The sequence below is a fragment of the Lepisma saccharinum genome, chromosome 30, assembly GCF_977018435.1.
Source record: "Lepisma saccharinum chromosome 30, izLepSacc3.1, whole genome shotgun sequence".
In the NCBI taxonomy this organism is placed as follows: Eukaryota; Metazoa; Arthropoda; class Insecta; order Zygentoma; family Lepismatidae; genus Lepisma; species Lepisma saccharinum.
The window spans coordinates 38,946,354-39,090,532 of NC_139258.1; the positions used below are offsets into that span (position 1 = coordinate 38,946,354).

Consider the following 144,179-nt stretch of genomic DNA (forward strand, 5'->3'; position numbering starts at 1 on the left):
GGCAGGGTAGAGATGATGGGGCTACAGCACCTCCCGAAGTTTTGAAATTAAAGCAGTAAAGAATGGGGGGGGGGGACAACGTGGTAAATGCAAACCCCGTTAAAATGACGCCCAATTACTATGTCCGTCTTTGAATAACTTTTAACCCTTTCGGCGCGTATAGTCAAGATAATATATTGTATTGAAATATTCGTACTTTCTAAATGCTTATTATACTTCTTGAATTTGTTGAAGTGGGCATTCGACTGGGCAGATGAAGTTTTGAGTGGGCTGTTGCCTACTCTCGCGCCCACCCGTCGCGCAGTCCCTGCAGAGACCAAAAGAGTAGCTAGCATAAGCCACAGTATACAACTCGTACAGTGCAAATCGCGGATCAAAGTGCGTCGCCCAAATGCAGTAAGAAACAGCAGGGTCTCCGAACCCCCGACATACGGAGTGTACGTATCTCGGAGGCCGCGGTCAGAGAATACACTGGTTCAAAACGAGCAGTAACGATGGCTAGAAGTCGAAAAGGATTGCCGGTGTAAGCCACTAGTGAACAACAACACTTTTTGATCTCACTCATAGATTGCTTTTGTACATCGTGATTGTTTTTTGTTTACATTGTAAAAGCGTATTTCGTGCTGGTTCGGTATGTAGAATTATTTCAATTTCGTTGTTACGTTCTGCATTTATTTATATATTTTGAATGCTGTGAAATACACATTGTACTGCATAAAGGTGTTGTGATCGCTTATCCTTTTTCTTTATGTTTGCAGTGGACCATATGTTTTGCTACGAATGTCTGATTTTATTTTATTTGTGTACAATTTGAGGTAATTTTATAATTGTAGTTGGTAAATCTAGAATATGTTTTATGGGGAGGCCAAAGAAAACATGGAAAATAAAAAAATATATATTTCAAAAAAATGTAACGGTTCCAAATGTTTAATTATTTTTCGCAAGAGCAGGAATTGCTTCAGAATACAGGAAATTGTTGTGGGACTAAGTTCGAAGCTTGGAGAAACTAATTAGCACAGTTAAAAGCTTCGCTAAGTAATAGTTACCGGATAAATTATGAATTAAAATGTATCTGGGGTAAGACTGCAGAATATGGGCTGCTTATGCGGAACTCGGTTCATGATTTTTTGGTAACGTTTTGTAGTTAGTAATCGGGAAAAGTAAGTTTTAAGGTGCGGAAAATTTATTTTCCGTACTACTTTACTATACCGGAGACACCTATAAATGATTTATTTCGCAATTTTTTACATTGCTAACGTACTATTATGCATTGCGGAACATTTCTTTAGGTGAAATAATGAATTTCTAACGAAAATAATGTCTATTTCTTACATTAAAGAGGGTAACACTTTACTATACCGGAGACGGATTTCTTCAAATTTACAGGAGAAAGTACTTACGCAAATCATTTTCTGTAGCGTTGTTGATGTTCGGGAATGTGGTTTTGATCCATTTTAATGCAAATGCATGTGGTTTTCTACGAAAATCTATTTCAGACGCGCTATTGCTGCTGCTGCCATTTGCTTTCTGCACGAGAGCACAATACGCTCTCGTATTGTGCGTATATGCTAAATTGAATGAAAGGAGTGCTAATGGAACCTAACCTAACTTAGTAGGCATACTAAGTTCATTATTTCACCTAAAGAAATGTTCCGCAATGCAGAATAGTACGTTACCAATGTAAAAAAATTGCGAAATAAATCATTGATAGGTGTCTCCGGTATAGTAAAGTAGTACCGCCCAAAAATTCTCGATAGACCCACGAACCATCACGGGGACGAGGTATGCCTACTAGGTTAGGTTAGGTTCCATTAGTACTCCTTTCGTTCAATTTAGCATATACGAGCGTGTATTGTGCTCTAGTGCAGAAAGCCAATTGCGGCAGCAGCAATAGCACGTTGGAAATAGATTTTCTTAGAAAACCACATGCATTCGCATTAAAATGGATCGAAACTACATTCTCGAACATCAACAACGCTACAGAAAATGATTTTCTCCTGTAAATTTGATGAAATCCGTCTCCGGTATAGTAAACTGTTACCTTAAGGAAAAAGCACATTCCTGCACAAATCTAGTAAAAGCAAAAAATGCCTATGTTAGGTAGCTAGGTTTAGTTCTCTTATCCTAAATAATAATTAGTCATTGTATTTATGCTAATGAAACCTAACCCAACAGGCCTAACCTAACCTTGTAGGCATTCCGCATCGAAATAATAAAATAAACTGTGCGCAAACAATATGGACGGGAATGAATGGAGAAATGCATTGCTTTTAGTAGCAGGAAAAACATTTTATCATTGTATTTATGCTATTGGAACCCAACCTAACAGGCCTAACCTAACCTTGTAGGCATTCTTCGTCTGAAATAATGAAATAAACTGTGCGTCTGTGGGTGGAATCCGGAGCGACAAATCAACTCGAATGCCGCGAAACGAAGGGTCGCACAACACTTAAGCGCGTAAACAATATGGACGCGAACAAATGGAGAAATGCATTGCTTTTAGTAGCAGGAAAAACATTTTGTACACGCAATAATATAATAGTAATTGAAAAAGTAACACCGGAAAATGGAAGTAGAAGGTACGTACTTTCAGGGGATATAAATTTTGTTAGTCTATTTAGAGCAAAAAAGCAGCCCATGTTCTGCAGTGAGACCGTATCTGGTGCGAGCAAACATTCTTGGTTTCCGGACCTAACCTTACCGTGATGGTGCGTGGGGCTATTCGTGGATGGTTATACGATCCAGAATGGTTTTTGGAGCTATGCATGAATGGTTTTTGGGGCTATGCGGGAATGGTTTTTGGGTTAGTTTATTTCACTATATTACGCAACCTAACCTAACCTTACCGTGATGCTGTGTGGGGCTATCGTGAATGGTTTTTGGAGCAATTCGTGGATGGTTATACGATCCAGAATGGTTTTTGGGGCTATTCGTGGATGGACATACAATCCTGAATGGTTTTTGGGGCTATGTGGGAATGTTTCTGTTAAGAAGGTTGAAACACTGCTTTGCCATTTGAAAGACAGCATATCAACAATGCTAGTCAAGATTTGCCCGGCATTTTGCATGTTCAGGAAGCGATAAAAGAACGAACAATAATTACTCGATATGTCGACAATAGACACTAATTTCGTTAAAAAAAGCGAAATCCCATTTTCAGCAATCTTTCGCAATGCAGAATAGGTAAGTACGAATGTTAAAAATAACAGAATAAATGAGTTAGAGGCGTTTCCGGGTTTCGTAAGTTTTACCACAGTTTTGTCATGCCAGGCTTGAAGGTCTTTCCATGCTCAAAGCCAGATCAGGTATTTGTAAGTATTTAGAAACGCTATTTTAATGCTATGTACCCTAAACCGGACCCACGTAACCTAACAAGAGAGCATTTAGCGACAAAATATCCCTTCACATCCCACAAACGTAATTGTTGGATATAAGAGAACTTTTTGGAAATGGACTTGAAAATTAAATTAATTCCATTTCCATAATCTACCTATAGTTGTTGATACGTTTGGGTAGACCTGAATATCTCACCCTTGCCCATTTGTGGATTAATGATTCTTGATGGTAGTATTTTTATTGACACACACAAACAAACAATTATGTTTATGGGAGGTTTTCAAATTGAAAGTTGCCATGAAATTTCCTGCCTATGGATTTTCTTTCAGATCTCAACTTTATGTATTTTTTCCCCTCCTCGAGAAATAAACTTTCCTCCCATCTCAAAATATTTGTTCTATTGCCATTGCTTTCTTCCCCTTCTTTAAGATTTGCAGCATTTGAAGAGAAATCAATAATTCTACCTTTAACAGGTCACATCTTTGTGAAAAGCTGTGACGTTTGGGATTGTAATTGATACAGAATTGCAATTTTAATCCTAGTTTGGTGTTACTAATGGCTAGTATGTTATTGATAAGTAAATTTTCCATGTCCTTTCAAAACAGTATTTTTTCTATTACTCACAGTTTTTGCAGTTTGAAAATATTTTTAATTTTATAGAACTCCCTAACATTATTTAAATAAATGTATGTATTTTATAAACTAAATTCGTTAAGTAAGAGTGCAGTAGGTCAATGTCATAAGATGTCAACTTTGATACAGTCCAGAGAGGTCTTCCTTTCTGATATTTGCCACATGTAACCTTACCACACTTTCAATATGTTGTTGTCATTCTCCTTTACCTCAAGTTGCTGGTGTCACTGCTGCCTTGTAATAAGGGGATCCTGCGTTAACCTCTAGTTAACCGACTCAGTTAGGGCCAGTTTTTCAATGTCCTGTTAATCTCTCTGTTAACTAACTGCCAGTTGGAGATAACAGCCAGTCTTAACCAGCACCGGGTTTTTCAATGTGAAAGTAACTGCCAGTTAACTAAACCATGGTTCATTCTCCGAAACAGTGTGTTGGCAATTCTGAAGCATGGAAATTACAGGAAATCGATCTTCGCGCCATCTGTTAGTATAGATTCAGACCGTGTCGACTGGCACACAGCCTGTCGTTTAAATATAGAACTACAAGCACGCCGCGCTCGAAAGCACGTTATTGCATGTGAAACTATAGAACAATGGCTGCGTATCCATTTTGTATGCTTACGAAATTAATTAACGAAAGACAGCACTACAAATTTGGTTTTCTTCTAATGAAGGCCAATTCCACGTGGGGCAAATGATGTTATGAGTTGAAAGCGCAGATACTTTCTTGTAGAAGAAGCGTAAAGAACTCGAAAGTCGAGATATTAATGATACCTGTTTGTTGATATAAACACTAACAGCTGGGGATACGACCCCCCGACTATTCCAATACTGGTTGACGATCTCCACGCTTACAGGTGACGAAGGAAAGCGTGGGAGGGAGACCGGCAGTCGGTAGGCCCTTCATGGGCTGTTACGCAACGGATTATATTACTATTAACATGTAAATATTGTACATTTGACTGCATGCTTTGTACCTCTCTATGCATGTTGTTGAGCAAAAAACAACATGTTAATAGTAAGCAAGCTTTCTAAACTTCTAAAAATATGAAGGTATGAGTAAAAATAATTTTAAAATTTACAGTAATATTTATCCGAGAAGATCATTCAACAATAAAGCGTGAATTGAATGCAACACACGTAATAAATAATTGACAAGAAAAAAAATACCCGTGACCAGGACTCGAACTCGTATTACAAAACACAACATGCTCCGAAAGGTGGTGCCGCTAACCACTACACCACATTACTGTTTGGAGATTGTCCCACGTGGTAGACCGGATATCCTGGTCACAAATTCTCTAACACAACCTTGCCAAGCGAATTCTAGCAACTACGCTGCTTAATTTCCATATTTACATGGACGTTGGTAAGCTGTGCCAAACAAAATAGTCTTTTTCTGTACGAATTTAAAAGTTTTATGAATCATATCTTGTTTAATCTGACAGTGAAGTTGCGAGTGTGGAACTTCGATAGCTGCACGAGGCATCCATGTTGCTTCGTAACTTCCAGTTAGGCTGGTAACTGCAAGTAGAAGTACCAGTAAAGATAATCGCCATCAGAGTTCCTGTTACGAGCTAACTGTACATTGAAAAACCGAAATGTTCACTAACTTCCAGTTATGTGCTAACATGAACCTTAACTGAACATTGGAAAACCGGCCCTTAATGAACCTAGACTTTAACATGGATTAATGGGAAAGTAAAGATTTATCATTATTAGAGAGTGTCATTGTAACTACCTATCCTTTTGGGAATGTCTTGGTACTCATTTACTTCAGAGATTATGGTTTGAGAATAACTGCAAATGCTCGAACTCCTTGAGATAATCTAATCCAAAATATTACTTACGATAAGGCTTGTAGGTGTAATTTAACCGAAGGATTGTCATGCACCATGCATCATTAATACTTGAGTCACATACCATACCCAGTGATACATTTGTGGATCGAAATACGAAATACAGGTGGCCCATGGGAAAAAAAAATCACTAAAATGTCATCAAGGCTTTCATGATACCTACAATACATAGCCGTAGCTGATGGTTGCACAATGGGTAAGTGTATTTTCTGTGAGCAGATCCAGGCTTGAGACATAGCTGAGGTGGATTTTTCCTTTAAATATCTACGTGCTGTATTTCTACATATCCAATATTTGTTTATAAACATTAAATCAGTGCTAAACATTTTTGTTTCCAGATTTGACAGTAGAAGCAGAAGAGGAAGATGGTGGCTTCTGAATTTCAGGCTGTGATTATGGCAGCTGGGAAGGGCTCCAGGATGACTGAGCTAACAGCATTCAAGCCCAAATGTTTATTGCCAATTGGCAATAAACCAATGATATGGTACCCTCTTCAAATGTTGGAAAGAGTTGGATTTCAAGGTAAAGTCTTGAGGCTATTTTTGGTGTTATTTTATATTATCTTTGCACATCATGGCATGTACTTGGTGGGAAATAACCTTTTGATAGGGGTTCACAGTAAAAAGTAACAACAATTAAGAAATTATGGTAATACCAAATGTTTACTACGACAATTGTGGTTACAAAAACAAAATTAGAAGTTAGTATGTCCACCATTTGCTTCTCTCACAGCACGAAGACGATCAGGGTAGGAGCTGAGATGATTCGCAAACAAGTTTCCACTCACTGATGATGTCTTTGCTTTGTTAATATAGTTTTTGTGGACGTCCACCACTATAGTGGGCATAGCAATCATCGTACCCTTTCTTCCAATTGTCAGTTACCCAACGTTAACTTCGATGCAGTTTCTTCACAACCCATTTGCAGTTGATGAATGCTGCTCCACCTTCCATTGCTTCTCGAAATACATTGGTTCTTATCCGATCGACAACTCGCTGCTCCTCACTGTCACACAATAGATTCACCATCTTGGAATGTATTCCTGAAACACAGAAAAGAGCCTACTTTAACACACCACACTTCAAATGATTCCATGTTAACAAAGTTTTTCTGCAGACTCCTAGCAAAAGGTTATTTCCCACCCTGTACACTCAAAAAATTCAGAATTAATTTTCCATATGTGTACATACCTTAGGTTTTTTGCTCATATTTTAGTTATTTTTACGTATTTTTTTTCCATATTGCAGAACATTTCTCATCATATACTCCATATTTGCACAATAACTACATGTCCCTGTGTGAGCGTAAGAGTTGGGTGAATTTCTTGCGAATAACTGACAAAGTTCAAAGTGACGTCAAGCACATGACAGTTTAGGACTTTTTTATGTCCCCCAATTGCGTTAATTACAAGTTTTCTGTCATCTGAACAATAATGTTTTTTAGGTTATATTTACAATTGTTGTCAACAATAGAGAATGAGGGCTCAAGTTTTGGCTCCTGTTTGTTACAAACAGGGTGGGTATAAAAAATGGGTATACAATACTGGATATGGAAAAGGTGGCCAAAAAAGCGAAGAAAATAATAAGGAGGGAACGCTCCCACAGTGTTAAAGAGGAAGTGAAAGATGAGAACGGGGTAGGAAAGGGTGGAAATGAAACTCATTTTGTCAGAATTCCCCATCGGAAAGGTGTATCCGAAAGAATTGAAAAAAACAGTGAGAGGATATGGTGTAAAATGTGGGATGAAAACACCTCGGAGCATCGTAAAGCATTTCACAGGATGTAAAAAAGGGGGAGGGGATAGGCATGATAACCCAGAAGGGCAAAAGGGAGTTTATAAGATTGGGAAAAATATGTGGGACAGATGCGGAGAAGAATGCGTGTCAGGTGGGGTGAACACAATAAGGATATAATGGAGGGTATACCCAAAACAGGACTATCAGAACACATATTAGTTAGTGAACATAAGATCGCAACAAGGGACGTTATCAGGAAAGTGAACAATAAATTGGATAGGAACGTTTATGAAATAGTCTGTCTTTGCACAGATAATTATAAATATAAATTATATAATTGGAATAAACTTAGAGAAGATGGCAATTTGGAAGATGGATGGATCGCATTTTTCAAAAAATGGGATAAAGCTGTAAATAATAATGCCAAAATGGGTTTCCATGTTACATCCGAGGTCAAGAGGGCCGCCGAGGCAGAAATTGGACTGGACTGGTGACGCACCAGTTTGAAGAGGGGAAAACTGCGGAAGGAAAGGTAGCTTCCTTCTCCGTGTTGAGCATATGCTGCACTATCGCTTCTCCCAAGCACTGGCCAGGTGGCTTCTAACTGCCACTTAGGACTTTTCTTTTAACTGTTTTTAGAATAGGAAACGCACGGTTTTAGATTTGAGTTTTATTAGTGTGAAGGTTACAGTTACAATGCGGGATTTTTTCCATAAGTGTTTCTTACCATAACCTTTTACCTGTATCCTCAACTAACACTTTTTTAATGAGACACCATGTCAGGTGTTTAGGATTATGCATTAACCTGAAGAAGGAGGCAGTCATGACCTCTGAAATGTTGTTTTGATCAACATTTCGTACTCACACACATAAGTAATTGATCTTTGATCTTTTTAACATTTACCAGGGGCGCCAACTTGTCAATTGGGGGGGGGCTCTGATCACTGAAATGAATGAATGACTCACTCCCTCCCTTTTTTAAAAATAAAAATTACGTCTTCATATAGCAGTTTTTAAGCAGCTATTATATTCCTCATACAAATGAAATGTAACATGAAAAACGTTTAGAAAATGTTTCAAAGTCTCTTTATGTCTTCTGTGTCTGCTCATTTGGCTTTTAGATAACAATTAACATTTTTATTTAAAAGTAGGCTATGTATTTACATTAAGAGGCCAACATAACAGTTTTATGCCGAGCATTTTGGGTGGTCGACTCAACTCACCTTGATCCGGAGGTCTCAGGTTCGAGGCCCGGCGAGGTCATGGGTGTGTTTTAATGTCCGGAACAGACTTGTAAAGAAAGGACATGTGACATGGCCAAATAACCTTAGTGTTGACGTATCTATAAAAATAACGAATATTTACAATATTTAACAGTTTTATTTAATTATTTACATAAACTAACACAAATCGCAGGAAAATTAGTTTTACTTTTTTGTTCTTGCTACCATATTTTACTTTTTAAATTTAATTTTGCAATAATTAAAAAACACATAGCACGCCGTGCTTTTGCAATAATGCCTTTGATCATAGCCGTTCCTTCTTTCGCAATACAGACCTTTTATAACACCATTAAGCCTTGTTTCCATGATTATGAAAAATATAAATATGCTGACCAAGGCAGTAATTTATTTTATTAAAAACATAAACTAAACGTAACGTTTCAACCTTCTAGCAAGGTCTTCATCAGACTCTGTAGCAAGTACAAAAGTAACAAGATACAAAAACAGGGCATTATATATACACAAAACATAACTCCCTCCAGACTATTAGAAAGTTGTTTTGGAACTTTCTAGCAGGTGGCTTTCACTTGTGAACTGAACTTTCACCTAAAATACTTAACATATATACTTCCATATAGAATGTGGTTGGGCTTTATATCTCACGCTCTTTTTCCTTCATTTTCTTCTTTCTCCTCTCCTCTTTCTCTCTTGTCCTTTCCACTCTTTCTAACACCTTCTTCCATTCTTTGTTTAACTTCAGTCCCCCATTCCAGTTCAGAGTCTGATGAAGACCTTGCTAGAAGGTTGAAACGTTACGTTTAGTTTATGTTTTTAATAAAATAAATTACTGCCTTGGTCAGCATATTTATATTTTTCATAAGCTTTCCTTGCGTACTTTACTGCTAGCCAGTGTTAAATAAACTCAAAGACTTTAGAATTATTTTTCCCTTATTCTTTGGACTAGAGTAAGAGATTTCGAGGATAACTAAATATCGTACATATCAATATTGCCTGAAAGTCGTGTTTACTACCTCAAATTGTTCAGAATTTACTAAACAACATACTGGTATAATTGTCATATCACCTCGTTATTTTGAAACTCTTTTTAGTAAAAATGTTAACAATACTCATAATTATATACTTAATATATAGTAATAAGTCTTGTGTTTTGCTGTCTCTGGTCATATCCTCCCCCAAAGTTGATGGTTTAGCAGTCTCAGCCTCCCAAATTGATGGTCTAGAACATTTCAAATGTGTATTTAAAATTAAGTTCATGTGGCACAATACAGAGTAAACTTTACAAGAGATCCTCTTAAGCAAAAATATTAGGGGCTCTGCTCCCACATCGTTAACATGGGGGGGGGGGGGCTCGAGCCCCTCCCCCCCAAGCCCAATGGAGTCTGCACCTAAATTTTGCTTGCCTCCATTGCGGAATGGTAAGCACAGAATTCTACAATGTCAGGGGTCATGGGTTCAAATCCCTGCCTAGGCATCAGTGTTCTTAGTGAGTGTTCTTTCATTAATTTCATCAAATCATCTATCCTTCTCATGTTTGCAATTAGGCAAAAGAGACAGAAAAGTGAAGTAAAATGAATCAACCAATCAAACCTAATAAGTGTTCATTTAAAGTTATAAAGAATAATGATTTGTCAGCAGTTAAATACTCGAACATTAACAATTGATTATTTTTTTTGCTATACTTTCAAAAGTAATCAAACTACAAATCCATGTAAAGTTTTGTCGCTTTGATTTATTTTGTTCAGCTTACTTTGCTTTTCGCCACTTTTTGCTAATTGTGAAGATAATAATGGACACTCACAAAGAATACCCATGCTCAGACTAGGTCTCTGGCATCGTAATGCACTCTGCTAACCACTCTGCCACAGAGGTTGGCGTGGAGTTTGGTCAATTGTAAGAGCCAGGAACCAGTAACATGATGTGATAACATCTTTAGGATCAACCTGACCACTTTCATCTTCTACTAAACAAACAGTCAATGCCTATTTATTTCTCAGTACTACTACAGATACAAATATATAATTGAGTAGGCTGAAAGATCTATCTAGTGCTAACTTGCTGCAATATATGTAAACTTGGTTGGTACATCCATTTGTCTACTCTTTGATATCTCAGAATGAAAGACACACACAACCATATCTAGTAACATCTTCATTTGGTAAAATATTCACAATTGGCCTGTTCATTGTGTAGTTAGATTGATTGATTGATTTGGTGCTTTAAGTCCACTTTATGCACAGTAAGGCTAATTGAGAGTGGACCTACAGTTTAAAGTGGGATCTGAACCACTATGTGCATTCACCATGTATCGAACGTGGAACCCCTTGATTACAAGGTGATAATGCTACCACTGTACCATCGGGGAGGCCCTCATTGTGCTGTTAGAGTTAACTATCAAATCATATGATACCTTCATTACTCAGAAAATACAACAGCTACATTTATGCAATTTGAATTCTGAACAATAAAATACTTAATCTCCTGAAATACTGATTCAAATTCAATATTATTATGACGTGATAAGTTATCAGTTATTTCATATTGAATAAAACACTTTCTACCTACAATCCTCAATATAACTTACTTCATCTTAAAAGATCTATCAGCTTCATTATTCTATCCAAAGAACATAAAAAAATAAAGGTAATTCGTGCTTCAAATATGTAGTCGTGACATTCCTCTTAGATACACAAAATGACAATTTCCAAGTGTTTTGTTTTTAAATTAAGCCTTTACCATAAAATAATGTCACTATTAGTATTACATGCATCTTTCTCTGTGTTTAATGTAAATTGGAGCTTTCCTGGCGATGTAATTCAAGCATCTGTTATTTGGTTTTCAGCCAGGTTAATTCAACAACATCATCAGGAAATGAACATTCCCCCAACATGTTAATTACCTGATGATGAGAGCAATGTATGCGCTTGAAATGTTTGATGCTGACGTTGAATTAACCTGACTGGTAACTCGAGAACACTTGTTAGAACCTTTCTCTGCGTTTGTATTATTACCACTATTTTTTTCTGTATTATCATTCTTGATGATAATCTTCTTATTTTCGTGTTGGCAAGGGTTGGTTGTAAGAAAAGCCCAAGAGACCGAAATATACTTGCTTTAATAAAAATAAAGACTATTATTATTTTTAATAAACATGCATTTAGGTATTGAAGATTAGGCACACACAGGAGATGTACTACATAGAAATGTTTTAGCAAAAAATGCAGGTTCGACTAAAACTTGAACCCGGGTCTCTGGTATACCGTGCCATTGCTCTACCACTGAGCTACCGAGCCTGCCTAGCCTCGCCTGATTCTTCACTGTCGCTATTTTACCTGCATGGAATCGTCTGCCAGTGCTACCACAACAGGATCTGTTGCCTTTGAAACACAGTAGACTTTGTTTTTGCCTGGTTCCTCTCAGCGTAGAGATGTTGAGATGACATAGACGATTCCATGCAGGTAAAAGAGCGACAGCGAAGAATCATGCGAGGCCAGGCCGGCTCAGTAGCTCAGTGGTAGAGCAATGGCACCGTATGCCAGACATCCGGGTTTGAGACCTGGTCGAGCCTGCATTTTTCGCTGAAAAATTTCTACGTAATTGAGGTATATTTAAGAAATTAATGACATAATCTTTCTAATATATACAAATGGATGTATGTGTGTGTGTGTGTGTGTTTGTTCCGGCATAACTCTTGAATGCCTTTAGCAATTTCAACCAAACTTGGTACACTTATGACTTACAATCTGGAAAGAAATACTGTGGAGGTAAGACACCCCTAGAGGTGGGGGAGGGGGCCATATTAGTGTGGAGTCCATAGTTTTCGGGGTCGCTAAGATGAATAGTGAAACTCACAATGCCCATGGAGCATGTTATGGTTATCATATTGTAGATTGGTATGTATTACTCACTATTAAATGAAATAAACAACGTTAAATTGTATAATGTTAAATTTAACACTACTTACGTGAGTGAGTATGAAGCTTTTTTGGAACAACGTTTCAGGGTCCTACTGCCCCCTTCATCAGGTTCGTAAATATTTTCCTAAGCACTGAACATAGTGCCGCTATAAAAAGTGTTAAAAGAGGATTAGGTTGAGGGTAGGGTTGAAAACATTTAACATTTTCCCTGACACATTCCTAATTAAAAAACTCCACATATTAAAAATCCCATAAAGACATTTAAATTCATTAAATTAAATTGGTTTGTGCTGATATTCATTGACAAGCTGAATTTTGAACACGAAAATATTCCAATTAATCAGATTATTTCCACTACAGAATATTTGTTAATGAAAATTACTGTGCAATTGAAGTGACAAATTTCAGGAAACCTATCACGGTCTCATATAATTGATGCCTGGGTTACAGTCCAGGAGTTGAGAAAAACTGCGCTACACCATACATGTAATCTCCGCAGCTCTTCTTCCCATTTACTGAATTCAATACCCGGTGCAGGCATATAGTGGTTCGGATCCCACTTTAAACTGTAGGTTCAGTCCCGATTAGCCTTACTGAGCATAAGGTGGACTTAAAATATCAACTCAACAACAACTTTCCTGAAGACAAAGGCTAGCCAGTTCTTGAAATGTGGACATAAATTCCAATTTCTGACAAACCAATATCTTTTTTGTGCAAAAGTCCACTGAAAGTGTTCTCTATTTTTTTATGTAGTAGATCTTGGCATTTAAAGTTGCAATATTTTGCCATATTTCAGCTCATTCTTCAGCAACACGTATTTTCTAGTGTCTGGTAACCGTAGGAAAAATTATCTTCATTGAAAGTCTTTCTATCCATATGCCTGAAAAATGAGGTCATTTTGAGGATGATTCACAACACTGTCTTCATTCCTGAACTTGCTATTGTGGTAGAGGCCGACACACCAGTCTCTGCCACGGTGCAGATCCCAATTTTCATTTTGTCTCCCTCTCTCTTAGCATCACATGTTCTACCATGCTCACCCACCTTCCCCATTGTTGCCAATTGTCATTCCATTCCTGGACACACTTGCGTAAACATAATTGAAAACATTTGAATAGTACTCCAGCTCACTGTTCGACAGGGACGTTAATGTGGCAATGTAACATTACGTAAATGTTGCTTTTTATTTCATTGGCTAGCTAATAACTAGTGTTGCAAACTGTATTAATGAAGCACTATTTCTATCACAGAAGGGAAAGACAAAGTAAAAATGAGTTTTGTTGTATTGGAAGCACCATAATATTATTTTAAGTACTTGACCGGTTTGATGTTGTATATGTGTTTCGTTAGTGAACGTTAAATTCCATAATGCCTTTTAGAATTGTTCAAAAGAAAGAAATTATGTGGCTCCATGAGCATTTCAATTCTCGGGAAGCTGTCATATTTGCTGCTTAATGCGATGCATATTGTTTTCTTTGATAACATTGGCATCCTTTGATGGGTGACAAGTTCATTAAAAAAACAAAAAAAACCTATGCGGCTTATCACCTGGTGGCCAATATGTATTTGTTATTCTTGTTATTGTTGCGACAGCTGGCATCGTTTGTAAATGTACAATATAGGCAGCTGACTGTCGACCGTCACAGGGAGCAATAATACTGCTTAAGGAGGGATGTTTGTGGTCCAATTGTCGTGGTTTAACACATTCGCAGGTTATTAGTTTTCAAACCAGTGATAGGTCAGTCATGTATCACATGTCGTTGCAGTTCCAGTACCAGTGTGGACGGGCTTATTGGGAGTGAACATTTAAAATGCCACCAGGTCTATTAATGCAATGGAAAAGTAATAAATTATTTATTTTATTTGAAATCTATGAAGAAGTCTTCTTTGGATCATTTTACGCATGTGTTAGTCCATATTTTGCGAAGTTTTAGTCCGTATGTATGTACATATAAAGCTACTTACTGGTGTACGCAGGATTTCTTTTCGGAGGGGGCTGGAATTGTAAAGTTGGATATTACTTAGCTGCATTCAGGGGGGCGGAATACACTATAAAATATTTCATAATTACCATTTTAAACCTTCGTCTTAAAGGTTGTTCAAAGACAAAAATTGTAATAGGGGCCATTTTAAGGCAGAGTTTCAGTTACCACTTTGTTTTTTCCCCAAGTTTTTTGCTACTTTCATTTGAAAATTTTGATTTTTCTTAAAATTTCGGGAGGGGCTGTAGTCCCCTCTTCATACGCCAATGAAGCCACTTAGTACATATTAATCCCAGCCCTGGTTATAGTGCATGATGTTTAAAATTCAAAATTAGATATAACTCTATAATTTCCTTGTTCTATTTAATAACAGCAGTGCCTCGGCACACTGTTGCGATTTTTCTATCTGTTCCATTAGCAACACTGGTTCTCTTGTTGTGTTGCACAGCACACGGCATGGAAGAGTGGGTCAAGCTATATGTGTGAATAGGGACATTGAATTTTCATTTTCCAGAGAATTTCTATAGATTTTAGTCTTCCGAAAGGTAAGAAATTACTGCTTACTGATGCAAATGGGTAGTGGAGCATCAATTTTTGAAATGACAAAATGGCGTTTGAAGCTCACTTGATCCCTGTTACAGCCTTGAGAAAATTTGAGTTCTCTACTCCATCCTATATATTTTTTTCCAGACTTTGGAGGTTTTCATTTGACTTGCCCTAATTTTTATATGCCTGAAATAAATGACTTCATGAAGAAAGAAAATATGCATAAACACATCCCTTAGTTCTCAATGTTTAACTGATTCATTTAGTAAAATTTATAAATTCGTACGTAATAATATGTTCCTAAGTTACATGTGTTACATGTTCCTAAATTGTGGATTGTGTTAATGCTTTTGGTTACTTTACTATTTCATGAGTATGGTCTTAATCATGAGGCTTTTGTATTATTGTATGTATCCTACTTGCTTATTTGGAGGATTATTAGATGTCTCTCTACTGCATTTTCTATTGTTAACTGTTAATTTATAAGATGCTCGAATGATAACAGTTTTATCGTTTCATTACAGATGTTATTGTGGTTGTTCAGGAACACGTTCGCTCCGAAGTCAATTCTGCCATAGAGCGATTGGATCTTAAAGTACACTGTGATGTAGTCGGTATCTCAGAAGATGACTGGGGAACTGCAGATTCTCTACATTATATACATGATAAGATCAAGGTATTTTCTCAAATATTTTTAAAGGGTCATATTTTGTCATATTTCTCAGGGCGGGCGATCTAAGATTGGAATTTTTCTGGCGTTGTCCCCACATAAAGTGGCTCTGGGGTTCACCCAGCCTCAAATCAGTGGGTACCTGGTGGCAGCCTGGAGGGTAAAGGTGGTCAGAGCATGATGCTGATCACATCACCTCCAAAATGGCCAAGATCGAGAATGTGTGGCACCCTACATCACATTCCCTAAATGTGCATTCATGGCACTGTGCTATATGCACGGGAAACTATACTTTTTACCATATTTTGTAAATTTCTGCATTAATATAACACAATTTTTCATTGCTAAAGTTGACATTTTTTTCTGATTGTGGCATAGACATTTCACACAAATTGAACTAAGTAATAGAAAATAATTTCAAGTGCATGGTGTCCAAATACCGAGATGATATAAATACCATACTCTCATAAGTTTTTTTTCTTACAATATTCCTACAGTATTGTATATTTAAAATGCTACTTACCACTTCTGTCTGTATATTGCATTTATAACAGGTATAGAGCTACTTCAAGGAAAATAATATTTGGCGAAATGTCTCTGTGCAACTTGCCTTTCTTCCGTTCAACTCTGGCCGTAAGGAAGTGTGCTCCACTCTGCTCCTCCCCTCCATGCGGGAGGCTATTTTGCTTGGGCTTCCACTATAATGTATTAACTGTAATATTGCAATCACTGTGAACAATCATTGTTAGAAATAAGGATATTTTACATCTGTTTTGCACACTCCATTATATTCACAATTAATTGTTGCAGATGTGATCAGTTTAATCCAAGCTAGGCTTCAACTCCAAGAATTCTGTTCATCTTCAATCCATGTTACAGTGTAGCCATCTTATATATATTTACACATATTCCTACCTGTATAAAGGTTGAAGGCAAAGCATTCGCCTGCACATTGTAATATGTAGAGGCATGCATATTTCGTTTTTGATGAAAACACGAAATGTGAAATAACACACACTAATGTTAATTTTTAATGTTTCTGAAAGATGTGAAGTGCATTTTCCTACCTTATTTTGTCACGAAATAATGCGAAATGAACTGCAAAATGCAAAATAGACTCTTAAACACGAAATTTACCATTTATATACCGACGCGACACTTTCTCGATGTCTGAAGTATCCTGTGAGTTATGCAATTCACAGAAAATTCTGCTTCGAACATTTGAGAAGCAAATATATCCCTTTATACAGGAATAAACTTATTATTGTGATAATGATTTAGTGTGCTATTAGAAGGGATATGTTTATTTTGTGTAATAGTGCTATTTTTAAATCAAATTTGGGATTATATTCACATTTTTAAAACCAAAATGTCATTTTATATGCCACTTTTTCACCGCTATAACACCGAAATTTCATTTTGTTTACCGCTTTTGAACCTGAAATTGACACTGTTTTTGTACTGAAATTTTACTTTTTTATTTACCAAAAATATGTGCCTCTAGTAATATGTCATTAAGGCACATGGAGGAGAGTGAAGGTAGAGACCCCACATAGTCACGATCTCAGTTGTTATGGATGTGATGTGATCAGCACCATGCTCTAACTGTTTGCCCCCATGATTCCCCACTGCTTCTCATTTCATAAGAGGCTGGATGAATCTATCTCATGAATCAAACCTGGGTCCCCCACATGGCAAACAGGTGCTCTACCAACTGGATCACTGTGGCTTCTATACATGTTTGAAACTTCACTGATGTAATTGCATATATTATTACAGCATATTCAGTGGCATAGTAACCAGAAATGTTGATGAATAACAATGAAAGCTCATATTAATTTATTTTATACATTATAATCAATTATATTTCTACTGATTTTACATAAAAAATATTTATCTTAGATTCTTCAATATGACTAAAACTATGAGGGTTATGGAATATGCTATATACGAGGTGTGGCTAGAAAAAAACCGGATTGTTGTTGCTGTCGACAAATGACAAGAGCGTCAAGGTCAAGCGGTGCATGAGTGTATAACGTGATATCCTGCCTATCGACTGTGTGATTGCCCAGGGTGCGCAGCGCTCAGTTCCGCTGTAGCTTGTGGACGAAGTGAACCGTACATCTGTGCTCTGTCGGAAAAATGTTAAGTGTGAAAGTGGAACAGCCTATCAATTTGAAGTTTCTTATGAAACTCGGAAAATCCGCCACAGAAACTTATGGTTTGATGAAGGAAGTTTACGGATATGAGTGTTTATCACGCACGCAAGTGTTTGAGTGGTTTCAAAGGTTTAAAGACGGACGAGAAGTGATTGTGGACGACTCGCGTCCTGGACAGCCTTGAACGTCGAAAACTGAATCAAACATTGCAAATGTCGGTGAATTGATTCGAGAGGATCGTCGCTTGAGTATTCGAGCTATTGCAAAACAACCAACATTATTACATTAAGGTGCTGACGACCCTTCGTGAGCGAGTAAGAAGACGACGACCTGATTTGTAAAAAAGCAAGTCATATCTTCTTCATCAGCACAATGCTCCTGAAAACACGGCATTGTCAGTCAAGGCTTTTTTTGGCCAAGCATGGGATTCCAGTGTTAGAACAGCTACCCTATTCGCCGGATATCACTCCGTGCGATTTTTTTTTATTCCCAAAGGTCAAATCAGCTCTGAAAGGAACCAGATTTACGACCGTAGAATGTGTGGAAACAAAAGCGACTGAGGTCATGAACATGGTTTTAGAAAATGATTTCCAGCGCTGCTTCCATAAATGCAAGATTCATATGTAGCGGTGTATCGATAGTTCAGGGGAATACTTTGAAGGGAATAATGTTTGTATTGTACAATATAACCAACAAAAGATTTTGTAGCAACAGTCCGGTTTTTTTCTAGCCACACCTCGTATGTAATTCTACTAGTAGAATTCGGAACAAGTACAGTAAAACCTCATTAATCCAAACTAATGGGGGTGGGATGAGTTGACTGGTTTAACGAAAGTTCGGATTAACTGAAATAACCTAAGAGAACAGTAGAAAGTGCATTAAAACTCCGTTTATAACAACAAAACATGTTTATTATGGTGTATTTAAAGGGCATAGGCCTAAATACACTATACAGTACAGTACAAAGTTTAAGGGAAACAGAATTTCATCAGTGGTTGACTGCCTTTTCTTTGGAAAGTTATCTTGTTGACTTCTAGCCACATTTAAAACCTTCCATTCTGCTTTTTTTTCTTGCCTTTTGCCTGTCCGGATTAAGCGAAGTCCAGCTTATCGGGGTCAGGATTAACGAGGTTTTTACTGTAATAAGAAACATGGATGAAAGACAGCTTTGGAGTCACTTGCAAAATATTTCTGTGTGTATCAATGGTCTCTGTGGGTAATTGAATTTGGAAAATGAACAATAATCTTTTGTTCATTTTATGCATTACATACATATTCATAAGAAAGTATTTTTTTTTAATACGAGGTGTACTAGCTGGCAACATTGGTCATGTCAGAGGACAGTGCAAGGTGTGCCATACATCTGGCCATGTTATTCAGTCAATATCCAGATGAATGAAAAGAGTTGAAATTTATTGTACAAAAAGATATTTACTTTAAATTTGTTTTTTTCAATTTGATATCCACAGAGACCATTGATACACATTGATTTTTTTTTTGTTGCAAGAGACTCCATAGCTGTCTTTCATTCATGTTTCTTTTCACTTTGTAGAAAACTTTTTTATCACTTAGTAACTTTTCCCCATGCTGCACGTTCATGTAGAGAAACATTTTCTTCTCTAATGTTTGGAAAATATCCACACAGACAAAGTTAATGCCAGTCAAGGATCATGTCTCTTATCGCTTTTTGCACATGAGTTATGTACATTTAAAGTCTTGTTTGCATGAATTTTCAGACACCCTGTAGTATCAATGCTGGTGTTGCAACTCAAATTTGGGCACTGAGTATTACGGAATATTGCAACAAGAATTATTATTTGAGTTGTTTTATGGTCGATATTACTTTCTTCCAGACTGATGTGATTGTTGTCAGTTGTGACCTAATCACAGATGTAGAGCTGCATAAGGTGTTGGACAGGTTCCGAGTCCACCAGGCTGCTGTCACTGCACTGTTACTCCAACCATCCCCAAGTGCAGGACCAACAGTAACACCAGGGCCTAAATCAAAACAGAAACCTGGTAAGTAAAATTGACAGTATAGTGCAGGAGGCCTTAGAAAGATTGCTTCGCGTTCTTACAGCAGACGACAATATGGGGGTGTGTCTGCGAATGAGCGAGCCCAGTTGCCACAGCTAGCTCGCTGCACCCTTCTGGAAGGGTGAGTGACCTCTGCCTCTTGCTACCTCAGCCTGTTTGTTCGGCTGAGGAGCAGATGACACGAGAGTATCGGCAATAGTGTGCGAGCAACGTCTGCTGTTAGCCCGCGAAACGCTCTTTCTAAGGCCTCTTGCACTATAGTTCACTTGCACTTGTGTACAGACTTGCTTTAGCGAACAGAGTCTCCTGCCAGAGTATTCCTATTGAATATGGCACCTTTTCAAGTGTGCGTGTATCAAACTTGCTACAAAGAGTAAAGAAATAATAAAAAAAAACAAAGCTCAAGAAGTAATTGTTGTAGAGAGCTTCAGGACAATGACTGGAATTTCACATCGGCCCTGTGGATGCTGGATGGAACAAATTTGCAGGGAAGCACGACAAAAGCCCACTCTATGAGGATATGTAATGCTCGTGCAGCAACTTTGAAAAACGAAAAGGTGATGCTCAAGCCGATTTTGAGCAAAATGCAGAGTTTCAATTAAATGAGTGTAGATCGGAGAAAAAATAAGGACTTTTTCAAACTATGCTTGTAAATAGTAGTAACAATGGATATATTGTTTTCTAATTCTAGTATGTCATACCTTCATATGTATACTAATGATCAAAAATGACAGAACTTAAATATCATGCGTAGTTTTCAAGAAATGGTGCATTAATTGCTGCCGTGCACTGTTGATCGAAATATCGACCATCCATCCCCATCGGGTGTACATGTGGCAATCGAAAATTTCGATCATCAGGATGCTAGAAATTAATATGCATTAAAATTGTTTGAAAAATGAACATGTAGTTATTCCCATTTTGGTTTTAAATGCATTTAAATATATGGCTTATCCATTTCAAGTCAAATACACTTCAGAGATCCTACTGGAAATTTGTCCAATAGTTTCATAATTCTTTGCACTTGTTCATGGCATCACAAGTGATAGTACAGGGGATAGACAAAAATATGGAAACACCATGACATTGGAACAGGTGACCGACGCAATATTTCCACTTGAAATTGGACGAGGTGCGATGTTGCTTTGTTTTGCGCCGTGAGATAGAACCCTGTCGGACTGGTAGGAGTCGACAGTTGCACTGTAGATAGCGTGCAGTGCAGTTGATACTGAATCATGTCCGAGCTGACAGTGTTTCGCAGAGGGCAAATTGTTGGTGCTTGCCTTGCAGGCACCTTTGTTACCGAAGTAGCCATGTTATTTGGCATATCCAGAGTGACTCTATCCAAGATCATGATGACATAATAGTGTGTCCGGAAAGACGTCATCAGATAAACACCTGCATGGATGAAAATGTACCCTGAGTGACAGAGACAGAAGAACACTGAGGAGGATTGTGACCATGTGTTGCATGTAGAATGGTTCAAGATCCCATTATCCACCATCCAGGACTTGTATTTGTCCATTCCTCAGAGACTGCAGGCCGTTTTGGAAGCTAAAGGCAGTCCTGCACCTTATTAGCTACAGCATTCCGGCTTTTTTTGCTGGTGTTTCCATATTTTTGTCCATCCCCTGTAATTGATATTAATATTTGTAAGAGATTTATTAGTGATTTTTAAGAGCTCGTAATGTGAGATTATATTGAGGTTAATGTATTATCTTTGTTTTTCCAGAAAGGGACATCATAGGGATTGACTCAAAAACATCTCGTTTAGTTTTTATGGCCTCTGCATCTGATTTTGAAGAGTCTCTCACTCTTCCGAAATCTCTGTTAAAGAAGCATCAGCGTCTGTCAATTCATAGTCGCCTGGCTGATTCACATTTATATGTCTTGAGGAAGTGGGTGTGTGATTACTTAGCTCAGGAAAGGTTAGTATCACATTTTCCTTCATTGTATACACTTTTCTTTAAGAAATGGTAGAAAAATAAGGACAAATGTTCACTGTGTGCCAGTGGAAAAAATGTTCATACACTGAATACTGAAACCTGTGATATTTTTATCATGAACATTATTACCTTTCTGATTTTTTAATATTATGTTGAACATGTATTGATTATGCTGTGTAACAATTTTCATTGTAGTAAAGCATGGGATTCCCTGTCAAACATTGTAGTAAAACATGGGATTCCCTGTCAAACAATTACTCGAAGTGGATTGTCTTTTTCATCGCAACATATTACTTTCTTTAAGGACTTTTCTATTGTCTGAGCAGGTAAGAGTAGTAACAAAGTTTTTTCTGTTAGGTCTGTCCTCCTTACCAACAACACCTAATTCATCACAATACTCCACATAGTTTTCGAGAAATGATATATTTTTTATTATATGGTGAGTTTTTTTCATCCACCCAATGTCTGAAAATCTTCAAATTTTCAAAATATTGTATCTTTCAACTTATTTGTTGGTCAAGTCTAATATTACATATTTGTCGTATTGGACCATGTGTCTATCAGTAAAGAAAAAATAAATAATTGGAAGCAAATCCATGACTATGAAGCAACCTGCTCTGGGTGATTTCATGTGTATTGACCATTGTTCCAATATGTGAAAACTGGTCACAGGTTGCAGCAGTTGGCTAGTGAGCAGAACTGAAGTGATTTTAAACATCCAAAAGGAAACGTGTGCCCTTTTTTGACGATTCTTTTGATGCTCCACTCCTGTTATAAGAATTGCAATGAAAACATCATAGTGTCACACACACAGCTTTGAATAAGTAACTAGTCAGTTGACTACAGGAAAACCTTGTTAATATGATATTGGTTAATACGAAGTACCCTTTAATCCATAGTTCTTCCCATTTCACAGCTGATAAGGTAGAATTTTTAATGTATTTCGGTACGGATAATCTCCCTACTTTGCTGATGCCTGTGTGATCGCTGTCAAAATTCTTCGAGATTTGCTTGCAATACACGAGAGATTGTTTTTCTTTCCATAGGTCTCGGTGCAAACGGGTTTCTCATGAACTAGAATTGTAAGAATTTCGTGGAAGAGAAACGAGTGTGCACAATTGAAATAAAATTTTTTTTTTAAAAAACTTTCTTTGGTGAAAACGTTTTCATGTTCTATTTTCCTTCCCCACAACGTGAATCCTGTGCGTAACAGGTTGCATATCTACACACGATAAATTTTGTTACCGTCTCCTAAGAATCTTTGTGTCCTCATTTTGTGTAACATTTTTTACAATTTCTTTAAGACTTACAATATTATTACATAGTACATATAAAACTTATTTTGTGAGCTATTACCAAGTATAGGATCCACCAATTTGAACGTCTGATCTTTAAAATTAGATAGAATGAAAACCACAAGTGATAATGACATATATATTTTTATTTTATTTTGAAGAGCAAACAATGGCATTATGTTTTGAACAGTATGTTGTTGAAATATCCTCCTCTGCTTCTGTGTGTGGAATGGATTCTGAATGTCCAATTTTCCAGTACGTCTGCACACATATTGAGCGGTATAGCCTCAATAGTTCGTTTGATGTTCCATTTCAGGTCACAAACTGTGTGTGGCGTAGTCTCATAGACCTTAGATTTGACATAACCCCATAAAAAATAATCCAGGGGGGTTAGATCACATGATCTTGGTGGCCAGTTCACATCACCCTTTCTGTAAAAAACTCGTCCGGGGACCTTTTCCTGCAATAATTCCATTGTTTGGCGAGCTGTGTGGCAAGCTGCACCGTCCTGTTGGAAAAACACATTGTTGATGTCAAGATTTGCCAGTTTAGGCCACAAAAACTGCACCACCATATTCCTGTTTCACTCCTCATTGCAGTCACGTGATTTCCATGTTGGTCCTCAAAAAAATAAGGCCCGACACCCCACACAGTCACTTTCTTAGGATGAAGGGGTACGTCCAGAATCACTTGCGGATTTTCATCTGCCCAAATCCTACAGTTTTGTTTGTTCTGTCGGTCGATTATGTTGACCATAAATTCCTCTCAATGCACGAAATGTCTGTCGAACTGAACACGAATTTTGATAATAAATTCAAATAATTTCTATGCGTTATTGCATTGTGTTTCTCTCCATGATAACTTGCCACAGACTACTGCACACAGATGTCACAGTTCCATCTCGTCATTCCAGTCAGTGTTGCCACAACACTTTCAAAGTTCTGACGTTCAAATTGATATACCCTTTATAAAATATCCATTATGGGGACAATTTATACTGTAATTTATTTATACTTGCAAAACAAGTGCCATCTTGAAAAGTTTGGATAACTCGAAGTTGTTTAATTTGAAGTTGACATTTTTTGGTCCCTTGAACTTCGTATTAATGAGGTTTTCCTGTATTTAGAATCCCCAAACGCAAGTGAAGAATTTTCATGAGATTTTGAAGAAATATTTCTGCTAATCACTTTCCTATCTGCCTGCCTATAACATGCTGACAAAGAATTTCTGGATTAGTGTTCCTGACAAAAAATGATTGGCAGGAAGTCTTGTCGTACATACATGTTAAATGTGCTTGACCATAAATCTGCTATTGGATTAAAAATTAAGGATACTCGAGTCCAGACTCCAATAAAATATTACCGGCAATCAGTAGATCAGCGGGGGTGCCAGGATTAATCATCTAGGGGTGCTGAGGGGGTGCGGAAAGAAATTTAGGGGGTGCGGTGCTGAAAGTAAGAAAACATTAAAAATAAGCATGCAACCTTTCAAAACTGGTGGAGCAAGGTGCCAAAACTGGGGGGAGGGGAGCAGGACAGTCTGCTTTCCCTTGGGAGATAAGGTTTAGCATAGTGTGGGGGCAAAAATAGTAAAAAGGGGGCCAATTGTACCCCTAATCACCACCACTGATTAACATAAATTACTCACTGAAATGAAATTATAGTGTGAAATATATAACTTTTGATTGACATTCATTTTCCAGGGAGGCTGTTCCCCCCACTTGCCTTCCCCCTGGACGTCCATGATGATGTGCATTAAGTCTTATACTCCAAGAAAGTGGTCATACAGTGTAAACATTCAGATACACGTTGCAGTCTTATTGAACTATGTCCTGAAATACAAAATGAAATTATCCTTGCTTTTAAAAACACAATTTTTGAACTTTTCAATGTAACCAATGGAGGTACAAAATACATAGTACGTACTGGGCCTTGTTCTGGGCTCGTTTTGAATGTAATGAAACGGAATATCAGGAGTTCTGAATGTGAAAATTGCGAACATAGATACATCTATTGATTTTAATGCAGGGTGAGATTAAAGAGAGTGAGGAGGATTCTCCCTCTCCTCTATCTTCAGCCATCCCAACCAGGAATATAGAAACCATTTTATCATGCTAAGCATAAAAATATCTTTAAACAATTTATGGCATGTGTACCACATCCAACTCCTTTTAGAAGCCATGTTTTTTCGTTATTTTCTCATACATCTATAGGGTGTTGTATTTTTTAAAAATACTGAGTTGAGATGGTTCCCGATCAACTCGTAAGAGGTCTAAGTTTGGAATATTTGTAAAACATTTGACAAATCATTTATTTGTAACATAATTAGTTGTACCTAATGACGCTCTTCAAGCACTGAAAGTACTATCATTACACATACAAAACAGAAATCCTTTAGATCTCAGATCAAGCAAGCAAAGCCAAATGTTCAAAAGTTGTTTTATTTTTAGTTTCAATCTTTGGTGGACAATATGAAGAGCCGGCCAAGGTTTCTTTTCATATTTAGTGGTATTAAATGCAGAAACATGCGTGTTTTAAGGTGACTTGTCAATTTCTCGTTTTGAAAAGGTGAATTTTAATGTTCTACGATGCCAGAGGTCCCCGGTTTGAAGCTCTGCCTAGGCATGGGTGTTCCTTCATCAGTTTCATCATATCATCATTCATCCTCATTTTCACGATTAGCCAAAAGTGGCAGAAATGCAAACTAAAATCAAGCAAATCACTCAATGAAACATTCCCATCTCGCTCAAAGACCTTGTGAATCCAATCCAAAATCTACCCATATCTACCAGCCAAATGTGATATGTCATAAACCTAACCTTTACTAATTAGAAAAATAATTTAGAAGTTTTAAACATACTTTTCCTTTCCTTATAGTACACCCCAGTGCATTGCTTTCATGCAGAAAAAAATGCAAGAAATTGAATGAAGTCTAGATAACACAGTGACCTTGACAAGCCAACTGGAAAACCATACGACCTGCAGCGAGTCTCATTTATCTCGTGCATTTCATTTGACTAATGTAATTTTCTTCCAGTTTGACTTTAGGGTTTAACTTTAACTTGTGTTTGTGTTGCATTCGATATCAAAATTAGATTTTAAGCTATTAATGTCCAATTCTAAGTACTATATCTAATACTTAGGTAAAAGTAAGTTGTCGTCGTCTGATAAAATCACAAATTGCACCCTGTTCTAATGTCTAGGAAAGGGAAACATTTCGTTTTACCTAGGAATGATACCGAGATGAGACGAGTCGAGAATTGTCACAGCCTCATCTTGTCACCTGTGTGGTGAGGTCCTTCTCGCGTTCTTGTTTGTGCTTTTTTGTTTCGGTTTCCACTCAGAAGTTGTTGAAAATTATTCTATGTATATTCACTTTATGGGCTAATCGGGACTGAATCTGCAGTTTAAAGTGAAATCCAAAGCCTTGTGCATGGGACCCTTCAATTACAAGGCGAGATATCTCGTCCTGACCCACGAAATGTTTGCTATAAGCAACATGTACATTGTGTCACCACTCAAAGTTTCACAACGTATATGTCATTAAAGCAAAACGTTTCTTAATAAAGTTTTTCTGTTTTATATTTGTTTTGATGCTGTGAACCATCGGAATACGGAATTACCGTGCGTCCATTTCGATCTTCAGCCGAGAGATCGGGAGAAGCGTGGCGGGCGGTGCTGACGGAGATGCCGACATTTGCGGCCTGTAATGCCCGCTTATTTTTATGGACATATGCAGATATTTATATAAATATTGCAAAACGAGCACTAACCTGTGTTATAATTTATCATCTGTAATTCATCCAAGTTCTGCCCTTATATACACAATAAAATACGCTTTAGAAACGATGTTAAGAGCGACAGATAATAGAACATTTTAATCATAATTTTGACCAGTAACGTCCTGCTTAAGTTTATATCCTTGAAAGAGTTTTGTGGTGATGGGAATCGTTTGGAGGTTTCGAATGTGCAACACTGTATCAAGATTACGCTGCAGACGAAACCGTTAAAAGTGAATGGTTTTCGTAAGCTTCCTTGCAATCCGATATCTCCGAGCTCGAGTTTTTTTGTTCCTTCGCGACTAGATGAAGACAGAGCTGTGAATATAGTGGCGAGCAATGTAAACCAAGAGCGTGTTAATTTCGTACTGTGCGCAAGAGTGTTATTCTTGGTTACTTGCAGTTACTTGTTTGTGTTATTGCAGTGTGTATGTGTGTTGTGTCAGACGATTGGAATGCCAGCCGCAAGGTTCACGTTAGAACAAAGATTTATTATGTATGACACGTACATGAAAACAGACTCGTGTCGAGACGTGTGTAGGCAATTTGTTCAGAAATTCCCAGGCGTTTCAACTCCACATAGAGATACGGTTAGACATCTTGTCCTTAAATTTCGAGAAACTGGATCGTTAAATTTTAAAACTCCTAAGCAAAAACGACGGATTCTAACCGAAGCAAAACTCGATGATATTGGTGCAGCGTTAGAACGTTCTTCAAAAAAACCTCTACGCCGTGTTTCACAAGAGGTGGGCGTGTCAAAATCATCGGCACATACAGCCACTAAGCTACTAAAATTAAAACCGTAATCTTATAACACAGGTTAGTGCTCGTTTTGCAATATTTATATAAATGTCTGCATATGTCCATAAAAATAAGCGGGCATTACAGGCCACAAATGTCGGCATCTCCGTCAGCGCCGCCCGCCACGCTTTTCCCGATCTCTCGGCTGAAGATCGAAATGGACGCACGGTATATCCATAATAGATTAATCCGGGCAGCACAGGCTCGCAATTGTCACTAATGGATTAACTTTGCAATCACAGTAAACAAAATACACGACATTTTGAAAAAAAAAATCAATAATTTATATGCTTGGTATGTCTGGATAAGACACATAGTAATTTAAATTTATTTTTACCAATTTCTTCAAATATGATACCAGGGTTTCGATCAAGATCATCTCAAGACATGAAGTATCGCCTCGCTTTGATTTTGCAGAGATTTATTTCAGTCTCTTTTCGAAATTTGAGAGGAAATACAGACTTTCTTGTCTCATTCAGTAATCTCTTAATACATAGGCTTAAGTATAGTTTCCCCTCTTACAAAGTTATGAAAGTTATGGGTGAAGTACAGGAGTACATTGTACCCTCCAAGTTGGTCTATCGTGTCTCGTCTGGTTTGTGTAAGTATTCGTTTCAGAAAATTCCATTTGAAAAATTCAAAAGAAAAGGTCAGTCATATACTCTTCTGATGAAGATTTATATATTATCTTTGAATCGACGCGACCACTTCTTTAGAAAAGTGTACCTCCCTTACGCAAAGGAGCATTCATCTGGAGGGTGATTTTCTGAGAGTAAACTTTATCTGATTCCATCTTTTCACAGAAATATTACATAATTTCCATCTCCGTAAAGATATTTCCAAAAACACAGGTCAATGAACTAACTAAAGGGTGTCCCAAAATTAATGCAGGATTTAAATTTACAAAATGAACCTTTATTTATACATGAATTGGCAAAGTTGTGACATACTTTGAAAGAGTAAACACTCTGATTAAATATGAAAAATAATATCCGGCAAATGTCATCCACGTCTCATATGACACTCACATCACATTTTTGCAGACTTGTGGCTCAATTGTTGCGATAACACCTCGGATTTCTTCTTTAAGTTCAGGAATGGTTGGAATGCATTTGCTGTAAACCTTGGACTTTACAAATCCCCAGAGATAAAAGTCACACGGTGTAAGATCGCATGACCTTGTGGCCAATTGTGATCAATGTTACACGAAATCAGTCACCCATGAAATTTCTGCTGGAACAACTCAATGGTTTTGCATGCCGCATGACACGTGGCACCAACCTGCTGTAAGAACATCTCATCAACATCAAAGCCAAAGTCCATGGCTTCCACCTTAGGCCACACAAATGCTGTTATCATCTCGCGATAACTTACACCATTGACAGTTACTGCACTTCCAGACTCGTTTTCGAAGAATTGCAGCCCAATAATTCCACCACACCAACATGGACACCACACAGACACTCTTTGGGAATAAAGCGGCTTTTCTACAATAACACAAGGGTTTTCTGTGCCCCAAATGCGACAGTTCTGCTTGTTTACATACCCATCCAGATGGAAATGCACCTCGTCACTGAAGATGATTTTCTTAGCAAAATCACCATCCACTTGCAGATTCTCCAGGACCCAATCGACGAATGCCCGTCGCTGCACGTGGTCTTGCGGCTTAAGCTGTTGAGTCATATGAATCTTGTATGGGTGCACACACAGATCTTTCACCATTATCCGCTGCATGGTGCTCCTCGAAATGTCTAACTCGAGAGACCTGTGGCAAATTGACATTCTCGAACACTCAGCGACACTAGCGCTCACAGCGGTAATGTTTTTGGCCGGGCATCCGGTACGAGGACGGCCACTTCCTTTGTTGTCCATCACCGAACCTGTTTGTCCAAACTTTTGAACCACTCTTTTTACAGTCGTTCCGTTTGGTGCTTTTTTCCTCCCAAACATACCACGTAATTTGCGCACGGTTTCAGCACAACACTCTTCGTATTTGTAATATGTTTTCACGATAGTTATTCTCTCCTGCATCGTGTATTTCTTCATCACGACTAACTCACTACTAACCGGAATGTGCTTACTACAACATGTGCTTCAGGCAGTGTTGCCAACCCAACGAAAAAAAATGGCACGCAATTTAAATCCTGCGTTACTTTTTGGACACCTGATACATAGTAGCAAGCACAATGTAGTAGAATAAGTTTGCAATGGTTTGAATTTCTGTGGTAAGGAAGATAATGCTTGTAAGTTATAAACACTATAAACTTTTCTTATTGAGTGAATTGAGAATAGTTAGGGATGGGACGACATGAAATTTTGGCCGATACCGATAAAGTAACGATATAAAATTTACTGATACCAATAACCGATATTCTTCCTATCCGATATAAGATTAGAAATGGTCCTTGAAGAAGCTGAAAGGTTCATTGACCTCCTAAATAAATGTGTGTTTCAAGGTGACTGGAGTGCAAAAAAAATTGCATATTTAGACATTTAATTTTTTAGAAAGTAGGGCATGGAGAAAATCCCTAAAAGTAACAACAAAATGGCAGAATTTTGCACTAAATTATCAAATATTTATCGATATATCGGATCGGTAAAATAATCGGTAATTTTACCAATAAACTGATACACCAATATGCCTATATCGGCTGATACCGATAGAGTACCGATTAATTGGTCCCATCCCTAGAAAATAGGTTCTTTTAACAGTAGCACCTTGCGTCTGTCAAATTATTTAAGGGGGTACACAGGGGGTACAATGGGATTTGCGGATTTAGGGGGGTACAGTACCCAACGAACTGTAAAATTTCTTCGTGAATATTGGGCCTCTTTCTAACAGTTTTTGATAAACCTGAAATGGTACGTTTACTGGATGTGTTACAAATATATAGAACGTATTAAGAAGAAAACTACTCTTCACGTTACAACTTGCATTAAATAATTTCCCGAATATGATTTGGTGATATCTTGAAAGCAGCTGAAAATTTTGCTCCAGTGTGAGGAAGAACAAGCAGGCGGAAAATAAACCGTTTATCAACAATGCAAAAAAGAAACAAAAAACATAACTCACATTAAGCTATAGGCAATTATCGATAACCACACTTGAAGAAACCAAAGAAGAAAAATTTATAACAACAATGCTGACGAAAGAAAGAAAGGGCCGACCACCAGAACAGGAAAGCATGTACTTGTACATCATCTCTTTCAGAGCTTGCTTGTTGCATACAATAATAACGGTCTTATTTCAGTACCTAACATTCTGTGCTCAATATGATGACATGACATAATATGACACTCTAAGGGTTAGTGTTTTCAGTTGAACGTACGGGGTGCAGAAGAAAATTAAAGGGTGCACATGCACCCCCCTTGTGGCCCCCCCCCCATGATGCCACCCCTGCAGTAGATCTACATAAAAACGAGTTACATCAAAATCTAGCTTATTCAATTCCACTTTAAGCTATGGCAACCAACGTTTTCTTTGAGTATGCCTTCGATTTTTATGATGAGAACAAAGAAAGTACATTTTTTTCCAAACAATCACTCTCTTTGAAATTCAATAAGTAAAAAACTTGTGGTCTGATTGTGATGAAATTTAAATAGAGGGTAATTATAAATGATTCATCGGGTTTGAAAGGGCCATGTTAAAAAATATATAACACATACAAAAAAGAATGATACATGAAAATAAACAGAAACTGTGCAAGTTTCAGACATACTCATACTTCCAGAAATTGATTGATTGATTGATTGATTTGGTGTTTTAAGTCCACTTTATGCACAGTAAGGCTAATCAGGACTGGACCTACAGTTTAAAGTGGGATCCGAACCACTATGTGCCTCCACCGGGTGTACTTTCACAAATGTTCAATGTGGCTTCCTTTCGTCACAAGACACACATGCGCTCTAGCATATCCCTACTAATGGTCGTAAATGCAGCTGTAATGCGATCCTGCAGCTCAACCAAAGTTGTTGATAGTGGTGTCACATACACTGTGTCTTTCACATGCCTCCAAAGGAAAAAAATCACAAACTGTTATGTCGGTAGATCTTGGAGGTCATGGGAAAAGTGGTAAGTCATCTTCAGCACATCGCCCAAGCCAGGCATTTACACAGGCAACCAGTTTCCTTAAACTGTCGATGCCATCGCAGAATGCTTTGGTGACCTAGTGCAGTTGCAAACTATCTCCGAAATGCACACTGTACGATAACAACAGAAAAACATTTCTCATATTCCAAAACACAATGCTTTCTGCTGCATAGACGCCATTTTGGAAACTAGGTTTGTACTGCCATCTTTCGGGAGATGCCAATCAGGTGCCGTCTCTACGACGTCCGCGGTCCCAGTCGACTATCGCTAGGCAGGTTGTATCCAGTTCTAGCCCTGTGTCCTTGTTGAGGTTTTCCTTTTCCCCGTGAATGGCTATTGCTTCTTTGATAATTCTTGATTCTGTCCCAGTAATTAGATGACTTATTGATGATCTTGGGGGTTGTGAAGTCGATTTTATGGCCCTCCTGGATGGAATGTGCTGCTAACCCTGATTTATCAGAATGAAAATTCTTGATGTAGCTGGCATGTTCTTTGCAGTGTTGATCGATTATCCACCCCAATTGTCCGATGTAGGCTTTACTGCAGGTGCAGATGAGACGGTAAACCACAGGTGTCTACTGTCTTAGGTCAATTTTAGGGTGCTGGTTAATGGATGGTCTTAATGTTGTGCTTTGTAAGAATGCAGCTGATGACTGCGGAGAGGTTTCCAGTGTATGGGATGATGGCTATCTTCTTTTCTTCTTGGTTGTCTAGGGCGAGTAATACGCAACAAGAATAACCAACAAACACACCCAGAACCCCTAAACAGAGTAAAGATGTTTGTCACTCCAACTATGTCCATTGAACCGTGAAAACTTCAGGCTGTCCATGCATGCAGTGTTCAACACACAGTTTGTTCTTAGTATAAAAATGTACTTACAATTTGCCAAAGATCTGGCACTTAACATTGCATAATTAAGTTGGGATAGTAAACGAAAATTAGTACTTTGTCTGAGAAGTTTTTTTTCCTGAAAATTGATTGTTTCATCAGCCCCTAGTGGCACTAATCACGTGAGATTTGAAGGTTTGAGTCTGATTTTTTTTTAAAGTCAACTTCATGCACTGAAAGACTAATTGGGGCTGGACCTACAGTTTAAAGTGGAATCCAAACCACCATGTGACTCCACTGGGTATCAAACCTGGGACCCCTTGATTACATGGCAATGCCATCTGGAAGGTCTTGAAATTTGAAGGGAATCACCATGAAAGACCTACCTTCTACACCATGTGGCTCCCCATCCCAATATGTGTGCCTATTAGAGGCCTGGCGGAACAGACCCAAATTCAAAATTTTCCTGAAAATTATGATTAAAAAAACATGCAAAATATTGGGACAATGGCCACATGACATCAAAGGTGGATCTTTTGTGGTGATTCCCTTCAAATTTCAAGCATTAACATTCCACAGAACTGATGTGGCAACTGATTTTAAGGAACATTGCTCTCAATGTTCATTTTCACAGAAAAAATCAACTTTTTGTAGTATAATAGGAATAGGGTGTACTAGTTCGAATTGGTTTAACATTAGGCATGGATGGTCACTTATCTTGTGATTGAATATCAATAAAATAAATAAATGTACCAAAATAATTAAGACACGGGGAAGTACATCATGTCGACGAGAAGGATGCATACGTTCCTTATACGTTAGTCTTCGTTCACGAGCCAAGTTCATGCCAAAATTATTATTACAAGAAGAAATCAGAACAGTGAAACATATTATGACATAGTATTTAATAGACTGTGGTCGAAATACTTACAACACCTCGCCACCCATCTCCACACACCTTGCAGACAAAATACGATCACTTACCCGTGATGCACTGGGTCAAAACAAGTTAGCAGCGGAGGCCGCTGATGGCCAGCGTTGCACACAAACACTAGTCTTTACTTACGACCCATTTCTTAACAAGTTAAAAAGTTAAAATTGAAAACTGAGTTCAAAACCTAGAGTCTAAACTTTGTCAGATGAGGAGAAAATATTTTCCTCTCCGGTACTTAAAGGTGCTGAAGCAAATTCTTTCTTCCTCCTTGATTCCTTCGAGTACTGTCCTCCGGGGGGAATTGTCCTTCGCTATTGGTCTGTCTACCATAGCTTCACCCCCACATGACTTAAAGTTTGCACTGAAGGGTGATAATCGCGTAGCACAAAACACAATAACACTTTGTTTGAGAGTTGATTTCGAGGACGAAAAGTATCTCGCTCTAATTAATTTTTACTGCTCACAGCTCGACACTTCATTAAAGTTAGTTAAAGTTATGCGTTCTGTGGCTGTCTAAACTTCACTGAGGCAAAGAGATATTTTCGGGCAGGGTTGTAGTTCAAGATTTCGTACTATTTACCCTTGTCACTTCACTGTCACTGTGCCAGACTGGCGGGCACGCTTGCAGAAATTACGTCGCCTGCTAGAGTTTCGTATGTTTTGATTCCGGGCCTGACCTTCTGCGCACTCCCTTGAGAACAGAGGATCCTTGTTCAGGATGAGGGCGAGATTCTCGTTGGGGGTTTTAAATTTTAAAATGCCTGAAGTTCCGCGATTAGCTGCATCTCTAAATTTCAACCATCAAGTTGAACTTGAATTGAAGGTGACGTGAGCCGAATGTGGACTGGATGGATATCAGAGTTTATTGCGGGAACACACTGGCTTCTTTCTCTCGAAATAGGTGCGGTGATATATGCAGGGCTTCATGGGAAAGAATGCTGGTTCGTTCGAGACGGCTGTCCCTTTTCTCAGAGAGCAAAAAAATGAAATCTTGGGGAGAAGTGCGTAGAAAGACCGATAGTAATGGTAAATGGTAATTGGTACATCGGTTATAGTAGAAATTTCTACAAAGAATACTAGCACTAAGTAAATTGTTTGATAGTTGAGTGTGTCACACCTTTGTATTTACTGTATTTAGAACTGAAAAAAGTTTGATTAGTTTCTTAGAAATAGTATGTTAAATAATTCATGTGTTACTCAGACAACTATATCCTCAAGCAGACATGTGCTGGGATAGGCATTTTTTGCATCTGTTATAATGTGTGTCACAATAACTGAAATTTTGTCATTCTAAGTGTGTGTGTTCTTTATCAGATCCTTTACGACACTGAAAGGAGAACTACTTCCACACATTGTGAAGAAGCAGCTATCAAAACCTCCTCCATTTTATAAGGATCAGGCTGCCGATAACATCGCATCTGTAGTTTCCGTGAAGACAAAGAAAGGTACTGCTGGCAAGTAGATTACAATATTATTCAGTTGTGATGATCAAAGGTGCTGCTTCTTCACATTTTGTGGGGGTGTAAGGGGTGCTCCTTCCACATAGTGCACCCAATAGTCAACCTCACTTCCATGTAGTACACCCTGGACTGCAGACTAACGAGGCTCTGGCAACTGGCCGCATGGCCAGTATAATTCTGTGTCGTCCTGTGTTTTGTTTTTATTTGTGCTGATCGCCCTTTTTGTCCTCAGCTTTTAACCATTGTAAGGAAATTTTAGTTTTCAGACAGGCTTTTATTTTTGTTATGATAAGGGGCTGGACCCCGTATAGTGTGACGGGTGCAAAATAAATAGCCTCAGTGCTGACACACCCAAAATTTTTAATACAAATTCACCTTTTGTGGGAACATATCAACTCCTTCCTGTCTCTACTTCAGTTGCTCTGTAGCACTTCTTTTCAGTAGCTCTTTAATCATATGTAGGGACAGATTGTTATTCTGTCAGCTGATATAGACATATCGTATATCAGCTTACTATCAAAATTGCTCAAAATTTTGCCAATATGATATTTCCATAAATAATCTCAAATTTAGGGCAAAAATCTGTCTTTTTTAAAAAAGTAAGTAGTGTATTTTTTAGAGCCGCAGTGGTCTAATCAATAGGGTGTCTGTGTTCCACATGGAAGACCCAGGTTCAATTTTCAGGGTTGGTGATCTAAGGTTGCAATTTTTCCAGCCTTGTCCCCACATAAAGTAGCTCTGGGGCTCACCCAGCCTCAAATCAGTGGGTACGTGAGGGCAACGCTCAGGAGTAAAGATAGCTGGAGCATGGTGCTGATCACATTATCTCCAAAATTGCAGAGATCGAGAATGAGTTGTGTCCTACCCCTACATCCCCTAAATGTGCTTTCATGTAAAAATTAAAAAGTAAAGTGCTCCCCTGTGCTTCTGCACTATGCCATGAAGGCATATGGGGGTGTTGGGTTAGGGCCCCACATTTTCTTGATCTCGGCCAAGCTTGGGGTGATGTGATCAGCACCATGCCCCTGGCCGCCTTTAGTGGTCGAAAATACACTTAACCTTTAAATATTAAATGCATTTTATGAAATTTGCCTGTGATTTTGTGAGCATATTGACAGTACATGCTTTGAGAAACATTTTAATGTAGATGAACCGTATTAGTTCAGTGAGAACTGAGGGAATACCAAAACCTCAAAAATGAAATCTTTGTTTCATGTAAATAGTGTCAACAACATGACTTTCACCTGTAGATTATCCTTTTAATGCAAGTGAGAAACGAGTAGAGTGAAACGTAGATTATATGTTTAGGAACCTTTGACTGACATCTCTATAATGGAGAAAAATTGTATACCATGTTACCTTATTGTGGCTTGGATGTGCAAAAAGTGAGAAAATGTACCTTCCACTAGTTGTGCAAATAGATTCATGTGTGGTGTTTCAAGCAGATTTTTTAAAATAAGGAAATAAAAAGAGTCATGCACGTGTTATGATAATGTGGCACAAACTAATCAAAATTAAAGATTTAAAGATTTCATAGCATTGTGCAAGAAATTGCAATAAATTTTTCTGTAGTTGAAGCTTTTATTTGTTATGGTTTCATTTGTGTGGGTCAAGTATTTATCAGAATTTGTCTTTTTGAGTTACATGTATAGATTTGATAAATATGTTTGTCTTCCAGATGTATTTCAGTTTATTAAGGAAGACATAATGAACAGAAAAGCACTGCAGATGTCTGCATGGAATGATCATTGTGGTGACATGAAAGAGGCGTACCATGGGGATGCCGTTCGATGTTATACATACATTCCAGACAGGGCCTTTGGAATGCGAGCAAATACTCTGTCCAGTTACTACGAACTCAATCGCCAGGTATGCATTGTAATAGAAACCACACATGTTTCCTATACCCTGTCTCGGCTATCCCTGGAACAATGCCATGCATGGCGGCAGAAAAGGAGGGGAAATCGGGTGGGCAGGGCCATGCAGTACATGCCGCTGCGAAAGCTGGTAACTGCAGTTGCTCCCCCCTCCATGCAATCCCATTCCCTCTCACATGTTCGTTGGTGGAGCCATCCTGCATTACTACTTAAGACAGAGACTTGTTTTCATTTTCTTGCTCCAGAGATGCCTGGGGCAGAGTATAGTATCTACTTACTTAAAATCATGAGCATTTCATTAATGAATAATGTGCTACTTTCTATCATCACATTAGGAATATTTAAATGAAATATCATTCATTCACGTTATATGTTATAACTACAATTATCAACATTATTTATGGTGAATGAAAGATCAAGATTTCATTTCTAAAACTAGACAATTCCGGAATCAAAAGTGGTACATAAAATGGCATTTTGGTGTTAAAATTGTTATTCATTAATTGATTTACGAGGGTGAATCAAATATGAACGAGCCTTGTGTGGAAAAAAAATATTTATTGAAGGAAACAGAGACATTGCCACATCCTATTTTTCTACATAGTCTCCGCCCTTAGTGATACATTTTTCCCAACGTTGTGGTAGGTTCTTGATGCCGTTCTCGTAGAATGAAGCTGGGCGGGTAGCCAACCAGTGCACCCAAAGGTTTCCACCTGATCGTTGGTCGCAAATTACTCACCCCCAAGTGCTTCTTTCAGGGGTCCGAACAGGTGAAAATCACATGGTGAAAGGTCTGGGCTGTACGGTGGATGCGGAAGCGGTTCACAGTGCATTTCCACCAGTTTCTGCCGCGTAACACTTGCTGTATGGGGTCTGGCGTTGTTGTGGAGGAACAAGACCTGGCGGATGGGACAGCTTCGTCGTTTGCGTCGATACTGCACCTTAACTTGATCCAGGAGGCCGCAGTAGTAGGGTGCGTTGATGGTCCGACGTTCGTGTAAGAAATCCACCAGTAGGATCCCCCTCCAGTCCCAAAACACCGTGGCCAGCACCTTCCCCGCAGACAACCGAACTTTGGCCTTCACGGGGTTTCCTTCGCCTTTCCTCCTCCACTCCATGCTGGCACGCTTGGATGCTGGGGTGTAATGATGCACCCATGTCTCGTCACAGGTAACGATGCAATGCAAAAACGCTTCCCCTTCCACGTCAAAACGAGTGTGAAGCTGGCAAGCAATGCGAACTTGGTCATCTTTTTGCGCAACATTCAGCAGCTTGGGAACCCACCGAGCTGTGATTTTGCGGAAGCGCAAGTGCTTTGTGATGATTGATTGGACACTTCCATAGCTCACACCGAGTTCTGCCGCAATTTGCTTCACAGTGACTCGGCGATCCTGTTCGACAAGCTCACGAACACAAGCCATGTTGTCATTCGTCACACTGGTGCTAGGACGATGGGGGTGCACTTCATTTGCAACACGTTCACGGTCTTGCTGGAATTCCTTACACCACACCTTCACTCTTGCCCACGAGAGGGTACCATTCCCAAACTGGGCCTTCAGTGTCCGGCAAATTTCGGCCGGTTTGACGTTTTCCTGGGTGAGGAACTTGATTAAGCGTTGTGCAACAGACACTGGCACATTCTGCTCACTCATCGTGAGAGCTACTAAACGAAGCATGCGACATGCCGGCTGTTCTGGTTCCTAACTCACGGCAGCCCCACCTACCGGCCGCACATGCCCAATCACACCCTGCTACCCATTCGGACACTTAGCCAATCAAGGCTCGTTCATATTTGATTCACCCTCGTAGTTTATTTTACTTTGCATTTCTGCCACTTTTGTCTAATCGTGAAGATGTGGATGAGTGATGACATGATGATATTGTTGAAGGGGCCCTCACAAAGAATACTCATGCCCAGACCTGGAACCCTTGGTTAAAATGGTTAATAAAACTCTAAATTTGGTTTAAAAACTACTCTTATTGCACAAAATAAACATTTTCCTTTTAATATCACATTTATGTAGTTATCAGAATATTAAGTTTATTCCTGTATAAACAGGTCCATTTTTGCTTCCCAAATATTTACAGCGGAATTAATACATTTTCCGTGAATTGCATAACTCTCAGGATAATTCGAACTTCAGAAAGTGTCGCATCTGTAAATAAACTCTAAATTTCCTGTTTAAGAGTCTATTTCACATTTTGCAGTTCATGACAAAACGTGGTAGGAAAATGCAGCTCTCACCTTTCAAAAAACATGACAATGAACATTACAGCCTGTTATTCCACATTTCGTGTTTCCATCAAAAACAAAATATGCATGCTTCTAGCAATGGTTTTACATACCTTGTCCTAACAGTATGGATGAGATATTCATGAAATACTGACCATCTTTTTCTTGCCTTTTAATGTGCTGTGGTGTTTTAATACTGATGTCAAAACTGGTAGCTCATCTTGCACTGTGTCTGCTAAAGATGTGGGTGTGCAATTAACACTTTGTGTTAACATATCCCAGGCATGTCCAACGCGTCGATCGTGATTGACAGGTCTATTGTAGTTATACGAATATACGTTATTTGAATTCAGCTTCTATAATGTATAATGGATTGATCCATTTTTAATGCAAAATTTAAGATTATGAATATTTATCACTGCTATTCTTTCCATTTTTTTAAATGGCACAGTTTCGAACCCCATCATCTGTTGTTCCCTTATCAGTGCCAGCGGGTATGACTCAGCCATGCAGGCGAAGATTCGCGCTGTCAGTTGCCTGGCTGTGCTTGCAGGTTTAGAGTGCGTCTGTGTGACTGCCTGTCGAAGAGGTGAAAACAGTGCATTATTGCGAGTGTGTGACAGTGTGATTGAGGTTCAAATGCATATTTTCCACCCAAAACTGACATTCGTAAAGCTAAACTGAAAGAACTTAAATCAAATTTAGTTGCTCAACAACATTTTATGATGAAACCAACCTCACAATCTGTGACAGCTACCCTGTGTTCCTTCAAAGTTAGCCACCTGATAGTTAAAAATTGCAGATCGTTTACCGAAGGGGAATTCGTAAAAAGAGTGTTTTCTGGAAATAGCCAATAATATTTTTGAGGGAAATAAGAACCAGAAAGAGATCTCAGCTGCTGTTAAAGATGTTCAATTATCAAGAAACACTGTCGTGCGGCGAATCGTGAAAATGAGTCAAAACATAACTGAACAATTGTTGAAAGATCTTTCTAATTGTGTTGCTTTCTCACTCCAATTGGACTAATCTACGGACATCAGAGAGACAGCTCAGTTACTAGCTTTTATTAGGATGGTTTTGGTAGATTTTAAAGTTAAAGAAGAACTGTTAGGAATGATATCTTTGAAAGGGAGAACTACAGGTCAGGACATATTTAATTAATTTCACTCTTTTGTTACAAAGCTTAATGTTCCATTGCACAAACTTGTTTTCACTACTACTGATGGGGCAAAATCAATGACCGGGCATGTTTATTACCCTCTGCCGACAGCATGAAGACTTCTCTGATTTCCTTGCATACCACTGTATTATCCATCAACAAGTTTTGGCAAGCAAGAGGCTTAACACAAAACAGTCATGAACATAGCTTTTAAAATAGCAAATTCTATTCGTGGTAAATCACTTCAAAGGCGGCTATTTAATCTCACTCTTGAGGAAGGGCAACGTGATATAATTTTTCGCATTGATGTCAGGTGGCTGAGTAGGTACAAATTTTTGCAAAGATTTCGTAATTTGCTGAGTGAAATTAAGTCTTTTTTGAAGGAAAGGGAAGACGAGAAATCAGAATTAGAAAATGATGAGTGGTTATTTGATCTGGCATTTCTAGCCTACTTTACATTCCATTTCAACACATATTACTTTTATTGTATTATTTATTGTGTTATTTGTATATTTTCCCTACGGTGCTTAACGATTAATAGTAGCCCACACTGTCTGTTGTGACAATAAAAAGTAGATCACTACTTGATAGAAGTTGGACATGCCTGCCATATCCCATACTCATACTTACTTACTTCTTCTTCCCCGTCGTGCTGTTAGGCATCAGAGTCATATCCCATACTTACCTGTACATAAATGTGATTTTAATGCCAATAGCCATAACGTTACATTTAATGACTGGTCTGGCGTAGATGCAATGCATCAATTTCCCCCATTAAAGAAACATTTCTACATGTAACTAGAAATGGACGTGCATGCACCTAACATAGCCATCCAATAATTCTGTGTTAGGGTTACAATATTTTGAAAATTTATAAAGAGACATTTAATTGTGGCTACTTTAAATTGCAATCACAGAGACTGTTTTTGTTTTCCACTATATGGTTCATAATAAGCTTTTTAGATCTTGAGATTTGCAAAAAAGATAAAGAGAAAACTGTGAGTGATGGGTTGAGGTGGGAGCAGGGGTAGGGTTGGATGGGAGTGGTAAAGTGAGAGTTGGTGGTGTCCAGTTTCGAGATAGGTTTGATTGGAGAAGTTAATGGGTGGCCTTGTTCAGGCTAGAGGGTGTGGTTGGAAAACACCAAAAAACTGGCACTTTTTTGTTCTCACGACGATTATAACTCAAAGATATGTGTGAAAAAAGAAAGTTACCATCGCTTTACACAGAATTGAATAAGCTAAATTTTGATGTAACTCGTTTTTTCCTAGAACTGGTTAATTTTTAATTAGAGTCCAAACTGGAGTATCAATAATTTTTAATCCGATTGTAGTTTCAATGACATCTCAACACCAACTTCAACATTCTAGTCTAATCTTCTATATGTGCCAACAATCGTATTATTACTTACTTGTAATTTAGAAAGTTCATCCTTCCATTTCTTTGTGATAGTCTCATTTCCTTCACCTTTTTATTTTATTTATTATTTCATTAACATGTTATTTTAACATTTTTAAAAACCTGTTGTTACATGTGAATTTTTATTTTTGTGTTAGATTTTAATTCCCACCACTTAGGAAGGTGGTTTAAATACAATGTTTAAACATTTGCAGGTGCATAAATCCTCATACATTGTGCCTTTCATCTGTATAAAATTCACAAATTAAATGAATGGAAAGATAACTAAGCTGAGCAAAAGTGATTCCAATATTCTACTCTGAGGGAGATTTCACACCGAAGCAACATGCGACACAGGCTTGTGCAGCTTGCCTTGCTGCTATGGCATGAAACGTTGCTGTTGATTAGCTCGTTCCCAAGCAACACGTGTGTGAATTCTCTGTGATACACTATAATCGCTGTTCAAAATGCATTGGCTGGTGTACTGTAGTAACCATGCTATGTGCTTAATCGAGTAAGCACATAAGTAATTATTGAAAGTTTGATTTGTTTTGAATTTTGGTGCTCCTGACATAACTTGATGGCATTTCTCAAAATAATTAAACATTTTCTTTCCAGATTTTGAATTATTGGTCTTCAGTTACAGCTGAAAAGGAACTGATTCATATCGACCCAAAAAGTAATGTGAAATCAAAACAGGTAAGGATTTTTTGTCCCGTGTGCAAAATTTCTAGTTGCATCATGTGTTATCTCAATACATTCAAAATTTTTAGCCATTAAAATACAAATTGTCTCAGATCTTCATATTCTGAGTTACTCATTGACATTGTAAATTAACCACCAATTATACACCGTGATTTAAAAAGAGTATACGTATTTCAAACCAGTATGCTGTTGAAACTACTGATTACTGAACAACACGGCCCTCCCTGGCGGAAGATAACATCTAGTTTCAATCAATTGTTGCTAGATTGCTCGTGCAGCATCGTTTGTCTTCACGATCCCAGATAAATTGTTAATGCAATTGCAGTAATGGGCATTATATATCACCCTGCAACATTAATTCAGTATGTTCTTGCCTTTGAATTGATTCTTTGGTTCCGAGCGCTCTGGCGAGAAATGGGATGGGAACCCAGGACTAACGAGCCTATTTAGTTGTTTATTTGAGTTTTTTCCTACCAGAAGTGACCTGGTACACACACCTCTTTGAATATTTTACACAGTGGTGGCAATTTCCTTCTGGGTAAGGTTATTCTGCTTTGGCATTTCAAGATGATTAGCTTTTTTATGGAATGGTAAGAACACTGCACAACTAATCACTACGTACTTGGAATTAATTGAAGGTAAAGCGAGTCTTTAATCTCATTCTGGACAGGGCTGGCAGAGATGACTAGTTCAAATACAAAGTGTCCTAATAGAATGTGAATGTTTTCAAAGTAATTTTGAGAGAAAGTAGTTTGCAGGAGAAAAGAAAGAGTAACATAATCGAAAAGCCCTGTATTTGCAGTTTAGTTTACAGGTTTCACTTTTTGAATACATCTGCAACATCCACCTTCACACAACAACACAATGATACAGGTTGTGCTCAACACTCTAGATACTTCAGTTAGGAGGGTGGAAAATTTTACCCATAGGTGCTAACTTTTTAAACAGACTCCAAAATATCTCAGGGCTTGCTGGGTGTAAAGAAAGGTTACACCAGATTAATTAATTAATTTATTATAAACCCAATATAAGAATGTCTGTTAGTACACTTACACACTTGTTTTTTTATCTGAAACTCTTACTTGAATTTACCTGTACCACACCTGCACCACTTCTGGTCTCGAAGATATAAGGGGGACAGGTATCATCCAAGTTATTCCTCACAGTGAGCCGCCAGGGAAAGATGGGCTTTTTTATTTATTTAGGGCTTTGGTTGCTGATGACGTCCTGCAAAAGAAAGTAGGAAGCACGCGGTACCCCCAAGCCTTAGCTGGGAACTGGCTATAGCCAATCGGCATCCCCAACGAGCGGCACCTTCCCAGTCACTAACCGGTTTGATGCTTCCGACAAGCGGGCACTAGATCAGGGAACGAAGAATACCGCAACACCCCCGGTGTTAGCTGGGAATTGGCAAGCCAATCAGTGCCTCCTGTGCAGGGACGGCAGGTTAGGAAGGAAGGTCGTGGTACTACCAGTCAAGCCGGGCAAGTAGAACCCGAGTACCTATCAGCCGAAGCGATTCGACCGGGTATGTAGGTTGCTGCTAGGGTTGTCTTCTTCTTTCTTCTCCCTCCTTCCTTCTGAGATGGCTGCTAAGCTTCTGGCTAAGAGGCCGGTTCACTCTGGATGTTTACCAGTTGACATCAGGGAGCCAACTGAGCTCTCGCCCTCGCTGAGCTGGCTTTATACTCGTGGTGGTGCTTAAATGGCAAAAATCCTAAGTCTACGTGTTGCCAACTCACTTTTCGTTTCAGTGTTGCAACCTCCTCACTGAGAATTATCAAGTTTTTATACCGAGAAATCACTAGTGGAAAAATCACTAGATGCACGTGTTAACATAAACAAAAACTGTGTGCTTTAAAACAATACAATTAATAATGAGTCACACAGGACTCTGCATTTCTAAACAATGGATTTAACAAGGAAAATTACAATAATTATTAACCTTTAAATAACAAGTTAAATCAAAAACTCAAGGAGTATGCCTCGCAGGGACATTCCGCTCAACTCTTGCAACTGTGATAAATATTCAGAACAGACATTTTTATTTAAAAGAAATATTGCAACTACGCAGGGTCTATTAATAAGTTAAGTGGCCACCCCTATGTTGAACACATTCAGTCAACCTGCGTACAAAATTACTCACTATTCGCTCCAGTAAAATAATGTTTATTGTTCTCACCCCAGTAATAATGTGTTCCTTTTGCTGTTGGACATTACGTGGTTTGGTAGCTTAGCATGTGACTTTGAACTGTACACCATTTGAAACTAAGCACAATCCCTGTGCGTCCAACACATCCAACCTGCCAGCACTAGTGCTGCCTACCAGTCATTGCTGGAAGTGTCACTGTTATCAGTGTATGTACCTTCCTATGCTGGCTTTGCATTCCATGGCATGCAACTTCCGACCTACTGCACAATTCTGTAACAGCAGTGCCCCATAGTCGGCATGGCCAACTGGTTTATGGAGCATCGTGTCTTTCCCGTGTGGACATTTTTCAAGTATAAAAATTTTGTGTAAGTGCAGAGAGCATTCTATTTGTGTTTTCAGATTGCTCAGCATGGTTCCATCTTATCAAGGAACTCCATATTAAAATGGGTTGCTACTGGGAGAGTTAGTGACCAATTAGTTCGTGGAAACAGTAGTGTTCGACACATTGTTCCAGTGCTCTCTGGCAGCCAACATTCACTTGCTTTGATATCTCTCATGGAAGTATTTTCTGAATATTGTGCTTGGGCTTGAAACTGAATCCACACAAAATTCAGATTGTGTAGGAATTGAAACCATTTTTGTAACACCATGCTAGACATTTTAAATGATGATCAAACTGTTTTGCAAAGCCTCATCATGTTTGATGAAGCACATTTTCACATAGACAACCCAAACAGGTGTTTGTGAAACCACTGCGTAGTGCTAAGGTAACAGTTCAGTTTGGTGTGGGGTGTCAGTGTTTTGAATCATTGCATCATACTTTTTAAAGGAGTATAAACAAACTGTCACCATAACAGCAGCCTGTTACCAAGAGATGCTTACACTACTGGAGTGTTAACAGATGAAGATCGTGTACTTTGGTCTTAACAGGATGGCGCAATGTCACTCACAGTTTGGGAGTCAATGACAATAAATGGTTTCCAGGGTGTGTGATTTCAAGATTTGGCAACACCAACTGACTAGCAAGGTCCCTGAACTTCGCAGCGCCAGACTTTTTTCTGTGGGGATATTTAAAGTCACAGGTCTATGCTACCAAACCACGTAATGTCCAACAGCCAAATGAACGAATTATTGCTGTGGCAAGGGCCATAAACATTATTTTACTGGAGTGACTGAATGTGTTCGCTGTTTGAAGTGGAAGAACATGAAAAAATGAATTTCAAAACCATGCAAAAATATTGGAAAATGCCATCTCTAGTTACATATTGAACTTGAAATTATATTAAGTCTCTGACATACAAATATAATAGCAGGAGGCACCTAATTAAAGGTAAATCATTGAATTAAATGGGAAATAAGCATCTTCATTTTTCAAACTTCACAAATGTATTTCTTGATGAAAATCATAAGATTGAATAAAGATTGAAAAAGTACCAGTGAACAAACCAAATCAATCAATCAGTCAAAATTCACAAGAGTCAAATTCTAGCGCTAACTAAGTAAAAAATTTAATATTAACATTTACTTTAGATGGATTGTTGCCTCCTATGTAAAAGAGGTTATTTGAGTTAATTTATGTTGCCCTGAGCTATTATTTGCAAGGTCTATCTGGCAAATAAGGATTTTTTTTTAATTCAGCTTTTCTGGTGAGTCCCCTAATATTCATCAACATTTGATTGGCCAGTAAAATTGCTTTCCAGTCATGCTAAACTCTCATTTTGTGTTGTGTGGAAGTGAAGTTCCTGTGCTCTGAATCAAACCTGTGAATTTTCACTGATTAGCCAACTTGAAGGAAAGGTTTAGTTCTCAGGGCTGCTCCTTTTTTTTTCTTCTTCAAGGTGCACATTTACTAATAGTATTATTGAACTAAATATGAAATTTGGGAAAGGACCTCTTCTGGTTTTAGAGATCCATCAATCTTTACACTTCCTTACTTTTAACCAGTTTGGATCTTTCTCTGATGAGCAAAGTTCAGTAAAAATTAAGACATTGAGATTCAAATGAGATTGAAGCTACTTCGTAACCAAATACAGGAAAATATGGATGAAACATTGGCTATTTTATGAGAAGAATAGGCCTATGAATGCAGATAAATACCCTAATATTTTATCTCATATTTGATTATATTATATTATGTTTCTACTAATCTAAACAACAGTTTCCTTTCCCGCATGTTGAAATAATAATGTGATTGAAAATTAATTTAATTTTGTGTTAAGTACATATCTTCTTTGTTTTCAGGTTGACAGTGAATGTATTGTTGGGGAAGGAACAGAAATTGTTGAGAAGACATCTATAAAAAGTTGCATCATTGGGAGTCAGTGCAGCATCAAAAGCAAAGTTCGTCTTACTAATTGTGTGTTAATGAATGGTGTAAAAATTGGAGAAGGGTGAGCACACAGTCAATAAACATATATTTGTGTTTTGTATTACAAACCAGAAATATCCTTTAAGGAGATAGTGTGCAGTAAGTTGGTATCTTGCAAGGAAGGGTCTCAATAGATACTGCTGACATTTGAAAAAATAATTTTGTTTTAGGTAAGAATCATGAACAAAATATGTAGCTAAGGATATTTTTGTTGTTGTTGGGTCAGCACACATTCTTACATAATAGTACCAATGGATGATGATACAAGCATAGACTCATTTGCAAGCAAATCTGTTAACATGACCAAGAGAGATTCGGTGTTCTTATAATAAGTGTTATAAATACGGAGAAACTAGTACTCACTTTTATCCGCGAAGCTGTTTTTTCTTCTTTTTCGATTAATTTCAGTGGCCACTGCCACCATCCTCATTGGAACTTGCTGCGCTGTTGCTTGGCGTGCGTCTTTTGTTCGTAGTTCTCTGGCTGCCGTTAGGTGCGCTGCTAGGTGCACTGTGCGTCTTGGTGCGTCGTCTGCTATTTCCGGGCGATAACTGCTGCAGTAGTGGAATCCAAGTATGGTGCGCTTGCCCGCTATCGATGTTTAGTTCGTGCGGGAAGTGCATTATGGCGTGCGTTTCCTTGATTTTGGTGTCTATGAGCGTGTGGGCAGTGTGTTTGACTCGAACCTTTTGAATTTTATGGCTATTGTATTTGATATGTCTAGCAAGACCAGTAGTGGGTTGGGCTTTTTTCGCATCTGCTAGGTGCTGTTGGATTCTTTCATTGACAGATCTGATGGACCTGCCGATGTAATGAGCTTTGCATTCACACTCTGCATCATATACACCTGGGTTGTCAAGGGGGGAGAGGAAGTACCGTTTGTGCTTGTTCAGTTTATCAGTTATTTTGGAGTTGGGTTTGTGCGCTACTTTGATGCCAAATGGGAGAAGGGCTTTGGCTATGCGGTTGGAAGTGGTGGGATGGTAGGGGAAGGCAAACCATTTATATTGGTCGCTGGGGGTTGGTTGTGGCTGGGTTGCTTGTGGATGGGTTGATTGTGGTAGGTTAGGGTGTCTGACCTGTATTTCCGCCTTACTGCACCAAGTGGAAAGTTGTGATTCAGTGTAGCCATGTTTCAGGGCTATTTCTGTGATGGTGGCTATCTCCTCTCGTAGATCCTCTTCTTTGCCACAGTAGGAGAAGGCTCTTCGATAGAAGTTTAGCCACACATTGGCTTTTTGCTTAGGGGGATGGCTAGAGAGAGCATGTATGTACTGGTTGCCTGCATCCGGTTTTCTGTAGACGGTGGTTGTGAATTTGTTAAGTGCACGGCTGATGGTGATGTCCAGGAAGTTGATTTTACCAAGTTTTTCATGCTCTACGGTGAAGTTGAGCCTGGGGTGGATGTTATTTAGTTTGCTCACTAGGAGGTTGAGTTCTTCTGCCTTTTTGTATACAACTATTGTGTCGTCCGCGTACCTTCCATATCGGATGTGTTGTAGTTCTGGAGTGTGGAGTATCTCTTTTTCAGCCAAGTGCATGACGATGTTGGCTAAAGGAGCTGATAGCGGGTTGCCCATCGCAAGGCCCTCGGATTGGTTGTAGAATTTATCTTCAAACTGAAAGTAATTGTGTTTCAGACAAACTTCCAATAGCCTGGTTATCTCTTGTACCTCTAGGGCCGGGATTCTGTTAGTTGTCAGCCATCTTTCCACCGAACGCAGTGCTAGGTCTATGGGGATTGAACTGTACATATCTACTATATCAATGCTGGCTAATTTTGCACTGTCAGCTTGCACTATTGAAGTTACCAGATTTTTAGCATCGGCACTGTTGCGGAACACGTATGTAAGTTTGTGGTTGAAATGAGATATTTTGTTTTTTAGCCAGTTTGTTAGGTGAACTGTGGGGTAATTGAAGCCAGCTATTATAAGTCGCATGGGGATTCCAGGTTTATGAGTTTTAGGAATGCCATAGGCAATGGCAGGTGAAGGGTGGGGATTGAGGAGGAATTTGTGGTCTTGCTCACTAAGTATGGCACTAGATTTCACTGCATTTTTCACAATTCTATTGTACCTGTCTGTGGGGTCTTTTTTGATGACACTGTACGAGTCACTGTTTAGTTTGTCTATCACTTTCGTGGAGTAATCACCTTTGTGCATGATTACGAACTGGTTTGTTTTGTCAGACTTTAGACACCAAACATCATTGGTGTTCAGCAAAGAATACCATCAAATACGTGCTACAAATCCTGGAAAACCAAAAAACTAGGTCTTTACGCAACAAACTTCACCACTTGGGAGGAACATGGCCGAGTGAGAATGCAATCAACCCAGATGACGGACATGGAAAAAACATAATAAATCTGTCAAATCTCTCAATCGCCAAAAAATTCAAAGAACTCCTTGCCTACGGCGATAAATTTAATGTACAAAACAGTAAGCCACCCACCCTCGACCTCATATGTGCGGCAGAAAAAGCAGCTTGTTTTGCTCCCAAACCCCAAGATTCGGAAAACATCAGAACGTCAGCAGCCGGAATTTTTCAAAAAGTGATGACCAACAGTGAAACCAGGAAACCTAATCCAGTGCACCAAGAAATCTCTTCTGCACTCTCCGATTTTGGCAAATGGCTGAACACCAATGATGTTTGGTGTCTAAAGTCTGACAAAACAAACCAGTTCGTAATCATGCACAAAGGTGATTACTCCACGAAAGTGATAGACAAACTAAACAGTGACTCGTACAGTGTCATCAAAAAAGATCCCACAGACAGGTACAATAGAATTGTGAAAAATGCAGTGAAATCTAGTGCCATACTTAGTGAGCAAGACCACAAATTCCTCCTCAATCCCCACCCTTCACCTGCCATTGCCTATGGCATTCCTAAAACTCATAAACCTGGAATCCCCATGCGACTTATAATAGCTGGCTTCAATTACCCCACAGTTCACCTAACAAACTGGCTAAAAAACAAAATATCTCATTTCAACCACAAACTTACATACGTGTTCCGCAACAGTGCCGATGCTAAAAATCTGGTAACTTCAATAGTGCAAGCTGACAGTGCAAAATTAGCCAGCATTGATATAGTAGATATGTACAGTTCAATCCCCATAGACCTAGCACTGCGTTCGGTGGAAAGATGGCTGACAACTAACAGAATCCCGGCCCTAGAGGTACAAGAGATAACCAGGCTATTGGAAGTTTGTCTGAAACACAATTACTTTCAGTTTGAAGATAAATTCTACAACCAATCCGAGGGCCTTGCGATGGGCAACCCGCTATCAGCTCCTTTAGCCAACATCGTCATGCACTTGGCTGAAAAAGAGATACTCCACACTCCAGAACTACAACACATCCGATATGGAAGGTACGCGGACGACACAATAGTTGTATACAAAAAGGCAGAAGAACTCAACCTCCTAGTGAGCAAACTAAATAACATCCACCCCAGGCTCAACTTCACCGTAGAGCATGAAAAACTTGGTAAAATCAACTTCCTGGACATCACCATCAGCCGTGCACTTAACAAATTCACAACCACCGTCTACAGAAAACCGGATGCAGGCAACCAGTACATACATGCTCTCTCTAGCCATCCCCCTAAGCAAAAAGCCAATGTGTGGCTAAACTTCTATCGAAGAGCCTTCTCCTACTGTGGCAAAGAAGAGGATCTACGAGAGGAGATAGCCACCATCACAGAAATAGCCCTGAAACATGGCTACACTGAATCACAACTTTCCACTTGGTGCAGTAAGGCGGAAATACAGGTCAGACACCCTAACCTACCACAATCAACCCATCCACAAGCAACCCAGCCACAACCAACCCCCAGCGACCAATATAAATGGTTTGCCTTCCCCTACCATCCCACCACTTCCAACCGCATAGCCAAAGCCCTTCTCCCATTTGGCATCAAAGTAGCGCACAAACCCAACTCCAAAATAACTGATAAACTGAACAAGCACAAACGGTACTTCCTCTCCCCCCTTGACAACCCAGGTGTATATGATGCAGAGTGTGAATGCAAAGCTCATTACATCGGCAGGTCCATCAGATCTGTCAATGAAAGAATCCAACAGCACCTAGCAGATGCGAAAAAAGCCCAACCCACTACTGGTCTTGCTAGACATATCAAATACAATAGCCATAAAATTCAAAAGGTTCGAGTCAAACACACTGCCCACATGCTCATAGACACCAAAATCAAGGAAACGCACGCCATAATGCACTTCCCGCACGAACTAAACATCGATAGCGGGCAAGCGCACCATACTTGGATTCCACTACTGCAGCAGTTATCGCCCGGAAATAGCAGACGACGCACCAAGACGCACAGCGCACCTAGCAGCGCACCTAACGGCAGCCAGAGAACTACGAACAAAAGACGCACGCCAAGCAACAGCGCAGCAAGTTCCAACGAGGATGGTGGCAGTGGCCACTGAAATTAATCGAAAAAGTAGAAAAAACAGCTTCGCGGATAAAAGTGAGTACTAGTTTCTCCGTATTTATATACTACCCCGTCTCTCTTTTCCCAATCATGAATAAGTGTTATATTATTCATACATACATATATATATATATATAAAAATCAAAGAAGGTAAAAGGAAACACTCACCGGACAGTAGAAAAATTCAAAATTTTCGCTAATTTCATAGCATCATCGGTGTGAGGAGAAATAGACGGAACCGGAAGTTGGGGCCTTGCAGAGTTGCCAGGTCCCCATCGAAGAAGAAGCGGTGCGTAGAACGAAAAAAACACTGTTTCGTCACCAGGCTCGTCGTAAACTGTGAGTGTGTAGGATGACTTGGGAGGGGGGCGGGAGGGTGGGTGAGGGTTGGGCATTAAGGCTCGTCGTAAACTGTGTGTGTAGGATGAGTTGGGAGGGGGGGCGGGAGGGTGGGTGAGGGTTGGGCATTACTGGGTGGCCTTGTTCAGGCCAGGTGGAGTGGTTGCACTCATGGCCGATATATAGGCCCTCTCCCATCTTTTGCGAACAGAGGTGTTGGCTGGTTGGGGTAGGAGATGGATGATCGCTACCCGGAAGCAGTCGTTGAAACTGATGTTGTGGTGGTTGGTGTGGACGGCGACAGTGAAGTCCAGGTTGTGGGTGGAGGAGCGGTGGTTATTGATGCGGAGGTTGAGGGCCGTTGATGTTTCCCCCAGGTAAAAATCACCACAGATGTTGCAGGTGAGGATGTAGATAAGGTTTGAGGCATGGCAGGTCCCTTTGGGATGGAGGGTAAATTTGCCAGTGGCCGTGTGTACCTGGAGGGTGTGAGAAGTGATGAGGATGGGGCAGGTCTTGCACCTGGGGCGGTTGCATTTATGGGCAGGGGGGTGTTGGATGTGTGGTGAAGGAGTGTTGTGGACCAGGATGTTTTGGAGGTTGGGGGGGCATTTGAAAACCACTCTGGGTTTGTCGGGAAATATGTTTTTGGTTTCGGGATCACTGTGGAGAATTGGGAGAAGAGAGTGCAGTGTGTGCCTGATTTTGTTGAGGTGGGGATGGTATTGGGTGATGAGTGCAGGTGGGTTGGTGGCAGCAGGTTTCTTGGTGGTGGTGGTATGTGAGGCAGCTCGCGATATTTGCTTGGTGACCAGGATGGAGGGATATCCACGGTTAACCAGGGCCTGGTGTAGGCGGAGGTTATAATTTTGGCGGGAGGTGGGTGAAGTGTTCAGGCCCTGTCCCCTGAGGGCCAGAGAGAATGGAATGGCTTTTTTGGTGTGGAACGGGTGGGAGCTGGAGAAGTGTAGGTATTGCATGTGGTTGGTGGGTTTTATGTGGATGGAGGTAGTCAGGTGTCCTCCCTCGATGTGCACGTCCACATCCAGGAAGGTGATCTGGTTGGGGGAGTGCGTCCAGGTGAATTTGAGGGAATGGAAGTGGTTAAGTTGGTCCAGGAAAGCTGACAAGGATGGTTTCCATGTGTCCAGAGCATGAAGATGTCGTCGATGAAGCGGAGCCAGAGGAGGGGTTGGAGGGGTTGGGTAGCCAAAAACTCTTGCTCAAGTTGGCCCATGAAGAGGTTTGCATAGGATGGGGCCATTCTGGTACCCATGGCTGTACCTCGGATCTGTAGGAAATTTTGGTTTTCAAAGGTGAAGTTGTTACAAGTGAAGACAAGGTGGGCTAGGTGGGTCAGGAAGTTGGTGCTGGGGTTGTGAGGTTTGGGTCTGCTATTGAGATAGAATTCTATGGAGCGGAGGCCATGGGAGTGAGGTATGTTGGTGTAGAGGGAAGTGACATCAATGGTGGCAAACATCCTGGTCCACAACACTCCTTCACCACACATCCAACCCCCCTGCCCATAAATGCAACCGCCCCAGGTGCAAGACCTGCCCCATTCTCATCACTTCTCACACCCTCCAGGTGCACACGGCCACTGGCAAATTTACCCTCCATCCCAAAGGGACCTGCCATGCCTCAAACCTTATCTACATCCTCACCTGCAACATCTGTGGTGATTTTTACCTGGGGAAAACATCAACGGCCCTCAACCTCCGCATCAATAACCACCGCTCCTCCACCCACAACCTGGACTTCACTGTCGCCGTCCAAACACCAACCACCACAACATCAGTTTCAACGACTGCTTCCGGGTAGCGATCATCCATCTCCTACCCCAACCAGCCAACACCTCTGTTCGCAAAAGATGGGAGAGGGCCTATATATCGGCCATGAGTGCAACCACTCCACCTGGCCTGAACAAGGCCACCCAGTAATGCCCAACCCTCACCCCCCCTCCCACCCCCCCTCCCAACTCATCCTACACACACAGTTTACGACGAGCCTTAATGCCCAACCCTCACCCCCCCTCCCGCCCCCCTCCCAAGTCATCCTACACACTCACAGTTTACGACGAGCCTGGTGACGAAACAGTGTTTTTTTTCGTTCTACGCACCGCTTCTTCTTCGATGGGGACCTGGCAACTCTGCAGGGCCCCAACTTCCGGTTCCGTCTATTTCTCCTCACACCGATGATGCTATGAAATTAGCGAAAATTTTGAATTTTTCTACTGTCCGGTGAGTGTTTCCTTTTACCTTCTTTGATTTTTAGTTAGCCCTTTTGGCCCTCCTTGCTTTTATCCATTATATATATATATATATATATATATATATATATACAGTATAATATGAGAGAAAATTGATTTAAAATTCACCTATGGGTCTGCCCCCCCAACCAACCCCCCTCAGGCCTAATGCCATCACCTTGTAATCAATTCTGTCACTTTGGTAATGAGTTAATTCAATAATGATAGAATGTCAATCAGCACAATTCTGTGAATGTTGGCAATGAGTCATTGAAATTGATAGACAAATATTTTATTGCAAGAGTTACATGGAATTATTAATTATTATATATTTGTGTAAAAAAAACCTTGAATTTAAATACAGGATCATATTGTTCGTCACGTCTTGCATATGATTCAATACAGAGTGTATGAGAAATTTGAGGAACATTGCCACAAGGAATAAGTAAGGATGAGTTGCTTATAATATGTAATATTGAAAAGAAAAAAAAATCCAGCATGTCATTACCTTATATCAAATTTCACCATTCTTTGAAAATGCTTTTTTGATTCACTTCCAAGGTCTAACAAACTTTTAAGCTGATAATTTGTCCATGTATGAACCTGTCTGTAAGCTTTCTGATGCACTGCTGATCACATAAAGTGGCACATTTTATAAAGTTGAATAGTTGAAATGTGTGCACATTAGCTGAACAGGAGTGTAAATATATGGACCAATACCATGTGACAGCAATTCACACATCATTTCTCCAAAACTTTATGGATATATATATATTTGTTCATTTCTGTACATATGACATTATGACAAGTTCAAATTACCATGCCATACTAATATTCTATAATTAGTCTATAGCTGGTTTTGTTATGGTGGATACAGTGTTTAACCTTTACTACCTTCATGTGGCAGCAATTAATGTGCCATTTCTTTAAAACTGCATATGATATTTCAGTTCAGCCTTTCTTGTTCATTTCATACATGTGGAGGTATGACAAACTCGAATTACAAAACAATATATATCCATTGTTACTATTTATAACAATTGCAAATTGAAAATTTGTGTATGCGAAATTTTGTGTTTCCACATTGTGAATTTGATAGTTCTTTTCCGATTAATTTCAACTGCAGTCATTCACTGAGGATACTGCATCTGACACAGAGATGGTAGTGTGTCACTACCCAGGCAGTGGTAGTTCCATTTTCTTCCATCCAATGATGCTGGTGCATGTTTGCTGTGCGTTCGACTGGAAAAAACTATCAAATTCACAATACGGAAACATGAAATTCGCATACACAATATTAAAACCGCGATTACCTCATACATCATGAGAATGTCTTAGTTTTCCCTGGAAGTATTATGGGATAGATCTTATAAATAGTGTATAATAAATCTCAACAACCACTTTTAACTTATAAATGTATTTCAGTTTTACATGTAATAATGAGAACAAAAATTAATGTTAACAATGTGTGATAATTAGGGGTCCAGCGGGATTTGCCCAATTTTAAAAAATTATCAAAAATTTACGACATCAAAATTTTGCATAATTTGCAAAAGAGAGCCCTTTTGTCGTGCATCCAGCATCCATAGGAGCGATGCTAGAAGTGAAATTCAGTATTTTCCCCCCAAAAGCTGGCAACACTGCTGCTCTTATACATTGCTCTCATTTTTTTACCTCAAAAAGTATCAACCTATTTTCAAGGCAACTGTGCATGGTTGTAGGAATTGCTGCATACTACAATTTGTTGTTCACTATGGTCTATTGTGGTAGCCACAAGTGCGTGCTGAATACAATTTTTTCTAAAACTTTTCATTAACTTTCGTTATTGGGAGGTACAATTTCATCGCTGCTAGAAGCCCTGTCATCCCCCCCCCCCCCGATTTCATCTCTATTCAACAATTGGTTCTCAAGCTACAATTTTTCTTTTGTAGTTTACCTCTAGTTTGGAAAGTGTGTGCCTGGAAAGTGCTCGTTTCCAGAGGCTATTCAGGTGGGAGAGGCTCTCGTCTGTCAAAGGTTAAAACATGGGGTTTTCAAATGAACAGAAATATTTTTTAAAAAATCGTAGAATGTTAACTATTGATCACAGAAAGTTGAGGTTTTTTCATCTTGAATGAAATGGCTAGTGCTTACAGAGGAATAACAATGTTAACATTCCATCTCCATATAGGTGCAATTAAAAGAAGAAGAAAATTTCAATTTGAATTATTTTTTTTGATACATTGTCACTTGGCTTATTTGCACCCATCACATTATATAGAGTGCAGCCCCTTACTGTAACTAAAATTATTACATGTCTCAGAGGACAAAATCTATTCGAAAGGTGAGGCTGTAAAGAGCTACTTAGCACAAATAAGGACAACACAGCCCTACAGAGGAGTATACTGGCTGTAAGTTCAGATCCCAGCGCCTCATTGGCCTGCAAGAAGAGAGGTGGAGTTTTGTGTGCCTTGACTAAAGGTCACCCCCCAAAGAAGAAAATATTAATTTACTCAAGATTTCCACAAAAAACACTAAAATGCATTATGCATCAGCAAAAATATAGTTAGCAACTATTCCTAAGTAGACTGTTGGTCTAATTATATAACCTAGGTACTTGAATTTACAGACCACCAGAGGTAATGTTTTTTGAGAAAATATTACTTACATGGATTTTTTAAAAAAAATGTTAAAAATATAATGAACAAACTTTCCTAACAAAATGTATTTTTTTAACTTCTGTCCATCCATGTATGACCCCTATTTAGTGCACAATGGAAACCAGTTTGTGACAGATAGTACAGAACATTATTGACTAGTGTACTGTATGTGAAGGTATGCACTTATTGGCACCTGCCAAAAGGTAAGGTACAGTTCCCTGTGCATATAGCACCATGCCCCACACATTCTCAATCTCGGCCATGTTGGAGGTGATGTGATCAGCACCATGCTCCACCCACCTTAAACCCTCCCCCCCCCCCGGGCTACCCCCGGCACCCATTCATTTGAGGCTGGGTGAGCCCCAGAGCCACTTTACATGGGAACAAGGCTGGAAAAATTCCGATCTTAAATCACCCACTCTGGAAATTGAACTCAGGACTCCCAAGTGGAAGCAAGACACCCTACCAACTAGACCACCTCAGCTCAGTCGTCTTGTCACTTTTTTATAGGGCATAATACAATTCAGTTTCTTTTGCAATGAACTATTGAATGATTATCAACTTTATATGGTTGTAGGAATTTAACAGTACTTTTTTTTATCCACTTTGGTTTATTGCATGAGCTCTCCAAATAGGATTTTTTCTGTAAAATTTAAATTTTCTTCTTCTGGTTGTGTTTTTTTGGAAAGGGGGAGACACAAACATTTCCCCTCTCACAAGAGCATGATTCTTTGAGGTAAAGATTTCTTTTTTGAGTGCTGCACATTTTATTACCAGACATCTGGAAACCTCCCATCCATAGAAACATAGAGCTAAGAGAAATTACCATCCGCTAAAGTTTAACCGTAGAATTACGAAATTTTACACAAACTGCCTACCAGTGTCTATTTATTACCAAATATTTTAAACTTTTATTTGGTAAATAATCATTGCTATTTCTTACCAAATTGCTGCATTTCCTGTATGTTTGTTATCTTTTGTTGCAGTTCAACTCTTCAAGGGTGCATAGTTTGTGATGATGCTACAATCGAGAATAATTGTGATCTTCGTGATTGTCTTGTGGGAAGTCGACATGTTGTTCATCAAAATGGTAAGTTTTTTTTTAAATATTATGTCTTCTGTCTTGGAGGAATTTGAAGGAAATTGAAGGAATGACACAGTGCCATTGATTAGAACTTGGGAATTTTGTACTCAAGAATTCATTTAAAAAATCTTTTTTGAACTGAAATTGTGTCATTGCCACATTATGTACTAATATTTCCTAGTAGTATATTTACTATAAATGTGATTGTGTCCTACATTTTGCTTATAGTGACCTGGTAAGTGCCAAAATATTTCAACACAATGTGCTGTGAAGTTCTCGTGTAGTTACTTATTTTATTTTCATCAGTACGAGGAACAGAAATTCTGCAGATAAGGGAATGAAATCCTACACAATACAAAATGTGATTAATGTGTATTAATAATTAATATATATACACAGTATTGGCCATATTATTGGACTCATTAGGTGAAAAAATTAAACACAGATTAACTCACTTTATGTAGAGAAATTTGACAGATTTAATGTTTTGTGATACACACTGCAAGTAATGTCAGTACTTGGCTCGTTTTGAGCCCATTTTAATCATTGTGTACAATTCCTTTTCACTCTTTTTTCTAAACTTCAAACAACGTGGTTTATGAAATTGTGTTGCTCCTAAAATACAAATATAGAACACCTTTACACCAACCAGAATTAATATTATTTCCTTTGTTATAACCTAAGAAAATAGCATAAATAGCATGGTAAACAATGTACGTATTGTTCCAGGCATTTTTGCGAATATGCAAAGAATCATGCTTCCATCTATTCTTGGGACACAGTAAAGGAAAGGATTGTGGGTGAACAAGATTATATCGAAGCAGACAAACAGTCAAAGACTCCCATAAGAAGTTATAACAATCATCAAATATATTTAGTTAGAACACTTTCAAAACAAGGAAATGTGCTTGTTTTTTACATTGAGTCCAATAATTGTGCCAATACTGTATATATCCCTTCTAGTCACTTACTCTGGTCCAAAGGGGACAGACAATTTTAAAAATAACTTTGAGTATGGTAGCTTTCATGTCGTTATATCGACCATCAGCATGTCAGCAATTCACGTGCCATTTCTTGAGAACTACAGATGATATTTCAGTTCTGTCTTCTTTTATCTTTAGTATACCCGAGTGGTTAGCACATCGCGCTACGATGCCAAGGGTCCCGGGTTCGAATTCTGCTCGGACTTGGTTGTTTGTGAATGTCCATTCATCAATTTCATTTCATCACTCATCAAAATCTTTGTAAATTAGCCAAGAGGCACAAAACGCGAAGTAAAATAAATTAAATCAATCAATCAATCAATCTTTAGTATACATATGAAGGTATGACGTACTTGAATTCCAAAACAATACATCCATTGCTACTACTATTAACAAGCAAAATTTGAAAAGTCCTTATTTTCCCTTCATGTGCCTTCGGTACAACCATATTATTATGGGATAGATTTTATAAAAAGTGTATAATTTTAAAAAAAAATAATTCTACAAGCAAGAATGAGTAAAAAGCAACTTTTTAATCAACGTCCGACAATTTAGGATTAAGGGGGGGCTGTTGGGGCAAAAGCCGAAGGTTCAAACTTTGCCCTGACCACGTGTTAGCACACGGCAGCATTTAACATACCATTTCTTGAAAACTATACACTATATTTCAGTTCTGTATTTTTTTGTTCATTAGTATACATATGAAGGTATAACATACTTTAATAACAAAACAATATATCCATTGTTACTATTTCCTGGGTTCGATACCCAGTGGAGGCACATAGTGTTTCGGATCCCACTTTAAACTGTAGTTCCAGTCCCGATTAGCTTTACTGTGCATAAAGTGGACTTAAAACACCAACTCAATCAATCAAACCATTTATTATTAACAAACGCCGTTTATAAAAGCCCTTTGTTTCCCCTTTTGTTACTATGGAATAAATTGAAGATAAAGGACTCAATCTTTTTGAAAAATTTAAATTCTAAATGTAAGAATAAGTAAAGAGCAACATTTTAAGTAACATTTAAACTGAAAATTAAGAGTCCAAAGGGAAATCATGGGGAAAAGGCCCAAAAATTCAAAATCTTCGAGTTATGCAAAATTCAGAACGCTGTAATTTCCGAGATTTTTTCAAAGTTACAGCATGAGCATTACATATCCTCATAGAGTGGTCTCCTGTCGTACTTTCCTCCAAATTTGGTCCATCCAGCTACCATAGGGTCAATGCTAGAAGTGAAATTCCGGACATTGTCCCGAAGCTGGCAACACTGCCTCTTTATATAAGGTTATTATCTTGTTACTCAAGAAATATGAGTCTGATATCAGTGAGAGATTGCATGGATGTAGGAATGTACCACCACTATATACATTTTTTCATTCACTTCAGTCTATTGAGGTAGATACAGTATGTGAAATTTGTGAAAAAAATATCAATTTTCTTCTTGTCCTTCTTCCTTTAACACTAATTAGGGATGGGACGATATGAAATTTTGGCCGATACCAATAAAGTACCGATATAAAGTTTACCGATACTGATAACTGATATTCTCTCATGGATATAAAATTAGAAATGGTCCTGGAAGAACCTGAAAGGTTCGTTGACCTCCTTAAAAAATGTGTTTCAAAATGACTGCAGGGCAAGAGAAATTGCATATTTAAACACTTACTTTTTTAAAAAGTAGGGCATGGAGATTATCCATAAATATTACAACAAAAATGGCAGAATTTTGCACTAAACTATCAGATATTTATCGATATATCGGATCGGTAAAATAATCGGTAATTTTACCGATAAACCGATATGCCTATATCGGCCAATACCGATAGAGTACCAATTAATCGGTCCCATCCCTAGAAAATATAAACTAATGAGGTGACAGCCATTGTAATTGTATCACTTGATACTATCCTCTGGAATCTTCAGAATATTTTTTTTTGCAATTTAAATGCAACTTCATTCAGTCTGGTTATTGTAGGAATGTTCATTCAACAAAGGCACTTTTATAAGCCACTTATTATTTATTTATTTATGCTGATATTATCCTGCTCAGAAACAGCTGACGAGCCTTAGTACAGCAGTAGTTATACATGTAAAGATATATAACTTACAAATTTCTAATACAAGATTTGATGGTAAAATGTAAATGTGAAAGAGAAATACTAAATACATTAAAAAGTACATTAAAATATACAGATAAATACATTCAAATATACCTGATGAAAACTTTAAAGTACAATTGATCTTTAGGATCGGTGACTATAGAGTTTAGAAAATCATTGTTTTTATAATTTACATGTTGCTAATAACGACACTTTCCTTCTTACACGATATGGCGTAACTCGAATAGATATACTGGATAAAAGCGTTGGGACAGAGTAAGAACCTTCTAAGATTTTTGCAACAAATTTGTGGTCATTTCTTTCTCTTGTTGATGAAAGGGATTCAAATTTTAATTTATTCAATAGATTGGTATAACTATAAAATAATTTAAACAATTTAAATCTAAATTATGAGTAGGAAAGAATTTTTTTTATATATTCTCAATTATGTCACTTTATCCAATACCACAGGAAAAATTCTATGTCACAGTACTGGATTCTAGAATTGGTCTGACAAATGCCATGTATGTGTACATAAATAAAAGAAGCTGAAAGTTGGTCAGTCCTTGCCATTTGTTTATGACTCAAGCTGTCATTTTCTTACATGTTGACACCATATGATGAAGATGCACCTTAAAGTTAAGCTTCCTGTCAAGAAAAACTCCATTATCCTTAACATCTTCTACAAGACTTAGATTCACATTCTCTATGTTATAATTAATTGTAGCAGGACTGCTGTTTCTTGTGTGAGAAGGTCATTGCGACAGACTTTGTCAAGTTAATAGAGTTGATTATCATCTAACCACTTCTTTATTACATTTATATCCATTTGTAGTTTATTATGGTCATTTACATCATTAATCTCTGCATACAGCTTGAAGTCATCAGCATAAAAAATACACTTCGAGTACTTTACAAGATATTCTATATCATTTAGAAATAAAATATACAAAAGGGAGCTCAGAGGATACCCTTGAGATAGAGGCCAACACACCAGTCTCTGCCGTGGCACAGATCCCAATTTTTCGTTTTGTCTCCCTCCCTCTTAGCATCACATTTTCTACGCTGCTTGCCAACCTTCGCCATTGTTGCCAATTGTCATTCCATTCATGGACAAACTCACGCAAACATAATTGAAAACAATTTAATAGTGCTCCAGCTCACGGTTCATACCGTTCGACAGGGACGTTAATGTGGCAATATAGCATGATGTAATGGTTGCTTCTTTTATTTCATTGCATTTTCATTGGCTAGTTAGTAACTAATGTTGCCAATTGTATTAATTAAGCACTATTTCTATCACGGAAGGACAAAGACAAAGTTTTTATTAGATTGGAAACACCATTATATATTTTAAGTACTTGACCGGTTTGACGTTGTGTGCGTGTATTGCGTGTGTGTATGTGAAAGTGCATGTGTTTGGTTAATGAACATTAAATTCCATAATGCCTCCAGTACTATTGTTCATATTTCATCACTTTAGAATTACTCAGAAGAAATCAATTATGGGGATGCATGAGCATTTCAGCTCTTGCATGTTCTTGTAGGAATTGTATGAAGGAAGCTGTTATTTTTGCTGCTTGATGTGATGCATATTGTTTTCTTTGTTAAAATTGGCATGGTTTGATGGGTGACAAGTTCATAACAAAAAGAAAAAAAGCTGTGCAGCTTATCGTCTGGTGGCAATATATGTACTTGTTATTCATTTCTTGTTATTCTTGTGGAAGCCGGCATCATCTGTAAATGTACAAATGCCCAGCTCAAATATTTACCTTATTTGCAAATTTGAGTAAAGGAGGATGAAAAACTCAAAAATTGTAAATTTTTCAGTCATTATTACTTTTTATTTTTTTTTATTTTTCAACATTATATTAAGACAGGAGGACAGAATAAAAACATAGAAATGACATACCATTTAGTTACTCTTCCTCTGAATGTCAGGAAATCTAAAATGGAGTGCTAAACATGGGAGATAAACTTTGAAAAATTGATGATTTTGAAATTTATCCGAACGTTTTCTATAGAATGTTATGTACGTGGTCTGTTAGGAAAGTAAGAGACTGATTTTCTGTAAACGATGAATTTTATTATTTTTACAAATCAAGGTTATCCTCTTCAAATTAGTTCCCTTGGGCAGCTACACAGCGATGGAGGCGTTGTTTCCACTGTTCGTAGCAGTGCTGGAAGGCTTCTGCTGGAATACCTTTTAGCTTATAGGTTACGCTCTTCTGTATCAAAATGGCATCCTTTAAGTGGTTTTTGATCAAGGGGAATAAAAAGAGTTGCAGGGACTGAGATCCGGCGAATAAGGGGGCTGAGGAACCACAGGAATGCTTTTTTTTGACAAAAATTCATTGATGGAGACTGCCGTGTGACATGCTGCATTGTCGTGGTGCAGCATCCAAGTGTGTGCAATGTCTGGTCGCACACGTGCAACCCTTTTCCTGGGTCTTGCAAGGACTTCATTCGGTACACACGTTCAAATTTAACTCACTACTGATCATTCTCACCGTCAATCGACGATCTGACCTCACAAGAGACCTCACTCTTTCAGCATTGCCATCCATTTTTGAGGCTGAAGGTCTTCCCGCACGAGGTTTGTCTTCCACTTGTTCTCGGCCTTCTAAAAAGGACTTCTGCCATCTGGACACTTGTGCCCTAGATAGTGCATGTTCTCCATAAGCTCTTTGTAACTTTTGATAAGTCACAGTGGCGGATTCGCCAAGCTTAACACAAAATTTGATGGCACAACGTTGTTCAAACTTTTGCCAGTCCATTTTCGTAACGCACCTCACAAACACAACTTCACGTCCGACGCTCTCAACAATCGTGTAGCAACTGTAGCAAGTTGACGTCTTTGCAGAATGGAAGAAAGTTGACATCAGGCAAACTACAATGTAACTCGGATTTTATGATGCTGGATTTTACATTTCTGCATTATACATTAAATCTTAAAGGTCCCAGTGTAACAAAATTTTATAAAATTTTCGTGCATTTTAAGTTTTTCCAGCTTAATTCCTTGAAAAACATAAAATCGAGGTTCCACTGTAATTACTGCTCTTGTAAGTCTGAAAATACTAACCAAATACTTTTAATGTAATAGTGTGAATCTATTAGGTTTTTTGTCAGGAGTTTCTTCAATCTTCTCAAGAAAATTTTCTCAGGGTTTAATCACATTCTGTTTGGCTAATGTTAAACATGCAGAAAGTGGTGATATTTTTAACTTCGCTTATGTTGTGTTTAATTTTGTGAAAAACTCCAGACCTTTTCAGAGGTCAAATTCCTCTATGCTCACCTAAACATATAGCTCTTCATTTCAGATACATTCCCCTCCCTATGAAAATAAAGTATTTGTTTATATATAGAGTTTATTTAGACTGAATATTATTATTTATTGCATGAAACATTTTATTTATATTTGAGGAATAAAAGACGTGGTTGATAATAATTAGACATAAGCGAGTTACTAACTCTTTCCGCGAAACTTAGAAATTCTATTAATTTCGGTTGCCTCTGCCATCATCTGCTTGGGAACTTGTTGCTTCACTGCTGGTCTCGCTTCCGGTTCCTGTTGTTTCCCTGTGTGCTGCTAGGAGTGCTAGTGTAGCAAGTTTGTCTGCTGCATGTGCTGTGTTTAAGTTGTTGCAACAGTGGGAGCCAATGTGATGTGCCTGACTTAAACCCAGCACATGCAGCAGATGAACTGCCTCCTAGCAGCACACAGGGAAATGACAGGAACCTACAAGTAAGTTTCACGGAAAGAGCTAACTCGCTTATGTCTAATTATGAAACATTTTGTCTGTCATTATTGTATTATTCATATTTCGGGATATTCTTTTCTGATATTTTCGTACCTTGATTGGTAGTAAAATTTCTTCTACACTTTAAAAAATACAGCACAACTAAAATAAACATGAAAATTATTCCAATGGTGTGTTTCATCACTTTCTCTTTAACAAAATGTTAGAGAAATTGTGGTATAATGCCCAGGTCATCCAAGAGGTTAAAGCATGTGTAAGGTGACCTTTAAACTTTTCTTTTCACACAATTTTAACAAGACATCATCTAATGCCCTCCTAAATATGTTGCACTCTGATTTCATTTCCATACCTGGATTTGAATTCTGATTGGTTGAGATTAAAGGCTGTTTTGAAGTCTCCAACATGGCTTTCAAAAGTAGATGAAACTTGTGAGGTGATCGCAAAACTATGCTGGAGAGATAATCCAGTTTTATAATGCTAATTGAAAAAGGGAATTTATTTGTTTAATTTGTCCCAAACTAGTAATGTTGAATTTGAGTATAAAAAAACAGTGCTATTCTAAAATGAAATGTGTAAATGGAAACCTTGTAAATCTTAGCGATTGTTTGTATTGGGATACAAAATTGCAACGAAGTAACAAAGGGTACACCATAATGAATACTTAATGATATGTACTGTGTAAGATGTTATAATTTGCAATTAGTTGTGCAGGATCAGAAATACATGTTTTAATAGCTTGTAGTAAGTGCAAAGCATGATATTTTCTGTTCAACGTTTTTTGTTAATGGACTGCCAGACAGTGGCATGCCCAAGGGGGGTGGTGTGGTGGGCTTATAACCCCCCCCCCCCTCTTTGACCCAGTATTCCTAAGAAAAGAATGTCAAAGGTAGGAAAATATGACAAAATGAGGGCTGACTACCAAGAAAAAGTATACATAACACCTCCCTTTCAAAAATCCTGGGCATGCCACTGGTGCCGGATGTATAGAACGTACATATGTGTTATAAACATTCCCAATCGAACTCAGGATATCTTGATGAAAATAGTTAACAGGTATATACAGAAGGAATGATGCAAAACTGTATAGCACTTTAGGGCAATAGAGAAGAAAATTATGCCACGAGGCACAATGAAAAGGTATGTACACAGTTTTTTTTTACATTGTTACCCTGAAAAGTTATTTACCATTGATCTGCTCATGATGAAATGCACATCGCCAAAGCAAACTGTGTGTGCACAACTGTGTTTTTAAAAGAATAAAATGCTAACGTGTTTCCTCCATATTGCCTGTGACTACCAGGCTGATACAGTCAAGGTAAATACATATATGGATGATGTAAAAGGTCCCTCTGTCTTAACAAAGAATGGAAGAATGGTTGGAGATGTTAGTGCAGTCTTAAGTTCATTAATTTTGTCCTTAAAATTTAGCAAAATTTTGGTGAACTAAGCATAAGAACTTTTACTACCAACCAATATAAAATAATGGCATTGTCAGCATATGTATTTAACATACAGGGTGTTCAGAAAGTCCCCCATACTCAAAGTTTGTGAACTTCTTGCTTATATTTTATTAAACTTACTAACACAATGGATAGAACTTATTTATTACATGTAACTTTAAGTACATGAAAATATTTTTTAATCCAAGAATTCTATAATCTCTGAAGACAGTACACACAATGACATAATACATTATGCCATTTGTCAATACACTGTGTTTGATAAGTGCACTTTTTTCTTCAATGTTTCTTGTATTTTTTACTCCCACACAGAGGCCCAGTTCTTTCTGATCTGTCTCATAAGATGGCGATATTTTTATTAATTAATTAATTTATTTTTAATAAAGTTGTACAGTATTTCCCACATTTCTGTGGACAATTTTAATTCGATGTGAACATATTTTGACTAGCTTTAAAGCTTAATGTGTGAATCCAAGAAATGCCCCAACTTGTGACAAACTTCTTACCAATTTTCATAGATGAGGAAAATGCTGTTGAATCTCATGAATGAAATCCCACACGAACATTTTGTATTTTCAATTAATTAGAGCATTACCAATCTTCATCTTTATTGTTCATCATGAACAAAGTAAAAAAATCATCACCTAAGATCATACACTAAACATTTACCTGTAATCAGATCATCACAAAATAGATGTGTGTTTACACATCTTTCATAAGATTTACACTCAAATGTCGTCCAAAAAAGTGATCTGCTAGACATACTTAAAGGTTATTGTCTCCCAACTGTTATGGCATAATTCACACAGATGCACTGTTATAAAAATAATACAAACCAGTTCTGCAACTCATCCATTGAAATTTCCCCAGTAGCAACTTCGAGAGCAGGAACTTTTTCAATGCTCTGTATTTCAGTAAATGTGTTTGTGATTAGAATTTCAAAATACTACCATGTATATAAAACACTGCATTTTCTTTTATTGCAGGGAAGTATGGAAATGAATTCCTTACAGATGTTGACAGATTAATGGAAATATGAATTAATGCTGATCTATTTTTGTAATATTATCGAGCTGTAAATAAATAACAGTTTTCATGATTTCTTAAGATTATTGTTTTATGTGGATGGAAAGATTTTCTCATACTATGTTTGGAGAAACTCTCATAATTGGAGTTGGATTGATGCCTAAAAGCATACTCTCTTTTGTGATATTAAGTATTACTCATACAATCGTACGTAGAGGTTGTACGAGGGTCACTATTTATATTTTGAGCCTTGGCAACACTGATTGAAATTAGGCGCGATTTGACGTTTGCACGGAATCATCTGGCATTATTGACCATAACGTACTTCAAATGTTTTGTCAATAGCTTCATTTGTGTTGTTTATGTTGCCTTGGAGATTGCGCGACAACAATAAAATGGAATTAACTCGTGAACATTTTCGTGCGATGATTTTTTACGATTTTCGACGTGGATTATCAAGACAAGAGTGCATCGATCAACTTACTTCCACATTTGGCGATGAAGCCCCATCCTTTGCCACTGTGAAACACTGGTATAACGAATTTAATCGTGGCCGCCATTCGCTCACCGACGAAATTCGCGAAGGTCGTCCAAAATCAGTTGTTGTTCAAGAAAACATTGATGCTGTGCAAAACCTGATACTGCAAGATTGTCATGTGACATACTGTGAGATTGAGGCAACCATAGGCATTAGTTCCACCAGCATATATAAAATATTACATGATCATTTAGCTGTGAGAAAGGTATGTTCTCGTTGGATCCCACACAATTTGACAAAAACTCAAAAAGACGCTCGCGTCAATTGGTGCAAACAAATGCTCAATAAATACAATCATGGTGCTTCAAAAGATGTATATAAGATTGTAACAGGTGACGAATCATGGATATATGCATATGAGCCGGAACGTAAACAGCAGTCGACTGTATGGGTGTTTCAAGATGAACCCAATCCAACAAAAGTTGTTCGCGCTCGAAGCACATCGAAACAAATGGTCGCCTGTTTTTTCGGGAAAACTGGTCATGTGGCAACTGTGCCTTTAGAGGAACGTAGAACGGTCAACTCTGAATGGTACACAACAATTTGTTTGCCAGAGGTCTTCGGTCAAATACGGAAAACAAACAAACGCCGTCGGATCATCATCAAGACAATGCCAGCTGTCACACATTTCGTCTAACAATCGACTTTATGAACAGTCAAAAAATCGAATTGATGGGTCATCCGCCGTACAGTCCTGATTTGGCACCCAATGACTTCTTTTTGTTCCCGAATGTCACGAATAAATTGCGTGGACAACGATTTTCGTCGGCGGAAGATGCGTTCAAAAACCATATTATGGAGGTGTCTCAAGAAGATTGGAAAAACTGCTTTGACAAATTGTTCGAACGAATGCAAAAGTGTATTGACCATAAAGGAGAATACTTCGAAAAACAATGAAGCAGTTTTCAATGCCAAATTCCTGTTTTTTCATTGTTAGGCTCAAAATATAAATAGTGGCCCTCGTAATGGCCTCAAAAGTGTCTGTAACTGAATAAAAAATATTATACGACAATATTTTTTCACTCAATACAAGGAAAATAATGTAAGTTCAAGAATCCTATCAATAACTCGTAAAGAACTGCAGCTGAAAATATGAAATTTAGTGGCCTACAAAGAATTGTACACATGTGATAGAAATGTTCTCAGTTTGTATGCTCCTTATCTTTCCAGTCAACATTTGATTTCAATTTATATTCGTCACCTTCCTAGAAATTCGGAAGGGCTGCTAGAGGTAATTTATGTTAATGGGGATGTGTTCAACGGCTGTTCATCCTTGGTAAAAGAAATGAATAAATGCCAATGAATTTATAAAATACCTATTTATTCCCATAGTAACAATGTACTAATACTACCACAGACAGATACAATTTTGGGTTCTAAGCCCCGCGACAGGTTAAGATTGCAGTAACTTTTCGTATATATAGACCCAGACGTGCACGCAGAATATAGTTCCGCTGCAATACTGCCGATTTTCTCAATGTCTGCGATATGAACATCTCGACGGTTGAGGCAAGACTGGCAAGGGAGATGCTGACCGTCATTCCTGCGTGGATTAATACAGAAAACCTGCTGCAAACTTAACCTGTCGCGGGGCTTAGGTTGGCTAGGATTTACCTCGGTTTTGTGAGGACCTTCTCCTCTCCTTGATTCTCTCTCATTTCTGTCTCTAATCGAACTCCCTCACTGTCATCTTTTCCTTTCCCCCAAAACTTCAACCATTCACCTCTCTACCACATGCCCTTGCACCACTCTGCTTTCCAGCTCATGCTGTCGCTTACACTTCCCCATTCTCATTCTTTCCAAACACACCACGGTGCTAGAAAATGAAATCAAATAAAATTTGTGCAGTGATGCTGCAAGTGTTAAAACTTTTAACAAAGTGTTGTAATTTATATCCACAGGAGTGAAACAAATGATGACCAAAGTTGACGTAATGGTGACTTATTGATATATCCATAACTACTCAAGCAATGAAAATTACATTTGGTTTCCTATTACACCCATAAACTATCATTTTGATATGTGTCACAATTTATCTTGGATTTGATATTAATAACAATGTTCAAATATTTATGTATACAGAACAAGAGATACAGGAGGTGGACAGATTAATGGAAACACTTGAAAAAGTTATACAGTGCCCTCTTAATATGGCATGGGACCACCTTTAGCATTTAGGACAGCTTGGATTTGTGGTGGAATTGAGTCGCACAAGCCATGAATATTCTCCAGTGGAATATTGTACCGTTCTTCCAGAAGTACATCACACAGTTGCTGCAGAGATGAGGGTGGAGGAAATCTGCATCATGCTAGATCCTCTAAGACTCACCACAGTGGTTCAATGATGTTGATGTCTGGTGATTGCGCTGGCCAGGAATGTAAGTTCATCCTGTAAACCAAGACTGAACAGCTGTGGCAGTGTGAATAGGCGTATTAACATCTTGAAAATGTGCATACTTGTTGGAGAACCACAGCTATGCCATACAATGCAGCTGGTCACCTAAAATGTCCACGTAGTTACTGGCTGTAATTTTATCTTGCGGAGGAATGATGGAGCCAACAGAATGCCAGGAAATCACTGCCCAAACCATCACAGATCTGACTCCATGTCTGACAGGATGCAGGCAGTCTGGAAAGTACGCCTCTTTAAGCATTCGTCATGCATACACATGCCCTGTTGTTGGAAACAACGAGAAAGAAGACTCGTTTGAGCATATTACCTTTTTTCCATTCACCACAGGTCCATGTTTCTTGATCATGGAACCACTTTCTCATGCACTGCTGTTGATGACTGTAATCAAGGTTTAGGAATGGCAGCTCAACCCGTAATGTTGAGTTTATGAAGCTCCCATCAGACTGTTTTTGTAGAAACAGGATCTGCCAGATGTTGATTGAGTTCTGCCTTCACTTTTGCTGCTGTAGTTTTGTGGTTCTTTGTGACAATCCTCTTTAATGTTCGTTGATCCCTGTCACCTAGGGTTGGCTTTCATCCACTATTTCTCTTCACTGATGTTGTCTTGTCACGATTTATGTATGCTGCTTCGATACTGTCCCTCTTGCCACACCAAGTAGTGACATGCTTTGTTACTGACACCCTCTTTGGAAATCCAATAGGTCTCCCATTTTATAACTTTACTTTGGAACCATTGCACTTGAAAGTTTGTACTGCACTGATTCAGGCACTACATGGAATCGACAAACATGTTGATAACAAATTACCATTGCAATGCATGACGGTTCAGTGCTGCCAACTCAGAATGAATTACCCTTCCCTTAGCGATGTTTTTCCATTAATATGTCCACCCCCTGTATCTTTCCTTAGACACATCATCTTGCCTTCAGCCTCAATATATTACATTGTTAATTTATATTCATCTGAAGGGACACAGATTTGTGAATTTTAAATATGTGGATGGTAGCAGGGAGGAAATTGCTACCATACTTCCTTCTGTGCACATCCGCATCTCAAACCTCACAAACTTTGCCTTCTGATGAGGTGACGTCACAAAGTATTGGGGGAGAATGTTAAAATATCTCTGATGTAAAGTATTCCTTTGTATTGTTTACACAAACCACTGTCAATAATTGAAACTCATTAATAAGTAACAATTTCTCATCGTACTAGAAGAACAATGCCATATGAGTCAGACAGGTCAATACATTATGTCGGAATATGCTTCCAAAACATGGAGGATAGACTGGACATAAACAGAAGAGGGAAGAAAAGTGGCAGAGGAGAAGATGAAGAAAGAAAAAGAGAGGTGGTTTGGAATAAGGAGTATGGGGAAGACCACAGAAAAGATATGCAAAGTGCTTAGAAAAGTGGACATTAAAACTTACAGTAAGGGAGGGCAAAGCATCTTGAGAATAGCGAAGAATGCAAATAAGAAAAAGGAAAACAGAGAAGAGGAAGGGATTATCTACAGGGTGAAGTGTAAAGAATATCAGAGTGTGTACATAGGAGAAACGAAAAAGAGGCTGAAAGACAGCTTGAAACAACATAGGGATGATGTACGACTTAATAGAGAGAGAAATGCAATATTTAAACACACGAGATAAACAGGACATGACATAGAGTGGGATGAGGCTAAGCAGATAGGAAGGGAGAAGAGAATACTAGTGAGAAAATGGAAGGAGGCCAAGGAAATAGAAAAGAAAGGAGAAGAAGACACAATGAACTGGAATGGGTGCTGAATATAAACAAAGAATGGAAGAAGGTGTTAGAAAGAGTGGAAAGTACAAGAGCAAAAGAGCAGAGATGAACGAAGAGGAATGAAGAAAGAAAGGAAGAAGAGACTGAGATAAAGAGTCCAACCACTTTCCAGATGATAGGAAATGTTTAGCTAAATCGCCTGTCAGGTGAAAGTACAGTTGACAAGGGAAGGCCACCTGCTGGAATGTTCCAGAGAAAACAACTTTTTAATAATCTTGTGTCTGGAGGGGAGTGATTTTTGTGTATATATATATATATATCTTGCTGTTTTGTACCTTGTTTCATTTGTACTTGGTGCACAGTCTGAAGAAGACCTTGCTAGAAGGTTGAAACGTTACATTTAGTTTATGTTTTAAAATACAATAAATTTCTGCCTTGGTCAGCATATTGAGTTTTTCATATCATGGAAACAAGGCTTAATGGTGTTATAAATGGAAGTTTGGTGGTCAATGCTATTTTGATGTATGCAGTCGATGCAAATCTGCACATGAACAGACAATTCACAATTTTGTTGCTCTTAATTCAGGAGGTGAAATACCTGTCTGTGACAAAATGGAATGATTAAGCAGATGAGATGCTTGTTCAATGAACTCTTGCCACCTGGCATGGTTTCTCGTCAACCTATTCAACAACTCATGGTACCTTTCGACCAAGTTTGAGCATGGATGATATGCCAGAATAAAGAAGCTTCCACATTCCACATTATCATTGCATCCTAAAATAATTTTGATCTAAATTGTGGACCATTATCAGTTATGACATGCCAAAGGACACCCAAGTGGATAAAATATACGTGGGTGACACTAAAAGTTTTTAGATGCGGCAACACTGATTGCAGCAATACATTCTCTCTAGGATATGTTGAAGTTAGTAGTCTGTGAAGTGTGGTAATGCTGCAGAATTTATAGTTGTTAATTGTTGTGTGCCAAAAATTTGTCAATTATTGTCGTGTGTGTACAGTAAAATGGATTTAACACGGCAGCACTTCAGAGCAATGATTTTTTACGATTTTCGAGCAGATTTAACGCAGCAGCAATGTTATGAAAGGCTGCGAAATGCATTTCAGGAGGAAGTCCCATGCCGTGCGACTGTGTTTAATTGGTTTTTAGAATTTCGACGTGGACGTCAGAAACTCAGTGATGAATTACGTGATGGTCGTCCTGTGACAGTAACTTCTCAAGAAAACGTCGACAGAGTGCGTCGCATGATAGAGGAGGATAACCGGGTGACATATGCAGTTATTAGTGCAACACTGGGTATTGGTATGAGTCAGGTTCAAACGATCCTGCATGACCGCCTTGGTGTCAGGAAGCTCTGTGCCAGATGGATCCCACACCATCTTACTCAGGAGTAAAAGCAGGCATGGGTCACATGGTGCATGAAAATGCTGGACAAATTTAACCAAGGACAATCAAATGCAGTGTATGACATCGTAACAGGTGACGAAACTTGGGTGTACTGTTATGAACCCGAGAGCAAACAACAGTCGACGTAGTGGATCTTCCCAGATGAAGACCCACCAACAAAAGTCAGGAAGGGAGGAAGTGTTGGCAAACAAATGGTTGCTACTCTCTTCAGTCGGACGGGCCATATTGCAACAGTGCCGCTACAGGGACGTCGGACCGTTAATGCTGAATGGTACACTACGGTTTGTTTACCGGAGATCGTACGGAAAGTTCGTGAAAAACGCCCACGAAGTCGCATTATTTTGCATCAAGACAATGTGCGCAGCCATACAGCAGTACGAACAATTGAATTCTTCAAAGCCTCCAACATCGAAGAAATGACTCATCCTCCTTACAGTCCCGACCCAGCCCCTTGTGATTTTTTCCTGTTCCCTAAAATCAAGGATACATCACGAGGTTCTTCATTTCCTACTTCCGAGGAGGCAGTCACCGCCTTCGTTCAGTGCATTCAAGAGGTGCCTGCAGATGTGTGGTCCCAGTGCTTTCACACTTGGTTTGAGCGGATGAACAAGTGTATCAACTGTCATGGAGAATACTTTGAAAAATTATAGAATTCATACTTTTGGTCTCCAGTGTTTTACTTGCAGGTGTCTAAAAACTTTTAGTGTGACCTATCGTATTTTAACTAATTTATTAACAATAGTTTTGGCTTTACTATTAACTACGGGGTAGGCAACCAAATATCTTGATGCAGCATCTAAAATTGTAAATCAAAATCTTTCTTTTTTGGGACCTTAAGCAAAAGGGACCTGCAAGTCCAGAAACAGTAAATATCCTGGTCTATCTGTAACATGTGACTTGGCTACGAATTTCGAGGGATGTTTGTCAAGTTTAGTGTTTTTGCAAATCTCACAATTTTTAATGTGAGCCTTAACGTCAGATTTAATTTCCTTCCAGAAAAATGTTTGGTAAATTGAAGCCAAAGTTTTGCTATTCCAAAACGACCTGAGTTATCATGGGAATCACTCAATACACCTTTCCTATCTACTTAATAGGAACACAAATCCTCAGTTTAGATTGGCCATGAAAATCTCTTGCATATTGAACATCACGATATAAAGGCACATTCTCGTTCTCTGTTCTATGAGCAGATCCTTGCAAATGCATAAGTATTGGCTTCAGATAAGGATCTTCTCATTGTAAATACAGTAATTCATCTTTAGGCACAAATGGTTTACATAATGGCAAAGACGCAACTTCATTTATCTTAAATTCCATTTTTGTTGTATTTGGGAAGCTGCGACTGAGCGTATCAGCCACTGCATTCTCTGGTCCTTTACAATATTCTGCAATGAAAGAAAATTGCTGCAGCTGAATAAACCACAAGTCTTTCACGAGGCTTGAGTCTGCATATACATGGAACGCCAGGTTGATGCACTGGTGACTCGTTGCATACAATGAGAAGTATTGCTGGACGAAAAGGTTTTTACCTATGCGGTTGCAGAATGTTCTGGCTTGTATATTCGTATGAAGGTGGACATTTGATAGCTGGAAGAAGTGGTACAATGTTCGAATCCTGCTGAATGTGGTCTGGATAAAGTGTTGCATAGAGGAAAAGAGGTGGTCTGAACGTACTATGCATTCTAGGTTATTATGTTGTGCATTGAGGTAAGTCATGGCAAGGAGACACAACAAATCTCACTTGTCTGACATCACTGTTGGAGCTCAAGAATTAAACATTCGAATTCCTGTCTATGCAATAATGGATTCAAGAATGTAGAAGGGATACTATACTTTCATTCAACATTGTGCAAGTTATATAGTTGTCGCACACTCATGTTTGAAAAATATGCTCCTTTACGTTAAATAAAGACATTACATGCTAAAAAAGTAGTGGCAGCGTAGTTTAACGTGAGAATAGAAATATATATGCGAAACATACGATTCGTGAAGTTTTGAGTGTCTTTTATGTCCCACATAGCATGTGATCATAGGCATGCACACGGGGGCCAAGAAGAGGCAGTACAGTTGGGAGCTGAGAAGACTGCAAGGCTGAGGAATGCGAAACTGACCTGCCTGTTGTCGCCGTGTGCAACCAGCTCGTCTTCCCTTCAGGGTGGCAGCGACATAAATAAAAAAGGCATGGTACGAGAACGCATTGCAAATGAATGGAACATATTACATAGTAACAAGTGAAAGCAATACTAATAATGGAGTAAAACTTCACAAATCAAAGCAATCTGCTTCCAACGTGACTAAGAAAGTAAAGGTGTGTGCGTGCTTTTTGTGTATTTCCTAGCGTCTTGTTAATGCTTCTTTCCTGGACATGGATCAATTAATTTTAACTTATGCAGGGTAGTACATTTTCTCCCTCGTTTGTATTTACATTTTGGTATGTAGCATCGCTTTTCTCCAACTTTCGGATTATGGAACATGAAGTTGTAATGTCTCGGCCCCATTGATTTATCCACCAACTACGCCCTAACACCCATGGGCGTCTGCAAGGGGGGGGGCAAGAAGGGGCCACGGTCCCCCCCCTTGAAAATGAATGTGTACATAAAAATTATATAATTCACACATAATTTAATTTCAATCACAGTAATTTATGTTCATTATTATAAATTCGTTGAAGAAACATGATAATTTCAGACTGAAACAGTGTTTTTTGAAGGGGCATCACTATTTTAGATGAAAATATGTCCTTTGCCCCTCCCTGGAAAAAAATACCTTGCTTGCCCCTCCCTGGAAAGAATCCTGCGGACGTCCATGCTAACACCCCACACAATTTTTATAAAAGGACAAATTTATGGTCATTTTAGCTCTAAGTATACTTTTTCACACACACAAACACAACCTTACACCCCTCAAATAAAAAAAAAATCTGAATAAACCTTTGCTCAACCCCCGAGTCGGCTTTCCCTCTTTTCGTTGCATGTTAATTCTATTGATAGTTAACCTTCAGCGACCCAGTTTACTAGATATAGTCTGCTCTATACATATACATTTACTTACACACACGCCAGAACATTCATTCGATTTTTAAAACAAATTCATTTCGGAAACACGGAAGAAGTGTGAATTCCTATGCCGTTGCTGGTCTTTGAGATGTCCCGTGGCTGACATCATCCGTGGAGGTTCAAGAATGGTTCCGAACTTTTCCGAACGCCAGACAGCACCTCACACTGTAAGTCCCGATTCCATTATCAGATTCTCACCCTTCTCACCCTTTCCTACAGGGACTTCTGCATGTCTGGCAACACTGAAAAATTGAACACCAAGTCGAAGCTTCCCTCCCCACACTACCTCCCCGTTCACCCCCGAACCTCACCCCGCACTGGCAGTCTTCTCAGCTCCCAACTATACTTCCACTCAGAAATTTAGTGTAGAGGAATCTTATCACCACTATTAAAAAATATTACTCTCTCTAAAAAAGTAAGTATTTCCAAGCCGACGAAAGTTCCAAGCAGCTACAGAAGGGAAAGGAAAGTGCATTATTTCCTATGATATTGAACTATCCAGCTACGTTCTCTAGCAAGTTTCTTGTTATTAACACTCTCGCACACTTTATTCGTTAGTTGTGTTACCTCTATGTGCTTGCAGAATAACTTACCCAAGCACTGTAAATCAGTAGCGGCGATTGGTTGAGAAAAGTGGGGAGGGGCAAAGACAGTTTACTTTTTCTTTCTAGACAAGCTTTAGCATTAAGAGGCCATAGTGCAGGGACAAAAAGTGGCAAAAAATGTAGGGGAAACTGCCCCCTGAATAAATTATGTGTAGTTGTTATCAATCTGCTGTGCGAAATCATGTTTATATCTAAAATAGTCTCTGAACCACAAAGAGGGGAAATAAACATTGGGGTCACAGAAGTTTGATTTCTTTTAATACAGTGATTTTTGGCAGGTTCGGACACACACTATATACGCCCCTGTTTTATACCTGTCAATACAATAAAAGAGTTACATGAAATTAGGTTTTTCTTTCTCAGATTCAACTTTCATCAAGGCTTTTGCCCCCACCTCCCCTAATCAGAGGGTCTGCGCATTAGGGTGGATCGAAAAACCATTTTTTTCGAAATCGGTCTGCGGCTAGTGCTTAAAGTTTGTGGTTGGTGGTCCTTATAACCCATAAAAAATTTCAACTTGATCGGATAATATCTTCAGGCTGCGCTTTTTAGTCAAAATTTTAAATTTTTATGAAAAAATGTCAAAAATTTGCAATTTTTGCTGATGGTTTCTCGATGTTTCTGGAGTGATTTAATGGCAAAAAATTACATATATTGCTTGTATGTTGCTTAACATTATCGATTTAGTGTGTTTGAATCAGGGAAAATGGTTTCTTAGTTCGCCAAAATTCGTCAAAAAACGCCAAATATACAGAAATGTTACGGATGTTGGGTAGGCAATAACCCGCTATAATTACTCGACCCCACCGACTTAAATTTACCAAAAACGATAAGGTAATAGGAAAGGAAGTAAACTGCAGCTCTTAGTTAATCGACTAATCGACTATCCAACACTTACCACGAGGAGGTGGCTGCAATCGAATGCCGCCCGCCCACTCACCCAGGTAGACTGGCCTATTTAGGTTTTAAAGTCTGCTTTGGTATCAAACTTTCGTAATATTTTCCTGTGCTCCAATCGAGCTCTAATATAGCCATCTCGGGAGTCATAACCACATACAGCAATTGATGCACCAGTTACATCTTTGACGCACCGTTCCACTGCCTGGCTATGGCACGGCAGGTCAAAAAAGTCTGCAGTTTTCCTAGGGAATCGTCTCTTCCTGCTGCGATCTCTTCTATGTCTTCATTGGTAAGTAAGTGTGCTACTGGAGGCGATATTATTTCTTCTTTTCCCCAGTGCACTAAATCTATGTAACCTTTGGCATTAAAGTTAATCACTGGGGGAGAAAATTTTCTAATGGTGTTGTTTGGTTGGCTCTTTCTTGCTTCCAGGATCTTCTTCGCCGCGTTTTGACACACATTTGGACGACTGTCTGCCAACATACCAACAAGTATGTTTTCTGGATGACCCTAGAAAGCATGATTTTGAAGACTTTCATAGAGAAAAGTCTTTAAATCGTTTGGTAAGTACTCCATTTTCTGTAATGTTAGCCACAGGTTTTTTGACGCGTCCTTGATAGTTCCATTGCATTTGATGTAAAACTACATGGGAGCGTAAACTTTAACGACAAATTCTGTCAATGTCTTAAGAGCAGGTGATGGATTTGACGTTGCTACATACAGTCGAAGGATGCGCCCTGCAAGAGTCAGCCATCGAGCATGGTGAATGGGCCCAGGAAGACACATCGCAAGATCATTTGGACACACTCCACTGTTTGCAGCCTGGCACATTTTGTAGAGGTAAGCCTGGCCTTTGCTGAGAACATCAACGTCAATATCAGGAAGAACTGCTTCAATTTTTTCGAACTGGACGATGGGCCGGTCTTGGCAGGTAGACAAGCTCTTTCCTACGTCGCCATGAAATCCCTTCGGGCCGGATGTCTTGCTGTCAATTTTCTCAAAAATGTGTCTTAGGGGCAGTTCATTAGAATGCAATTGACACACAATCCATTGGAGAGGACGCTGGATATATTCTTCTAAACGCCGGATGATGCCGGTGTGCTTCCCCGTATTCTTCCTCTCTCCGTCGGATCCTATGCACGACAATTCCGTCAAATCTATGCCATCTTCGCAGAGAAAGTTCCAAATAGCGGCAGTTGCTCCTTCTGCGTCGGCTGTTTTGGGCGTAACATGGGTAAGGTAGAATGAACCAGGTTCCTTGATGAGAGAAATGTGCTCTTCTTGACAAGTCCGTTGGTACGTTTTTCCAGCCTCTTCACATGTCTCTTTCACCAAAATAGAATCTTTCCTTCCATCGAAGTACAACGACAAAATTTTCTTGTTCTGGGGACATTGTTGTTCTTGTAGTGTTTGTCGCGTTCGTGAGCGCTGTCGCCTGACATTGATTCTGTCTATAACAATGTTAAATTTCTCCGTTTGAGGTAGTGTTTTATCTATATCACTCAGAAGACTTGACGCCAAATGTGCAGCTACTCTGTCTGACACACCACGCCTCTCACATGCACGTGAAAACAAACTCAGATTGACCCTGGTCTGACTACTTGTTCCCGAGTTAAACTTCTTCTTTTGCGGAATGAATTCTCCATCTTCATCATCGCCAGGTAAGTCTTCCTTGTCTTCGACATTTTCAGCTTCGTCCACTTGCCGCACTTCTGACGACGAACGCTCTTCTATACGTTTTTCCAAGCTAAGCTGGTCGGTTTCTTTCCTTTTATTCTTTTCAGATTTATTTTCGTTGTCGGGATGTCTGCTCTTCCAATGTACATTTTTCGATCTGTTCTCTGGTCTTCTAAAAATTCCTTCTCCATTTCAGGTATTTTGAGAGAGCATTTGCAGGCACTGTAGTTCACACACTTGCAGGAAGCAATGCCAAATAGGTGTCGCGAACTTTCGAGGTAAGTATTCATTTGAACTTCAAATGCCGGTGAAGGTTTCTTTTTGTATTTACTGAAGGACTTATTCAAATTCTGCACTTTAACATGTTCACAGTTTACAAGGTCCTTCACTCTCTTCAAAGACACTGTTGGGATCGAAGCTTTCGTCCAAATATTCACTATTCGGTTTGCAACAATGTTAGCAATATCTTTCGCGGAATGGGATTTGCCGTTCAAAGCTACTGTTTTTTCCGCTTGAACGTAATTAAAACACTGTATAACACTCAAAAATGTTGGTAACTGGTTTTCATTCAGATCCTCCAATTTCCCTAAAATATCGAACACAACTGACTTCGCCTGCCCTCGAGGCAAGGGCGGCATTGTTATATTTCCTGTTTGCACTCTTGTCAATCCAAAGATTGACAAGATTCAACAGTAGTTTTTGACACGCACTTTGCAATATCACACTTATAAGACCGTCACGCTTCAGTTGCTCCATCCGAACTGACTGGCGCACACACCGTACTCGCAACGGCACAGTCGCTGGGATCGTGCTTGCTCCATCAACATCAAACAAGTTAGAACAGGTATCCTTCGCTTTGCCTCGCACGGGCGATGGGAGCACTAGGGTGACAGAAGAAGAGTCCTACAGGTTCAGAATATAAGCAACGTACGTTCCGGCGTTATTAAAGTATTTTCATCTACCTTTTCATGGTAAGTGTTGGATAGTCGATTAGTCGATGAACTAAGAGCTGCAGTTTACTTCCTTTCCTATTACCTTATCGTTTTTGGTAAATTTAAGTCGGTGGGGTCGAGTAATTATAGCGGGTTATTGCCTACCCAACATCCGTAACATTTCTGTATATTTGGCGTTTTTTGACGAATTTTGGCGAACTAAGAAACCATTTTCCCTGATTCAAACACACTAAATCGTTAATGTTAAGCAACATACAAGCAATATATGTAATTTTTTGCCATTAAATCACTCCAGAAACATCGAGAAACCATCAGTAAAAATTGCAAATTTTTGACATTTTTTCATAAAAATTTAAAATTTTGACTAAAAAGCGCAACCTGAAGATATTATCCGATCAAGTTGAATTTTTTTATGGGTTATAAGGACCACCAACCACAAACTTTAAGCACTAGCCGCAGACCGATTTCGAAAAAAACGGTTTTTCGATCCACCCTACTGCGCATACCTTTGCACGTGATGTTACGTACATTTTATGAAGACCATCAATGAGAGAGTTCTCAGAACTTTTTGAACATTTTGAAAACCATCTATTTTTTTAAAAAAGAAATATATAACGTTGAATGATTACGTTTCAGTAACGAATATTGGTAATACCACTAATGTAAACATCATTTCTTGTTATAAAATATAGTCAGGCTAAAATGTAGATAGACTAATACATGTTAAATTATTGAAGAGTAAATGCCAGCTGGTACACTCGAAGACAAAACTAGTTTGTTGTAAACAATTTCATATTTGTAGTAATTATTCAACACAGCCAGTGATGTTTATTGTGACAGAAATATATTTAATATGGACTCATTATTGTATTCTTAGATTAAAATTGCCACAAAGCTATTTCACACATTACATATAGTGCATGGTAGTGATTTATGTGTATTAATCGTTTTTTTTTTTTGTTTTTTTTTGAGAGTAGGTATTTCTATGGATACATTGGTCGTAAACCTATCATTATAAATATAACTCGGATCATGAATTGAATAATTAAGCCATTTCAAAGGAAATATACAGAAGAGTGTTTGTTTCTGAACCTAAATAACATGGGAAGTACACTTGTCATTGAGTACAATTGACTATTGAAAAGGAAGTCATCTTTCTGATCATTGCAATTCACATGAAGTGTGGCCATTGTGAAATTTAACTATATTAGTAAGGGGAAGGTTATGTGAATAGTCCTGAATTTTCATAGCATTTGAGCTGTTTTTGTTTGAAATTATGTGCCATGGAAAGAGGGAAGAATTAAATAAATTGTTCTCCAGAATCTACGTTTTATTGGAAGTACAGTTATAATGTTTTTGATTCACTTAAAGGAAATGATAATTAATTGATTTGATAATTGTCGTTAATGTGGCCGCGGTGGCTCAGTCGGTAACGCGTCTGACTACCATGCTAAAGGTCCCGGGTTCGATCCTCGGCCGGTTCAAATCTGGGAACTTTTCTAACGGTGGAAGCGGCCCCGGCGCCTACCCAGCGTCGAATAACATGGGTACCTGGGGGAAACCCTGGGGGGTAAAGGCGGTCAGGGGCATGATGCTGATCACATCACCCCCACTCACGACCGGATCAAGAAAGTGTGGGGCGTTACCCCCACACCCCCTATATGCCTTCATGGCGTGGTGCTAAGCACAGGGGAACACTTTACCTTTTATGTATAGGGTGTTCCTAAGGTACCTGTTCTTTGAATGAAGTAAGATTTACAAGATAAGTTTTTCAGTTATCATTTGTGATTTAGACTAATTGGGTTGGGTCTTTGTGGAGTTACAGTGTTTATTATTGCTCACCAAAAAGCAAAAGCAAGTTTCCTGTGCCTATACATTCCACGTTGCTACGTGCTATCCACGGGCAACAGCTAAAGGGTTTGGTCTAAAAGTTTGTAATGGTCCTATGGAAGTGATAGTTTGGGGTGGATTGCTGGAGGTTTTGCTGTTTATGTTTCTTGGCCGACCTCACTGAAGGCACACCATGATACCCCATCAATCAATTTTAACTATACTCATCTTTCTCTGTGTTCAAATAAGTCTTCGACTTCTGGTTGATCATCTTCTAAGTGCCAAACTGGACTACGTGTCCTTTGCAACCATCTGAAGACTGCTAGTGGACCATAGGTTTAGTATTGTGCACATGCACATCAGCAATCAAGCTTCGGTCTGGTCAAGCTACGCTCACTTCGCTCATGTTCAGGTCAAATATTATTTCCATGCTTGAGACTGGACCGTGATCAGAGCAAACCTTGACCAGACTGTTAGGTGTGAGTGCATGCTTCCACAATATTTGACTGAACCGTGAGTTGAGCATTACTTCAGCATAGATGTGAATCAAGCCCAATTGTTGACTTCTAACGGTATTCCTCTTTACATGCATTATTACATGTGTCGATTACTACTACATATACATCATATCAGATAAAATATTATGTTGGGTCTCCCAGATGGCATTGTAGTCGCTTTGTAATCATAATCAAGGTGTCTCTGGTTTGATACTCGGTGGAGTTACATAGTGGTTCAGATCTCGAGTAGACATTCTGTGCATAAGAATGGACTTAGACAAACTCAAAACTCAAATATCTCTCCAAAGTATGTAATATTACATTGACAAGGGTTAGGTAGAGTAACAGGCTGAACGCTGTAGCATTATAAAGTGTGAGGGTTCTGCAAATTACATCATCAAATTTTGTTGGATTGTTAGCACTATCTTCAGAAGAAACACGTTCCTCGCCAAAGTATTGTTAAATTAATACATTTATAATTTACAGACAAGGAGATTAGAATCTCTATATAACTCAAGCTTATGGTGGAAAGGCTTGGGTCAAGCTGACGACCGCCCCAACCTCCTTGCGGCATGGCCAGCTGTTTCTTACCATCGCGAGACAACTTTCCGAGCCGTCCAAGAGCTGGCCTAACCAAGTTAGTGTGCAGAGGGTTGAAGAACAAGGTGGCGGGGGAAGGGGGAGGGTGGCTAGAGCTATGCTGGTCCATAATACACCAGCGGAGCCTGTTTGTTTTCGCTTGGCACGACGAGGGACATGCCACCTTTAGAGAAAAGTTGTTAAATATAGGGTGTTCCGTATAACTAACTAACTAACTAACTCTCTAGCCTTCTTAAACCCGAAGGTTCATGGCTGCAGCAACACAGGCCTTCCATCTTTCCATATCTTGAGCAAGTTCTATATACTCTTTTCCATCCCTACCGATTTCCCTTAGGTCCATCTCAACGTTGTCCTTCCATCTTCGTCTTGGTCTTCCTACAGGTCTCTTACCATCAGGTTTCCCAACAAGAATCCTGTAAACTCCTCTTTCCTCTCCCATTCGTGCCACATGGCCTGCCCACCTAAGTCTTCTTGATTTAATTATTCTAATAATATCTGGACATGAATACAAATTATGTAGTTCTAAATTATGTAACCTTCTCCACTCACCTGTCTCCTCATCCCTTTTAGGTCCAAAGATTTTCCTAAGGATCCTATTTTCAAATACTCTCAATTTATGTTCCTCTTTCAATGTAAGGGACCAAGTTTCGCACCCATATAATACTACAGGCACAGTTTTGTATATTTTAACTTTTAGTTTCTTAGATATTAAACGAGAAGACAAAAGTATACGAAGAGAGAAGTAACATGCATTTCCTGAATTAAGCCTACTTTTTATTTCCTCTGTAATATAATTTTCATTTGTTAATATTACTCCTAAGTATTTGAATTTGGAAACTGGTTCAAACGAGTTGTTATCAATAATTAGATTTTGATTATTACCTAACACTTGGTTTCGGCCTGTAAGCATATATTTAGTTTTCTCTTTGTTAACTTCCAAACCTATCTCTTTAGCAGATTTGAAAAATATTTTAGCATTATTCTTAATTGTATTCACATCATCCCCCAGTAAGTCTACATCATCTGCATATGCTAACAACTGAGTCACACCATTTAATTTTAGTCCTTCTTTAGTTCCTTTTACCTTCCTAACAGCATATTCTAAGGCAAAATTAAAGAGCAATGGAGATAATGCATCTCCTTGTTTTAACCCATCATGAATTGTAAATTTGTCAGACACATTAATACCCACACGAATTTTACTTTCTGTTTCACTAGTGCATATTTTTATCATACTAACAAGCTTCTTAGGTATTCCAAACTCTACTAATATATTATATAATTTATCTCTTTTGACCGAATCATATGCTTTTTTGAAATCAATGAATAGCTGATGGACATTTTGATTATATTCCCACTTTTTTTTCAAGTGTCTGTCTGATGTGAAAAATTTGATCTGTAGTTGATCTGTTACGTTTAAATCCACATTGATAATCACCTATAATTTCATTAACATATGGGGTTAGTCTTGTTAAAAGAATGTTAGATAATATTTTATATGTTGTTGAGAGTAAAGAAATTCCACGGTAATTATTGCAGTTCATATTATCACCTTTTTTAAACACAGGAACAATTATGGATTCTTTCCACTGTTGAGGGATTTCTTCTTTATTCCATATTAAACAAATTAATTTATGAATTTGACATATTAACGAATTTCCACCATATTTAATTAACTCAGCTGGTATTAAATCAATGCCAGGTGCTTTGTTATTCTTTAGCCTTTTAATAGCATCTTTAACTTCAGTCAATTTAGGTTCTGGAACTAAAGGTTCTGCTGTGTGGACTTCATGTACTTCTGATTTATCTCCTACATGGACATTTAAAAGGTCATTAAAGTAGTTCTTCCATCTATTTAGAATATCGCTTGGGTCAGCTAGAAAATCACCGTCTTTATCTTTTATCAAGTTTACTTTAGGTTGCCACCCCTTTCTAAACTCATTTACACCTTTATATAAATCTCTGATATTTTTATTTTTGCTGTTTGTTTCAATTTCGTTAATTTTGCTTTTCAAGTAATCTCTTTTTTTACTTCTAAACGCGCGGTTAACTTCTTGCTTTATTCTATTATAATTGTTTAGATTTGTATCATCAGAGTTATTTAACCACCTAAGTCTAGCCTGATTTCTTATTTCTATTAGATTATGACATTCATTATCAAACCATGGCTTACTTTTTCTCGGTTTATGGTATCCTATACTTTCTTTAGCTGCTGATTCTATTGCATTACGTATGTGTTCCCAATTCTTATTTACGTCTGTTTCATTTATATTTTCATCATCATTTAAATCCTGCAAAACATCAAATCTATTTGACAGTTTAATTTGGTAATCTTTTTTAATTCTTTCATCAGTAAACTTTCCTGTATCAAATTTTAGAACTTTTAGATTTTGTTGCTTATGATTTATCACTGCGAGTCTTTCTCTTAATTTAGCAACTACTAAATAATGGTCACTGGCACAGTCAGCACCTCTATGTGTACGAACGTCAATTATACTAGTATGCCTTCTCTTATCAATGAGAATATGATCTATCTGATTATGAGTTTTACCATCTGGAGAAGACCAGGTATATTTATGGATATCTTTATGTTTAAAAGTGGTACTTTTCACAATTAAATTCTTTGAGGTTGCAAAAGTAATCAATCTTATACCATTATCATTACTTAATTCATGAAGACTTTCTTTACCAATCGTGGGTTTAAATGTCTCTTCTTTGCCAATCTGTGCATTACAGTCACCTAACAGAATTTTCATATCATACTGAGAAAATTTATCAAAGACCTGTTCTAACTCTGTATAAAAATCATCTTTAGTATTATCATCTTTATCTTCCGTTGGTGCATGTATGTTTATTAAAATAATTTTACCCCACCTACCCTGTAAAACTGCATATGATATCCTATCATTAATAAATTCTACTGTTTAAGAGCCGAGATAATTCTGTTATTTATGAAAAAGAATGTTCCAAAATTATGATTTTCAGTACCACCATAGAAAAAAGTATAATTTTACAATTCCCTTCTCCTGGTCACCTAACTTCCTGGACAGCTACTACACACACACACACACTATACTTTAAAACAAAGAATAGGAGAGAGCTAAGTAGTCGAAATGAAAGTTGAAGAAAACTCGCAAAGCCTTGAAAGCAACAGAGTTCTGGTACTATTTAAAATATATACAAGGGTTGGGGAGTAAGTTGTGTTGGATACGATGCACTAAACACCAATACACCTCTACACTGAACTCTAATACACCTCTATGGGTGCACCGTTTGTAGCATGAATAATATCCAATCTGAGAACCTCTGGATTGTTTATTAACACTCACAGTGTTCCGTATAGGACGCCGAATTAGAAAATTAAATAAAAATAGGGAAAATGTCATGAAAATAGTTATATTTCACATATATGTAAGCAGTAACATCTCCCATTTACGTATGAAAGACAATGCCAGGCATATGTCCACCCCTACTAAGTCTGCATGCATTTATACGCTCCACAAAATTATTGATAACCCTCTCGCAGATGTCTGTCCCGATACTTCCAATCACCCGTATGATTTCCGCCTACAGTTCCAAAAGGGTTCTTGGTTTGTTGGCGTACACCTGTGATTTCACAAACCCCCATAAGAAGAAATCACAGGGTGTAAGATGACATTTCTGGTCGCACTGTCTGCGTTGCACTTTCACCACTTTGGTAAAATGTCTTCACAATGAGAACACGTTGCTCAATCGTAAACTGTTCCATATCGTAACCACAACAAACGAGTCAAGACAATTGAGGCTACATTAATTGGCATGACAACAGATACCAACATTGGTAAGAACAGGTCTTCCAACCTTGAAACAAAACAATAGCACTCGATTCAAATTCGGCGTCCTATACGGAACACCCTGTATGACTGATTTGTAAGATCCGTTGGGAAGTAATTCGTGAGAAAGGTACTATCTACTTTTTTTTTGGAAAAACGAATGTAGTATTTATCCAAAGTTAAATGAACATTTAGATTGATAGATGCGTCTAAAAGTCCATCCAGACTTTTATATCTTTTAAAAATCCTATGGTGATGCGAGTTTCTTTGACATTTTGACAATTTATTATACAACAAATGTCTAGGATATTTTCGACGTCCAGTTGGGCGTGCATGCGGGAGGAGAAGGTAAGAGGATTTTCTTTTCCCTTCCTCTTGTAATTGTTATGTTTTTAGGGAAGTGTCCTGTAGTGTATAAAAGAGGTTAGTGAGTGAAGATGAATCGGATTAGTACGTTATTATTTATTACACACACTGTTTTCCACGTTACCAAAGGAGTATAAATTTAAAGTTAAACATCTTGGCCAGTGGCGTAACCACAAGGAGGGGCCGGGGGTGGGGGCATTGCGGAGGGTTCTTTTATTTCGATTTCTTGATCACGTTGGCACTACCCATCATAGTAGCCGCGAGCCACCGCTGACTTAAACAAGAGCTCTGACTTTCCTCGGAAAGCGGATTAGAATACATTGATTGATTTGTTTTATTTTACTTCCCCCTTTGTGCCACTTTTGGCTAATTTGCGAAGATGGGGATGAGTGATGAATGGACACTCACAAACACCTATGCCCAGGCCAGGGTTCGAACCCAGGCCCCTAGCATCGTAGCGTGATGTGCTAACCTTTCCGCTACGGAGGCCGGCTGGATTAGAAAACAATTATCACTCAAAAATTGATTTGGTGTTTAAAGTCCTCTTTATGCACAGTAAGGCTAATCGGGACTGGACCTACAGTTTAAAGTGGGATCCGAACCACTATGAGCCTCCACCGGGTATCGAACCCAGGACCCCTTGTTAACAAGGCGAAGACGTTACCACTGCGCCATCGGGGATGTCCCACTCAAAAATAAATAAGGTTTACAATCTAATTGAATGCGTGAGATAAAGAAGGTAAGAATTCCACATTTTGGTCATTTTGAGTTGAGACAGCCATTTTATTACTTAAGCTAAGAACTGCATCAACGGAGACAGAGAAAGCAAACATTGACTCTGGTTACCAGACGTCCGGTTTTTCCCGTACATGTCCTGCATTTTAGCCTTATGTCCGGCGTCCGGGAGGAATTTGAAAAATATCAAAAATATCCTACATTTTGAGCGTCACATAATATTAATTAGGAAAATACGTAACAGAAAAAAAATCATGCAAGTTACAAGTCTATGGACTGCGCTTTCTAACTGAATAGTGACATTTATTTTGATTCAATCATTGCACAAAAAGAAAAAAAAAGGTCCTGCTATTAAACAAACGTAAAAACGGAAGCAATTAATGAAGAAAGTTTGGGACCACTTTCTGATAACGTCACTGTTCAATGCCTGAACAGAATTTCTTGCATTAGGGTTTATACTGATGGAACGAGGTGTTGCCCATTCTTATTCATATTCAATATAATTTAATTGTAAAGCAGGGGTATAGAGATCAAAGTTATTCAGGGTGTCTGCCAGTCAAGAAAGTCATGGAAGTCAAGAAAAAGTAAAGAAATCAATAAGTAGGTCAAGAAGTCAATAAAAAGGCAATACATTTTTCTTGTGGTCAAGAATTTTTGCTATTGATTGGTTGATTTAGTTTATTTTACTTCACTTTTTTCTGTCCCTTTGGCTAATCGCGAAGATGAGGATGAATGGTGGTAAGATAAGATGGATGAAGGGACAGTCACCAACATATAGGGACAACCGACACAAGCCCACATAAGATTATACTGGCTGTGAATCCAGACGCCAAAGCTTCGCTTGTCTGCTAAACACAGTTCAGGATGCATTAATACGAGAAAGCAGATCTAATTCTCTTCTTAAATTGAGCTTCAGTTTTCATCTTAACTGGCCCTTTGCTTAATTACTAATTTCCAACTTTACCTAAGTAGGGGTCGAATAAACGTTAAGAAAAACGAAAAAAAGTTCTAGAAAAGTCCAGAAAAAGTCAAGATTTCTGGATGTATTATTTTGGTAGACACCCTGTTATTGAACTAAAAATTACCCAAGATGAAACTTCTGGAACCATTTTAAATTACGATAATTGATGAATATTTGTTTGCCATTACAGGTCATAATTCAAATGTTGAGTGAGTACTTTCATTACCATCAGTACAACAGACTCACGAGATAAATTATTTTTCATAAAGTCTGCAAAATGTTTGGTACTGGTCCCTATAATTTCAACTAACATAATTATAGTTAGACTAAACCTGAAATTTTGATAAAAATTTGTCTCCTCTGAGAAGTACCACTTAAATCATGTACAGTAGACTCGCGATTATCCGAGCTAATTGGGACCGAGATTACCTCGGATACGGAGATAATGTGCTAATAGGTCGTAAATGACGAAACAACACTTAAAACTGTATAGTAATTATTTATTACTAGTACAACATAAATGAGAAGATTACTTTTTCCGCTTAGAATAGGCCTACACAGATTTAAACACCACCATAACAATCGGATACACCGACAATGTAACGAACATGTGCAGCGCGGACAGTGACTTGACTCCATAAACAAACAGGGGGTTGCATTATGAAGCGCGATGTTTCCCAACAACTCCCTCGGTTAACCCGGAGCCTCGGTTAATCGGGACTCAATTAATCGCGAGTATACTGTAGTAAGAGATGCATTGATTATATGATTGCGAGTTTTGAAATTTTGCATTTAAAAATTCAGAGAAATCATTTTTTAAAAACTGAAAAGTGTCATTTTTCAACTATTTCTAACGTGTTCTATAGAAATATGTATTATTTATTGAGAATGTGTTGTGTCCTACATTTCCCTTACAGCGATCTGGTAACCCTCTCTCAGCACGTAGTAGTTGCCAGTAAGAAATATCATCGAAGGGAAGAAGGAAAACATTCGTGGAATCTTTCCATTTTAGCTCTCAGCACCGAAGAGGAGCAGGCAAAATTTGAAGTAAAAGGTGTTGAAAATCAACAAATAATCAACTTTAAGCAATGGTGACCTACGCTGTTTAGGGAAAGTACTAAAAGCAGAGAAGTGTTTGAAATTAGCAAGCAGAGGCATCTCATGTGAAAAGAAGAAGAAAAATATATGGGACAGCACACGAGTTTATAGAAGGATTCAAGCTCTACAAAAAGAGTGAGATTGTGCTTGATACTACTAATAGTGGGAAAGTTCCAATAAACAGTAATGATAAAAAAATTAAAAAATGAGGACGTGGCTAAAATTGTGCATTAAGTACCAGACGACTGCAAAAAGTTGTATGACATCATTTTATCATTGCCTACATCCATGCAGTCCGCATATGATGAACATTCTGATAGTGACTATACAGAGAATACTGTTCAAAGTAATGTCCATGTTGCAGGTTCACCCGTATTTGAATAAAATGTTGTGTTACTTAAAATGTATTATCGGGAATTGTTGACGTAAACATTTTGTTCGATCAGGACACTTACCTTGCTTTCATAGTAATGCTATATCAACTAATAACTGGGCTGTAATATTTAGAAACTGCATTTATGGCTTACTAGTGAGGACCAGAAGGAAAACATTCCACAATGTTTTTATAACTGTATCTATTAACGTATTAACAATATACGAAAAGTATTGGTTTAGAATTATTGTCAGATCGTTGTATTATAATTTCACAAGATAAAGTTTTTTTTAATTAATAATGTATTTTGAGCCCCAGAAATATTTCGTTGATTTCCCAAAAGTTCTGTGGAATCTGTTCCTTCTTTCTCTCACCCATTCAATTATTCTTTGGCCAACTGTCAGTTTGCAATGCACTGTAAATAAAAATTACTATTTGGTGCTGCCAGGAAGTCCGATTTTGTGACGGGAGAGCTTCTTATTGATCACTCGAAGATGAAAGGGCTGTAAGCAGCTTTCCTCGGAAGCGACGAGAAGGCAGGGGGGTTGTGGGGGGATTCTAATTACAGACATTCAGTCGTATAGACGGAAGCAACTTCCTCTTAAATGCCTTCTGATTTAACGTTCTCATAGTGATGAATTATCTCATCAATTTTTCTCTCGAAGCTTTAGTTCAGGAAAAATTCAAGACCAGGACTTTCATCATTCTGTGTGTTTGTATTATGTGTGTGGTAAGAGGTCCGTCAAATAAAATTACTTCCGGTTCGAGGATGTTTCGGGTGAGGCTCAATGCCAGACTCAGAGTTCGATTTAAGTCCACTTGACGCTCAGATTGGCTAATCGGGACTGGGTCTACAGTTCAAACCCACGGGGGTGGAACTCGGGACCCCTTGACTGCACCATCGCGAGGACCAAATTACATGTTGGCATGAAAATCTAATGAAATTAAAGTGACTCTTTGGGGGCATATTTTTACATACTTTTCTATTTCTAAGTGATTGAGCTCATTTGAAACATATTTCGGTCATATACAGCTTACGTGAACTTTTTTAAAGTAGAAATAACTTCCGTATACACGTATCAATTTCCGAAGTAGATAAACTTGGCTCTTAGTAGTCAGTTTAAATCGTCTATGGTTTAAATAAAAAGAAGTTTTTGTAGACACATAACGGCATTGAGTAGTAGGATTGATGATATAACCAGTGCCACTTACAAGTGTAGAAAAGAAGAGGTTATTTGATTGAACAGCCCGATTTGCCTACACTTAAAACAAAGGCAAGAGGGGCTTATACTCTAATTCTTCAAGTGTGATATGCTTTTAATTTTAAGAAATTTTGAATTCTAGTGTAGAAAAGATGAACCCCCCTCAGACAGATTTGCCTACACTTAAAACTATGCCAAGTTCCCATATCATCTTATTGTTTATAGTGTGTTTTTCTGTCAAAATCCCAGGAATCTTGAATTCTAGTGTAGAAATGGTGAGCCCCCCTCAGATTGATTCTAGAGGGGGCCGACTCAAACCTAGAAGCCTCTAGATTACTAAACCAAAAATACTTATATAAAGCTCATAGCTCCTGGGTTCTGAGACCCAGTAGAGTGTGGTGCATAGCCCCATGGTTTTTATTGCCTTGTAATCAGGAGGCTTCTGGGTTTGAGTCCTCATAAAATGTGAAGCCTCCCCTGATGGCAAAATGTTAATATTGTTGCCTTGTAAACAAGAGGCTCGGGTTTGAGTCCTGATAAAATGTGTGAGATTGAAATACATGTGGCAAAATAATATCTCCACACGTGAGATTTTGAGAATAATTATTGCTAGTTGATATACAACTGATAGCTCCCAGATCTGAAACCTGGTAAAAAGTGTTATACAACAGCATAAAAGAGCAAAATTATTTTATATTGGGGATCACCAGAGCCTAGTTATTGCTGTTATAATTGTTTTGGCATATTGTCCATAGTTCTGTTTTTTTTTACCAGGAAATTTTATATAAATAAACAATAAAAATGCCAAAACAAAAATATTGCAATCAGTGTAATAAAAATATATCTAGTTCTAATTGGTCTAGGCACCGGCATATTTGTGAGCCTAAGAAATGCAGAAAAGCTACTAAATTGTGCCCAAGATGCCATAAAATATTAAGCAAGGCATATTACAAATGGCATAAGTGTAATTCTTATGTACAGTCATCAACATTGCCCCCACAACCATCTACATCTGGTCTGAAAAGAAAGCATGAAGCACCTGTTAATGCTAGACCGGCAAAGCAGCCACGCTATGCACCACCTATCCATAGCAGTTTTAATGGCCAATTAAGGGATTACCGGTTTGTATCAGAGCCAAGATGTGGTATTAAGAATTTTTTGAACAGTGTAAATCCTGATGTGCAGGCAATTCTAAATGCACAAAATGGCTCTTATAAGCTGTCCCTCAAATTGTTTACACAATATAAGAAACCAAACGGCACAAAATTTACACAGCCCCACATAACAGAAACTGTACCGGTATATTCAAATACAAATTTAGACAAAATAATAAGCAGTTTGATAGATCAATTGAATATTAAACATTCTGAATTTGCAGCAAAAAGAGTCTGGATGGAGCCTATGCGGTTCTCCACACAAGTTATATGTTAATATTTCTGAATTCAGCCCATTACAAAGATCTACATATCTGCCATTACCTGCCAATATTAAAAACAAAACAGCCGTGGTTAATATAAAAAATAATGATGATAAATGCTTTTTGTGGTGTATTTTAGCTGCTTTGTTTCCAGTTTCAAGGAATCCAGAGAGAATAAGTTATTATAAACAACATGAACATGATTTTGATGAAGCAGTGGAGGGTTTAGAATATCCAATGTCTATTCAGAATATTGATAAATTTGAAAAAAAGGCCAGGCATATCAATGGCAAACAATTATCTATTAATGTATTTATTTGTTCCACTGGCCGTGGCAATTGTTTGATAGCACCTCTCAGAATCAGTATACTTGATGATGAATCTGCTATTCCAATTGATTTGCTCTTAATTGAAGGGGATGGCACATATCATTACACTCTGATACACAATCTTGAAGCTTTAGTCAGAACACAACTAGACAAATCTAATAGAATATTTAAGTTGTGCAGAAGATGTTTAACTGTATTTGATGGTCAAAAAATGGTGAATGGGGTTCGGGAAGAGAATGCAGAAATTGCCAAAAACAAGTTAATTGAACATTTAAAATACTGTGGCAACTATAAACCTGTTCATATGGTGATGCCAATGCCAAGTGAAAATGCCAAATTCAAAAAGTTTGAAGCCTTGTTGGAACACCCAGCATTTATAGTCTGTGATTTTGAATCAAATCTCAAACCTCTTGCATTCTGCAATCCAGATCCTGAAGAATCTTCAATTACACCATACCAGCTACATGAACCTTCCAGCTTTTGTTATGTGATTGTACAGGATGGTGTAGCTAGTGAACCACACTTATACACGGGAGCAGATGCCATCAAAAAATTTGCACATAGAATAGAAAATGAGTGCCATGACATAGCATCTAATATCTTATTAAAATCAAAACCTATGTTGCCTTTAACAGAGAAACAGATTGAAGATTTCAACAATGCAGAAAAATGCCCGGTATGTGATTCTGAATTTTCAGATACAAATATCAAGGTGAAACACCATTCTCATACAGATGGTAAATTCTTAATGGCCCTGTGTAATAGCTGTAATATTAAGATCCAGAGATCAAAATTTGTCCCTATATTTTGCCATGGTGCATCCAATTATGATTTCCATCATTTGATCAGGTACGAGGGGTTTGACAAGCAGAATTTAAATATTTTAGCTGAAAATGATGAGAAATATATTGCTATTAGCAAAATAATTAAAGTTAATGGTGTTCCTATTCACTTAAGATTTCTTGATTCCTACAGAATTTTATCTGCTAGCCTGGCTACACTGACCACTCAATTATCTGATGATCAATTCAAAATCACATGTGCTTTGTTTCCAAATCAGGACCTGAAATTAATTAGGCGGAAGGGTGTATATCCATATGATTATGTTACAGATTTTTCTAAATTTGATGAGTGTTCTCTGCCACCACAACATGAGTTTTACAGCAAAATCAGAGGATCTGGAATTACTGATGATGATTATCACCATGCCCAGTTGATGTGGAACAATTTAAAATGCCAGACATTTGGTGATTATCACAATTCATATTTAAAACTTGATGTCACTCTCTTAGCTGATATACTGCAGGCATTCAGAAAATCTTCCATGCAAAATTATAAACTAGATCCAATTTATTTTTACAGTGCCCCAGGTCTAGCATGGTCTGCAATGTTTTGGAATACTAAAATGCAGATGGATCTGATCCAAGATCAAGATATGTACTTGTTTATGGAGCAATGTATAAGAGGGGGCATGGTGCAATGCTCTCAGAGATATGCCAGAGCAAATAATAAATATATTCCCGATTATGATGCAGCACTGCCATCAAATTATATACTGTATGTAGATGCCAACAGCCTCTATGGTTATGCTATGATGGATAAACTGCCATATGCAGGGCGTGAGTGGGTTGAAGATTTCAATGTTGAAGATCTTCAGGATTTTTATGACAGTGACTATGGCCTCTTCTTAGAGGTTGATCTGACAATTCCAGATAATTTACACAACAAATTTTCTGATCTGCCCCCAATTCCTGAGGTTGAGTGTTCACCTGGCTCTAAACAGAAGAAATTGATGATGACACTGGAGCCAAAACAGGGTTATGTCATATATTACAAAAACCTCCAGTTCCTGATGCATCATGGTGTTCAAGTGACCAAAATTGGCAAAGTTTTGAGGTTCAGGCACTCAAGATGGTTGAAGCCATATATTGATACAAACACAGAGCTTCGAACATCTGCAATGAGCCAATTTGATAAAACTTTGTTTAAATTGATGGTCAATTCTGTATATGGCAAAACTATTGAAAATGTCAGAAAACATACCGATGTTAAAATAATTACTGACCCCAGCCTGAGCAAAAAATTGATTGCAAAGCCTAATTTCAATTATAGAAGAATTTATGATGAAAATATGGCACTCTTCAACATGAAAAAAACAAAAATTAAGTTTGATAAGCCTATTTATGTAGGGGCTGTAATATTGGAATTGGCCAAATTACATATGTTAAAATTGTATTATAATGTGTTGAAGCCTTTTTATGGTGATTGTGTAAAATTGATGTACATGGACACAGATAGTTTTGTTCTTGATATTCAGACAGAAGATGTTTATCAAGATATGTCTCAGCCTGAATTGCTTGAATATTTTGATACCAGTGAACATTCAAAAATTCACCCCTACAACAAAAAGGTGCCTGGCAAGTTAAAAGATGAGACACTTGGTGATGTTATTGTGACATTTGCTGGGTTAAGAGCCAAGATGTACAGTTTTGAAACATGTAGTGGTGCTGTTGCCAAAAAAGCCAAGGGCATTGGCAAAGTAACTGTGGACAAAGAGCTTGAATTTGAAGATTACAAAAATTGCCTCAAATCATGTAGCACAATCAGAACATCAGAATCCAGAATTCAGAGTGTGGATCACTTGTTGACTAGCAATATTGTAAGAAAAGTGGCTCTGGACCCACATGATGATAAGAGATGCATTTTATCATGTGGCATACATACTCTACCATGGGGTCATTGTTATTTGAAAAGTGGGAATCAATGCCCAATTACAGAGCATGATTTGAAATAAATAAACATGCCTATGAACTTATTTGGGTTCAAAAAACAGGCTATTATGGACCTGCCAACACCACAAGCCTCATCTGATATAATATCTAAACTAAGTGCTTTGTTAATTATTCATCTGAACAGCATACTTACAGATGTTGATGATGAAACAGGCAAAACATTGTACATATTTAACAATAATTTAAATCATTACCAATTACCTGTAGGTGGGCAATTACAATTTATTACAACTCCTGAGGGTGATGTTAACATTTCAGTAGGGAGAAATATTTATAGAATTAAGCACTCAAACATGATTTCTGGCACTGTATATACTGTTTCTGCTGGTGACTGCTTATATATTGAGGTCCCTGGATCCTATGACAAGCTTATACCTTTTTTTATAGAATTAAGAATTAGATATTCAATAATAAATAACCACTATAACAAAAATGCCTAATGATATATTTGGCCATACAAGGCATGAAGATCACAGTGATGAGATTTTGATGCTTGATGTCAGAGTCAAGAAATTAAGAAGTGATTTACAAGCTTTACAAACCACACTCAATGCCAGTCTTCAATTAGAAATTACAAATTTGCAATCACAATGCATGGACCCTCTTCTTAAAATTGATTCTGAACTCAAATTGTTGCTTCAGAAATATACTGACTTGGCCACATTGGATAATTTTCAAAGTTTAGAAGAAGCTGTAGCAGCTCTTCAAGCCAAATTTAAGACCCAGGCCACCAACTGAGCAATTGAAACAACAATTGGAAGAGCAGATAAATAATGTCCAGACACAGCTCCAAACAATTGTCAAAAGCATAAAATCACAAGAAGATTTTGATCTAGTGATTTCCACTCTAAAAGAACAGATTCAATCACTCCAAATACCTAATCTGGGCCCTCTGAACAATGCCATAGCCGAGGTTAAAGAAAAAATTGAGACACTTGAATATTTTATGAACAACTTGCCATCTTCTGATGCTTTGAGTGCAATAACTCGGAGTGTTGCTAATATTAAGCTGCAACTTGAAACATATGAAGATTTTGGAAAAATTCAAAGTACCATAACCCATCTTGAGTGTACAATAGCAGCAGTGCAAAGTGATTTGGCAAATGTACAAGAAACTCTAGAATCCCGCTTGCCTGGGATTGTAGATACCCTTGTTAGTGTCCAGCAACAAATCACAAAGCTTGAAAACCTCAACACTGAATCTGAGCTATCTCATTTTCATCACTTGATTGATGATATCCAAACAAAGCTTGAAATTTTACAACAATCAACACCTACTCAGGCAGATATAGCCCTGCTCCAAAATGCTATGCAAAATGTGGCTGATGCTTCTGAATTAAACAATGTGAAATTGGCACTTGAATTTTTGCAAAATACTGTATCAAATTTGCCTACATCACAGGAACTTAAAAATATAAAAAGGGCAGTGAATCGCATATTGAAATCAGAAGATATCAAGAATATCCAGACAGAGATCAAACAACTTACTCAGACAGTGGCCACTCTACCAACTAATCAACATATTAATGAATTGCATGCCCTGTTTGAGGATATCAGAAGACAGGTCCATGATCTTACATCTCAAAATCCAAAATTGGCAGTTGTTGAAAATTTACAGCAAATTGTAGCTAATATCAAGCAACAGCTAGGGACCATGGAATCCAATCAAGCAAATGCTCTGTCTGTTTTTGCCACCCAGTTACAAGAAATTGTGCAACAATACAAGAAACTTGTTGTGGACATAAAAATCAAGCCAGGCCATGATGATGTTGTTAGGACTATCAATGAGCACCTTAAATCTGTAACAAGTAGATTGCTCACAGCAGAAAAGGAAATAACCGGCATAATTGAAAATCCTAAACATACAGTAATTCTTGAATTGTACAGCATCCCCAACAAAGAATATGATTCACCATTTACACCAGGTGGCAAAATATATATGCTGTCCCCTGCACAATTTTATTACCAGTTTTTTGTTGGGGGCACACTTAGACCAATCAAAATCAAATATTGGCTTCAACCACAGGCACACCACTACCCTACCTTATCAATAACAAATGCTGATAACAAAGCAAAAATCACCAGTGTAGAATTAGAGGATTTTACAGATCCCAATACATTAGAAACAGCCTATGTTGAAGATGATGGCTCTCTGGAATTTAAAATACAAATAGGGGACAAATTATATTTAGAAAATCCTGTAGTATCAGCTGCTGAACACCCTATAGTTGCAATATTCTTGTTTACATATTATGTCTAGACAAATTATTGTTGATGAATTACACAGACAAGCCAGACATAATTTTAAGAGACTGCCAGTAGTCACAAAAGGCATAGATGATTTATGGCAGAGCGACTTGATTGAGATGGCAAGTGGACAGCTGAAAAACTTAGACAAAATGAACAAGGGCTACAAGTATCTACTCACTGTAATAGACACATTTTCAAAATTTGCCTGGGCTGTGCCACTCAAATCCAAGACTGGAAAATGTGTTACAGAAGCCATCAGGACAATCATCAATCAGAGTGGAAGATCACCGCGCTATTTGCAAACAGATAATGGCAAAGAATTTTATAATTCTGTGTTCCAACAATTTATTAAAAGCCAGGCAATACAACATTACTCGAGTTACAGTGATCTCAAGGCCTCAATTGTAGAGAGATTCAACAGAACCTTAAAAAATCATATGTATAAGCAATTTACCCTGCAAGGTAATTATAAATGGATTAATATTCTTCCAGAACTTCTACATAAATATAACAACTCGGTCCATTCCACAATCAACATGAAACCCTCTGAAGTAACTTCATCTGATGAGCAAAAATTGATCAGCACTGTTTATTATCCTAAATATCAGCCAACAACAAGAAAAGCCAAATACAGGGTGGGTGATCAAGTAAGAATCAGCAAATATAAGCACTTATTCAAAAGAGGCTTTACAAGAAACTGGAGCACTGAATTATTTACAGTGGTTCAAGTTAAGCCTGGGACCCTTAACACATATATAATAAAAGACCACCGAGGAGAAATTCTCAAAGGCAGGTTCTATGAAGAAGAACTCAACAAAACTAAACAGCCTGACACATATCTCATAGAAAAAATCATCCGCAAAAAAGGCAACAAGTTATTTGTCAAATGGCTAGGACTCCCAGAACACAGCTGGATCGATGCAAACAAAGTGATAATATGAGCACCTGGGATGTTATAAAAAGGCTGCCAGAACCTGAACAGCAGAATAAGAGAAATGGCAACTTGCTACCTGATAATATTAGATGTCTTATTGTTGGGCCATGTGCTTGTGGTAAAACTACACTAATGGTTGATAATTTTTTATTGGCACCCAACTGGTTAGACTGGAAAAACAGGCACTTGTATGTCTTCTCTAAGAGCTTGGAACAATTAAAATATCAGCAGCTGATGAAGCTATATGATGGATTGGATATAGCCATTTTTGAACCAGATGTTAAGCCACTTCATGACTGTCTCGATAATTCTGTTGTTGTGTTTGATGACATTATACTGGATAATCAAAACAAGGTTAGAAATTTCTTTACACAGGGGCGACACAAAAATATTGATTGCTTCTACCTGGCACAGACTTTTTCAAAAATACCGAAGCAGCTGATCCGAGACAACAGCAATTTTATATGTGTGTTTCATCAAGACCATACCAACCTCAAACACATACATGATGAATATGTAGGTGGGGACTTGAGCTACAATGATTTTTCCAAGTTTTGCAGCAGGTGCTGGAACCAGGACAGTTATGGGTTTGTCACAATTGATATGACAAGAACACCCAATAGTGGCAAATATAGAAATAAAATCAACAATTTTCTAGACATTGAAACATAAATAAATAACCATGAAAAGGCCAATCATTGATGATCTTAAATTAAGAGATTATCTTGTAAAAAGATTTAAGGGATGGAAATCAGAGAACCGAGGAATTTATGAAAAACAAACAAACAGAACAGCCTATTATTGATGCTATTAGTGAATTAGGTAAAAATATCAAAACTGTTACAGAGCAAAATCAAAATTTGATCACAGAGCTTGTACCTGTAGCTGCTAGGAACATATTAGATTATCCATTCACCCCACTTTCCAGTATTCATACACCTAGTCCTATTGCTCCTCGAAGAATTGAAGCTACTCAGGATCCTATTGAATTGGGTCTTCTTGCTCAAAAATATTTAAGCACATCTAAAGACAACAAAGATGAGGTTTTTGGCTTATATGCTGACACAGAGCGTGATGGTAGCATCATACATAGAATTGGCAATTTCAGAGTAACATTTATGGGAGATGATCTTATTGTATATTCAGAATCTCGTCTTGGAGAAAAAGGTGCTTTTGTTAAGTATCCTGGAACACCTGGATTGTGGGAACTGATGACTAGGAAGAGACCTGGCAGCTATACAGATCAAGATTATGAGTATTACAATGAAATATTAATAAAATCAGATGCTCTATACCAGAACAATGATCCCACACAAAAAAGAGTCAAGTCTAGCAGTGGAGCAAAATACAACAATTTAATCAAGCCCATATGGTCACAGATCAAGACTGGCAGTGGAATCAAACAATACAACACCCTGCCTAAAGAATTTGTGTGGGTTGATGATGTCAGGAAACTTGTAGATAGGTTATTGGTGATAGCTGGGGAGGAAAATGCTGGGAACCACAATTTTTACAATGAAAAGGTTGGAATTATGGACATGATAAGCACAAAATTGTCTAATTTTATAGTGAATGACACTAAGGGTATTGGATATCTTATAAAAATTATTAATACTCTACCACCTAAATTTTGGAATATCTCTGAGGGTCGGGGGCTTGTTAATGACATTATAAAAAAGCTGCCATTTGAACTACACATTCCAGGCTATCAGTATTGTGGTCCCGGTACAAAATTGGACCATAGATTAAACAGAGGTGATCCTGGTGTTAATCCCCTAGATGCTGCTTGTAGAGACCATGACATAGCATACAAGACACATTCTGATCTTGACAAGAGACATGTTGCAGACAAGAAATTAGAAGAGGCTGCATTTGGTAGATTTGTAAGCAAAGATGCTTTTTTAAGTGAAAAAATAGCAGCATTGGGGACCACCATAGCTATGAACACCAAACAAAAATTGGGGTGGGGGTTGTGAATATGTATATAATAAACCTACAATGAAGGCCAAGGGTGTTATGTATCAAATACCTTATGCTGGTCTCAAATCTCTTAAAACTATTGATAGCCTTTTGACCAAAAAGCAGCGCAAGAAAAAAAATTCTTGTATTGCCAAGGGTCATGGTATGAAATTGTTGCTTAGCACCCCCCAATTAAAAAAATTACAGCAATCAAGAAAAAAATCACATGTGGGGGGATTTATATTTACCATCCCTGCCATCTTAGCTGCTCTCGGGGCTGTGGGGAGCTTGGCCGGGGGATCAGCCGCCATAGCAAAAACAGTAATAGATGCCAAGAAGAATAGGGCAGAATTAGATGAATTGAAGCGCCATAACCTGGCCATAGAGAAACAAGGCAAAGGTGTTAAGAGAGCCATGAATAAGTTTAAAAAAAACAAGAGCCGCTTACAAACCAAGATATTGAAGCTTTAATCAAGCCACTGGGCATCAAACATTTTAGAGGTGTGTACATGTCTGATTCTTTACAACCACTCAACAAAGAGTGTGGCATAGTTAATTTGGATAAGTACAAAAATCAGGGCACTCACTGGATCTGTTATCTTAAATATTTAAAAGATGAGGCATTTGTGTTTGATTCATTTGGAGGTGTTCCACCTGAAAATTTAATAAAATATCTAAAATCAACTAATCTTTATTACAATAATGCCCGTGTTCAAAACTTCAAAGATGTTAATTGTGGACATTTGTGTTTATCTGTTCTTAGATATATGTCTCAAATAAATAAACCATCAATTGAAAATTTTCAAAAAGCCTTGTGGTATTTAAAACATCATGGGGGTATTCCATCTCACCAGCCAAAATTCAATATTGAAACTTAGATTACATGATGATATAGTATATCCCAAAACAATAGCTCTCAGAGCATTTTATGGCATGTACTTGATCCCTAATATTACACACCACAACAACACAATTGCAGTAGGGGATCAAAAAATTGTCATCACTCCAGGGCAGTATAATCTGTCCACTCTAAATGCTCAATTACCCAGAGGTGTAGTTTTAAGTCAAAATTCTGTCACTCACAGAGTAGAGATTGCATCTGCTACAGAAACAGTGGATCTGGGTACTATAGGAGAGCTGTTAGGATTTGAGAACACAAAACTTGAACCGGCCATCAAACACACTGCTATTAATATACCTAAATTCTTAGCCATAGAGACTCTAAATATTCACTGTAATGTGGCCGAGGGTATGATCACCAAATCAAATGGCATAGGCACTCACAAACAAACTGGCATCATTGCAACATTCAAACCTAATTCTGAATTTATGGAGCCCATCATCTACAATCCATCCCCAACATTATATTTTCCTGTGTGCCATAATAGAATAGATTATATTGAATTGATGGTCACTAATGAAAAAGAAGAATTAGTTAATTTTGCTGGAGCCACAACAACTGCAATCATAGAGATTAATATTTAAATAAAAATACATACAAGAAGAAAATGGAAAATATTGAGAGTTATGAGCTACAATCATTCCCCCCAAACAGGAGGACATTTGCAAATTTAAATCAACCCAACACAGAGATTGAGGTTGATCTTGATGTAGGGGATGGCTTTATACACCCCCACAGAGCAGATCTATACATCAAATTTGATGTTGTAAAGCTCGATGGTACAGATTATCCGGCAAATTCAAATATGAGATTGGTGGACAATTTTGTGCCACATCTATTCTCTGAAATTGAGGTCAGAAAACATGGTGTTGTTATAAACAGAGTGGATTATCCCGGCATTACCTCCACAGCTTTGGCCACACTAAAATTATCCAAAACCGAGTCTTCTTACTACAAAATAGGTGGATTTGAGGCTGGTGATAAAATTATATCTAAAAGCCACACAGTGCTGTTCCCGATGCGCCTGTTGCCAGGATTCTTCTCAGATTACAAAGATATTATGTGGAAGGGTGGTTTAAGAATTACATTTAGAAGAGCTGCCAATGATAATAATGCTTTGATGAGGTACAGTGCATTAAACTCTACAGGGGAAGCTCTGCCTAATACCCTACCTGATGAGGGCAATTGCATTATTCAGACTATGGAGCTAAGAATGCCAGTTGTTGAATATGAGGCCAGTTATGCTCTTAAATACAAAGCTGATATCCTAAAAAATCCACAAATTCCTTTACAATTTTATACATATCAATGTGTACAGAAGCCTGCATCTGGTACCTATTATGAGTTTGATGCCACAAATTCATTCTCTAGTATACAATATGACATGCCGGATTTTGTGGTAGTACTGTTTCAGACTGGAAGACACAATAATCAGGAAAAAAATTCAAGTAAATTTGATAACTGCAACATCAAGAACATATATCTTAAAAATGGCAGAAATGAGGTATTTCCTAGAGAAAATTATAATTTAGACATGTCCAAGGATGATTTTCTTAAATTATATGAAGGCATTTTCATCATACAAAAGAGTCACTACTGGCAATACTGACATGTATTACACACCAGATGAATTCAAACTACAGAGGCCCATGTTTGTCATCAACACTTCAAAAAGGAAACAAGTTGTGGTTAATGACAGGACAAACATTACAATTATCTGTGAATTCCACAATACACTCCCCGATGACACCATATGTAGTGTTATTCTCATAGGTGAAAAATCATATGTTTATGATGTAAGAAATGAGAGAGTCACAGAGCAATTCTAGAGGGCCGACTCAAACCCAGAGCTCTTGTTTTACAAGGTAGCAATATTAATATTTTGCTCAAACACAGAACTTCTGCTTATTGCAGGAAAGCTTAAATACAATTCAAAGTGGAACTTTGAAATGTGGAATAAATATCCTTGTAACTCTCTCTCGGTATATATTATCAGAAGAAGGCAAAATGAATTGGCTCGGGCATGCAAGAATACAGTTCTATGCTCTTCCAGTAAATTGGAGATTATATCTGCTGGCATGGTAATTTTCTCTGAAAAATGAAAGGGCATTATATGTAGATTATATGTCTTGCATGCCAGCAGATATAATCTCCCGGGGTGCATGATTTATTGCTGGCCGAGACATGGGACTGATCGAAAGATTAGAAGAACATGCAAGCAATTAATTATGCATGCCTGCCCCTTGTGCTATTGTATTGGTCGGGAAGTTTTGCTCAGAACTATGTCAAAACAATTATAACAGCAGTTAGTGGCTGAGTTGGTGCTTTTATACACAACAGCAATAACTAGGCTCTGGTGATCCCCAATATAGAATAATTTTGCTCTTTTATGCTGTTGTACAACACACTTTACCAGGTTTCAGATCTGGGAGCTATCAGTTGTATATCAACTAGCAATAATTATTCTCAAAATCTCACGTGTGGAGATATTATTTTGCCACATGTATTTCAATCTCACACATTTTATCAGGACTCAAACCCGAGCCTCTTGTTTACAAGGCAACAATATTAACATTTTGCCATCAGGGTAGGCTTCACATTTTATGAGGACCTAAACCCAGAAGCCTCCTGATTACAAGGCAATAAAAACCATGGGGCTATGCACCACACTCTACTGGGTCTCAGAACCCAGGAGCTATGAGCTTTATATAAGTATTTTTGGTTTAGTAATCTAGAGGCTTCTAGGTTTGAGTCGGCCCCCTCTAGAATCAATCTGAGGGGGGCTCACCATTTCTACACTAGAATTCAAGATTCCTGGGATTTTGACAGAAAAACACACTATAAACAATAAGATGATATGGGAACTTGGCATAGTTTTAAGTGTAGGCAAATCTGTCTGAGGGGGGTTCATCTTTTCTACACTAGAATTCAAAATTTCTTAAAATTAAAAGCATATCACACTTGAAGAATTAGAGTATAAGCCCCTCTTGCCTTTGTTTTAAGTGTAGGCAAATCGGGCTGTTCAATCAAATAACCTCTTCTTTTCTACACTTGTAAGTGGCACTGGTTATATCATCAATCCTACTACTGCATTGGTTAACAAGAGGCTGTCATTTACCTTTGAAATTTTGCACAAAATACTCATTCTGCACTGAACTTGAGACTTATAAAGTGAAATGAGAAGTATGTTAACATCACAACATATGTTATTGATGTACGTAATGAAACATACAGACCCTACATAATTTCAAATTATATGCTTTTTACTTGTTTCTCTTCTGTTCTTTGTTTTTACTATGCGATAAATGATAATGTCTTAAATAGAAATTTACATTGTTGCTAGGGCGTACTTATGCAATTTAGCATATTTTGACGGTTTTATGTCTGAAAAATCCGAAAGCACATTTTGTGGATTTGTAAAGTAGGGTGCGGCAGAACCGACGAAGCAGTTTCTATCGATTACCGCGGGAGCTGTGGTGGGGATAGGCAGTTGCACGTGGTCTGCCTTTGTTCAGGCGTTGACCCCATTTCATTAGCTAAGATGGTCTGGACCGGTGCACATCGTGGTTTTGCCGTTCGCGCGTATTATGAAAACAACAGATCTGTGATCGCTACACAACGAGCTTTTCGGCGCCAGTTCAACATTTCACGCAACAATGCCGTTCCTAATGCAAACACAATTCGGTCGTGGGTTCGGCAGTTGGAGGAAACTGGTAGAGCACTAAGAAGAGATACACATGGCCGACGCAGATCCATCAGAACGCCAGAAAATGTGCAGCGGGTGAGAACAGCAGTTCAACAATCGCCGCAACGTTCTGCTCGACGACATGCTGTTGCATTGGGGATTTCAGACTGCAGTTTGAGAAGGATTCTGCACTGCGATTTGAAGTTCCATCCTTTCAAAATAATGATTGCTCAAGAATTACGCCCAGCAGACTACGCCAACCGTAAAAATCTGTGTGAGCAAATGCTTGCTCAGATCCCTCCGAATGCAGCTTTCTTCAGTAGTGACAAGGCACATTTTCATCTTTGTGGGTGCGTGAATAAGCAAAACTTTCGCTACTGGGCTGAACATAACCCCCGCATTATTCATGAAAGACCGCAACATTCTCCTAAAGTGACAGTGTGGTGTGCCATATCACAATTTGGCGTGGTAGGCCCTTACTTTTTTGAGGAGGAAGGAGTGACAGTGAATTCCCCACGTTATGTTTCAATGTTGTAAAATTTTCTGCAACCCAGAATGGACGAGATTGTTGAAGAACATGGACTGGGGGACTTGTGGTTCCAACAGGATGGAGCTACTGCTCACACAGCTCGATTTTCACTTGATGTTTTGAGATAAATGTTTCCGGGACGCCTCGTCTTTTTGAGGGGTGATGTCCGGTGGCCTGCGCGGTCACCAGATTTGAGCATTTGTGACTACTTTCTTTGGGGATATCTGAAGGAAAAGGTTTTCAAAAGCCGCCCTCACACCCTACCAGAGTTAAAAGAGCGGATTATTGACGAAGTGAATGCCATACCCCGCGATATGTGTGCAAGAGCTGCTCGAAACTTCAGGGATCGTCTACAACAATGTATTGATGCTCACGACCGCCATCTTGAGGACATTATTTTCAAAACTAAATGAATGTAAAATGGTATATTGTACTAATTTAGAAAACAAATACATTTTTTCTCTATATATCCAGATTTACTTTTTATTGCTCCTTAAAACTGCTTAGTTGGTTCTGCCGCACCCTGTATAAAGGATGGAACAAAGAAAGCCTTCTGGGAAAAAGAAATAGAAGACAGGAACATCTAACCAATTCTCATCTTGTGGAAACGAATGAATATATTTATCAATATCGAGGATTTTTTTCACAGTCTAACTGAAGAAATGATGGTGAAATTGTTTTTCGAAAAAGACAAGAATTTTGAAACAAGAAACCTTGGGTCACCGAATGAATACAGCATGGCATAGTTTTCCTGAAACGTTCACTATAAACCTATTAAACTCATATTCAAGCTGTCATTTATGGAGTAGTTGCCCTCAGTCAAGAGGCTCGTCTTTGTGACTGATGAACCGGAACGGATTTATATGTAGTACAAATGTGCTAAATATGTAAATACATATTTAGTTATTTTCACAAAAATATGAAGTTAAATATGGACTTGAAGTTGTAAGAATTTACCTTTTTAATAATATAAGACGCTACACGAGCTACATAAAATACAGTACCGACATTGCAACTCTTACCGTGACTGTCTTGAATCCCGTACGTGTGTCACAAAATCGCTCTGGCGCTGCTGTCGGGCAGCGAGGGTTGGTTTAGCAATGGACTGCTCGAATGGGACTCTCTTCCAACATTGTCAAAATAACGCTGAAACAAGCAGGTGCCCTCATTCTCTATTGTTGACAACAATTTGTTGTTGTTTATAATTTTACACTTCCCAACTCTTTGCTTTTGTTATTGTAAAACACTTGAAATTCCTGTTTCTTACAACTAAAAAAATATTGTTTGGATGACTTGTAATATCTCAAATGGAGGGTATAAAAAGGTCGTAAACTTTCGTTTATTTAACGTCGCTCAGGATTTCGTCAGTTATTCGCAAGAAATTCGCCCATGTCTTTCGATCACATGGGGACGAAGTTTTTGCACGAGTATAGAGTATATGCTGAGAAATGTTCTGAAATATGGAAATAATATGTAAAAAAAGAAATATGTACAATATGAGCCAAAACCTAATCTGCAAATATGGAAAACAAAAACTGAAGTTTTCGAGTCTATATGCCATGATGCGCGAAGATCAGTGCCTGCGATTGGGTTTCAAAACTGGTGGGGCAAGATGCCAAAACTGGGGGTCAAAGATAGTTTACTTTCCCTTGGTGCATAAGGTTTAGCATAGTGCGGGAACAAAAGTGGCAAAAAGTGGCAAAAATATTACAAAATATGGCTGATTTCAGCTTCATGCATGAACAAATTAATCCGTATCGTTTCTTGAAATGCATCATAAACCTGGCCGCTTGGGACGCTACAGATTAACCAGTGGTACAAGAACGGGGGAGAGGATCACAGTGCTCGCCAGTTTTTAAAGCGAGGAGACACTACTCTTCTAAACCCTTTGATTCAAATTGTACCCCTTTACACCCTCAAATTGTTTGACAGATACAAGATGCTATTGTTGAAAGAATCTAATTTTAGTAAACATAAAATATTCCGTTGGTGTACGTTATCTCACAGTCCAAAGTGTAATTCCAACCATCCTTAATCTTTTTTCCCGCCACAATGTGTCTATGCTATGTTCATTTCGCATTCGGGCTTTTTTTTATGGCGAAAAATGGTTTAAAATGAGAGCACAGCAATGAAATAAACAATTTAAGTTTCAGGTAGTGAGGCTGAAAGTTAGTTTCACTTTGGAAAACAATGGGGGTAGATATATACAAAGAAGGCAAGCAATGGAAATTTTGTTAAGTTTACTGACTAGGCAGGAAAGATAATAGAAAATTGATCCAAAAACCAATGTGTGATGGCGTGGTGGTAACTTTGTTGCCTTGTAATCAGGAAGTCCAGGGTTCGGTACCAGGCACACAGTGGCTTGGTCGGATTCTACTTTAAAGTGAGAGCCAAGCTCCGATTAGCCTCTCTGTGCATATATTGAACTTATAAACTCAAGTAACAACACACTGATATTAATCAACTTTAGTAACAAGTGTCATTAAACCTTATTTTTTAAGTAATGCATTAAGGACGAGTAGTTCGATACCCACATGTACAGCGTGAGTAGCTGCAGGTGAGCTTTGTGCCCCAAATCAGAAACATTCGTACGCCACTGAAATTAAATACTCTGCATGAAGGGGTAATCTGAAGCAGACATCATAACATGCAGTTGGGAAGTATTGGCACGTTTACAAATAAAATGACAGGAAATTTCGATTGAAAGAACTTAAGATATTTTTTTCCTATCATAAATCTTTGGAAGACAGCCATGGGAAGAATTTGCATAACATTGCCTGTCTCGTACGAACTGGTTCAGCAACAATAGCAAAGTTGTTGTTAGTAGTACTTGTTAACCTCGTCTCCTTCTCGGTTTCAGTTTCCAGTTTCAGGCAACTCTTGTCTTCAGGACCAATTGGATCACTCGAACCCTCCAGCAAGATGCAAATTTAAGCCACTGGAACTCCGTTATTGATGGAAGCTGTTAGTGTTTCCAGCACCAATTAGAAGTTTCCAACAAAATCGCTGGCACCACCAGGAAACTTCAAGTCGAGTAATAACTTTGAACGTCAACAGCCCCCAGTAACAATTTATGGAGCCTAGACGGTTGCCCGGAAAAACAACCATTATAAATAATCACTTTGAACGCTCCATCACGAAAGAAACTTAATTTTGTCTCCTGGACAAATTAAGTCTTTATAACAATTTCACAAGATTATAAAGAAAGAAATACCGAGTGAAATTGTGGTAATTTACGTCCCTTTGACGGAGGAAATTTCTAATTGGGAAACTGAACCAAAACACTTTCAAAGCAGATTTTGTCATGGGAGCTTATGGCGAGAATACAGAATTTCCAATTCACCCCTTTTCGTTCACGACCTTGTGTAGATTTTACCTTTTATATTCAATGGTATTCGGACCATTAAACATACATATTAATAAAATTCTGGTTTCCTAGATAACAGATTTACATATGAAAGACTGTGATTTTTAATCGGAAGAAGTGTCAACCATACTTTTACCTATTATAGCATGTTTCGAAGTAGTTATGGGACATTCCAATGTTACACGTGGCGTACATTTTTACATTTAAGCAACTATTCTATCGATGGTTAGGCAACATTTTTCTTAGTTTCTGTACAATTAAATATGAAACTTAACATTGTTGAATAATTATGACTACCCTTAAAGTACCTACCCAGATTTTTTACAAGTGAGCAAGCAATTTTGTGTCACGGGTGGAACAGGTAAACACTGCCTCTTTACTTAATACGTTTATTTTAATTTCTGTGAATTGTCAAACGATGAAAAATAAATTATTTAAGACAAAGAGAGAATATAATTGACCTTTAAACATTTTAATAGAGTTGAAGGGGAAATGTAAGAATTACTCTTTACTTAATACGTTTATTTTAATTTCTGTGAATTGTCAAACGATGAAAAATAAATTATTTAAGACAAAGAGAGAATATAATTGACCTTTAAACATTTTAATAGAGTTGAAGGGGAAATGTAAGAATTGAAGGAGAAACTTGTAATGACCCCGAGTTGGCCATTACTTCGTGGTTTTATATTATTATTATTATATCTTATATTATCATCTCATGCTTATTATAGTTTCACGTATTATACAGTTAATAATTCATATACCCGTATATATATTCATAAATATTATATTAATATCTTCAGCCAATTTTCCAATATGGCCGCCTTTATGATCGTTAACATTATACACTGATATATCTACAAGTATGAATAGCGGCAAATTTAAGTAATTTATATAGATTGAACATTAATAGTTTGATTTGCCTTTAAGTTCTAAAGATTGTTGTAAGTTTCATTTTAATCAAGTTACTGAAGCCTAAGTTATTAATTTCTGAGATAAATTCCTTATATCTATTCGTTGTTTCATGTTTTTGGCAAACGCCGGTTGTTTCTCTTTGAAAGCCATTGTTGATTTTTTAAACTCTTGTGGTGTGAGAAGTTCACGCGCTTTTCATTGCATTGTTGCCACCACATACCTAAATTCACTATGCCAGATTACTGTACATTTCCAATATATTACTGTTTTCTTGTATCAACTTCCTAGTATTAAGATGTTTTTGTGTCTGGTAACACTGTGTCACTGGAAAAGGGGGGGGGGGTATTATTGCCTTCCAGAAAAACGGTTAGCAGTTGCGCGGAGAGAATTTAAGTAGCAAGAGTTGCTTCGCGATACGGGAAAGATTAGGCTTACGCATCTCGTGCTGTACCGTTGGAAAGTATTTTAATTGTAATTTTAGTCTTACGTGATATACGTGCGTGTCTATAATAAACGTAAAGTTGAACATATTGCGGTTTTTCTTTATTTCGAAAGTGTATTTCGTACTTGTGGATACCTGCATCAGGAGGACAACCTCGTGGTTTGTCATTGGACTTCACCTGTGGATCCAAGGGGAAGGAACGCAGTAATTCAACCCGAACCCTGGGATTATCCAGTATGCTCTGCTGAACTACCGAGGTAAGTATACTTGTGAAGTGCAACGCTACGAGGAACGTAGCAAACTAATTGTTTCTTGGTGTCATGGGTGGGACACAATAGAAAACACAACTAAATCATAAAGCTAAAAGAAACGAATAATATGTAAAATTCCTTCTACTTTCTAACTTAATTATGTATAATTCTAGAGTTTTTGTCCAACAGACAATTTTAGATTGTTCACTCACAAGATATGACAGCGTTGCATTTAATTTTAAAAATTGAGGTTTACATGAAATGTTCCTTATGTATTTTCATTCGAACTTAAATTCAAAGAGGAAGAAATATAACAGTCGGTCATGTAGTATTATTGCAATATTTGTGTTACATTATTCACAAATGGTTAGGTGTAGCACTTGGGATAGCAAATTCGTAAGGATTAGTATACACTTCTACTCCATATTTACCAATAATAATATTTGCAGCAACTCGCCAGGCACTAAGTGAAAATCACTTTCAGAGGTTCGACCGCTTATAGCGTGCTAGGACAGCATGGGTCCCGGGTTCTAATCTCGTCCTGGGCATTGCAGTGGGTATCTCATCAATTATATCCTACCATCACTCATCCTCGTCTTCGAGATTAGCCAAAAGTGGCAGAAAAGCAATCAATGAATGCACTACTCATAGTGAATGCAACACTGGTCCAGCGAGAAGCTCGTGGTGTTTTTCTTTATTCAATATTTTCCCAGGGTAAGAGTTACGCAGAATGACCTTGTCTTCCTAGAAGAATCGCTGCCTTTAACATACTTCATGGCTGGGATAGCCCCGTTGCTACATGTTTTGGCGCCGTAGAGAGGATTGTGGTTTGGTGCACTACCCCACCGCCCCCACGCTAGCAAACACAGACATTTCACGTGCGTCGCAAACAAAACAAAGTGATAGCGCAAACTGGAACGGTGAAAAGTACACGATAGTAGAAGGAAAAAAGTATCAGTGATAATTGCGAATGTATGGTCACGATCCCGCACTGACTTGATTGTTTGTACACATCGTATGCTTTTCACGTGTGAGGTGCCATAGTGCTACTTAGTAACAAATAACAGAATTAAAAGATTCACCTCGATAGATATTACTGTTGCTTTTATTACCAAGAACTATTGTACTGTACCATATGTTATATGCAGGACTCGGATTTCAGATTTCTAACCTTTTTTTTTTTCCTTTACAGGTATGTAAGAAATAGCAAGTTATGTCAGCGTTTCGTTTAAAAACGCAACAACTGATGAAGTTTTATAGTGGCTAAAACACCTATTTTGCTTGTTAGAACCTATCTTAGGTTTATGCGCCTAAATTAAGCCTTTCTTTAGGTTTTTATATATTTTGAAGATTTACAGGATTTTCATGTCACACAGAGGCATTTGCTTTGTTTGGTCACGGAAAAATTCAATGACGAACGTGTTTGAAACATTCTGTCAATAATTTCCTTTCGTGCAAGTTCACGATGTTTTTTTAAAACCTCTAAACAAGGCAAAATGTCTGGCGCCACTGATCCGTGTGGTCTTGCTCACTTTCGCGTCACTTCGGTGCTTTGTGGCATTCACGCCTTCCAAACTAACATTTCAGCATTGACGTTTGCACCACTGACTATTTTTTTGTTGTAATATTATTTTCAGCATATAAGATGATCTTCAAAGACAAAATTGCGGAGTTTCACTGGGGAAAACATGAAAAACCTTTGTTGCCTAACTATACGGCGTTAGTTTAATTAATCGTTTAATGTTCATCAATTGGAGTGGCATTCTTGTGAATACACATTGAATTTTACAGATTTGAAGAAAGACGGTGTTATTTATGGGCTAAAGAACAATAAGTGTTCAGTGGGGGAAAAAAACATTTCCGACATATTCTTCTGTCTGAGTTTAACCATGGTTTAACGGAGGCGCAAAGGCAGCGGAGGCAGCGGAGGCAGCTCGAAACATTTGTCCCTTGTACGAGGAGAATGCCAACGGGGAAAGCAGGGCAAGAAAATGGTTTTGTTATTACAAAGAGGGCATTTTTGACTTAAGCGTTTCTCCACGTTCAGGAAGACCATCGAGCTTTAATGAAGACAGTATAAACTCTTTAATCCACGACTCCAGTCGACTCCAGAATTAGCAAATGTGATTGACTGTGGATATTCAACCATCGTGCGACATTTGCATTCCATGGGTAAGGTTCAGGATACAGCACGCTTTACATGAAAACAACCAAATCAGCGAGTAGGCCAGGAAGACAGCATCAAGTGCTGCGACAGGATAATACACACCCACACTCCGCTAACATGACAAAAACTGCTATCCAGGAGCTTGGTTGGGTAGTTATTTCGCATTCTCCTTACTCCCCCCGGTCTTGTGCCCTCGGATTGCTACCTTTTAGCTCTCAATCCATCAATCTTCAAGGATGCTCCTTTGCTGACGAAAATGCTTAACTTGACGACGCTTTTAACCCCGAATCAGCTTATTTCTTCAGGCGTTGAATTGAAAAACTACCCAAAGCGTTTGTAGACATTGATTAATTGATTGAGTTTGTGTTTTAAGTCCACTTTATGCACAATAAGGCTAATCGGGACTGGACCTACAGTTTAAAGTGGGATCCGAACCACTATGAGCCTGAACCAGGTATCGAACCCGGGACCCCTTGATTACAAGGCGACGAAGCTACCACTGCTCCATCGGGGAGACTCGCGCGTTGGTAGACAGTCATAGACATTGAAGGAAAATATATTACTGATTAATTTATGTCTTTTGTTGATCTCAAATTAGTTTCAAATAAAAATACCTTTGTCACGGCGAAAAAACCCGCTACGAACCCAATACTACGGACACAGATTGAAATTGAAACACTCTTGAAATAATTATCTGACAGGATACGATAACCACGTTCGGCTACAATGTAAAGATTTACTCCCCGTAACGCTCTATTGTTTGCGCCTGGCTAATAAATCCTCTCTGGAATTTTGGAAACACGTGTTGCACGTGTGTGGTAGGGATTAAGCCTGTTGCTCGCTCAGTCGGTTTCCTTGGCGGTCGCAGAGGCGGCTTTTGTGAGCGGAGGAGGTGGACGTTCGCCACTTGGCCACGAGAGGTCTCTCTCGTCCTCGGCAATTGACTTGGGAGTCTGAGGACCCGAATTGGCTTTTCTAAATCTTTTCTTGATACTTACCTGATCATGGCCCTCAAGTTTCGTTCTTGTAAGTTCCAGATCGTAAGTGTTTCTCTGTGTTTGTGCCTTCATCAGTTTCATCACTCATCCCCATCGTCACGATTATCTTAATAAGGTAGAAGAATCCAGGAAAATCGTGACCGAAGACAATCGCATTGAAGGCAAAATTCCAGGCAATTGTGATCACTTGATGGAAAATGCTTCTTTAAAAGTTATAGGGTAGATAAATGGGACGCCATCGGCCGACCTTGGTAGGAAACAAACTGTAATTTCCACCCCTCACCCCGACGCACTATTGGACATGTATTGCAATCCGCTTGAATCCACACCCACACTCCTCTTCCAACTTTCACCAAATGTGGCGTGTTGTTTGTTGGGGTGTCTTGCTCGGTGTGGTATTCAAAGTAAGTGTCCTAGAATTCTATAAACAACTTTGAAGATTCTGAATATTACATGATATAAGCAGTTTTGCTCACCCAAGAAAAAGAATTAGCAACCATAGGGGTGACGTCCCTCAAATCCTCATCAAATATAACCTTTGCCTTGTCTACAATGCTCTCTGTATCAATGATGGAAGATGTACAGTAAAATGGCACACCTGCAGTTCAATGTTCGATGTGGAATTAATCCATCGTATGGCCATCGGGGAATATCCATTTTTACCAAAATTTACGAAAATTAAAAATAAAGCTAAAGCTAAATTTTTGTGTACTTAGTGACAGGATGCTGGGGATACACTTCTCTGCGGGGTCATTGAACTTGACAGTGACAGCAGCATCTCCAGGTTCAAGATTCTACTCCGACCAATCTTTTCATGATCTTGCTGAATGTATTCAAGTCTGAGGGCAAAAATACAGGGCTAATATGTTGTTGACAGACTACTTAAATGCTTGGATAGGAAAGAAGAGGGATGGGGAGTGTGTCGGTGAATGACACATGTCTGTACGTGGGGCATCCTAGAGAAAGTTGAGAAAAGAGGAGACAGCTTCTACATCTCACTGGGTTACATAATATTCAATGGGAAATTTCTCTCAGACGAACCAAGTACCTCACATAGGTGCGAACAGGAGGAAGTAACACAGCCGCCAAGGAAACCGACTGCGCGAGCAACAGGCTTAATCCCTAGCACACACGTGCAACACGTGTTCCCGAAATTCCATAGAGGAATTATTAGCAAGACACAAACAATAGAACATTACGTGGAGTAAATCTTTACATTGAAGTCAAACGTGTTTCGTATTCTGTCAGATAATTATTCATAAATAGTTTCACCTTAGACTTTCTACAGAAAATTCAGAATTTCCAAACGCCATCACACCATATTCCTTTAGATATATTTATTCAGTATAATTCACTCGATAAAGTATCACTTTGGAATTCATGATAGAATCCGGAAAAACAGTACCAAAATATGTACGGTCGGAAGAGGGCGAGCAACAGTACAAGGAAATCATGAAGAACGATGTAACAAAAGATGAACTCTTGGAAGCAGCCACAGACGAAAATAATATGCAAAACGCAGTTGAATTAGGATATAAAATAATGGAACGGGCTGGAAGGCATATGAAAAGAAAGAGGGCCAAGGAGAGTAAACCTAATAACCAGGGATGGTGCAATGAGAAATTAAAAATTGGTGGAAATGGCTATTTTAAAGTTAATATGTACAGGTACACAAAGAGCGTTAAGTCACGTCAGAAAGGCACATAATAATATCATAAAGAAAGAAAAATGGCAAACTGAAAAAAAATTCGAGGCAATTGAAAAGGCAATCGCGGAAAGAGATAGCTCAACATAATTGCCGAGCCATAAAAAAACATCGGAGCACATATTGAACCTCAGAAACTTCCAGCCGTCGCTAGGTGAGGGGACTATATAAGTTACTCTACTAGATGACGCCTGTATGAGTTGTGATCTAGAAGCAGAAAGAATAAAAGCAACGGAGCTGGATTCTATCGAAGTGGAGTTCCTTAAATAGGGCTAGATGGGAGTACTTTGGAAAATAAGCGCAGGCTAATGGACACAATTTTCAAGGAGGGTTATTTTCCGAAAGACTGGGCGACATCAATAATTTTTCCTATTCATGAAGCTAAATATCACAGAAATGAAGCGGGCAACGTCGATTATTTCCGCTACCAATATGGAGCAAATATACTTTAAGTCGCAGGATACAAAGGTAGTCGAATATATTCGATAAAGTGCCCCATTTATACATGTTTCAGAAAAGGCCATATTACATACAGTTGTATTAGATACATCGAGAAGGCACTGGACAAAGTACACAGTGGTATATTGCAGAAAAAAATATACAGGAATATGTAATGATGAGAGCGATATATGCGAAGGCACAATTCTGTTCAAAATTATAGGGCTACAAAGTTTCTAGGACAACGCTAATGTACCGGATTAGAACAAGGATATATCCTGTCACAGGTTTTATTGCTTCTATTCATGAGCTGGGTGATACACGAAGTCCCAATAGATCAGAACGCAGCCCAGGTACAGGCGACCAAAAGGTGCCAGTACTCGTGTACTCAGACGATACAGTCATCATGTCGAAAACAGTAAGGGAGCTACAAAAGGGAGTAAATAGCGTATAAAATGGCAGCTAAGATTAAAAACATGAAAATCAAGGCTTTTAAGAATGGATATATCTTTAGTAAAAGCGGACAGTGTAAATAACGAGGAAAAAACAGAGCCCGGTAAACGTATCACATATCTGAGACCAGCAATTTTCTATGACAGGAAATAGGACACAACGCATAGGAACAACAAAGCAAAGCAAAAATTGCAACAGACGAGTTATACGTACTATAAACATGTTGCCTTAGATGCCATTCAGAATAATTCAAAACTAATTCAATTCGATAAGAACTTTAAACTATAGGGTAACTGTAGCGGGCGAAGGCGGACAGCATAATCGGAGACATACAAATGGATTTCTATGGGAGAGTAAAGTAGGTAAGTCGGGGCACGGCTAACTGTATAATGGGTACAATACCCGCTAGAGGCACACACTGGTTCGGACCCCACTTTAAACTGTACGCTAGTCCCGATTAGCCTTTCTATGTATAAAGTGGACGTAAGAACCAAACCAACTGTGGAATACTTAACGTATAATGCCTGAGCAGTAACGCAGTACACACTAAGATAAAAACGACAAAATATAGGCTACTGCCAACACGGAAGGTAACACTACGTCGAGGGGTGACTGCCTGCTAATGAAAACAAAGGAAAACATACGTGATTGGGGATGGGAAATTAAGAAAACAACTTTTGAACTCTAGTGGGATGGCGGTGGGTGTAGGAATTCGAGGAAACGTGGACACATTATTCGAAAATCAAATCAGAGAGAGACTGCTAGGCACTGACAGACAAGATATACTGGCAATTTCAAGCAAGGGAATGCGGGAAGGTGAGATACATGGAAAAAGGAACATGGTGGGGTCGCGTGGTTCAGGCTGGGAGAATGGAAACAGGTAAAAACTAAGAATGAAGTGTGGGAACTGTGCATCCGTTGTGCGGGGAGGAGTGGAGCACTTGCTCTCTGCTTGTCCAGCTATGCATGATTTATGAGGAAAAAGGGCAAAGAATATGACGCAGAGGGGAAATAATGGAAGTTGTGGAGGAAAGAGCTAGAAAGAAAAGTGACACTGTGGAACAAGTAGGGAAATATTTGTGGAAGTGAGAGATGCTACTTTGTCGACCTCCGTGGCGGAGTAGTTAGCAATTCGTACTACGACTTCGTGTGGCCCGGGTTCGATTCCTTGCTTGTGTTCGTCATCAGAGAAAATTAGTAAAATGAAAATTAGTAAAAACTGGTTCATGTAAAAACAGAGCAAAAGAAAGACGGGCTAAACTACCGATTCGGGTTCTTCATTTTTATATACAGGGTGTTTCCGGGCTGATGATACAAACTTTCAGGGATGATGGAGAAGGGCACATGAATCGATTTGAGATAAGGAACCTTGGTCCGGAAACGACTTAGTCGAAAGTTATAAGCGAAAATCGGTGTATGAAGATGTAATACTTTTATTACCTGCGCAAGTTTCACAAGCTGCTAAATTCACAACAGTTGTTCAAAGTGACGTCCCCCAGATTCGCTGCAGGCATGACATCGTGCGACAAAGTTCTGGCGTACCCGTTGGAACAACCCCGGGGTCGTTCGAACAATGTCACAGGCAGCGAGAAAGGTGGATAGCAAGAGGGGGTTCTGTTCCGTGGCCAACTCGGTCACCTGATCTAACCTCACTTGATTTATTCTTGTAGGGTCATGTGAAAAGTCTTGTGTACAAGGCACCTGTCGAGACTGAAGAGGATCTGCTGGAAAGAATTCTCGCTGCCTGTGACATTGCTTGAACGACCCCGGGGTTGTTCCAACGGGTACGCCAAAACTTTGTGCGACGATGTCATGCCTGCAGCGAAGCTGGGGACGCCACTTTGATCAACTGTTGTGAATGTAGCAGTTTGTGAAACTTGCGCAGGTAATAAAAGTATTACATCTTCATACACCGATTTTCGCATATAACTTTCGACTAAGTCGTTTCCGGACCAGGGTTCCTTATCTCAAATTGATACATGATCCATCATCCCTCAAAGTTTGTATCATCAGCCGGGAAACACCCTGTATAAAAAAAGTCATAGACACGAAAAAAGAAAATCCAGGATAAGTGAGGCGGGCCCGTAATAATAAGCTGATCGGCAACTGCACTATTTTTCCTGGTTTTATTTACCATGTTAACCAAACCATGGAACCTAGAACCATGGTAACCAAACAATTTTAACTCTGAAATATGAGAGGGACTGCTTTGTGGTTGCAATACATTATGATGCTCGATATTCTTGGGATGTTCATTGGGAAGTGGAGTTTACGTCTGCAGTCAGTTACGGGTACGCTCCCCCTTTTTGCAGCATCAGGACTCTCAAGTCTTATGTGACAAGTACACGTCTCTATGTTCAGAAAATGATGAAACCCAACATGTATTCACCAGGTATCTACCAAAAATTCTGCAATTGACTACATGTTAGACGAAGTGACTGGTTTTGGGCTGGTCTGTCAACTGATCTTGTTATAGATATAAAGTAAAGTGTTCCCCTGTGCATAGCACCACGCCATGAAGGCGTATAGGGGGTGTGGGGGTAACGCCCCACACTTTCTTGATCCGGTCGTGAGTGGGGGTGATGTGATCAGCATCACGCCCCTGACCGCCTTTACCCCCCAGGGTTTCCCCCAGGTACCCATGTTATTCGACGCTGGGTGGGCGCCGGGGCCGCTTCCACCGTTAGAAAAGTTCCCGGATTTGAACCGGCCGTGGATCGAACCCGGGACCTTGAGCATGGTAGTCAGACGCGTTACCGACTGAGCCACCGCGGCCACGTCGATATATATTATCAAATACTAGATATTAGTTAAATATATTGTGCGTACATTTCAAAACATGTACTAACGCAAGTGAACGAAACACTGCAGAAAAATATATTACCTTCTTACCAATATTGCATTAAATGGAACACTTCAAATATAGGGAAACACATTACTCTGTTTATAATTATATATCTCTTCAACACCTGACTACCGCCAAAAAGCAAATTACAGTCTAGAGGTAACCATGAGCAATAATTATTTTCAAGATTACGACATTATTTTTAGTAGACTATTTGCCTATTTAGTGAAATTAGAAAATATTTATATATATTAAAGGAAAATAATTTACTTACAGTATATTTACATTTCCAGTAAAATATTGATATAATAGAATATTTTAAATACATAAGGAATGTTTGATTTCCAATCCTATCTCTTACTAAATAAAACCCCAAGAAAATATATAGGCCAGAAGGTTTAATCTGGTGCGGCTCCCGTGTAAAACTTACCTGTTATCTCAGGGCGCTCTTTGTCGACAGGGAAGTTTTTGCCGAGAGCTGAAGGTTAAACCTAAGCTGTTGAGGAATTTCAATTGTCTCATGTATGCAACCCGGCTAGACTCGCGTCAAAAGCAGTTGCATACGTATCGGGCGCTAAATATAGCTGTGAGTGCGGATTTACAGGACTTAATCACGTTCTATGCGGTGCTGGAAGTGGGACACTAATTAAGATGTCAATCCACGTCCCTCGGCACAAAGCGCTGCTTGTGTCACTACGCTTCGTTTGTTTCTCCGAGAGATCCTTCTCCCGCTCGTGAAACAATGAAGGTGGAGACGTGATCATTCTTTCCCCACATTTTGTCGCCTTGTAATCAAGAGCTTCGCGGTTGGATTCCTGGTGAGGTGCTGTGATACGTGGACTGTCAATTTAAAAGTGGCAACACTGTCAGGGTTAGGTGATTACGCCATTCAATCACCTCAGGCATTGATCATGTCAGTGATGTGTGTATCGCCAAAATTGGTCGGTGCAGCGAGTACTGTTGTTTATGTACGAGGTAGAAATGAACACCATTTTCTTCACTGTCCTAAAACATGTTTACAAAGGTAGAACAGCGATTGTGGATCAAAATCCAGATGGCCCGTGGCGAAAATGCACAGGAATGTTATGAAGAACTGCATTAAGCCTGCGACATCTTTTCTTTTCCCCAATTTGAAGAAACGCACTTTTTCTTACATTTTCCATCATAAGATGTACGTAGTAGTGAAGGCTGCTTCTGTAGTAGTGAGGCGATTCTGAAGGACCTATCAAACAACGGCGTCCAGCAGCATGACTTAAGACAGGCAAAAACTCTGCCGCAAGTGAATCGCATAAAATGAAAACTACTTTGAGAAATACCATCAAATTTAAGAAGATGAGTATGTTGCTAAAATAAAATTATGATAATTCTTTGTTGTATTATTAAAGGAATCCAAATTTTAATGCAAATTTGTAAGGTGCTACGTCCCACGTAGCGGTGCACTTCACAAGTACACTTACCTTATAAGCTCAGCAGAGCATGCTGGATAATCCCCGAGTTCGGGCTAGGTTACTGCGTTCCTTCCCCTTGGATCCACAGGTGAAGTCCAATGACAAACCACGAGGTTGTCGTCCTGACGCAGGTATCCACAAGTACGAAACACACTTTCGAAATAAAGAAAAACCGGAATATGTTCAACTTTACGTTTATTATAGACACGCACGTATATCATGTAAGACTAAAATTACAATTCAAATACTTTCGAACGGTACAGCACGAGATGCGTAAGCCTATCTTTCCAGTAACGCGAAGCACCTCTTGCTACTTCAAATCTCTCCGCGCAACTACTAACCGTTTTTCTGGAAGGCGAAAACACCTCCTCAGTTACACAGTGTTACCAGACACAATAACCTTTTAATACTAGGAAATTTGATAAAAGCCAACAGTAATATATTAGAAATGTACAGTAATCTGGCACAGTGAATTTAGGTATGTGGTGGCAACAATGCAATGAAAAGCGCGTGATCTTCTCACACCACAAGAGTTTAAATAAATCAACAATGGCTTTCAAAATATAAGAGAAACGAACGGCGTTTGCCAGAAACATGAAACAACAAATAGATATAAGGAATTTAACTCAGAAAGTATTAACTTAGGCTTCACTAACTTGATTAAAATGAAACTTACAACAATCTTTAGAACATTTAAAGGCAAATATATTTATGAAAATGTATATGAACTCTATAATACCAACTATAATAAGCATGAAATAATAATATAAGATATAATAATAATAATATAAAACCACGAAGTAATGGCAAACTCGGGGTCATTACAAAGGCAAAATGCTGAAATAAATTGTCAATCTCAGCAAAAAACAAATTGAACTTTTGCTTTTGTTTCATTATTTTCAAGATCTTACATTACAGGCGAAAAACTTCATCTTCTATTAAAATTAAATATCTATTCGGCATTAAAAAACTTATTTCGCTCAGCGAGAATAGTCTTAATTCAAAGCTTCCTGGTTTCACATTTCGTTGATGGTTAGCAGCAGCAACTTTGAAAGTAAGGGACAAATGCAACGTATTTATTAATTAATACTTCTCTCTGTGTGTGTATGTGATGTTTTCCAAACAGATAAAAACTACCCGATAAACTGTAGTATCTGCCTAGGGAAGTGTCCAAATATGGCAGACAGAAGTCACTAACTAACCCTGTGACAACGTTTGTGATAGATTCACCTGTTGGTTTTTGCAGACACACTCCCAGGATAGCATAATTTGGACAGTGACGTATGTAATGTAACGAGGAACAGTGGGCCCGTTCCGAAAGTCGCACGAGTTTAACGCCGTTCCATAAGTGCACCCGTGCGTTTCGTGAGGTTCATTATGCTGTCCCAAAAGTCGCATTCCGTGCGTCTCCTGCAAGAACGAGATTCACCAAACGCGCGGGCCAGGAGGCTGGTTTGTTCGGTGAGAATCGTCTGCTGCATGCGGACACCGCGGGTGCATGATGGCTTCGATCGGCACTAGTTCGGGAATTGTATTATAATTTTAACAGAGAGCGATATGAAGCAACATGCACAAGATGAGTGTCCATCAATTGTTCTTACAATGTGATTAAAATGAGTAACAGTATCCGCAGTAGAGTTTATTTCTGTCAGAAGGAAATGCCTCCGCTGGACGCCACGCTGTAAAGTATGTAAAATAACTGGTTTCACCAGGTTCACGAGCGCAGTTACTTTCGTTCGTTTCGTTATGACTTTCGGAACGCACCCATTGTTAGTTCACACCAATGTATTCTCAAAAACTTGTATTTTTAACGAACCTACCAAAATATCGCCTTTTATATTTATGTTCAGTGTAGGAAAATTGTATTTCAAAATGGGATTGCATGAATATTTTTATCGTTCAAGAATCTTTCAGCCAGCCCTTATGACTGTAGCTATCTAATTTTATATTATGTCAATACATTCTGATTTAACTAAAAATATAGGTAATTTAATTTAGATCGTTTTACCTTTAACCTTTAGCTCTAGGTATTAAATCAAATCAAATGTAATTTTATTATGACTGCCCTTTATGTTTGCCAGTACGAAAGAAAAATTACAATTACAATAAACTAAGGTGTGAGTTCACGCCCAAACAGCAGAAAAATATATGCATGCAAAAGAACAGTAGAAATTATTTTTATGTAGTTGCGACTTAGGCTACGGCCAGACGAGCGATATTTACTGCCAGAATTCTGCCGTAAATGTAGCTGAAGAAATGCACCCTTAGGTCGTAAATGGGAGTGGCCAGAAGCAGCAGTAATTGTAGCCAGTTTGGCGCGTCTTCAAGGTCGTGTCGCGAAGGAATGCGCCGGGACCCATTTTTTTCGCAGTATTTGCCGCGTGAGCGTGGCCACGCGTAGCGATATTTGTAGCTGCCACATTTACTGCGGTAATTTAACTGTCGAACTGTACAACTATGGATTATATTGACAGTGAACATGTAATAATTGAAGTCCAAAAGTATCCCTGTTTGTTTGACACGAATTGTGAGGACTACAAGAACAGAAACATGAAGATGGATGCGTGGATGAAAGTGACAATGGATGTGGTTGGTGAGAAGTGGGGAGATATGACCTCTGAAGAAAGAAACGACATAGGTAAGTACTTGAAACGAATCAAAATGTATTGAAAATACAAAGTACATAGTTATTATTTTTTACACTATTACGTCAATTAGCAGGTTAGGATTTTTGTTTACTACAAACATTGCAATGAACAAGACGAAATGAAATGATATTGATAGTAAATGAAAACATAGTATAATGTATTACTATGCTCATAAGTGGGTTAAACGAAAGTAAATAATTACAGCTAATGCCAATGGTGTGTTCCATGCAGGGGTGGGGGAGCATAGTATAGAAAAAGTTTTGAACATTTTGAGAACAGCTTTACAAGCAATCGTTTTGCCAGGGAAGTGATCCTTGATCAGAACAAAAATAGGTAGTGAAAGCATCTCTCATCCGAACACCACTTTTATTTCCTCTTGTTCCCTGAGCAGGTATACTCTCTAGTGGACATGAAAGTGTATCCTCAAAGTTGTACCCATCTCTCTTCCTAACAAAATTGTGTAGTACACAGCATGCTTTGATAATACAATCGGCAAACTCCGGACTAACATCAATGGGGCGATGGAACAGCCGCCATTTATTTGCTAATATGCCAAATGCACATTCAACAAATCTTCTTGCTCTGGTAAGTCGATAATTGAATATCTTCTTTTCAGGTGTTAGGTTTTTGTTAGGATATGGCCTCAGCAAACTTGAGCAGAGTGCGAAGGCCTCATCAGCTACAAACACATATGGAATTGGATCACCTGCATGTTCACTTGAAAATGTCTTGGGCTCTGGTAAAGATAATGTGTTAGAATAGATTTGTTCCCCCAAATCTGTAGCCTTTAATACATTTGAATCACTTTCTTTTCCATAAGCTCCAACATTTATGTACGTGAAGCAATACTCAGAATCAGCTACTGCCATTAGTACTATGGATAAAAACTTCTTGTAATTGAAGAACTCGCTCCCACTGTTCCAGGGTTTAATAACCCTGATGTGTTTGCCGTCAATAGCGCCAACACAATGCGGAAAATTAGCTCTGCTTTCGAACTTGTGGCTAATCTGAAGCCAGTCCTCCACAGACGGTTGTTTCATGTATTCAGCATGAAGACCATGCCATATGGCCACACAGGTTTCTCTGACAATGTCAGCAATTGTGGCACGACCAATTAGAAAATCGAAATGCAATGTCCGGAAAGAGCATCCAGAACCCAGGTATCTGAAAAAAAGCAGGAAGTGATCTTAAATATAGAATAATTTAATTGTAAAAACAAATGTGTAAGTACCATCTAGTTGATGTCCTGTGATTTAAACTGAGATGAGTATGTTCGTTGTGTTTACAGAGTTGCTTTCAGTTACAATTATGCATAAATTGTTTTCAGACACTGTCATGTGGTATATTGTAGCTATAACCATCTCAAAGCTAGTGGCGATTTTATTAGGTTAACGCAATATAAAATACATGTTCTAACTAAAATCCAAATAGCTTTGTTATTGTACTTTCGCCACATGCCAACTGTAGAAACTAGTGATTTGAGAAGCGTTTTCAAAGACATGACTGATCATTTACAGGTTTAATTGTTTATTTAGTTACGTACACAGGAGACGCCACTAGTTTTGAAATGTTTGTACCTTTAAAGTTACATTTGTGACATAGCATTTTGCTTGTAACAATTGTGTGAACAGAGTTCGAATTTTCCTCATGAATGTTATGATTAATTTAGGTAAGGAGGTTCAAAAACGTTGGAAAAGCTTGAAAGATGCATTTACAAGATCTGTGAAATCACAAGATGGACGTAGTGGCAGTGGTGCGACTACAAGGAAACCTTGCGCTTACCACAAACAAATGTGTTTTCTTCTTCCGACTTTGCAATTTAGGCAGTAAGTACTACCTTATTTAATTACTACACTAAACTGTTGTTGGACATAGATTTTGTTTTACATTCCAGTACATTAATATATAAATTTCAAATCAGCAGTTTGCGTTTGTTTCCTTGAAGCATGGGCGTATATATAGTTCACGTAAGGGGGGGAGTTAACTTTTGGTATGATTAGGGTTGCTATATTTCATATGTGAAAATCAGAGACGCAGCTGATCTGAAACTTGTTGGAGAGCGGGGGGATGGGGTGGAGGTTCCGGACCTAACAAAGTTGTATGTATGTACAGTCACGGACACTGCTGGGTTGTAACGATCCTATTGAAGAAGCACTGAAGCAAGCCCTCCATGTCTGACCATCATGCGCCGTGTGACTAGACAACCCAACCAACATTGCAATTTTTCGGCTTGTATGCCAGTCACGAGTATACATCTCTGTAAATTGAGCAGTGATGCTAAAGAAAAATACGAGATGAAGATTGTCGGAAGTAATGTCTCGTGTTCACGACATGGAATAATACTCGGTCCACGTTACGTTCCTTTATTTAATGTTGTTTGGGAACGAACCTGATGGACTGGGTTTATATTTTCACTCCTTGCATTACACTGCATTATCGATGATGGGAATGAGTGATGATATGATGAAATTGATGACTGGACACTTATGCCCCGCCTGTCTTTTGATCTGTTCTTCTGTATTATGCTTTTGTAACATGAATGTTTTTCTTTTCAATATTGTTCTGCAGGACGTCCGGAAACATGGATCAAACTGATGACCAAATTGACCACAGAACAGAGGAAGAACTCTCGCAGACCAATACCAGCAATGCCACCTCTTCGACGGAACACTTTAAAGCTGTACCTGCCAAACGAAAGAGGAGATCTGGAGATTCATTTGAGAGGGAATTGTTGGACGTTCTTGGAAAAAACTGGCCCGACCCACATGAAAATGATCCTGACAAAATGTTTCTATTATCATTGCTACCAACTGTGAAAACACTACATCCTTCAGATAAATTAGAATTTCAGATAAAGGTCATGCAGTTGCTCAAGTCTTACGATGATGCTGCTGAACGCAGGGGTTCATTTCAAGCAGTTTCCCCTACAAATTTGCTTCCCCAAACTTCATGCACATCATCATCATCCAGAACTACCGTTGAATCAGATGTTGAATCAGAGTCAGTGTTATCTTTCTTTGATTTGTAGAGAACATTTTATCTTGTTATGTTCTAGTTTTATCAATGTCTGTGTAGTATGTATTACCTTTTTACTTTCAGTAATATTAAACTAAACTTACCGTAATGTAACTTCTAGTTTCTCTTCCACACTTATGCAGTCCCTCATAACTGTACTTTCTCTTTTCAGGCTACCACTCACAGTTGCAAGTAGCAGTTCAAAGGAGCTTGTAGACATTCTATAATATTCAAAAAACTTATCTGGATAGTCTTTCAGTTTCCTATGAAGAAGCACAAACTTTCCTTTGTACGATCTTTCACTAATAATAGGATGAATCCACCACTGTCTCTTACGCTTTTGCCGACGACGACGAATCAGAAGCAAGCACAGAGCTGCTTTCGACTGGCAATTCATTGTTACATGCCACTATGAATGGAGCAATTTCTTTCAGCAAACTCAAGACACGTTTTGAACACAATGCTTTCGTAGTAAATGTCGCTCGTCTGGCCGGGGCAGAAATTTTGTTGCTATATTTAACGCAGAGTAGAGCGACATTTACAGCTACCGTGTGACCACCCACTTGCGATAATTGTAGTTGCGACATTTACGGCAGAATTCTGGCAGTAAATATCGCTCGTCTGGCCGTAGCCTAAAGCACCAGTGTAATGCAACAATGGAATCTCGTATCCCAAGAATTTGACAAGACCGAGTTAATTGTTCTCGCTCATTCAGTTGTTTAATCTAATTAATCATGATTTACCAAGAGAGAGAGAGAAAATTACGATAATTACAAAGAAAAACAAACAAAATTCAATCTTCAAAAACTGGCCGCATAGCGCTTGTGGCACCTTATCTATCGCATTGTTATACCTTTCTTTTACTGATCCTAAATCGTAATTCCCGTCATAACAACCTTCTAAAGACCAACAAGTACATATGTGCAGGTATATGATTTGTAGAATGTGATTTTGTATCAGATTTCACGTGAGATGGAAAGCACTCTACATGTTCGTGTTCATTAGTTCGTGACAACTGCCAATGCGACATATTATTCTTTCATTTATTTAATCAATTCGCCATTCATTACATTTGTCACGATTACCACAAAATGGAAGAAAAACGTGTGAAATAATTAAAATACAAAAATACAACACTGCATACCACTGATTACTACAGGCTGCATGGAATGCCTGTACTGCCTTGCAGTGGCGTGGATTGGGTTCTAAAACCGGGGGGGGGGGGGGCAAGGTGGAAAAACGGGGGGGAATGACAGTATATTTTCCTTTGTAGATAAGGTTTAGCATAGTGTGGGGGCAAAAGTAGCGAAATGTGGGAGGGCAACTGCCCTCCTCGTCCCCCTGGTTGCTGCCTGGTTATTTCATTCATAGATTTTAAGTGACCATATCGTGATATAAGTTCCACTTTAATACTAAATAAATGTGCGCAAATGTGCGCAGTTATGGTGTATATATTGAAGATTGTTCCTTTGGTTGGTTGTTTTAATTAATGTCGCATTAATCAATATTAGGTTAGCCATGATATTGAAGTTAGAGCACAATGGAAGGAAACGGACAAAGAAGTGAAAATAAGAGAACATGGGTCTCGTTAATGGTAACCTCCCTGCGAAAAATATCACGAAAATATTGTTTTATGTATTTATTTTTTTCTATTTAAGTTATTTTGCTTTGCTCTGGATTACCCGAGTTGAGGAGTGCATTATGAAGTTATAAATGGATGATGTAGCAGCCACAGTTGCCTTACCCAAGGATCGAATTTAGTATCACAGATTCGATTCGTAATTCTTGGTTTCATAGCCTGTATGTGGCATGTGTTGAGGTTGATACGTGAACACTCACTTCAGTTGAACCTTCATGACATGGACTTCAATATCAATGAAAGAAACACTTCCTTATGAGTAGATCTTGTTATGAAACTAATTTCTTAAACTTTTTCCTGGAGGCTTCTCAGCTTATGTTTGTTGTGGCTGTTTTTTTTTTTGTAATTTAGAGTTGCTTTTCTGCTAATTTTCACTAAGTTCGACGAATGGGATAAGTGATGATTAGACGAATTGATACAATCTACACTCTTTCGATGGGTTCCCATATTCATTTTAAGTTTTTTCCTTTTTTAAATGTAACAAGGAAACATTAGTTGTAATTATTTGTCTATCTAAATGCTGCTTCTATCAGACATACGAGCCACCGAGAGTTCTATTTTGAATATTTACAAAGAAAGTTATTCTTACTCTCCAATAGGGCATGTTCATTCTTCAGTTATTAGAATATCAAAAACTATTAAAGGTTACATATGTAAACTTTTACGAACATGAAATCCAAACAAATACCAGTTTATTGTAACTGTTTGTCCATTTCAGTTAAGAATCCGTATATTGACGTAATGATATATCCTGTTAATGCATGCTCTCCACGGAAAGTAACGTTAGTATGCACAGCAGACATTATTCAACATTTTTTTTCACCCTGGGTATGGACGGACATGCAGATTTAGGTACTGTCACTTAGGGAGAGGATCCTGTTATCAAATCAATTAAAGTTTTCGTCTACGTTTGACAGCAACTCAATTTCTTGCCGAGAAAATCTGTCAAGAAATGGTAAAAGACTTGTCAATATTTCTCATGTTTCTGTACGTCGTTCTTTTAAGTCTTCGTTTGAAGTGTTGCTGCATCTTCTTTCGTTGGCAAAAACTAGTTTTCGGCAGTTCGTGATGGTGAGTTGGACTATTGATGAATGCACGAAAATGTATGTTTTTTAATTATTAAATATTATAGCAATAGATTGTACCTCCTCAAACTTTTAGATAGGTTTTGACTTTATTTTTTGTTAACGTTTTTACTTCTTGATCTCGTTTTACAAGTTCCATCTTCACAGTTAATATTATTTCAACCTTTTCAGATAAAAAAAAATACATTGTGTCATGTAGAAGTGTACAGCGTAATTACAGTTACCTGAAAATATATCACCTACACGAAGAATAAAATCTTCCAACATACCCGCCTTTTGTAAAGCTACAGCCAACAGGATACTGCCTAGGAAAGAGCTGTTATCAGAGATTTACAGGCGAGAAATTGAATATTTCATGGGTGTACGCACACAACAAGATGAAGGCTAACGGGTGATAGTTTGCATCCTAGCAGCCACACAGCCGAAGTTAGTGAATTCTCTTGCCCAACTCAATCTGTCAGTACTGGCAGATAAATACGGATAAGGAGCTGGTTGCTGAGACTGTGCAACAGAGAACGTAAAATAAAAACAGCCGAAGCAAGAACGGATAAAGTAGCGTAACTGACATAAGGTGGTAGATATCGTGTAGGAACTTTCTGCTTAAAACATCAAACATAAATGAACGGCTAAAATGGAATATTTTCCCCACGACTTACAGCAAACACATTTTTAATGGCAATAATTACATAATTGCTTTTAAAAGCACAACCGCTCCCATACATTAACTCAGCCTCATTCTCTCTCTCTCTCTCTCTCTCTCTCACACACACACACACACACGGCATCGATAACAGCATATTATGAGGGTAGTTTATGAAGAAAGGGAAGTGTGAGAACAGTCAACTGTTATTTCAATTGTATCAGCATTCCAGAAGGAAAAATGACTTTTGCAATGCTTATATATCTCTATTAGGCACAACGAAAATTTGCCGAATTTCAGAAACGTGTAGTGCTCAAAACATTCTTTTTACTCCGTTACAACACATACATAATTTCCATTCGATTATTTCATTCCATCTCATTTGAAATTTTCAGGAGATATCGGATTATACAACGACGCTCAACAGAACGACTTGTGACACATTTAACTTCGTTTGTACGCTTGATTTGATGGTGTATGTGTGTGGCTGAACACTTTAAAACTTCAGAGATACAGTGTAGTTACCAGTGCCGGATCTACAAATCTTGGGCCCCGCCGGAATACATACATATAATCTGGTAGCGTCGTCGCCTTGTAATCAAGGTGTCCCTGGTTCTATACCCGGTGGAGGCACATAGTGGTTCGGATTCCACTTTATACTGTAGGTCCAGTCCCGATTAGCTTTACAGTGGACTTAAAACACCAAATGAATTAATCAATAATAATCAATACATATAATGTGTGTGTGTGTGTGTAATTCTTGATCTCATGTTGACAAAGCCATACAACGGCCTATAGGGTGATTCAAAGTACCTTAACACTGCATTTAAAAGTTAATAAGTTAGGCTGGCTACAATTTGTCGTGATAGAAACAGGTTAGACTTAGGGGGAACCACATTAGTGTGTTCCAAGTGGACGTCCGCCATATTGGTGGCCGCCATATTGAATTCAACTCAACTTTTTTTAAAATGGGAAGGGGGTGATGTCCATAGATGAGGGGGAGCAAAGATAATTAAAGCATAAATACTGATTTCTTTCTGTTTGCGGGTGGAGAGGTTAGTTTGGACCTAATACACTTGAGTTAACCTTTGAAAAATTGTAATTACAATAACTAGTTTTGACAACAAATCATATCCGGGTACATCGAACTTTATTAGCTTCACAAAAAATAATTCACTGTACTACTGTGATTATGTAATTGTACAACATAATACTCTGATGTAACTTTTGACTGAGAATTTGATTATTATATTCAGTTTATAATACTTATTCCTACAATCCTTTATAGGAGTTTAATATATTCACACATATTTACATAAAAAAGGATAACATTTTCACCCAGGCGAGGTCGATTTTTGTCACCCTCGCTTCAACTTTCCACCCTGATCCCACTACTTTCCACCTTCGGCCAATAAGAAACACGATAGTGTTGTATATTACTGTTTTAACGACAATAAATAATAGCCTTCTTTTTTCTATACCTTATTGACAAAGAATGCGTATATTGTAGGTTGATATCAAAATAACAGTAGTCTCCTAGTTTAAATTGATACATGATTTTGCAATATACATTTGTCATTGAGAAGTAACTTCAATTAATTTTTCTCCACACAAATCAAACTCTTTATAAAACAAATATCCACATTTATGTAATCAGAAATAAGGATTTAGCTCTAATAAATTGAGACCCCCTGGTCTGGCATCTTCGAGGGCAGTGTCCCGGGTAAAGTTTTAATCGCTTGGGTCGCCACACATGCATTGCTTTGAACGTTGGTTAAGCATTGGTATAAATATGTAACACTGCAACTTTCAGCCACATCAATGCAGTAGCACATACATGTTTACAGGTACGTGTAAAAAATCTAATCCTGATTGTATAAAACAGTGGCATATTGAAAACAGAATATTTTCAACTTCTGTTTGACTTTTCCGAAGGGAAACAAAGGTGCCTATTTTGCAATGGACTGGCTCATTCAAGAGCATGAAGACTGCAGTATTCCCACGCTTCTTGCTCCATTCTCGCACATATTAATTCATAATATACCATGCGTTTTCCTTAATTCATTGTCGGTTTGAAGAAGGAAGCACAAGAAAGGCACTCAAACTGAGTTATAGTCCCGCATTATTGATTCTGCACTTTTCAGAGCAAAATCCTGCCTATTTTCCCACCTGTTGAGTGCAAGGTTTCTGTGTGCAAAAGTTATGTAATATGTTGAGAGTTATACATTGGGCCCCCTATGGGGGGGGGGGGGGGCGAGAATTGAAGGGGCCCAGGCATCCCTGGTCTCCCCGGTTTCGGTGCCTGTGATGATGTGATATATCCGTATGACACTGTTTACTCACACCTGGAAAATGATACATTTGTTACAATCATGCAGTCATAACTTTTTCCTTATTACATATTGGTTGAAGAAACCTTCACCATTGCATTTATCGTGAAATTCTAACCTAATTTGATTCTAGTGTGACTGCCACGCTGGAGACCCGTGGTGGGTGATCTAAGGTCGGATTTTTTCCGGCTTTGTCCGCATATAGCGTCTCCAGGGCCCACCCAGCCTCAAATCAAATTTTACCCGGTGGGGGAATAAAGGCGACCGGAGCGTGGTGCTGATCACATCGAAAATATGTGGGGTCCTACCCCCACATAGTCTAAATGTGCCTTCATGGCACGGTGCTATATGTACAGGGAACTTTACCTTTACCTGTATATATTGTATTCGTTTCTGTACCCCTGAGTAACTAAGTTTATTTTTCACAAACCCTCTACTACATATGTCAATGGCTGAGGGCACCCTAAAGGCTTACTTTTCTCCGCCCCCCCCCCCCCCCGCACTGCGGGTTTTGCGGGTTGTAGATCCGGCACTGGTAGTTAGCTATCAATAACTTAGCCTTCAAACATTCCTTACATCTTTCTTTTCCCAAATGCGTTTGTTGAGAATAACGCATTCCTTACGATCTACAAGATCACTTTAAACTAGTACACTGTTCGTTCATTGGTCTTCGAAATAAACGATATTTTAGAAACTCCTAGAACTATTTGACGTAATTATAGAGCTCCAAAATACAGAGTTGCAGAAAGATTTGAAACTTTTTTTAAAAAAAAGAAAACATTAATTTTAAAGTAATGCTTATATTTGAATAAAATATAATATAAGATAGAGAATCTAAAGCAAGTACCTACATTTTATTGGCAATGCAAAAAACTACAGCAAGCATATTATTTATGACAGTGTCGGAGAATGAGATAAGCTAGAATACTACAAACCTCATGATGCATCTGTACACAGGAACAAATATACCACCTTCATAGCTGCCGACTTCAGTAACTTTTGTTTTGAAAGCATGTGTTACCTCGTGGTTTCCATTCGATTCCAGCAATACTGTGTTGAAAGTGCAAGACGTATGGGATATCATGGAGCACATCAAGTATATCCGTGTTAAGTATAGGTAATAGCTATAGCACGTTGGAAACATTGTTTAACACAATGGCTTTGCTGTACATCCCGAGAACCTGCTTCCCTCCATAATCACGGATGAAAAGTACGTAGACGAAACTTGCTTATAACTCTTCAAGTGAGAGAAAAGGAATCACTCTGAACGAAGTGAGTTCCTTTGAAGTACAAACTATACATTTTAATGCAGACGACTGGCTACCCAATCTCTTTGGAAACTGGATCGGCAACTGAGCTACCACAGAGTGATACGTCAGATTACAACAACGCATGCTAAAGGATGAATTTGTCTCGTCTCCCACCAACTGGAGAGAGGGGACGGTAAAGTTTGAAACAGAAGCATTCTCGTCAGTATGTGTTCCTGAAAATAGAGGCGGGGTTTCTAAGGAGGCGCAGAGAGTCAATGCCAAACATTAAAACGGAGCGACGATACAGCTCGCTCCAAATAAACATGTGCACTTGGTTGGACGGATAAGGAGGCACGGGTGGAATGCAATCTACAGGCTCCTCGACGTGGTGCATTCCAGGTAATCAACCTGCCATAAATATATAAATAGTCAACTGATAAAAAATGATATTGTAGGTTAGAAAGTTCTTTATTCTCAACAAATATCTTTGGAAAAAGAAAGATATAAGTGATGTTTAAGGCAGTGATAGCTCACTACCCTGTATCTGTATGCAGTGTCGGATCTACAAATCTTCGTTCTCCCGCAAAATATCACCAAAGACCCCCTATACCTACCTACCTTTACACACACACGTATAAATATAAATATATGTGTGTGTGTGTGTGTGTGTGTGTGTTTGTGTTTGTGTATACATACATACACATATATAATATATGTGTGTGTGAGTAATTCTTGATCTGATGTTGACAAAGTCACATATAAGGGCCTAGAGGGTGATTGAAAAGTCCCTTAACACCCCTCTTCACAAAGTAAAAAAGTTAGGCTGCGTACAATTGGTCATTATAGAAACAGGTTAGGCTTAGGGGGAACCACATTGGGTGTTCCAAGCGGACTTCCGCCATATAGAATTCAACTGAACATTTGTAAATGGGAAGGGTGATGTTTTCTCTCACCTGGAATAAGATACATTTGTTACAATCATGCAGTCGTAACTTTTTCCTGATTAAAGACAGGTTGAAGAATCAGTCTCCACTGCATTTCTCATGAAATTCTAGCCTCATTTGATTCTAGTCTGATTGCCACGCGGGAAACCCGGGATGGGAATTTTTCCTATTTTGTCTCTGCATAAAGCGTCTCCAGGGCCCACCAAGCCTCAAATCAAATGGTACCTGAGGGGGGGGGGGGTTAAGGGTGGCAACAGCGTGGTGCTGATCACATCAGCTCCAAGATGGCCAACATCGAAAATATTTGGTGCCCACATACCCTAAATGTGCCTTCATGGCACGGTTCTACATGCACAGGATATTTTACCATTGCCTGTATATATTGTATTCATTTCTGTACCCCTGAGTAACTACGTTTAATTTTTACATAAGCATATACGAACCCTCTACTATGTCAATGGCTGAGGGCCCCCTAAAAGCTTACGTGTCCCCCCCCCCCCCGCACTGCGGGGTTTTGCGGCATGTAGATCCGGCACTGTCTCTATGGCTTGCAAGTGTTCTGCCGCACACGTCACGAACGGACTATGCGTACAACCGCAGAATAAAGTCATAAGTTACTCTGTTGTGTGTGGTTGCATAACTGATTCCTCGGGAAAAATTCAATTTTTAATTTGATTTAGTTTATTTTACTTCGCATTTCTGCCACTTCTGACTAACCGCGAAGATCAGAATGAGGGATGATATAATGAGATTGATAAAGGGACACAATTAACACCCATACTCAGGACGGGATTCGAACCCGAGACCCCTGGCGTTGCAGCGCGTTGTGCTAATCACTCCGCTGCCACGAAGGCCTGTTGAAAATTTCAAATAAAAAGTGAAGACAAAAGAAGTCACTTAATCGATCGAAGATTTTTTGTGTTTTGTAAGCGAGTGAAAAGCCATATTTTGAAAAATTCGACAAAAGTGTAGGATAATATGTATGCAAGAGGATAATAGGAGTGTAGAGTGGTAGATGTAAAGAGATGTGGCCAATTGATTGATGGATTTGGTGTTGTAAGTCCACTTTATGCACAGTATGGCTAATCGGGACTGGACTTACAGTTTACAGTTTACATTGAGATCCGAACCACTTGTGCCTCCACCGGGTATCGAACCCGGGATCACTTGATTACAAGGCGACGACGCTACCACTTTTTTTTATTTACATTTATTTTTACATTAAATTATCTAACTACAATCTGCAAATAATTTGCATACATATGTTTTCTTTTCCATACACCACAAACGTTTGCATAAGCATTACAAAATCTCGAAAATTTCCTGAAACCGGATTTTCTATAGTTTCATGCATTACAAAGGTGGCTAAAAGCCGCTGTAAAGATTGTTGTTTGGTTGCCGGAAAAAAAGTGAACTCCCGCTTTACACTATTGGGTGATAAACGACAAATTTTACTTATACATTGTTGTAAAAATAACCATGCCTCTTTCATTTTTCTACACTTACTCAGGCGATGTTCGATTGTATCATTTTCATTACACATCTATACTAAATCCTAATCTAGTTATTTTTTTATTTACAATCTATTAACTCATTTATCGCTCTAAACCAACATGATCATTGTTTTTTTTTGTAAGGTGGCGTGCATGTATATTTTTCCAAATTATGGCCCATTTATGAGTTGGATATTTCCCCATAATATGTGAAGCAGGAGATTCCTTGGCAATATTTTGTGTATAGATTTGACGTACACTTTGTTTTGGTGGATCGTCATTTCTCATCAAAGCGTATCGTATTAAATCAATTATCACAGGGGAGTAATGACTGAAGAAAGGTGGCACCTTTTGTTTGTTTACCGGAGACACCGGTGGAATTTCGGTAAACAATTGTCCTAAGAACATTTGGTTCATTTACGCTAAACACCCTCGCTACAAACCGTTGATAGAACAAGGTTCTTGCTTTCACTTGGAAATCGATCAATTCAAGGCCACCCTGTCCATAGGTACGTGTAAGACTAGTTTGTCTAACTGTAAAGACGTTATTTTTCCACACAAATTTACCAATCAGGCCCTTGATTTTGCCGTAAATTGAGGAGTTAATGGTAGTATCTGACAAGTATACCATAATCTTGACAGGCTATATATGTTTCAGAATGTAATTCTTGAAATTAAACATAAGTCCAGATGATTATACATGTGTAAATAATACCATAAATTTGTACATAATTTCTGATAACTTAAGTTTATACTTTCTTTAATGGTAGAGCCAAACATTATTCCTAATATCTTCAGCGAATTTTGCATTGGGAACACTGTTGTAGCTGAAACAAGACACTGTAACCCTAAAGCCATGCAACGTGTTTTCAAGTTGTTGACCTTGGCAGCGGATAATCTCTCGTAATCCATAAGACACCTTTTTAAGGCCAAAGCATCTGCAGTGTGTTTACAAACAACCGTTACGTCATTCACAAAGGCGCTGACCTTCATGTGGAATCCGTTTACAGAAAATCCTTGGACTTGTTCATTTACATGACATAGAAAGGGGACCAAAGATAACGTAAATAGCGCCAGAGACAATGGATTACCTTGAAGCAATCCTTTACTTACTAAAAGGGCCTTAGAGATAAATTCTTTTACCTTTGTTTTGATGTGTATACGTTCCATTAAATTCCGAATTTGGGTAATTAGAACCGGTTGTATACCCATGTAATTTAACACCTGCCATAAATACTGGTGGTTTACACGATCAAACGCCTGAGAAATATCAACAGACACTAAGAAGGCATCTGTCTTAGTTTTTGCGCACAGTGAAATACAATCTCTTATGTTGGATAGCAGATGATATACTTTTTTATTACTATGTACTCCATATTGAAAGAGCTGAAGTAATGTTTCTATATGGTTTTTTAACCTATTTAAGATACATCTAGTTAGTATTTCATAATGCGTATTAAACATTGTTATGGGTCTAGATGATCAACTGTCTTCCGGGGGTCATTTGTTTTTGCTATGAAAATTGCAACCCCCGTTTTACATAAGGTACTCAGTTGCCCTGTCGTAAGGACTGCATTTACTCATTCTGTTACTGTAGGTCCTATAAGTGCCCAAAATTTATAAAAAAAGGTACCAGAAATTCCATCTAGGCCTGGCGAAGATTTCGATTTTGGCGCACACACTGCGTGATAAACTTCGCCAATCGTAAATTCTGTTCCATTTTGTGTTTCATTTTCAAACCCAGCATGAGGACAATATTGTTGAATATATTCTGTGAGATCAGACCAGGAATTACTTGGTACATTATACATTTCACAAAGGTTTTCCCGTAATAAATTTCGTACAGTTTCTTCGTTTCGACACCATTCTCCTTCATTATTTTGTAGCTTGGTAATTATTTTTTTTATTTTCTTTTATGTATTTGAACTACATGATTTAGAGGTACATTTTCATCAGGGTCAATATTTATTAATATATTTCTTGCCTTTATTCTATCCACTTTTTTGGCATATAACTGAAATAATTGCGCCTTGACCTTTTTTTATACGACTTTGTGTCGACCTATCCATTTGAACCTTATTATGAAGTTCTCGTAACCCACAAAAATGAAAATTTATTAAATGTTTCCAATTTCTCGTCTTTCCTATACAATACGTACGACAAACTCTTTGAAGGGATGGTTTAAAACTTGATCCCAACATGGTATAATATCATCGCTCGTCTTTGCCAACCTTCCCATGCCGTTTGAAAGGCTTCAATAAATTGATCCTCCTTCAGTACCATGGTATTCATAATCCAATATCCCCTTCCCACATGTATATATTCAAATGGGGATCTCATTTTCATTACTACTGCATCATGAGCGCTAGAAACTACAGGAATTACCTCAATGTCAGAAACCAAATGTTGTAAACTATTATGAACATACATACGGTCTAAACGCGATGCCCCGGTTTGTGTTCTATAAGTAAAGCCTAATTTTCCTGATTGTAATTTTTTCCATACATCAACGAGTTTTAGACCAGTTAGTAAAGAGTTGAGTTCTGGGGAATAACTGAAGGTGGAAGTTTGGTCTTCTTTATGTAACGTACAATTCCAATCTCCAGTAACACAAAGTCGGTCTGTGTGACCATCTAAACAAGGGGCTAATTCCTGTGTTATAAAAGTTCTACGTCTATTTCTATTTTGAGTACCAGAAGGAACATACATATTACAAATACTTAAATTACCCAATTTACCAATTATAATCCTCCCACCGGGGTGATCCTGAACATTTAACATATTCAAACCATGACGTACCAAATGTATGTTCCCGTATAATTTTGAACACAATTATTATAATCTTTATAGTATTGATGACACTTCAAGGAAGTGTCTTGAATACATGCAACATCTACATTATTATTAATTAAAAATTCACGTAAGGCCATAAGTTTAGTGTCACTACTTAACTTATTTACATTTATGGTTGCTAACCGAAGAACCGGATTTGCCATTTTACTTTGCAAGAGGGAATAAAGGGGACATATTAGTATAAATAATAACATTGTGCAACATTTTTGATCATTTTACACTCAAATTATATAACCCGTCCTTTTGCAATGTCATGGTTTGTCAACCATTGGCTGGTAATTAGTATCGAATTTAGGGTCATTTGTTTTCTACGATAGGCAAAGGAAGCGTTTTTATGTTTATTTTTACGTTTCTGTATTGTTTTACTTACAGTTGCAGCCGATAATTTCTGTGAGGAGGATTGTAGTTCTCTCTTTCGCACACCTCTATTTTGAAGAATGGAATCCTTTTCAACATCCGTTGATTCGTCATCCTCTTCATATTCCATTTCTCGGTCGTCCACTTCGTTGGTTGGTGTGACGTGGATTTTTGGATCCACTTGTTGTTCAGGGAAAGAGTCTGATTGCTTTGTTGTATAAGTTTGGACACGTTTTCTTCAACTGGAACGGTCGTAATCAATGGGATAAGATCTGTCTCTTGTTCGCTATTTTTGTCATTCACTTTTTGGTCACTGGTCTGCTGGGGAAATCCATTTCCATTCCGCCATCTTTGTCTTCCATGGATGTCTGCACAACCGCTGCACTATAAGATCTAATGGGGCGAATTGGGACACGTAATACCGTTCTTTTCCGGTGAGGACAGTCCTGTCTTGTGTGAAGGTCACTAGAACAAATTTCGTAAGTGTGTGTCTGTCCAGTATATACGTATTATGTACGCCGTAAATGTATCGACCTGAATAAAGGACGGTACGGGTTTTTTCAATGACATTTTCACTACTCGCACTCCGTTTTGTAGGCTACTTGATATCTAAACTTCGTGCTCCATGTTTCACGTGTGATATTATCTACTACACCGAAGTCACTTAATTTGGCACTTATATGTCTATCATCCAATTCAAGCAGGAGATTGAACACTCGAATATACGTATTTCACTTCTCGGCCAGCATCACTGAGTTTCACTTTTGTCATCTATCCATTTTCATAATGGAAGTTTACCTCACCAGAATATTTTTGTAGAATTGTATCCATTGTTGCTCGTCTTACTAATTTTACATATACACCGCGAACCGTTGTCGGTATCTGTATGGCATGTATTTCATCTAATGTCAATTTAAAGGTTCCGTATATAAATTCATGTATTTCACTAGCACTCGGTTTAGTTGTTCCATTATCAAAGCTTACCTGAATGGTATTTTCACGCTGCATGATAATCGTATGTTGTCGATTCAAGTCAAATTCACAATATCAGTGGGAAAAAAATCCCAATTTGATCGCGAACACAGTTCACCACGGGACTCGGTTAACTCGTTTGCTCACAGCAGCTTCGCAAAACGACTTTACTCTGCCGTGCCGTGGCACTGACTGTCCACTGCGCCATCGGGAGAGCAGTGGGCACTGCTTACACTATTAAAATATTATTTAATGTACTTCATGTTTTTGCATTATTTAGTTTCAATCTCACGAAATTCATCGAAATTTTACGTTCTCAAACCCCTTCAGCAGCGTGGTGCTGGTAAACTAAACTATACTGAAGCTCAAATTGAAAGGAATAAAAGTAACCATATTTTTCTAAAAGTGTGTTTCGCACTATCACAGTTTTACTAAAAATAATGAAATCAAGCCATGCTACCTTCATTTGGTGCAAAGGTACATAAACCTTAATCTTAAAACTCAGCTAGCTTATCTACAGGGTAGGGTTCTTTGTAGACAACGAAACCAGACAGGATGCCTTCCAATGGAGACTTTTAAACGAATATATTATTTAAACACATGATACCTGGAGTAAGAATATTTACATGAGAAGCTACATTCTTCTATAATTTTCTCGTTACAGTCAATTTTCATCTCAATATTATTTTTATTATTTATTTTCTTTATTTGGATATTCTTCTATATGTACTTTCTTCGTAGTGGGCAGATCTGGATCGGGACTTCCTTCTCAATGGGCGGTCTGGACTTCCCTCTTAATGGACGTTCTAGGTCGGGACTTCCTTCTTGATGGACGGCCTGGATCGGAACTTCCTTCTCAATGGACGGTCTGGATCTAGACTTCCGTCTTAATATGGAGGATATGGACTTCCTTCTCAATGGACGTTCTGGATCGGGACTTCCTTCTTATCTTCTTTGTAAACTTCCCTCTGGATTTCAATTTATTTAGGTTTTGACTATTTTACGAATTCCTTTATCCTTTTCTAACTTTTTCCTCCAAGCTTTCGGAATAATACTAATATCCTCCCTTGGGGCTGCAATTGGAACGCGCCACCACTAACTAGGTACAACAGAGTGTATACTTGGTGCAGCCGATTGACATGCGCATCCAAGTAGGTGCTACAGTTAAACTGCGCAACCAAAAAGTGCTGTGGGGCGTCGATCGGAACGCGCTCGCCACTGATGTAAACAAAATTTCCGCTACGGGAATGGTAAATCAATCATACAGATGCAATATCTGTTCAAAGACACAAACTTGTATCATTGCTTTGACTTCCTTAATTTTCATATTAACTTACATGTGATCACTGATTTGATTTATAAAATATATATATTAATTTTCTTCTTTCATATTTATTTTTTGTCTTCTTATAATATATTCTATTGTTTTTCATCTTTCCGATTTGCTTTGTTCTTATTTATAAAGTTATTCACATATATTATGCCAATTCTTAACCTTGCACGCCTGGTGCTGCCATCTCTATTCGTCTTTGGCAAACTATTCACACCACTTGGCCCTATTGGGTACGTAACACAATATTCCCCCCGTTGGCCATAAAAAAAATTTGTCGTAATATATATATATATGCAGATATTTTTTTTTTTCAAATTATATATGTACAAGTCTATTATTTCTTCTTGACGCTTTCTTTCTTCTCTTCTGTACAATTATATCTTCTAATGTTATCTAAATTCTCTCTCCTTTCTACATCTGTTTTTATGTGCTTTAGAAGAACTGTATTTCTAAAAGTACTTATCACTTCATATGGGCCTTCATATATGAAAAATAGCTTTTTGATAGCTTTCTCTGAAGCTTTGCTCACCGGATGTGTTTTACAAAACACCAAATCTCCTTTCTTGATATCTATTTCCTTAACCTTCTTCTCGTCCTTTGTCTTTCTTCTATTTCTCTTTTTATACAGCTCTAATATAACTTTCTTCATTTCGCTCTTTTGCTCCATCATATCTGGCCATTCCAATTCTTCAAACACATATGGTTCCTCCGTGTATCCGAGAAATAATTCAGCAGGGCTTCTTCCTGTTTCTTCTGACAATGCGTTATTTAACAATTTAGTTATTTTATTAACAACAGTTGACCATCGTGTATGGTTATCGTGGCAGTATGTTCTTAACAGTCTCACTATTTCTCCATTGTATCGTTCTATGGGATTCGAGCTGGGGTGGTATCGCGTTACATTTATTACTTTGACTCCTTTGAATTGCATATAGTCCATGAAATACTCCGATACAAACTGTGTGCCATTATCTGTTAACACCTTTCTAGGAATTCCATAGTGTTTAGTGAAACCGTCTTCGAAACATTTAACTATCTCTTTTGATGTTGCTTTTCTTATGTTGTAACACATTACAAATTTACTACTTATGTCCACGCATGTAAGGATGTATTGGAATCCTCTTGATCTCGGCAGTGGTCCAATTAAGTCTATGGATATTAAATCCAATGGCCTTCGAGCTATAACGTGTAATTCTTCCTTTCTTAATTTCCATTTAGATGGTTTAGTCTGTATGCATACAACGCAGTTTCTAACATGGTCCACAACATCCTTTTTCAGAGTCTTCCAAAAATAAAAACGACGTGCCATCCTCAAAGTTTTGTCTGTCCCAAAATGTCCTGACTCTTCATGTACCGTTGTTAAGATCTTATAGATCATTGTTTTGGGTACACATAACCTTACTTGGTGTGGATTTTCAATGTTCACTTTAAAAATCATGCCTTCTATAATTCTGTAATTCCCTTTGATTCTGACTTTTCTCATCTTCGTTTCTCCAACAATAGTTTCTCCTTCCAATATTTTAAATATAGTACTAAGTTCTTCATCTTCTTTCATCTCTTTTATCCATTCTTCTTTTACTATATTCTTCATTTCTTCCTCCACAATCGCATTTATGGACAATTTGATTATCTCTTCTGGTTCTTGTTGGGGTCTTATTGGAGCTCTGCTTAATGCATCGGCAATTTGATTATCCCTGCCCTTTATATCAATCACTTCAAAGCTATATTCTTGTATTAACAGGGCCCATCTGGTAAGTCTAGGATTCCACTGCTTTGCCGAATT

General features: G+C 38.3%; 2 protein-coding genes across 5 annotated transcripts; both read left to right on the forward strand.

Moving 5' to 3' along the window:
- Nucleotides 1-558: 558 nt before the first annotated feature.
- eIF2Bgamma (eukaryotic translation initiation factor 2B subunit gamma) lies at nt 559-67,302 on the forward strand. 4 transcript variants are annotated; one of them, XM_083115605.1, is made up of 11 exons: nt 559-631; nt 6,163-6,346; nt 15,770-15,921; nt 19,928-20,093; nt 21,844-22,039; nt 35,099-35,238; nt 36,923-37,113; nt 42,530-42,610; nt 47,010-47,158; nt 57,801-57,904; nt 67,190-67,302. In XM_083115605.1, exons 2-11 carry the CDS (start codon nt 6,190-6,192, stop codon nt 67,240-67,242), a joined length of 1,389 nt encoding a protein of 462 aa, XP_082971731.1. In that variant the 5' UTR covers nt 559-631; nt 6,163-6,189; the 3' UTR covers nt 67,243-67,302. The 4 variants fall into 4 exon arrangements, with proteins under 4 accessions (XP_082971731.1, XP_082971734.1, XP_082971732.1 ...); XM_083115608.1 differs by having other exon boundaries at nt 35,099-35,229; XM_083115606.1 differs by lacking the exon at nt 559-631 and adding an exon at nt 679-815.
- Nucleotides 67,303-124,294: 56,992 nt separating this feature from the next.
- Nucleotides 124,295-127,513, forward strand: LOC145981939 (uncharacterized). The gene is made up of 3 exons (XM_083115435.1): nt 124,295-124,475; nt 125,102-125,237; nt 127,054-127,513. The coding sequence occupies exons 1-3, from the start codon at nt 124,295-124,297 to the stop codon at nt 127,511-127,513; spliced, it is 777 nt and encodes a 258-aa protein (XP_082971561.1).
- Nucleotides 127,514-144,179: the final 16,666 nt, after the last annotated feature.

Coding starts and splice junctions, on each gene's coding strand:
- eIF2Bgamma (XM_083115605.1), top strand. CDS start 6,190: ATGGTGGCTTCTGAATTTCAGGCTGTGATTATGGCAGCTGGGAAGGGC. Junction 6,347..15,769: donor GGAAAGAGTTGGATTTCAAG/GTAAAGTCTTGA, acceptor GTTTCATTACAG/ATGTTATTGTGGTTGTTCAG. Junction 22,040..35,098: donor GATTACTTAGCTCAGGAAAG/GTTAGTATCACA, acceptor GTTCTTTATCAG/ATCCTTTACGACACTGAAAG.
- LOC145981939 (XM_083115435.1), top strand. CDS start 124,295: ATGGATTATATTGACAGTGAACATGTAATAATTGAAGTCCAAAAGTAT. Junction 124,476..125,101: donor TGAAGAAAGAAACGACATAG/GTAAGTACTTGA, acceptor TCTTCTTTTCAG/GTGTTAGGTTTTTGTTAGGA. Junction 125,238..127,053: donor GGCTCTGGTAAAGATAATGT/GTTAGAATAGAT, acceptor ATTGTTCTGCAG/GACGTCCGGAAACATGGATC.